This window comes from Gouania willdenowi, chromosome 21 (assembly GCF_900634775.1).
Source record: "Gouania willdenowi chromosome 21, fGouWil2.1, whole genome shotgun sequence".
Taxonomy (NCBI): domain Eukaryota; kingdom Metazoa; phylum Chordata; class Actinopteri; order Blenniiformes; family Gobiesocidae; genus Gouania; species Gouania willdenowi.
In genome coordinates, this window is record NC_041064.1 from 16,408,033 (window position 1) to 16,533,431 (window position 125,399).

General features: G+C 38.3%; 1 protein-coding gene across 1 annotated transcript; it reads right to left on the reverse strand.

Moving 5' to 3' along the window:
- Positions 1–4,040: 4,040 nt before the first annotated feature.
- On the reverse strand, positions 4,041–100,960 carry nalf1b (NALCN channel auxiliary factor 1b). The gene is made up of 3 exons (XM_028436315.1): positions 99,671–100,960; positions 8,793–8,964; positions 4,041–5,833 (listed from the first exon to the last, which is right to left on the reverse strand). The coding sequence occupies exons 1-3, from the start codon at positions 100,394–100,396 to the stop codon at positions 5,532–5,534; spliced, it is 1,200 nt and encodes a 399-aa protein (XP_028292116.1). The 5' UTR covers positions 100,397–100,960; the 3' UTR covers positions 4,041–5,531.
- Between the last annotated feature and the right edge of the window lie 24,439 nt (positions 100,961–125,399).

A 125,399-nucleotide genomic window follows, 5' to 3' on the forward strand; every position in this document is an offset into this window, starting at 1 on the left:
CTATAATATAACAATATACTGGTAGTATAATAGCAATCATAATAATCATAATCGCAATGATACTTCTATATGCCTTTGAGCCTTTTTCATCTCTATACTGATAAATCTTTCTTTTTCACACACACACACACACACAGAGCCACGATAATTCAGTCAGGTTGTGAAGTTGACTACAGGTCTATTGGTTCAACCTCACCACATTCTCTTTGAACAGCGATGATTTCAGACACAAAAAAAAAGAGGGGGGGGATAGAAAAAGCATTATGGAGGAGAAGAAGAAGAAGACGTGGAAGAAGAAAGTAACTGAGAGGAATAAACTCATAATACAAAGGTAGAGACGTACATTAGTAAGCGCATCAGGGAATGTATTTACAATTATAAAAGGATTGGGCTTCTGCATAGATCCACAGGAAACAGAGAGAGGCTGATTGAGTGAAAGCGGGCAATATTTGTGTACACACTAGTTGGAGGTGGTGAAAAAGGAGGCGTACAGTCGATACGGGCAGAAAAACCAAAACTGGAAAATGACAGATTGCAACAACCAACAACTGCTACACATCAGTGTCAGTGATCGAACTCGAACCTCTTGGACCCACAGAATCTCTGCTGATATTGCAGTAAAAGTTGAAGATGTATTCAAAGCATACAAAGATATACAAATGGTCACAGAGTAACTGTTTACTGCATGCTTGCAATGCTAACAAAGTGTAAATCAGAGTGGAGCCAGTGCTAATCCTGATGGCATTTGGAAGAAACACACAGAAATTGTCCATCCTTAGAGGTATTTGGGGTGTAATGGACGACTAATATGCACAACGTTTGCACCCATGCAACCAAAGAGGGAAAATCTATGTAAACAGAGCGTAGTCTCTGCCCAAAATCTGTGTCTGCTTTGTTTAGTGATCATTGGCAATGGTCTCGGCTCAAAATAAACCCTATTTCTCTGTTTTTGTGGACCCCAACTTTAACACCTTGTATATAATTTAATAAACTATCCAAGTCTATAAGCAATGGTTTGCATAAAAAAGTCAGATTGTTAGATGCTGACATGGCAAATTTCTACAACACTGGTATTCTCTTTAAACTTCTGAAAATAATGTGTTGTTTAGACTTGTGATGTACACCACTGGGCTATAATCAGATTTAAAAGTGGCTTGTTTACGTGTTGAAAGGCTTGCTTCCTTAACTTCCAGGTGAAAATGAAATAATCATAATTGATTTGCGATTGCAATAATATGCAATAATAATAATAATGAGCTCTTGTAATTCTTCTTCTCGCAGCAGAACGACCTGACTAAACGTGTGTCAACAAAAGGTTTTTCAGAGTCAAACGCTTTCCTGGATGTCTGAAATTCCTCACGATAGCAGTGTAAGTGTAAAAGAAAAAAGACATTTGGCTAATCAGGGAACTTATTCAGTGGTCGATGGGCATGGGTGTGCTGTGCTTCAAGTGTTTCATGCAAGCCGGTGAGACAGACTGTGAGCCATGGGGGAGTCTAAACAGCAAATAGTCAAAATAAGACAATATAGTGTAAATATCGACATGGTATGAGGAAAAATGAATTTCAAATCCTCATATATAAGGTATACATTAAGATTTTTGACATCAGGTATTGGGTTGGACATCTCATATTAGTAACAAACACTCGAGAGTGAAAAAAGTTCATCCAACAATAATGTTTGCTTATCAGATACCTGAACACATAGCCACGTTCCTCCAAGAGACACAAAGTAAAACCGAAGGATAAGTCAGCCCTTAAGGTCACACAATTTCTTCTCGTTCACACACATGTCAAGAGTTATTTTAAAAACAAGCGTCAGCTGACTTAGACAAGAAGGTTAATGCTAAAAGTGCTCACACACACACACACACACACTGTGATATGCTCCTCCCTCTCCCCTTTGTTTCTGTTCCTGCTCTTTAGTAGCAACCAAACAAACAGGAAATGATCCATGTTTTTGTCCTTTTTGTTTGTTTGTTTGAACAATCTCGATGGATATCGTTTCAATATGCCTGTTTGTGTCACTGATGATGTTTGAACCGTGTCTTTTTTTTTTTTATTTAAAAAAAGCCCTTTTACTTAATGAGACATAAGTTGACCGTTTGGAGGAGAAAACTACAGACGATGGGCGTGCTACAGCGGCTGATTCAGGAATCAAATATTGTGTTAAAGGGTGTAAGGCTAAGAATGAGAAACACACATGGAAAGAAAAAAGAATGAAAAACACATTTGGATTCACTAAAAAGAAAGGAAACTAAATCATCTGTGTTGTGGTGAAATGTCATTTACTGTATATATCGAATCTTAAGACCATTCAATGCAGACGCTGCATTGTATATAACCTGCATACCAGCCTTGGGAGGCAATGTTTCCCTGTGAGATGTTGACATTTGACGCTGTGTATAAAGACAATAAAAGCTACTGAACACAAACAACAAAAAGTCATTCAAGGTAACTTCCAGTCATCTTGTTTTCCTTTGGATTTAAATGAGTTATATACACTCAAAGTGCAGCACAGTTACATTTCAGAGGCAAATAATACATAAACTGTGAGTGGATGCAATAAAAATAATTCCTTTGTTATCCATATTGTCATCATGAGGTTTGGGCAGAAGAGATTAAAGTAACAACAACATGTTTTTTTTTTTTTTTTTTTTTTTGGACAAACAATTTGACTGGATGGTACCTTTGAACTTTAAGCTATGAGTTTGAGCTTATTTCATCCTGTGATGCTGTCTTGATATCAGTTAGCTCCGCCATCTGGGACCAGATTCTGAATGCAGCTCTGATGAAATGCCACATTCAGCTTGTTGATAAAAACAAACCAACACAACAATAGATTGATGGATGGAATTTGGCCTTTTACCTCCTCTGGTTAGGTTATTTATAGTGAACTTTGTGGAGCGAGGGATCTGAACCTAATGTCACTGAAAGCCAAAACATCTTTATGGTTTCTTGTTAAAGAAAGGGGAGTTAATAGTGTCGAGCTGGCTTTGTACGTTATGTAAAAAAACCAAATCCCTGCTTTTAATTGCTGTTTTTATTTAGTGATATCTGTTCACATCTTTCTACTCCAGTGAGCTGTCACCTGAATGCAAGGGTTAGTATTCATCAAAAGCCAAAATAGTGAATACTAATGGATACAAGGAGGAAGTGAAAGCAAAGTCCAAGTTGTCTGCTTTCACAAATGAGCAATTTTAGCCAGATCTCACATGGAACTCTCACATTAATTAATCTATTGCGCTTTATAAATAAAGATGAATTGAATTATTATTTTGTGTGTTTGTACACAATTTGCGCATTCTTTTCGTGCTGCTTTGAACGAATTTTTTTGTGCTACTTCGAACAAAAATATGCTTCAGTTCAGCGATGTTCAATATTAGCTTTTTGCCAATATGACAACATGATTCAACAATACATTATCTATTTACCAGTGCCAATATATAGTCCCATAATAGGGAAATAAAAGGTTCAGGCTACTTTAATATGATGCCACACTGGATGTATTCCACAAATAAACGTCATTCGTTTTTAATATGCTGTCTCGAACAACAGCACATATGTTTTTTTTAATATCGATATCAAATACTAACTTGACAAGAGCCATATTAATGTGTAGCTCTCCCTCTAAGTCCGGTTCTCCACATCGATCTGTGTCTGGTGAATCCTTTCAGAACCAGGGAGGGACATGAACAGAATGGGCGAAGCCTCTGTCCACCGCGATTTGTTTTAGCCAATCACACGGTAACAAATGATGATGTCGTCATCGGCATGCGCCGCAGATACGCTGCTACAACAACAGACTTTCTCTTGGGATAATAATGCTGCGTTATTATGTCGTTGAGTGACTTTTGCCGTTTTTGCAACACGAGTATGTGAGTTAAGGGCATGTAAATCATCCTCCTGCGTCAACATCTTTCTATTTTGATTCGGAGCTATGCTAATAGCGGTAGCCCAGCTAGTTCCTCTCCCCGCAACTGCGCAAGCACCAGTTTTGCTTCGGCACTTCTGCCTTCGTCACACCCTGACATCCCGCCCTAAACCACAACACTGCCTCATGATTGGTTCGAACCGTTTCGGTCTAGGTTCGAAAGGCAAAGGCGGGAACAGCACAAGATGGATTCTGGTGTTTGTGAACACCAGGAGAATCCATCTGGCAGGCAAGGTTATTCAAATACTGATGTCAACCGATATTTAATGGCTGAAATTAGCCGATAGTATCAGTGGGCTGATAATATCGTACATCTCTACTTCAGAAAGAAAAAAAGTCATGCTGGGAATCAATCCTCTTTATTTTCAATAATAATAAAAAATAATAGATTAATTAATTTATGTCAGTTTTATGGATCCCCCGTGAGACTGCTATACTATGTAGTATATTATTATTATTATTATTAATAATAACAAGAAATGCATCTTTACATTCTAATAAAGTGAATTAATGGGGCAGATATGGCTCCCTGTGTCCTTTCGGTACTTTGGTAACATTTGTCTTTTTAAAATCAAAGCCTGAGGTTCACTGATTTAACATTTTTAACATTTAACTTAGATTTCATGCAGATAGGATTGAATATGTATAATCTAAACTAAACTATGGCTTTATTAATCCACTTGATTTGGTCTGATGACATTCAGCTAGGAATTTAAATGTTTATTAAGATACTTAATAAGTAGTGAGGAAATAATAATAATAATAATAATAATAATAATAATAATAATAATAATAATAATAATAATAATAATAAAATTTTGGTCATAAACTTTGGAGAAATTAATTTTACCTGACAATATTAATCTCTCCCCATGACCTTGTGTCAGAAAATGGATGGAATATAAATATCTTGGGTTTTTAGAAAATGCAACTGAAGCTACTAAAGAGATTAAATGTGGCATATAGTGGGTGAACCAGAGCTATTCTCAGCATGGCAGAGCTAAGTGACATCTGAGTGGGTAAAATCATCAGCCACACCGACGTTCTGATACAAGGCAGCAACACATGCACTTCCTCTCTGCCTTAGACGCACACACACACACACACACACACACACACACACACACACGCTCAGTACGTCTGACACATTATCTGTCACATTTCTGTCCTGCATGTGAGACCCTGAAACAAAGACAAAGGATGAACAGTAGAAAAAAGAAAATGATTGTGTAATTCCATTGTCAGCCATTGCAACAGAAACCAAAAACTGGAACACAGTGTAAAAAAAGCAAAGTGAGAGAAACTCAGCCATGAAGAAGCTGACCTTCCCTTTTAACAAAGGCTGTGGCATTGTCCCCTTTTTCCCTTTCTAAGGGACCGGATAGATCCCTCAGTCTGTCTGTTTATTTCATCATTTATTTGTCTTGATTGATTTGTGTGTCTTTCATCTATCCTTGTACCATGTTTCTCATTTTCCAGAGAGTGTCCACAGGCACACAGCTTCAGCCGTTTGAACTGCGGCTGTATTTTTCCACACCGGTTGCCATGGTGAGGGAATCCCCCACGCCAACAACCTCACCACCTCTCGGTTCGCTCCATCATTCCTCATTGGCAGGGCTCTCCTCCAGAGGCGGGATGGTGGTGAGGCCCAGTCCTGTTGCATTGTGGGATGCAGTGAGGCTGGCAACAGTGTGTAGGAGAACAAGGACCAGCAGACAGAGTTTGAGCCGGCTGTTACACAGTCTGCAGGCTGCCGATGAGCTGAGGGATGTACGGTGCTGACATGGCGGATGAGTTCTTTTCAGCGTCCCTCTGGATCGGTTGTCTACTTTAAAGTCCCACCGCACATCGCAGCACTCTGCGTCTGGGTCCACACCTGACGGATAGTCCTCTAGCAACCCTGGATTTGGAGGTGGTGGTGAAGAAAAACAAAAAGAAATGAGTCATATGTAAAAAAAAACACTACATATTTACATTCATGTAGGCATGAGTTGAAGCTGCCAACACCTACTGAAAAACCTGTAGAGAAATCTAGCAAGCAAATTTCACAGTTGTTATTAGAGATGTGCAATATTATCGGCACATCAGAATTATTGACCTATATTTGCTGTAAAATTGGTATCCGTTTTTGCACAGATATTGAATATTGCAAAAAAAGCCACATTTGGTCTTCGGTTTGGTGAGTTAGAAGCAAGGCCGAATAGTAGCGTGTGACGCAATCAAACAACGTGCAGTGATTTTGAGTCGGAAAAGTGTGTGCGTGTTGCTGCAGGAGCAGAGCAGCAGCTCCTCATTTCCGCACACAAACACAGCCGCTTACCGCTCTCCGTCACCGTGTAAAAGTTGCAAGCCGTCCAATTCCACAACCTAGTCCATTGTTAGCGCTGTGAGCCACAAATCCATAAACATTCCTATAATTTCCTCTTTAAAAAACATTTCTAAAAATGTATTCTAGACTATTTATGCACTATTAAAAAAAATATAGTGAAAAACTTAACAACCGCGTTCGATGTTCAGTATTCGGCCAAGCGTTTATATTTTATTCAGCTTCGGCCACAAATTTTCATTTTGGTGCATCCCTACCTGTGACGTGGACATACTTTTTAGAAATGTCTTTTTAACCTCAAATTATGTGGCTAAAGCAATGTCTTGAAAAAGAAAAAGGCCACAGACACTAAATTAAATCCCTAACTGCAATAATAACGAATTCACCTCACTTATTATTATTAATAGTTGTTCCTCCAGCCTACAGCTGCATGTCTGTCTGATAAAACCACCAACCACACATTAAGCTAGTATAGAGGATTGTAATAATAATAATAATAATAATAATAAAAAGTTTGAGAAACACATTGTTTGCATCAATGTTTCCCAAACTTTATTGCCCAATGTACCCCTTTCTTATCGCATTTATTTGTGTCTGCAGGATCACTAAACTCTTTCCTGTGTCTCGTCAAGCATTAAACTTCAATTTAGGCCTTTTTTATTCAATTAATTCTGATGTTTTGCTTGTTTTAGAATTTGAAATTCAGCTTTTGGTGTATTTGAAAGAGTTTTGCCACAAATTATTATTGATGAATGAGACAATAGTCTGTAACTACGTATAAATCAAATCTATGATGTTAAAAAATAAACTGACAAATGTTTCTTTGTAGGCATTCAAGTACCCCTGGGGTACACGTACCCCAGTTGGGGAACCACTGGACTTTACATATTACACACTGTAATTGTTGATTGCACCACCAGAGGGCAGCATCAACATATAGAAATGCTTGTGACCAATAATTGAAAGAACAGTTACAAATACAGTGAGATATTCCTGTGTTTTACTTAATGTGGTAAAAAAAAAAAAAAACCCTCATTGATATTAGCCTCCAGTAAAGGTAGCATTGTTTGAATGTGTTCTTTCTAATAGGTTCACAATATTTTTATATTCAAACATTTATAGTTTGTAGTTACATACATACACAATCACTTATGAAAATGACCAAGATGTGTAAACATGTCAAAATGTCTTTCTACACAATAAAAAAGCATCAGTTAACCTTTAAACAACTATGCGCTGGACAAACACACCACAGACATCTCAGTGGGTGCTTTCTGGTGCTGCTGCCTCCTAGAGCTGTGAGTAATTGGCAGTAATATGTTGTTATGCTGCAGCACCCTGTTGCTCTGTTGATCATACAGAACATCCTGTAACTGTAAAGTCACGAGTGTTTCCTGTGGGTCCATTGATGGAGGGAAAACTGAATGACACTTGGACACATGGAGCTTTCAGCAACAGGTCCGTGCTCTCCTCTTTATGTGGTTTGTTTCTCAAGCTGAGAGGCACATTCATGGGAATAATGAGACGGAGTAAAAATGAGAGTGATGTCATGTGTTTGTAAGTAGGATATAACATTTCCCCTTTGTTGATAACAGCACGATTAGAGAATACTTCAGCGCTGCCAATGAATGAATAAATAAAGCATGAATGTATCCTTTGCTTTTAACTTATTTTCTATTATTTTTGAGGATTTTGCTTTTTGTTCATGGATTCTAAGTACTCACACTACTTTAATTGAGTTGCTTTTATGGGTAAATGTATTCTTTTCAGTATATTTCTAAATCAGTAATTTTACTTGTACTTAAGTAAAGTAATTTGTTACATTTCCACACCCAACCATTACTGAGTAAATTATGATTATTATTTTTTATTTAAAGTGATCAACGGACATTGCAAAATTACAAAAAATGAAATAACCAAAAAAAAAACACTGAATAGAGGTTTTTTTTTTTCTTTCTCAGTTTTAAAGTTCACAACAATCAAATGCATGACATCATAGCCGACCAATCAGCTTTGGTTATGAAGGCACATGAAACTTAATCCATATGTTCTTAGTCGTGTTATCCATGTGGCATGGAGTTCATAAATGTATCTATACTTAAAGCCTGAATTGTTTTTATTTATTTTGAATTTAATTCATTGGAGTTATTTTATTTTTAAATGAATTGTACATTTTGACAGACCTTTTATTGTATACAGATGCCTTTGTGGAAAATAAATTAAATTGCAATTGTGCAAACTTGTGTTTATACATGAGATGTTTACTGTATGCAAGGGAACCGTGACAAGATTTATTACCAACAATAAACATGGGGGTGAAAGTAACTCGTAACTTTTACCTTGAATACTATCTAACTGAGCTACTTTTTACTTGTACTTGAGTATTTCACGTATGACTTACTTACAGTACTTTACTTGAGTAGTACATATCAGTACTTTTTACACCTCTGGTAATTGATTGCTCTTTCCTGAAATTCTGGCGTAACCATATATTACACAGTGCATCGTTTACCTTGAGGTTGTTTACTCGTACCTGTGCATATAAAACTGGGGCTGCCTCCATGGATTAGATCGTCGTTGTCAGGCAGAACGAAGGGGCACCGCTGCTGCACCTCTAGGCAGTACTGACCACAAGGGATCCGCTTGCTGCAGTGCATCTGGGTGGTCTGGAAGTACTGAGAACACAGCCAGGGCTTATAAACCATCTATAGGATGGAAGAAAGAGAGGTGAGGGAATATTGATGAGTAAGGCATGGATGCAGCTCAGAGCGTATACACGCACATACACACTCCAGCATGGATGAGCATCATCGTGACCTCAAGGCTATTGATTTGTCAAACTCTCCACTGTTCCTTTTACTAGCATTACATATGGATATGGCTGCCGCTGCTGAGTGTCACTGTGTAACAAATCTCTCCTTCTTTGGATGAGTCAGTTATTAATGTATACAAAAGCTGGAGAATAGAAAATATTGCAGCCCAGTTTTTCCAAGTTTGCGGTAATGACACAAAATGAACTTTGATTGATTCTTTCTTCTTTGCTCCTACCCTCCCTATCTTCCCCAGCTGCTTGTTTTGTTTGCATTCATTCAAAACTCGAAATTATGGAATTGGTCAGCTGGTCCCTTAATGCTATTGATCACATTTTCTCAATGAGAAGACCAGGCCAAGGTGAGCCTGCGTGTCCAGACGGAATGTTTGCAGCCGGATACACAATGAATTCCTGGGACAAATGGAAGGTTGTGTGCTTGTCTTTACTCTCCATGGAGGACGTGGAGGATATATACCGTACATGAGTGAAATCATGATAGTAGGGATGCTGTTGATTGGCAGCTTTCTCATCTATTGTCAAGTCTGTATTACGTTGGCAGCTGTTTTGGGAAGGCTGCCAGTCATCTCTGAAGGATGGGGCAGAGCATTGAACTCTCAGAATATCATGATGAACAAACTCAAAAGTAAGCCGAGGTTGTCTAAATCTTCACCATGGTTGCATACAGATCTGACGCGCCGCCCCTTCCTCATCTCCCCATTACCATCTGGACTTTTCATCTGCTGAACCAGGCCTATCAAGGCCACAACATCTGACTGTTTCAGAGAGGAGAGCAAAAGGTTTTCTTATGTCTACGCCTTTGCTGCACTCCACCCACCCCCCTCCAGCTCAGGGAAGCTGTCTGTGGAGGAGCGCCCAGTGGCTGCACGCCCACATCCCCCCAGTAGCTGGATATCCTCTCCCCCTCTTCGCCCAGCACCCGGACCCACCACCTACCCACACCTGCCCACGTGCTATATGTTTATGACTGTGTTTTTTTTTGTTTTGCTTAATGCATGTATACTGAGAGGTGTTTTTTCCAAGGTTTTTCTACTTTACTCTCAAAAAGGGAATTCAGTACAAAACCTGCCTTTTTCCCCCTCACCTCTCCATGTGTTGTGACCCCATTTATCATCTAAAATGATATCTCGTTGTTCTGGAACATGTGCAATGACAAATAAAGCTATTCATTCATTTATTCATTTTCCGTGTGTGGCAACACAATTTCCTCATATTTCACGTGGTGCAAAGAACGGTATTTATTCATGTTGCGTAGCACGCAATCTTTTTATGCTTATCCTAACCTTAACCCTAACCCAAATCCCGAATGAAGTGTTGTCATAAAATCCAATTGCATTAAATAGCTTCTATTCAAATAAAGTTGGAAGTCGTAAGTGGCATGTACAAAAAGTAACATTTTTGGGACAGTGTCACATTTACCAGTGGTAGACAATAATGCTACACAGAACATTAAAATCGGCGTACAAACGCAAATTATTTATTATTCTTTCTATTACTATACACTATACAAGCCAATACACTGCAGGGTTCTCACCGGGTGATTTTCACTATGTAGGGGATTGCTTAGGGCGCAAGTGTTGTAGGGGAGTCCGTGGAATTTTTCAAATTTATAACCCTCTGAAACACTATTTCCTGCATTTTAAGGGCCCTTGTTACACATTGTTACAACTTAGGTACTGATATTATTACAACGGTAGCAATTAAAAAAGGAAAAAAAAAAACAGAAAAGGGCCCCCTATGCTCAATTGCACTGGCGAGAACCCTGCACTGTATAACCATGATTATTTTCTGACATAATATTTTTGCGTACATCATTTTAGTGGATTTGTCACATTGATTTTCTCAGCTCTACGAGGGCACATTTGAAGATAAATGATGCATTCAGCACCTAATTTTTCCCTGCTTGCGCGATAAGGTGTGTTTTCCTCATTGTTTGGTGTTATCACCTGCAGTAATTAGCTGTATTTCCTGTGAAGCCCCCTAGAGATTGTGAGGCAAGCCAACACCTGCTGGGAGTCAATCATCAGTGCCAAAAAACAGTCAAACAAACTAAAGATCATATCACTGCCAGTGTGTGGCACCGCACGTTTACACACAAGTGCGAACAGAACATGTGTACGTAGATTATATAAACACACTCTTCCATCAACGTGATCAATGATCCAATACGTACACAAACCAAGCATCTGTTGACTCTAGCACCTAAAATGAATGAAGATTATGATATAAAGAAACTTCTTTGCCCTAAATGTAGCCTCTGATTTGATCTTTATAGACATTATCATATACAAATTCCTTATTTTTGTAGCCAATTTATTTTAGAATATCCGAGAAGTAAACAATTAGTATGTTTTGAAATGTAGGCATTTTTGTATGAAAAATAGATCTGCAGACAGATAGCAGAGAAGCAGCCCATTTCACCTTTATTTATGCTATTTTCAAAATGGAAATCCTCTCCTGCTTGATAATATTAAAAAAAACAATAGTTGGTCAGGTGTCATACTTGGGCTTATTGGGCAAATCCTGACTGTATACGATTTGTAACTGAAGCTAATGCCAACACCTAAACGGAATAGGCATGATCTCAGTGAGAATGGCTTCATCAACTGTACATAAAAACACTAATAAGACTTATTAAACAAAAACAATAATTACATGTTTAAATAACAGCTCAATTTGATTGTAATAGCTGGTTTCAACCCATAGAGGGCACTCACAACACTACTTCATACCTAAATACATTTGTTGTTAGCAGAAAATAAAGTGTTTTTGCATCTTCTGTTGTAAACAAGGCTATTTTTAGTTGATTTATTAACAAAAATATTATTGATAATATCATAAAACAATGTGTGCACATCTTAATATTTATTGAACTATATTTTTTTGAAGCCTGTTTTTTTCATTAAAATACAAAACATTTATAAACCTACATGAAGAATTAGTGATAAAACAACATAAAATACCAAATGACTTGTTGTATATGTATAAATGTGGTTTGTAATTTATACAAGGCTCAACATGTGACTAAAAACATTCAGATAACCTACTGGGCAGTGCTGTGTAGAATTCTGCAAGCTGATAATTAGATAGCAAGATGCTCTTTCTCTTTCTTACACACACACATGTAATCTGCTGTCACTGTATGAATGTCACACTGGCAGAATGCGGTCATGTTATCTCATGTTCTGTCTTGCAAACATTACAAGCATATTAGACATTGTTAATACACTAAGTGCATTTCTTTGTAAATGTAAAGGATTTACACTTTTCAGACTATTCCACACTCAATAATCAAGAGCTCAACTTCTTAAAATTTACTAAAAAAATATAATTACACATGGAGCTCAAACTTTTAGAAACTCCAAGCTGGTAACGGATTTTTCCTGCTTTTCTTCATGTCCGAAGGTTTCCTCTGAGCGCTTCTGTTTCCACCATTGGTTCAAACACCCTTTTGTTTGAATGCAGTCTTTAAATATTGGCAAATGTGTGCATCTGTGGTTCTATGTTTTTTGCTTAAAGGTCATTAGTGACAAAACGGCAGAATTACAGTAGATACCTTACAAAACACCTGTATATAGGAGGATATAATCTTAACCAGGAAGGACTATGTGCTTAGAAAACAGCTTGGCGGTTTCCGGGTAGTATTTGTTTAAATTGGTGCCTGTTGGTAGTTTACCTCTGTGTTTACTGAGGTGAAATGGCTGGAAAAATCCAGTAGACAAAGACGGTAAAACACAAGTCTGTTACCAGGAATTGTCCTGCCAGATAATGTTTTTCTTCACTCGCACCGCTTCCCTTCACTGATTTGCGAGGCTGTTGGTAGGATGCAGAGTGGAGACTCAGTTGTCTCTAGAATTAGATTATTTCATTACGATTAGGCTAATAAGGTTGTAATTGATGTAAGGCCTATACCCTGCTCTGTGGTATTAGCATTAAGTGGCCCCGGATGGCCCTTCCTTGTCAGTGCCTGGTCTTTAATGTTTTATCAGTACTTGTGGCTAAAATGCTGACAAAGCCTAATGGAGCATGTTACAACAAACACTACTACTAATACAGCTAATGTAACTCACTTCTCTACAACATAACTGGTAGGTTGTAATGAGCCACCTTGTCAGTACCAATAATAATATTCACTGCTTCGTTATAGTAGGGCAATTTTCTTCCTAATACTACTTTCTTCTCTGTTTACTTAAATTATTGTTATATGTTATAACAATGCAAAAATGTGTTAGTAAACCACAATATCACTCTGCGTGAAAAAAGGAAAGAGAAAAAATGTCTTTATCATGGGCAGGGCTCCAGCAGCAGTTAAGACACGCCCAGTCTATACTACAAAATCACCAAAGAACATGACATATCGTGTGAGATAGAGATATTCCAATATTAAAATGGCTAAAGCTGTATCGTCGAGGGTATGAGTTGTCAGATGACTTAATACACAAGACTTAACACACATCATTTAGTATTAATATTACTATTGAGTTGAAAAGGTCATAGCCAGAGTAAGTATATGTCGGGAATGTTCAGATTTAACTAAAATAAAAGCATTATTTTCTCCTTTCTTTGTCTTTTTTCCTTTTCATAAATATCATATCGTTATTGCAAGCCCATTATCGTCTATTGTACCATTTTGTGAACTCAGTTTGTCTTCCCACCTCGACCAACAACCTTCTAAAAAACTAGAAACTATACCTCTTCACAATTCTCTCAATCCAACCTACTCGCTTCAGATTGCCGTCAACAGGTGCCAGTTTTATAGGAGGGGGCGGGGCCAACAGTTGTAGTTTGTGACAGAAGAAGCCACCAAAACATCACAAACCACCATTTTCAGCCAATAGCAGAATTGTATTGTAATAGCAGGTTTTCAACTGATAGAGGGCAGCCAGTCACATTTTTTTATAACAAATCATGCCAAAGTGAATTACTTTGACTAAAAAGTGAAGAGTTGGACAAGTATCAATCAACAGCACTACTTCATACCCAAATATATTTGCATTCAGCAGAGAAAAAGTTTTGGGGTTTAGTTACTCTTGAAGAAAATCTTCATGGGCCCAAAATGCAAATGTCTTGAGAAAAAAACGACCAGAAAAAACACAACACGCCTTCGATTGACTGTATGTATGCATGCAAGCTAGGCCTCGCAAGAAACCAATGACAGTATACCGAGTATAATGGTCTAAGCGTGTCAATGTAAATGGTATTTAGATCAATGGTGATACTTGCAGATTTCGACTATTGTCTTCATACATAAATTAACCCATATTTCCTCTATATGCGCAATATAGGTTCCACATCAGACGAAAATGCCATAACTCAACTTTACAAGCACGGATTATCACTCTGCATGCTGTCGACACTGCTGTTTGAAAAGAGCAGTCTATTCACAGAGTGACACTAAGGAGAGAGTCAGATATGTAAGAGGTCAGATGAAGGGTGTTCCTTAGTGTCAGCCAGTTGGTTTAAAATCCCTTTAATTCCTGTAGCAGCATCAACTGTAGCTCGACGCCTCCAGGGACCAACGCTGAGCTGATGGGTTAGATAACAAAGGCCACACCAAATATAATCTGAAACAAATATACACATTCCATCATGGGAACAAACATTAAAGCAGGGTTAACACACCACTACGTCAATAAATGTGATCAAGCATGACACCAAACATTGATCTGGAAGTTGATCTGAGATCACTTTACTATAATTCCTTTACAGTATTTTATCTTTAGTAGATAACATTTAATTGGACTTTGAATGTATGCTGTATTTAATTCCTGGTGTGACTTTTTGGATGTTTGCCGATCTTAGCTAACTCTGTAGTAACTGTAACTGGTGAGAATAAAAACACTGTAGGCAGCATTTAGGAAGACTCAACCTAACTTGTGATCCCAAAGACACAAATCAGATTAAACAAGAAGACATAGTCATCAACATCCCCCGCCAGATTAGTTGTCATTCTAACTCACAACCTTTTCCTAACTGTCCTAAATCTAAGAACTTAGATGTTTACATAAGAAAATATTATCACATCAGAATATAAAATTACTGGCGGGGTGCGCTGGTTCCTCGGCTCCTATAGGTGCTTTCTCGGGTGTGTATGTGGGGGGCAGTGGCTGCCTCTCGGCTTGGTGTCTTGGGGGCGGCTGGGGGGCTGCTCGGCCAGGGGGAGGGGTTGCCTGGGCTTCCTGGCCCCCGCTCTTTCTGCTAATCTGGCTGCGTCCTCGAGTCCGGGGCAGCGCTTGGGTTTACAGTAGCAGTTTCTTGCACATACATCGGTCTACAATACCCTAGCATGCCTTGGACTGTGGGATAAAACTTGTAGTGGGCTTAACTTTAGATACGTTGATCCCAAACACCTGTTTCAGGTATTACCACTCACTCCTTCCCTCTGTCCACAGCCACCACCAGAGCCTCATACCTACAACTTCACATCTCACTCTCACTTTACAGTAATCAACTCCTCCCCACCCTCCCATTTCTCTACCTTGAATCGCTCCTCCCTGCTCTCTTCCCCCTCCACCTCCCCCCACCCCCTCACCCAGGTGTAACACTGCCCTCTCTTTTTATATTCTTCCTTTAATAAAGTGTTTCTTACCCTTCCTTAGGGAGGGCTGGTGATGGTCACAATTATGCAATAAAATTGTAATTTATTTAATTGCAATAACAAAAAATGCATTGCTGTCTAAAAATGATTGCACTTCTTGTGGTGTTGACCTTTGACAGCATGTGCAGACAAGAGAGAAAAAAGAAGAAATTCGGTTTCTAAACGGTTTCTAAAAAAAGCTGTCCCCTTTGAAGATACCTTGAACAGAGTCCAAAAAACAGAAGAAGGGCAATAGTTCCAGAAAAAATAATTGCGCGCTTCTCATTTTCAAACTCCATCAAGGTATTGACACCCTGAAGCCACACACCAAATTTGGTTATTCTATCTTAAATGATTTCAAAGAAAAGCTGTCCCCTTTGAAGATGCCTCGAACACAGTCCAAAAAACGGAAGAAGGGCAATAACTCCGGAAAAAATAAATGCGCGCTTCTCATTTTCAAACTCCATCAAGGTATTGATGCCCTGAAGCCACACACTGAATTTGGTTATCCTATCTTAAATGATTTCAAAGAAAAGCTGTCCCCTTTGAAGATGCCTCGAACACAGTCCAAAAAACGGAAGAAGGGCAATAACTCCGGAAAAAATAAATGCGCGCTTCTCATTTTCAAACTCCATCAAGGTATTGACACCCTGAAGCCACACACCAAATTTGGTTATTGTATCTTAAATGGTTTCTGAGAAAAGCTGTCCCCGTTGAAGATACCTCAGAGTAAAAAAAACAGAAAAAGGGCAATAACCTAAGGTAAAAAATATTGCGCGCTTCTCATTTTTGAACTCCATCAAGGTATTGATACCCTGAAGCTGCACACCAAATTTGGTTATCCTATCTTAAACGGTTTCTGAGAAAACTCGGACGGACGCACGGATGGACGGAGCTCAAACCTAAATCCCCCTTCACACTTTGTGGCGGGGATAATAAACAGACGGTCCTGATGTCAGGAAAGCAGATAAGAGTGCAATGATTAAAAACAAAACACACAAAACTGAGGCAGTCAACTCTGGTGAGTAAACAAAAAAAAAGCTACAGAGGGAAAGACAAACTCGAAACTAGTAGGAAAGCAAACATACAATTATGGTATTACCATCAGTGCTGAATAACAAAACAGCAAAGGGGTTATATAAAAATTGAATGAATGAACGATTGGGTCATGGCAGTGTGTGTAAATTATTAATGGATGAATGATCTTGCATGCAGCAGGTGGGGCTCTGTGCTCTAAAACTCCTCTTCTTTTTACTTCATCACTGCTTTGTGAAACCAAGCAATACTTACTAAGTAAAAGTGCAAAGTCGAGCGACAATGTGTACGGTAATTTCTCTCAGTGATTGATGGCTAGATGGAAAACATGAAGAGAAGACATCCATTACCACATTTTTCTTTTCTTTGCTTCTTGACTGTTAATACATTTATTCACACATATTCACTTATTTTACTACTTTCTCTCACTACCTAATCTAATTTTAGTGTTTAGTTTTAGTGTTTCACCAGGCTCTTTAAAGAGCTACTGTTGCAAAATTGTCAGCATTAAGGTGTCTGTTCTGTTACAAACACAACTGAGACAGGAATGTACACAAAACACTCATCCAAAGCAAAAATAAAACACACAAGGGTCAGTTATGATACAATTATTGGTTATTTTATCCTACAACATACTGTAGCTTGGGGCTGCTAAATTCAAAGCAGTCAATAAAGCCTGTTAATAACAGCAGAAACACTCCTGTATCACTAATAAATACTAATTCCAGTTAGCTTGTTAAACAATAATTTAATCTAATTTGTCAGCTGAAGAAGTGCTTTTAAAAAATACTATTACACAATTTTTCTTCCACAAAATGACCACTTTTCATGAATTCGTATGTATTGCACATGTATACATGTGTGTACATTTTATTTATATATAAGTATCAGGCATGATGAGCATTTAGTGTGGTTACAAGGACGTTTGCCATTGTTATTCATTAGGAAGTAGGAATGTAACAATTCACTCAACTCCCGGTACGATTCGATTCACGATACTGGGTTCACGATACGATTCTCTCACGATTTGTTTTACAAAATGGGAATGTAGACAAATACTGTACTATTTTCCTTTTATTTTTCATTGTCAAAAGAATTCCTTGATAAACTATTCAAAACAATGCAATTTAACTAAAAATAAATCTTGAATGAAATAAATAAAGGAATAATACAAATGAAAATGAAGCCTATTAATTTAAATTCTGGTTCTATAATAAACAATGCAAAACTGCATAATAGTTCTTTTTCTTTTAAAAGTGCAACTGAAAGTGTATTTTGTGCCTTAACAATTGGACTTAAACAAAAAAAAACCGTGATTACACTGATTTACGTCATGTTTGTTTGGACCAGCAGAGGGCGTTGGTAACACTGTGGTCGGTTGGCATGCAGATATCTTGCAGTGAAGAAGAGAAGCTATGCTAGCAGACAGAGCTAATAGAAAAACGTGACTTTTACAGATATTCAAGTAATATTACAGATATTCTTTCGGTGCTAAAGGGGTAATGAATCATTTATTAACATATTTAAGAGTAGAAGGCGGCCAGAAAGAAAGTATTAGCAGACTCCGCCCGCCGCCTACACTTGTGGATAAAAAAAGTACTGCGATTCAATTTTCAGAAAATCGATATCAACCGTGATACCTATGAATCGATTTTTAACTGCCTTACGATTAATCGTTACATCCCTATTAGGAAGTATGAGTTTTTAAGCTGTACTTCTTCCTGCTCATTTTTGAACGTGTATTTGATGTAATATGTTCTTCAATCAATTAATCAAGCAGTCAATCAATCAATCAACATTTTCCTTAAAAATATATATTTCTCATTTGGGGGCTTCCTCAGGACCAACATATATTTCAATCAGACTTACACACAAAGAGCAATGTTGCAATAAGTTTGGACCTTAATGAAACACCAGCTGGTAATGCTTATACAGGTGTTTCTGATTATAGGCAGATTATATGCAATTGCATTGGGCCCCATGAGCCAATAGGGGCCCCCACAGCTGAGTCAACTGCCTCATCTGAGGAGAATAAGAATAACATACCTATCTTCATCCCCAATTAGCTTAGGGTATACGAATAAGATGAACTTCTATCTTAAAGGTGCCATATCATGCTATTTCTCACCCATCTCTATTTGTTCTAAGAACCCCAAAAACATAGTATTTGAGGTTTATTTTCCCAAACTCGCCTGTTTTCCAGAGTTTTAGCCCATTGAAAAGTGACTTTTTGAGCAATTCGACACAAACACGAGGGCGTGTCTGTTTACATGTCAATAACGGCAGAGAAGAGAGCTTCCTGGAGGAGCGGCTTCTCCAGCTCAGTGCCGCGTCAAATTCGTCATCAAAGTGGGAACGCCTCATCAAATTGGAGGGAGGTGTTTGGGCTCATCCTGCAGTAAGAAAAGAGCAAATCACCCTCTAACTAACGATTGAGGGAATCAAGGAAAAAACACTTTGGGCATGTGTATGAAGCCCAAATAGCACTTTTATGATGTTTAAAGCACAGAAAAGCCGATTTAGCATAATGATTCTTTTAAGATTAAGCAAATGTTTTTGAAGCGTAGCAAAAAAGTTACAATTGATGGACTCCAAAGATTCTCGGTGTGCGACGTCAGGCGACACGTATTATGAAAGGTTTGTGGGCAGTTCAATGTTCTAGGAATCTCTCCGTGTAATTTAAACAGCATCCTGAACAGGGCCCCTAAGGCTAGAAACAGTTACGTACTCATACAAACTTTTATGGCACTTCCTCTGATAAATGTTAAGATGTTTTAGTGTAGACCAATGTTTGCAATCACAACCAAAGTGTTCAGTGTGGTGTCTGTATATAATGTGAACAAAAACAAAATAAAAACAAAGTGAAGTCAGCGTTGGTAGAGAAAGAAATGACTCATTCTTTAAACGAGGAAATATTAAGATAGATCAATACAGAAGACAAAAACAATGTTGTTTTGTTTGCCACTGTGAGCATTGATACTGACAAAATGTGCCCCTAAATTAGATTGTTCATTAATCCAGGTTATTTGGATGTAATGATGTAATTCGTTGGCACTGCCATGGTGACACTTACACAACACGGGCCAGCTGTCAACATCCACCGCAGTCCTAAACGCTCCACTGTCTAACACGCTAAGCTTGCACAATGCACGTACAGCGTGCGTATCTACAGCTGAGAGCAAACCAAACTTCCCATTGCTGCACACCGAGCTGTGAAAAAACCAGTGAAATCTTACCAGAAGTCCTCACAAGTACTGACCAAAAACTGCACAGTAATACAGCAAAGCTTATTACTTCTCAGAGCTCTAAAGCTCTCCTGCTGATATTCACATTAGGTTCTCCCCTACCTCATCCCTACTCCTCCCACTGTGTCTCCCTCTGCACTGCACTGCAGCAGCTGGATAAAAAATGGGCCGAGAAAGAGAGAGAGGGGGGGGGGGGTGAAGCAAGGGTACCAGTAGAAATATGACAAGTACACACTCACCTTTAGGCCGACACTGTGCGGAGGGGCTCTCATTCTAACGCCAAGGTTGTTACTTTGCTAGCATTGCACAAATACGTTTGTGCAAAGGAATCGATGAGAAACAACAAAGACGGACAGATGTGCCTGCATCTCCCCTCACCAAAAATAAAGATGCAACTGACTAATCGAGACATTTACAGATACCACATCGACTAAGATACCATGTGGAATGTTTCTGCTTTGAGCCACAGTTTTACAGTTACGTAATGATTAACAAAAGTTGAAGAAAATAAATACAAAAATGATCAATTCTCTCTAAAGAACTCACAATTCATTATTGGTAACATCAATCCCGCACATGTACAAGATAGCATTAATATTCACGTGGAGTGTCTCGAGGTGCACAGACAACCATCAGAATTATCTGGTGTTTAATTATCAGGTGAAGGGCAGATAAAGCTGAGAAGTTTGAGATAATGAGAGTCTTGTCTGGACTGGTCCAGCGTGCAATCTGATAATTCATCAACTCTGATAATAATACATAATCTACTACTACACAATCCAACCCACAGATTCAAAACAGGTAATTTTAGGTTACTGTACTAATTACAAAAACTACTGTTAAAGCTGTTGGAGACCCATATTTTTTTTTTATCAAATAAAGTCATCAAAGCATTTTTACTTCATCCTTACAGTGATTTCTTGTGTTTCTTTGCCAGACAAGGAGGACAGTGATTATTCTTAGTATTTCCCGTGATATCAGCTCATTTCTTGAGACATTTAATTTCAGCAAGATTCTGATATTTCCATTTGAGCCCCAAAATAAACATCAACCATTGTTTTGGCGCAACTTTCAACCCCTGAAACACCAGAAATGTGTTGAGAAGTTTTTGGTCGCAAACACAAGAATGTTGTAAATACAATTGCATACGTCTATGCAATTGTTTCCGACAACATCAATCAGAGTATTTGCAGTGGAGATTAAAACAAACTTTTCAGCGGCAATATCAACCTTTTAAATTGCGCTTTCAAACAAATGATCAATTTGTGGATCTATGAGGCCAACATGATGTCTTTATCTGATAAAATATTATAGTATACAGCAGTTTTAACTTGTAACTATTTGAAGGATTTTCTTGGCTTTTAGAGAAGTATCTTAACAAATGGGCACTAACACGTGAGCCTGATGATATACTTGATGATCAAGACAGTAATTGGTCAAACCTTTCTGCATTTGTATAAATTAATAGTGCAGTTCAAAGGGACGGATGGGTTTAAAGATTTTTTTCACAATAACCGGAGATACACAATCGCACTGTATGCAGCCTTCCGGTTAAATATCAACACAGCAGAAAGGCGGGCAGTTTAAAAATGGATCAGAGAGTCTACACAATTTCCCTCACAGATTTGTCTATCCTACGTAAAGATTCAGCCAAACAACTCTAGCCGTCTTCATTGGAGTCATAGGAATCTGCAACAACCTTCAGGAACACAGGTAATTATCAAATATGTTTTATTTCTTAACAATGACAGTGTTAGCCTTTGCTAAGCTACTTAGCTTCGACTACGCCTGCATAAGTACAGCAGATAAAGGCAATATGTTGATTTTGATATGTTTGTTTATCATTATAGATGCTTACAAGTAACGGCGTTCTACAGAACAAGCTCCTCCGTGGCTGAAGTTCCGTTCGATCCACGGGGCTCTGTCCACGTCCCCTGAATCTCCCCTTTTTAACAGTAAAAGTTGGTCTTTCATTGCGCCGAATAGCCTGAACCCATTTTCGTCTAGCTTCAGCGTTAACAGGAAAGGAGTGGAAGGATAGATAAGACTGCTTTGGGGCATTACAAGAACAGACCGGTACGCGACAAAAACTCTTGCTTATTGCTTGTGCCATCTTTGTTGTTTACTCATACCGCTGCCCTGCCCTGACCGCAACAGGAAATAGGTTTCCACTATGATTGCGTATTTCCAGTACAAAATACGGAAGTGTTGAGAAAGGTCGATTGTTCCATTACTAGTTCCATAGGAGCCGCCGTAGAGGGGCTACAATCTGACACTGTCTGAGGTCAAGAAGACACTGGAAGACATATTTTCACAACATCTTGGCATAGGCTGAGATGTAGCAGCTCAGCTACTCATATTTAAAGCTCAATTATGCTCAATGTTAAATATGGACTTGGCCTTCGGTCTGTACCGTGCATTCATTTGGATCCGTAACTAATAAAGCTTACAGATATACAGTGTTTCTCAAATATGGGTACGCGATGGCACTACAGGGAATACTTGAGAGAGAGAAAGTGGAAAATGTAACAAATACAGTGTCAGTCTTGGTCCCACCCCAGACATGAGAGAACCAGAAATCATAAAAACTATAGAAATAAATCTATTCAGGAGCCACGCACTAAATCAGCGTTTCTCAACCTCGAGGTCGGGACCCCATGCGGGGTCGCCACTCGCCTGGAGTTTAAATGGGGTTGCCTGAAATTTCTGAAAAATGAAAACAGATTTTTGAAATGTTTTAATTATTTTATTATTTTTTTTTAATTAAAACAACACAATATTAAACAACTGTAGTTTTATACATTAGTTTTTGATCATTTTTGAGCACAATTATATATAATATATATACATATATATATATATATAATTTTGTCTTCTTGATATATACCGGTAAATGGGGTCACAATCCAAAAAAAGTTTGGGAACCACTGTACTAAATACTGTTTCATTCCACTTATTTACAAAATGAGATTCTTTAAAATGTGTGTTATTACTTGTTCATTTCATCATTATGCTGTATAGTTGTTTTTAAATGTTGCAGTCTGACAAAGAGGGGACTTAGATTCAGAAATAAGAGAAAGGGGGTACTTGAGCCTAAAAAGTTTTGAACCACTGCAGATATAGACCAAAGGCAGCCGCACCACTCGTAACTATGGCAGCAGTATAGGGAAGAATTCTTATAGGTGAACATGTTAAGCATCGGTTGCGGCAGCTGCTGACCAACTTGAACCATCATCATCACCACTCCGTGCTATTATTGGCCAGTAAATGACAGTTGCAGAAAATGTAGCTCTGCGGAATTAAAGTGAGCCACATTTTCCAATCTCTTCCTCTGTGTCTCTCTCAGGACTTTTCAGACTAAGACTGCAGATAGATTCTGATGTTCTCATTTATGGCTTAATGATTGGGTTAGTATTCAGCTTGTGCTCTGAAATGCTGTCCTTAGACTGAAAGCAACACGTCAGACACACACACACACATATATGGGCTCTTTTACACAGCTACAGCAAGACAAAAGGTTTATTCCACAAAGCTGGACGTGCTACTACATACACATGACAGTGGATCCTCAGTAATGATGACACTATGTTACATTTGTGGTAATTAACAAATGTGAAAAATTCTGAGAATCATTGGTATTGGTTAAGCTCTAATTGTACGTTGCACAACCTCGGCCATTATGACAGGGAGAGCACATGCCTGTTACACAAGGCTGTAATCGCATAGAAAGTGACGGGCGTGAGGAAGACGATAGCAGAAGGCAGAGGGAGAGAAATCCTACATGTAATGACATGTCACATCATCATGGGCGGTTAATGCATGATATTCCGGGTTGAGCGTCCTTTTAGTAAACAGCCGTATGATTTGAATATTTCATTGAGGCCAATTACTTGCTTGTTTACTTATTAATCTGATTGCTGCCGCCAGTAAATGCTCCGGCCCTGTTTCACAGAGAGAATAAAAGTGAGTGCACAGAGAGAAGAGCAGAGCAGCCCCCACACTGCGTTTAGGCATACTGCGGGGTTTACACTGAATTATGATAGTTTCAAGGATACTACAGGACATACACTAGCCCACAAGTTTCACATTAACCCCCTATAGCATATGAAGCTATTTTTCCAACATGTCAGTATAAGATTATTGTGATTTAAATAAAACAATAATCACACATTTGGTTACAGGAGAAAAAAGAACCTGTCCAGAGATGGATTAAGTGCAGATTCAAAACACTAGTCATTCGCACAGAAAGCTAGATGTTTAGTTTCCAAACAGGATGTTCACAAACATGGTAGAGCCAATATTATAAAGCACAAATTATTTAAACCTATGTAAATGTATTTACAATGGTTAATAAAGACAAATTAAAAGCCATGTATACATAACATGTAACCACAATAAGAAAAAAAAGAGGGGGAAAAAGACTGAGAGGACAGAGCTGGGGCCTCATTTATAAACGCTGCGTACGTACAAAAGAAAGCGTACGCCACTTATAAGCAATGTTTGGGACTTATATAAAACAAAGGTGCTGCGGGAGGGAGGACGAGGCCGCAAAGCCCCCGACCTCACTCACCTCAGCCACAGCACCACAGACCAGTAAACGCCCTGGGACTGATTAAAAATATGGTTTTATTTGAAATTAAATATTGTGAATTACGTATATAGTTCCAAAGGTGTTATACTACCAGTCATTTTTATTATTTCAAACAAGGAAATGCAATTTAATACCATGCTTCTGGTGCACATAGTGCATCTGTGTCCCCTCAACCTCCGTTACAACACAGAGGGGTTCCCCAATGATCCTCCAGCTTTTTGTGAGTGAGGCAGAGCTCCGGTGCACCCTGTTGAACAGGCGCTCATCCTATGGAGAGTGATACACATTTTCTTCTCCGCTTCTATGTCTGACCATTTCTATTTCACCTCAGTCGCAGTCTGACGCTCTGAGGCAACGCAACGCGTTCTGCCTTTTTGCCATTTGTAATGACTGCGTATGTCCACCTCAACAATGAATACCTCCACCTCGCATTGAGTGAAATTTGCTCATTTTTCCCCTTGGTCCACCGTGTAATTCGTATTAGTGAATATTCATTAAGGGCGTTCACCTAACCTTTTATAGGCACCGTATGGGCGGAGTAAGGTGTTTCCTCACATGCAACAACTTTCAAGTTGATTGTTATTTATTAACAAAATAGGCGTGGGACGAGCGTGCGCCCTCGTTGATAAGTTTGACAGTTTTTTTTGCGTATGCACTTCCTGGTTTTTAGCGTACATCAGCTAAGCTTAGCTAAGCACAATTTTATAAAAGATGCCCCTGGACATGAAGAGAAATAGACAGGATTAAAAAGAGAAGTACTGACAACAAATGATTCAAATCTATTACAGGCAAACGTAAAAACCCTGATAGAATGCTCTTTTCATGCAGTCTGTGGTTGTTGTTGTAAAAAAGACTGCTAATTTTGTTTTTTTTTGAGGTGTATTGATCCAAGCAGTATCAAAATAAACCGGTGACTGACTATCACTGTGTTGCTAGTGCAAGGCAAGCTATAGAAGCTGGAAAATGTACAACTCGAGAAAGAAAATACAACAATTTTATAAAAATAATTTTACGACATGAATCAGTCCTTCAGAACTTGATACGGGACCAGGGGCGGAGCTATAGGGGGGGGGCTGGGAAGGGCGGCACCCTCCCGGCCCAGGCCCCGGATAGGAGGTAGGACTTAAGGGAGCCGGGCCTTTAGGGGAGCTGGAGAAGGCGGGCCCTCCCATGACTTGTGCCCAGAGGCGCACAGAGTATGGGCAGTCACTTATCATGCAGATTTATAAAGGGGTTATATAGACCCATTTCGTGTGACGTATGCATACTAAATTAGGCTTGGTGCAAAACAACCGGAGGACTGCTGAGGCGATGGTGCATGGGAGCGAACGGAGCGTTATCTCAGTCTGGATCCAGTAAAAAGTGACCATATAAAGCTGTAAATGGACTGATATGCAGACGTGGAACAGTGAGGAGGAGACTTATTGTAGAGATGGAAACGCATCCGTTGAAACAGATCAGAATACGCATAATAACACAGAAACCTTGGTTAACAGGATCCAGCAGCCCACCTCTTTGCCCGTTCATAACAGCTATAAGCATCTAGAGACCTATTGCTTTTAGGTTTTCTTTCGTATATACACTGGGTTTTTCTATCAGATACTGTATGAATAAATATCTAGCTATTGAACATCAGGCCAGAAAAAAAACAAAAAAAAAAGAACATCAGGCCAGGAGCGCACATCGGATGACCATTTGTTTTCAGGAATGCTGCATTGGTTCCGTAATCTGTTGTTGAGAAGGAGAAACCTGCAGCCTGATTACGCTAATTTATAGCCTGGAATGAACACTATTTTCCAGTCGTTTGTAAAGATTTAAGATCTTGAAAAACATTAATTTGCTGAACTCTAATTATTATTTTTTTAATTGCTATTCAACAAAAAGCATGCTGGCCTAAAAAAAAAAAAACCCCACAATAACAAAGCCTCAGATGTTACACTTAATTAGTGTTGAAGTTCACATTGGAAAGTTTCTCTGGGCTTGATTTGCACCTAGAATTTCTATATGACTTCAAGCTGAAGGTGCCCCATATGTTCACATCAAGCTGTGACAGGTTCATCAATCTCACCTGTGCAGCATATCCCACTATAGCGAGCTGTGTCCTAACATGGTTCCGTCCAATTCCCTGGTGGCTGACTCGCTTCTCTCCCACATCATCAATCTATGCCACCGTATTACACCTAAAACGACATGTGTAACGCGCACATGCGTATTGGCTGGAAGTTGAAAAACAGATGTTGGGTTAGGGGGTGACTGAAACACATTAAGTTATGCTCTTTTAAGAGGCTCACATTCATATCCTATATTTACTATATTTATCTGAACGGGAACATGGCTGTAACTCCACAGGGCTGTGATGACAAAATGGACCATCTAATTGCATCATTGGCTGGGAAAGATTTAGCTTTGGGCACCAGCTCACTACTGCTTACGGGAGTTGATATATGAGAGTATGAGAGGAGAGCAGCGGAAAGAGAGGACCTCAGGGGCATCAGCAGCAGCTTCCTATAATAGTAACACTGCAATACAAATGATTGGTGTGTATGGCGCATGTGCAGAAGCATAAGCCAATTTTACATAAAATAAGTGGGGGGGGGGGGGTGTGGGTCAGTTTTTGTGCATGAGTACACGTCCCTAGGTCAGGTGCTGCATTACCCAGAGATAGTCCTCTGTCATCTTCAATGTACGATGAGGAAAACACCAAAACCCTTTGCGCACTTTAACACATGCTTTATAGTTTAAAAAAAACTCTCATTTCGAGGTGGATATGTAGTGAAGAACGGCTTTGATGAAAGTGCAGTCCACAGCATAAATAGATCGGCCCTATCTCACTTCAATAATTGATGGCCCATATCTCACTAAAGTTCATTGGTCTGCTCAGCCAGACATTAGAGCTCAGGGCTCTTTTAAATAAGTCTTGTGAGAAGGTTGGTAAGTGCCAAGATGTAGAATTACAGTTTCAGTCCCTAGACCCAATTCAAGATTGCTTACTTTGCTTAAGAGAACCAATAGAAGATTTAATGACGTTCTCAGTGGTAACATTTTGTAACCAAAAATCTCAGCTTTTTTTTAACTACCCTTAGGATAAACAAAAGGATATTCATTGAGAAATAAGCACCTTCTATTCAAACACAAGAACCTGTGGTGGTTACAGAAATGAAGTTGTTTTGATTTGATTCATCCATTTATCCATCTATTTTCTCCTGCTTATCTGTTGCCAGATCGCGGAAGCAGCATCCTCAGCAGGGAGGCCCAGACTTCCCTTACTGCAGCCACTTTTTCCAGCTCCCCCGGGGGGATCCCGTGGTGTTCCCAGGCCAGCCAAGAAACATAGTCTCTCCAGCGTGTCCTGGGTCTTCCTCAAGGTCTCCTTCCGGAGGGAATCCTAATTAGGTGCCCAAACCACCTCATCTGGCTCTTCTCAATGCAGAGGAGCAGCGGCTCTTTTCTGAGCCCCTCCCAGATGACTGAGCTTCTCTCCCTATCTCTAAGGGAGAGCCCAGCCACCCTACGTAGGAAACTCATTACGACCACTTGTACCCGCGATCTTGTTATTTTGGTCATGACCCAAAGCTCACGACCATAGGTGAGGGTAGGAACGTAGATTGACCGATAAATCGAGAGCCTAATTCGCCTTTTGGCTCAGCTGCCTTTTACCACGATGGATCGCTGCAGACTGCGCATCGCTGCAGACGTGATTTGATACACAATATTTTTATCATCACTCCTCCCATCATCCCACTCTAACTCCCTCTTCCCTGTTCCATTCCCCCTCACCAAGATGTAACATGGCCCTCTCTTTTTATTTCCTCCCTCCACCGGCAGAAAATCCGGGGGGATAGGGGGTTACAACCCCCCCAATATTTTTGTCCAACATGAATTCCAAAACATTTAATTAGAAATTTTCTACATTGATGTGTGATGTATTTTACAACCATTTAATGACAAAATACATAACACATTTATATGCCGTACCCCTTTCCAGCTGCACACTTGGTAGCTTTCATCCCCACATGCAAAGCGTTCGCCCACTCCTCCTCCTTTCATTCTCACTCAATCGCCATACCTGTCAAGTCTCCCGTTTTGGCTGGGAAACTCTCTTTCTCGTCCCGCATTAGTATTTTCCCGTAAATATCCCGTATTTTAATGTAGTAATAATTAAAAGATTAAAAAAAAAATAAAACATTTCTCTGCCTCTCCAAATTGAACGCCGTCACTAGCCTCGCGAGAACTGCCACCTGAAATGGCCTGGGTCGTAGTTCTTGTGAGATTAGTGCCGACAGTGGGACCAAACCCGGAAACAATTAAGAAGAGAGAGAGAGATGGATGTAAGAAGACGTTCCAGTGAAAAAAAACAAAGAACTCGTATAAATGCCTTGGAAAATAGGACAGAGTTCACCTTCCTAAAGAGCAGCATTCTGTAAGATTTGTAACCGAGATTTTAGCGTCTCTCACAGGGAAGGAACAACGTAAGTCACCATGAAAAATCAGCCAATCACAAACGCCACAAAATCACTCCTTCCAAAAAGTGTTAAAGAATGTAAAGTCTGCAACAAATGTGTCAAATAAGTCATGAGTGATTACCAGAGAACCACATGAGTGAGCATGAGAAATTAAAAGAAAATATGTCTTGAAAATAAAACGTAAATGTCTAAAGACAAGCAACATGAAATTAAATATTCAATGTGTTGACTTGTGTATGAACGGTAAGTATAATAAATAAACAAATGTGCTTCATATACACATTTATGTTTTAATTTAGGCTGTATTATAATGTAAGAATTAGAGCTGGGCGACATATCGAGATTCAAGATATATAACAAGTTTTCGATTTTGGCATTTTGGTAATTTTTTTTCTGGGGGAGGACCCCCAGAGCCCCAGAAGGGCAATAATTCTCGACCCCCCAATATCCAAACAAACGTTACATCCTTGCCTCCCTCTAATCAAGTGTTTCTTACGCTTCCTTTGGGGGGACTGGTGAAGGTCACAATTATGCAATAAAATAAATATATTTATTTTATTGCAATAATAAAACATGCATAGCTGTTGTAAAAGGATTGCACTACATGTAGCGTTGACCTTCGACAGCATGTGCAGACAAGGTAAAAAAAAAAGTTAAAATCATAGTGCATGCCTCATATATCAATAAATACAACATTATTAATCCAAAAGGAAAGAAAAACGTTCAAAATTATCGCTCAAAAGTTTGTTTTCATCTCCACTTTACGTGGAGTCTCGTAAACATTAAAGTGTTTTTACTTCATTCTTCCTGTAATTTATTGTGTTTCTTCACCAGACAAGGAAGGAGAGCGATTCGCTTGACAACAAGTAAAAACACTACTATGTCAAAATGTCAACAAATAGTGTTAAAAACAAACTTTCAAGTGTAAAATAATTAAAAAAAAATGATTGTGGGTTGTAGCCATAATATTTTCATTCTAAGGGGCGGATTCACTAATATCTGAAATAAAGAGTTGTAAACCAGTTGCTTCCCTAAATCCTTTGGTGATGCAGTTTCCTCAACTGCTGCGAGGAATTGACTAACATTGCAGCAATGATTAGTGCACATGCAGAAGTGGTGGAGACCGCCCTATTTGATTGAGCGTTTTATAGGTATTATGTTGAACATGGAACGTGAAGGAGAGCTGAGTGCGTGGAAGCGAAAAAATGAATTTGAAGCAACAGAAGTGGAGGTGTTAGTAGAGGAAGCTAACAAAAAAATGGATGAATTACAGCAAAGATGGCTGATGCGCGTGTGTGTGTGTGTGTGAGTAAGCCGCGGAGGAGTGATGTGTGTGCGTGCCTATGGGTAGAGTCCGACACGGCGACCGGGACAGGTAGCAAGCTTACGTTTATAGTACAGCCAGATGATAAAGTGCAGCTCTACAACAACAAATGGGCCTGTTCTTCCTACACGGTACCATCTTTAACAAGCGTGAGGTGTACGGGAGTGAACCCCGGAGTATAAGCAGCCTCCGGCCATGGAGAGTGTGGATCTCCGCTGTATCCCCCCAGCTACGGTGGGGAGACGAAACAGGAAAGGTTTTCAAACGTTTTAAAAATTGTGAATTCGTTCATCCCAAATATATTAACTCAAGGTCTGAAAATGCCATCCCTCTGTCGTCTTTCCTCTCCCCTGCCCCGTCTCCTCACAAATATCACTGCTGCCATCACTGTCTACTGTCACTATCCCAGTGGGAATGACAATGAATATAGTCACTAATTTCAAATCATGAGTCCCTAAACCAAACCAATAAAAGTCATTCAAACAGTAAGGTCAACTGTATAGCACGCATAAAATTTTAAGAGTTTGCTTTTGTGAGGCATTAGTTTTTAAGATCATAACATATTATCAACGCTGAAAGGAGACAGTGAAATTCAAATGACAGCTAAAAGTAGCTTGGTGGCAAAAAACAACTTGATCTGTCTCATTTAATATCATGCTTAAATATTGTTTTTTTTATTGCACAACAAAAGATTATCTGAAAAAGTGGTAAGAAGTATGTGCTGTTCTGTTGTCCTGTCATACTTGCTAATTATTTGCAGCTTGAAGCTCATGACTTGTTTCAGAGCAGACCACACAATGTTTACAGACAATTTACTACTTAGCTCTCATTAAGTTCTATTCTAGATGGCTTGCCTGTTGTGACAGGGACATTAACCCAGTTCACTGTTTCGCTGTGTTGCTGGGCTTAAGCAACAGTATACACTGCACCATAAATCTGTAGCTGTAAAATAAAGCAACAGCTCACATGAGGGATTAACTTAGTATGACTAAATGATATTACTCTAGATCAGGGGGACTTCCGTTAATTGCGTAGACAGTATAAGTCGATCTCTCCAACTCAAGACAAGTTGTCTCTCTGCTCTCTAATCTTTATAAGATGGGATCTGGCTGTTTTCTTGATCGTTGTGTGCGCAGGGCTGGGCGATATGGACCAAAACGCTTATCTCTATATTTATTTTCAAAATGGCGACATACGATATCAATATAATCATTTTAATTCAAATTACATTGAACCAGAAAAACTATTCCTCGAAGGGACAGCACGTGTGAGTGAGTTCTGTAGTGTGGCTTGTTTAGTGGAAGGTCTGGTTTAGACGCGCTCAGCGATCCATCTACTGTAACTGTGCTTTCCATGCTGTTCTGAGACACAGTGAAAGCAGCGACTCCTAAAACCAGTATTTTGATACAAAATAAGTTATAAAAAACATGTATATTGATATAGGCAATATTGTAATTTTCTATATCGCCAAAATAGAAAACTTGACATACTGTATCTTGAGTATCGATATATCCCCCAGTCCTACAGTAAGCACAAACAGAGTAATGCAAAATTTGAGCGATTACAAACCAAAATTCATATCTTGCTGTTTTTCTCCAAATTGTGATAAAAATATTTCTTTCAATATCACACAGGCACTTTGATTAACAAGAAAAACATGTTTTGCCATGTTTGGATTTTTCTCTTATAAAGGACAGCATGAGTAGGTCAATTCTGTAGTGTGACCTGTTTCAGGTAAAGAATGAATTAAGTTCTTAGGGCACATTCGGGAATTTATCTCCAAATAACATTTAGAGTATGTGGCCCTTTTAGGAGAGGAAGGGCAACGTTACCATGTGGGTGAGAGAGAAAGATGTGCGTGTGCAAGGAGTGCAAATATGCTGTGAGTTTGTGATGCACTATTCCCACCCACGTCGTCTCAGTGCTTCCACCACTCGTATAACTGAATACGTTTTACAAGGAGATGTCATTTTGTTGCCTTTGAGTAAGTCAGTTGGGGGGGGGGCATTGGTGCAGAGTTTGTGTGAGAGACAAGTCCTAAACATGCTGTTTCAACAAAAAATAAGCTTTAAAATAAGAATATATCATCATCATATTGTCAGTTTCTATATCACCTAAACTAGGAACTCTAACATACTGTAAATCTTAATAAATCTTAGTTTGAGAGAATAAAATGATGCGGTGGAAGCTGGAGTACATGTCGTATAGAAGCTGTCTCAGTGATAGTTTATGTAGGCGACAGCTCCCTAATGACACAATAACTGTTTTTGACACTGTTTAACTAACAAGCTTAACAACGAACAAGTCCTAATGTGCTTCCACTGTATTCTTTTCAGCGTTCCCACTGCTTCTCAAGGGAAGGGGAAGAGCATCTTTACTAGTTTAGCTTCAGGTTAGAGCAGGAAAAAAACATTGTTGAGCTCTGATCAAAACCTATAGGTCGCCAACCAGCATTTGGAAAAGGCCTACAGCAGGAAAAAGCAAATAATTTGAGAAAAAAGGAATAGTTCATCCTATACAGACTAAGCTTTTTTTTATCAGATAAATACATCAGCTGTGTTTGAAATGGCACACTCCCCACTATACCCTACAAACTCATTGAGTATATACTGTCTACTATATACTATAAGTATGATTAGGATGATGACCGATGGTGACTGTTCCCACTGAAGTATACTACAAAGTTTCCCAAGATGCATTTTGATATAACAAAAACCAGAACCACACTGAGGCTAAATATCTCTGTTGATTCTCCACCTTTGAAAGATCTGAAAGCATTTTAAGTGAGAAATTGACCAGGTAGAATATCAACACGTGGTGATTTGATCCATAAAACTCACGGAAACACATTTCTTGGAGACATTTTCAGAGACCCGCCATTGTGCTGCTGGTAAAACTTCCAGTTAACCTCAAAACAAGAGCCCTATTCACAAAAGTGTAAAAACCAGTGGAAGACAAGAAGAGATGCTTTTGTTTTGAAATGTTTCGCTCACAATGCATCATGGGGCGGTTTGAATATGACTAGTGTGCCCACATAAAAAATATCCAGATGTAGTATACATCCGGGTGTTTGTTGCATACTCAATCTTTTCATACTATCTAATGTGAACGCACTGCATACTCATTTAGTTCAGACTTAGTATGAGTAGTTTCGAAGACGGCCTGAAACATCTGTTTTCTAACAATGCCATGATTGATACATTTCTCATAATATCCCAATATTAAAATTACTTTGGTTCTGCTGTTAATGTTAATGATATGTGTACAATTTCTGCTACATTTCTGTTTATGTTAAACAGTAGTTTGAATTTGAATTGATATGTTGCCGGCATATGACGGTATCTACCAATAAATAAAAATATGTTGTGTTTCAAAGAAATGACATGTAACTCCTTTGTGTTGCTTTCCCTGTGTCCACAATTTGCAAATAAGACACAAAATACAGATATATAATGTTTAAGGTAACTGCATCATAAGCTTGGTACAAACTACTTTTGTTTCCAAATTGGAAGCTCCAGGCAAAGGGACAAGGAAGGAGTAGACGAGGCTTTATCCTGTGCCGGTATGACTAAAAGGTAAATGATAGTGCTCCTTCATTCCTTTCACCTGTCTTATTCTCTTGTACTTAACCACTTCTGTACTTTTTTTTCTTATCTCGACTATTACTGTACCTTCCAAATTTCTGTACCATTTCCATCACCATTTGCCATTGCTTTCAGATTATGGCGTGATTCCTTTGCTTCACTCCTATAATCTGCTACTCTCTCCCTCTCTACAGCTAAAAGTAGCCATAAGTATGATGGAGTCAGTGCAGCAGAGAAGAAACTAAGTGTGGAGATAAGACTCGGAGACCCTTTGACAACGAGGGTCTGTGAAAGCACAATTTAAAGAGCGCATTGTACATTTACATGTTAAAAATGATCAAATGGGTTTACCGCAATTAATTATGCGAAGGAGAAGTACCAGTTCGTTCCGATCCATCATGAATGACGGGTAAATGATTCTGAAAGCTGATTATATGCCATTACTGTGACTGGCTGCAGGGTTTGGATAGTTGGCAGTGATTCGTTTAGCTTAACAAAATGACTGAACACTGTAATTAGAATATAATACACATCCTAGTTGGTAAAAATGCATTGCTGCACTTTTGTCAGATCAATTGTGAGTAGATGTAATGATCAACATGGCTAGCTAGGAATGCTAGGCAAGATTGGTCAAAAACAGACAATATTAATGCATTACTCTGCTGTATATGTGTATTACTGCACAGGGTTTGCTGTTGTATATCCCAGTTCACATCAGACACAGGCTACACGTTAGAAAGGATTTCGTCTGAATGAAAACTATAATCAAGATTGAAAAAACAAAACACACACACACATCAGTGCAAACTGTACTTACACATAGTCTCATCTGCGTCTTTAAATGAGATGAGCTGAAATACCCAAAATTTGCATCTCGATCAAATATTTACGGATCTATTTATGTATTCAGATGACCCTTACCCTATTCCACAAGATCCTCCTACGCACATTGCCAGGAAAACAAAACCAACATCTTTCCTACATACAGTACATGTGCTTGACATCTCCTCTTCCAGCTCCACATACAATACACAACAGGGTCTACATACTCATGAACATAGATGAATGTTTGCACAGCTAGGAAACATATTGCAGTTGCATTTTGAGCAAGAAACACCAGCCTGTCAACATTTTCTGGCTTGGGTGTCCGGTGGATGAATTAGTTAATAAATAATAATTAAGTAGGTACTCCGTGGGGGCGCTACAACTTCAAAATAGACATACACCAAAAACAGGGTTTGTGCTGTTTTGAACAATTAAAATTAAATTAAATTAAAACCATTTAAAAACCCCTAATCAGGGAAGAACAAATACAATAGAGTTTTTCAGATTAAAAAAAAAAAAAATCAAAAAAAAAAAATCAAGTTAGTTAGTTTAACAAGTAATTAAATTTAAAAAAAAAAGGGGTGAATGATACCATCCATAGACTTGTACTGAAGAGTAGTTACTGTGCATGTACAACTTTTAACAAAAGTGAATGGTAAAGATTAGTGCGCCCCAAAGCAAAAACACGTCACCAATCAGACACCGATGAACGAAACAACTTTACTCATTATCATTATTTATATAATATTTATTATTATTATTTAAATACATAAACACATTTGTTTTGAAGTGTTTTTAATTCATTATTACTTAAAAAAAAAGAAAATTGTCTTACTTAAACCAACACGGTGAGTGGTGGGGCGGAGCCCTAGTGCCCTCTATTGACCAGCCGCAACTGATGGGGGTGTGTCGACATGTTCAACACGAGTGCCCCACCTAAGAAAAACCAGTAAACTCCAGTTTTATATCCATCAGAAGCCGCATTTTAAATGTAAAAAATGTTGACGATCGGGTTAATTTAATCGTGGAGGGCAAAATCGTAATCACGATTAAAATTGAATTAACTGTGTGCAGCTTTAATTTGACTGACATTTTTGGACAGTGAAAGAAGCAGGACTACTCAGATGAAACCCTCACAAGCATGTGGAGAACATGTAAACATCTTACAGAAAAGTGTAACTCTAATCCAGTATCCTGGCCTGTTGCTGTGAGGTAGAGCATTATTGGACTATGGCATCACTGAAGCTCATTAATAAAAAAAAAACAACACTTGTAGAAGTGATTTATAAAAAGCAATGTTTCACCTCAGAGGAAAAACAAATACGGTATCACCCTAACTTATCAACTTTTTTTTCTGGGTATAAAGCAATTACTTTAAAGAAATATTGAATGAATCCATGGTGGTACTTAATAAAAAAGGCCCTCAGGGGGGAGTTATTGCTGTTTGAAATATGATGTGTTGTTAAGCTAAACTGGAGACTCGCACCAACAGAATTCCATGATGATACTGTAAAGTATTAAGGTGGTACAGAAAATTAATTAAAAAAAAGGACTTTAAAGTACATTACCTGAGATTATGTGTAATTTATCAAATTTGTCAGTATTAGATAATGTGCAACATATCAAAGTTGTCAGTATTTTCCTTCATTTATTGATTCATATTAATGTGATTTGCCTGTGTCATAGCGTAACAGTAATAACATTACAGTCATCCTCTTTGCAACTGTGATTTTAATTGCAGACAACACTATATACAATACACTTATATAGTACAAATACACACACACACACACACACACACGCACACGTGTATAAATAGCACAGCACACCACTGTGCTATTTCAGGACAACAGATTGAAGTGATCTGCAGTTGCACCCAACATGCCCTATTTTTATCTCATCCTTTACAGCTCAGCTCTCACTGCAGATTAATATTCAACAGACCTGACATATAAGCAATTCATCACCTCAAATAATGTCACAAACCAGGCATAAATACATCATTTTCCTCCTGTGTACTTTGTCTTTTTTTGTTCAATGTGCAATAAATAAAATGAAGACAACACTTAAATTGTCTGCATTATTCAACTGCAGCCTGCATCCATAACCTAATGTCTCCATCATCTAAACAAGCGAGGTCCCTTGACTGTGCTTGGCTAAATGTCATCAGCATGCAAGAGCAGTTGCCACAAACCTCCCATAAGTGCCTTCTGCCTCCAAGCATGGAAAGGAAAAGGTTCCTGTCCTAATATACTTAATAAAGATGAGCACTTCAGTGTTTTACTGGCATGTATCAATTACGACTAAAAGCGCTGAGAGGTCCACTCTCTTGGGCTCTGATCAATGCTTAGTCACTTAATGTAATTCATTGCACCTGTGTGTCATGTGTTTTCAACGAACCCTCCAATTTCACGCAGACAGACTTAAGATGTTTTATTACAATTATAGGTGGAAAAACTGGCAATAGATCAGGGTTAGGAGCTGCAATGATTAAAACAATTGTATAATCATAAATAATAATTGTAGCCACTTGGTTGACCTGTAGTTAACAGGATAAGACTGAGAATTCAAAATCTATCCTTCGCAGTTGTACTAAAAGGCACTGAGAAGTGGCACAGACCGATTCACCTAAAGCTTTTTTTAATCAGATAAATACATCAGCTGTGTTTGAAATGGCACACTCCCTACTATACCCTACAAACTCAGAGAATATAATGTCTACTATATACTATAAGTATAATTAGAATGATGAGCGATGGTGACCGTTCCCACTGAAATACAATCCCAAGTTTCCGAAGATGCATTCGGATCCGACAAGGACAAAAACCAGAAGCTCACTGAGGCTAAATATCTCAATTACTTCACCACCTTTGAAAGATCTGAAAGCATTTTAAGTGAGAAATGGACCAAGTGGAATATCAACATGTGGTCATTTGATCCGTGAAACTCGTGGAAACACATTTCATGCTGACATTTCAGAGATTTTCGAAGACCCACCATTGTGCTGCTGACAGAACTCCAGGATAAATTGCAAAAACGTTAAACAACTAATGGAAGACAAGAAAGTATGCTTTTATTTTGAAAAGGGGTGTAAGGGAGCTGTAGTAACCCCTCCCTCACTGTAAAGGTTAATGCACTCCACCTCACCTGCATATATATATATATATATATAGATATATATTGATATATATATATATATATAGATATATATATATATATAGATATATATATATATATATATATTGATAGATATATATATCTATATATTGATATATATATATATATATATATATATATATTGATGGGTTTTATTTGTGAGAATTGACTTGAGGCCATTGGCATGGAAGTGCAAACCAGGTGCAGACAATCAGCCCAATCAGACAAAACCATGCGTGGACCAGAGGAAGGGTAGTTTTAATAGTAAAAAGCTTAAATTAAAAGGGTACATTATCAATAATACATATTTGAAAAATAACTAATGATAAATAATCAATATCTATTTTTGTTAAATGTTTTTGTTGAATTTGTAAACATTTATTGTGGGTGTTGAAATGGGCTAAATGTGTAACCCACCCACTCATGCACTGATGGGTTAGTCCATTGTCTATTTAACAGGCTAAATGTGAGTTTGACTTGATGTTGCTTGTGAAGGGGACACCTTGTTTATCCTGTGTGGTGTGAAAAAAAAAAAAAAAAAAAAATGTCCAGTGCTATGACATCGACTGGCTTCACAACTTTTCTTTGATTTTCGCTCAGCACCTCGGCTACTCCCTGTAAGAGAGCCGTCTACAGTCAATCTTACAAGGGGGTGTTTGACTTTTAGCTTTAAGCTGGTCCCAGGATGATTTTACGTTCCGCTCGCAATGCATCAATGGGGCGTTTGAGTATGACACATAAAAAAAATGTCCCAATGTAGTAGGGGTGTTGAAAAAAAATCGATTTGGCGATATTACATCACGTGATTCTCAGATCGATTCATTCATATTAATTTTTAAGTCATAAATATGGGTTTGGGTTAAAATTGCAATAATTGCTTTACACTAATGTCGGGATAGTGACCTATGTATCAGGATAGGAATCTTGATGCCAGACAATACACACCCAATGTAGTATACAGCCATTTAATTCTCACATACTCAATCTTTGATACTCTCTAATATGAACGCACTACATACGCGTTTTGACGTCAGACTTGGTATGAGTAGTTTGTTAGAATGCCATTTCAAACACAACCATAGTGTAGTTCTCACTGATCATTTAACTGAAGATCATTTGTTTGAGAAAAAAAAAGATGTTAAAAGCGTCTTTTGGTCTTCCCTGTAAACAGTTGGCTTGTTGACATTATTGGAAATGTTTTGTGCATTGCATTATGGGATATGGAGTCCCTGTGATAGATGTAAAGACAGTTTTTACTTTAGTTTTGCTGTGATTTCTTGTATTTGTAACAGTGATTGACATTATTTTTTTGGGGTGTGCCGATCCAATATTGATACCGGATATCAGTCTGATATCAGCCAGAAAACGATCATCGGATTTTATCGGACTGCATTTAAAATCTCTGATACTGTATATATTATTACATTTATTAAATACTGTAGATATTAAGTTGAAGGTTAAAAATATATGTAACCAATTGGTTAATAATAAATTTGTCAGTTTTTCTCATACCTACTGTTGCTGACTATTATTCTCTGTTTGAGTAACATCACATGATGAAGCCTTTTCTAACATTACACACTACAAAATAAGTAATAAAAGTATGTATGATTTGTGCTGATTTTGCATCGGTATCGGCCAAATATGCAAGGCTCCAATATCGGTATTGTATGGGAAGTGAAAAAGTTGTTGGGATGTATTTTGTACTATTTTTATTGTTCCGCGGTATCCCTGTGATATTTACCTCACTCTGAAAAATATTCAGTTTCACCCAGATTTGGATCTTTCCGTGTAAACCTCAACATAAACATCCGCCATTGTTTTATTGCAACTTTCATTCCGCGAAAACACCAGAAATGTGTTGGGAAGTCACTTTGGCAGTGTTTTACATCATCTATTTTCTTTGAGCTTTGATTTATTGAACAATGAGGACTACACTGTCTTTATCTGATTTTAAAAAAAAAAAAAAAAAAAAAAGGGTTGTCCGTAGCAGCTTTTAATTTCTTGTTTGATGCTTTCACAGTTTCAGTGGCCATTAGAAGACATTACCTGGTCAATAAAAAAACAAACTTGATGGCAGAATTGTAACCAGAGAGTCCCTGGTTTAAACAACCTAAGGATAAGTGTCATCTTAGAAAAGAGCAGTATTTTGCTTTGGTTTATACAAATTGGAGTTGGATCAACTGAAAACTGGACTTGACTTAATTTCAAGTTGAATTAATGTAAAACATTGATTTAAGAACAATTAAATCAATTGTGTAATCTATGTTGTTTACTTAACTTCAAATAACTTAACTCAGTTTGGTGTTACCAATTGCTAGAATTCAATTAAGTTGGTCTAACTAGTTTCTGTTTTTTAGAGTAGCAAATTAATTTAATGAAGAGCTTTTACTCTTTGTTGTGCCATTCAGTGTCCACTAAATGCTGAGTCACTTGAAGCTGTGTGTAGGTGATGTAAACCCAATAATGAAGCATTATATCATATATTGGATAGAGTTTCTTCTAATATGGCTGTTGATTTATAGTTCAATATCTGTTAAGTAGTCAAAAGCGTCTTGGCAATCTGTGTTTCTGGATGAATGACTGTCAGTCAGTCCACTGGCCGCACAAATGAGTTCATTAAATCAACCATTTCTTCAGAAATTGCCTGCATCATAACAGTAATCACCTACTGTATTGTGCACTGTTTGATGCAATAGACCCATTTCAATGGAGACAAACAGACATGTGACTGATGTGCGTGTGCATACTCAGTGCAGAAAAACATGTCGTTTACATATGATGCTTGAAAATTTGAAAAATGGCAATGAATAAACCGCTGTTAAAGATGACATATGAAAAATGTTCACCTTTTAAAAAAAACAGTTCCCTGTGGTCTAAATGACATCTGTGCTGGTGTTTGTTCAAAACATAACATGAATTAGGCAACAGAAGAGGTTTAATACGCTGTAAAAACGAGTTCTGTGACAGCGCTCTGTGTTATGGGGGGGGGGTGTCCCTGGATTTGTTGCATAGACCCCCCTCCCCCCCTTCCCTGCCCTGTCCACTGTGTGTAGACTAAGCCTAGACAGCAGCCTGTCCCACCCGCTCTGCTACAATGACGCAGCTGCAACTTACCGGGGCAAAATTAAAGCGGTTAACTTCTTGAATAAGCCTACATTCTGAGTGAACTCATCCTTTAGTAACTCTGTACGTTGATAATTTACACCGTAAAAGTGGCGTTGTCTATGATAAGTGCTGGGAGAAGTCACCCAGCTTCACACACTCACTTTCTCCTCCTCTTCTGCTTTTCTAACTACAGGAATAGTGCATTTAAGGTGATAATCTTTTGTTTTGTTCAAACGCTGCATCAATTGTGTCACCAACATGTTAGATTAGTGATACAAGGCGATAGAACAGGTAGTGGGGGTGTATTCCATGGGTGGAGTTTCCAGTGGAGGTAGTGTAGTTCACCAATTTGTGATGTCACAAATGGTTAAAATTTGAAACGGAACAATTTTCTCTGTGTTGTAAGACTAACACAGACCACAAACAAATGACTGGATGGTTTTATTTCACATTATGTGTGCTGGTGGACACTCAAGTTACCTCATATGTGATCAAAAAAAACGATCAAGTATGTAGAAAGCTTGTCACCTGAGGATGCGGCCGCTTATTTAAGAAAACTCACTTTAAGTACAGGTGAACGATTGCGGGACCCATGCAGCATTCCCGAAAACAAGCGGTCATCCGATGTGCGCTCCTGGCCCGATGTTCAATGGCCAGATATTTACACATATCTGATAGAAAAACCCAGTGTATATACTGTACGAGAGACAACCTAAAAGCATACAAGTCTCTAGATGCTTATCACTACTTGTTATGAACGGGCAGCAAGGACGGCCGCTGTACACCTGTTACCGAAGTTTTCCCCTGTATTTTCTGCATATTCTGATCAGTTTCAACAGATGAGTTTCAATCTCTACATTAAGTCTCCTCCTCACTGTCCCACATCTACATGTCAGTCCATTTACAGCTTTTTATGGTCACTTTTTACTAAATCCAGACTGAGATAGCGCTCCGTCCACTCCCGTGCACCATCGCCTCAGCAGCGATTATGTTGACGTGTGTGTGAGAGATTCGGAGTTTCGCTGGAATTCGTGTGTGTGGCTCGAAATTTCGGCTTTTACCCGGACCCATTTGGTAGCACGCAATCATAAGTCTCGTCTATTCTTCTTCTCAATTTAAGTCCTGGATTGTTGGTAGTCCTATTTGTGCAATCAGCAATGCAGCACGATGGCATTGTGTTGTTTTTATACAAAAAGAAAAGTGTTTCAATTGATGCTAGTACGATGTAGTTCTCCGGTTGTTTTGCACCGAGCCTGCGCGCGCATGCACCTAATTCAGTATGCATACGTCACATTAAATCGGCCTATGCTTTACTGTGAACCAAAGCAGAATGTGAGAGGATAATAAGTCTGATGCTCTGAAAAGTGAGCGATAGACAGAGACGTTTAGGGATAGGGAGGAAGAAGGGTTTGCTCCTTCAGAATGCACAATAAAGGAAGCAATGAGACAGGAATGTTGATACAGCCTGTGAGCACCGCCTGGAATAACTAAACACACAGCCAAGTAGAGACCCACTAGGACAGTTTGTTTGTGTGTGTGAGATTGTGTGCATGGGCTTGTATGTCCGTTGTAGTAACTTACATGCTGTGTGTACGCTCACTGACACACACACACACACACACACACACAGACATAAACTGTGACATCCCTGGCATTTCTAGTAAATTACAAGGTCAACTTTAAGTTACTATGTCATCAGAGTCAACCTGCACAGCCAATTTTATTGAATACCAGTTGCAACTAATGCACACACACACACACACACACACACACACACACACACCAACACACACACACACGTCATACATGTGAAGTAATAGTGTAATGACTAAGTGAGAGCGACAGATGGTGAGTCATACCTCACTTTGGAATGCCAACACTACATTTCCCATGAGGCTACTCGTATCGCCTGCTGTCAGAAGCAATGTTCTTCCTGTTTTTCTGTGATTGAAGAACACCCTCAAGAGAGGTTCAGATGTCAGGAACATGTGAGCAAGGGACATAAGCAATCATGGGGAAAGATTACTATCAATAATTAGTTGTGTTGATTGCAGTCATTATTTTCACACCAGTATCCTGTCGTACCCTGTTGGGTTGTACCGACCTCACAACCCCGAGTTACTTTCATTTCATTGACAAAAGGGCAAAAGGTTAAAGCCAGGTATGTGTGTTCTTGATAGTAGATAGTTGGGCATATTGTGCAACAATATGTTGCGATATTTAAAAGTCACAAGATCTATAGTCAGAGGTGGACGTAACAGATTACAAGTACTCACGTTACTGTAATTGAGTTGCTTTTATGGGTATTTGTACTTTTTTGAGTTTTTTTTTTAAATCAGTAATTTTCCTTGTACTTAGGTACATTTTAAAAGTAAAGTCATTTGTTACATATTTACACCCAACTGTTAGAGTAAATTATTATTTTTTGTTCCAAAATGATCAATGGACATTGTGAAAAAATTAAACGACCATACAACAATCAAATGCATCACATCATAGCCGACCTTAAACTTAATGCACATTTTCTCATTTTAGAGTCCAGAAATATAGCTGTTCCTAGAGCCTGATAATTTTCTTAATTTTTAATTGAATTAATTGGTGTCATTTTATGACAGCTGACTAATGGAGGTCAGTCCATCAGATGAAAAATCTATATTTCCTATAGGATGTCATCAGTAAATGAAAGGATTGCATCGATGTCTAAATATTCTCTCTCCTGTCAGCGTCACATGAGATCCACACAGAGGCGTGTTCACACAATGATCCTCCTTATTGGACAGCTTGTTTTATAAGAGAACTGATTGGTCAGGAGGTGGGGCTTTAGTACTCACTCAGATCCTAGTCAGAACAAAACCTGGTCCCGACCAGGTTAGTCATTCAGCCTAAGTTTCCACGGTTGATTTAGCCCCTTGAGACGTTAGCCAGCTTCGTAGGACAGCACACACCTATTATATCCTGGAAGTTAGCACGATAAGAGGAAATCCAGCTATGTATTATAGGCCCGAAGAATTGTCCTAAGAAAACAAAGGCTATTTAATTGACATGTACAATAAATAAACACTTAGTAAACAAAGGGTATGAATAAATTTGAACGTGGCAGTTATTCAAAATGGGATAATAAATCTCCCTAAATACTACATACAACCTTATATCGGTTAGGTAAGAGACTCCTGCTAAAAAAATAAAACAAACACAACAAAAAACAATATTGTTTTTACAGTGCTACAAGAAGACAACACCTTTAAACGTTGTGTTCACCCTGGCATTCACTCATGTATGTTAGTATTTGGAAAGGTTGAAAGTGGAATGAGAGTTTTCGAGCCGTTTTGAACAGCTTGGAGCCCTGAGGCTATCTCTACTAGCTCAGACAGAACAGAAGAGAGTATCCACGCCTTCAGAAACCTCCACTGACAGCGGCTGGACAGATTACCCTGAGCACTGAGAAACACGTCAAGTCTACCTCCAAAACAAGTAATTCAGCTGAAGCCGAGGTATACAGCTTTCATCATAAAAATACTGAGTCAAACTTAAAATGCAACATCGTCTCTGCTCTATGTGTATGTACAGTTTAGAACTCGAAGAGCCAAGCATGAACATACAATGATGTACTGTATATACCGTATGTTAGAGATTCAACAGGAACCAGTCGCACATCATCTGGCTGTAATGGAGCGGTTTCCATGACAACCAAAGACCTTCTTCCACCACCTTCATATGCCAGAAAGTAAAACCATGATTTATATGAATGTCATTTTCTGTACTGCATTATTTTGTCTTGCAACACAATAATATTCCTGTCCTCAATTTAAATAGCACCTGTTTTGATAGCCTCACTAAATAGATAGATGCATATATATCCATTCATACTAGTGGAGGTAAGTTACATCTGTAACCACAAAAACCTTGTGATTCAAACTGCAAACCTTTTGCTTCTTAAATGATGCAACACCAAAGCTTCCCTCGCTAAATAACATGGAAGGCAATATAGCTTGACAGATATTTCAGCTACATTTCATGCCTCATGAACCTTTATTACTGTAGATATAGTCATTTTTAAATGGCTTTACCACAAACATTTTTTTTATTGGTGTTATCCCACATGAAATGAATGAATTCATGAAGAAACAGAAGTGGAAAAACAAGAGAAAGAAAATCTAATCAAGTGCAAATATTTCTATTTTGGAAATCTGACCCTTTTAAAGCATAAACTGCCCCAAGGACTTCGGTAAAGCTGGTCTTAAAAAAGTGAAAGTGTCCATAAAAATTACATACATACACCACAATGGGGGAAATATATTAAATTGAGGAATAGATGGAAGGGTGAAAGTGCCGGCAGCATTGGCAAGGTAGAGTATGACCAAAATTAACTGGACTGTCGGTTTTCCACAATCATTGAACTGCAACACAAAATTGTTGTCTTCACACAGTGCATCCTGGTGTCATATGCTAAGAAGTTAGCAACACCCACTTGATGTTAAACTGTCTTTCATTGATCAGCAGCCCAGTTTACTTGTCAGATACATTGCTATATGGTGCACATGGTACTGGTTGCTCTTTTTGTTGTGGATGCATGAAAAGAGAAATACTCTCTCAAAGTACCAACATGCTGTACACTTCACACCTCACCAACAATTCTGTATTATTTTTTAATTACATGGGATTTTTGCACTTTCAGGTGGTTGCTTTCTGTAACCTTTTAATGCTTGACCTAAGGACCCACAGGCGCCAGGAGACGAAATACTGAATAACATGGGTGAAGACAAGAATCCCCAATTTACTGGAAATTCCAATACTTGTTGCTATTAAAACCATAATTCCTTCATTTGTATGGTGGATTAGACTTCACTCTTGCATGGCAGCTCTGTCCCATTGTTATGTGAATAAGTGTGAATGATTAAATATTATAAAGCACTTTGGAACTACTTTGTTGCTACATAAATAGCATCCGTTTACCGTTTGCTTAGAATTGCCTAAAATTGCTTGGCCACTGCATTGTTGTGCAGCTAAAATATTTCCTGTTTCTCAGTTCTTCAATGACCACATTTATTTATCTATTGATCTACTATTTATCACTGATATTTACTTCACTCTGCACTAGTCAGAAGCCACAAAATGTCAATTCAATTCAACTTTATTTATTTAGCGCTAATTACAACACAAAAGCAATCTCAAAGCACTATCAAAATGTAGAATTCGTAATAAAAAGGAAAAAAACCAACAAATCCACATGAACAATCATTAGCAACAGTGGGAAGAAAAAAAAATCCCTTTTAACAGGTAGAAATCTCCAGCAGAACCTGGTTCAAAGGTGGCAGCCATCTGCTTCAACTGGTTGGGGTTAGTGGACAGAAGGAAGAGAACAGAACAGGATAGAGAGATAGAACATCAGAGTGTCCCAGACTAGTTGAGTCATGAACCATAGATCAGGAACTACCAGATCCAGCTTCAAGACACCTGAAACAGAAAAGAGAAAGAAGGGCGAGGAGAAGGCACAGACTGCAGAAAAACATGATACACTATTAGCAGGTCTGCCTGCATGGTTTTGGGCTTTGTTCCTAGTGGTTAGGTTAACCACTAACATCTACCATGGTCTGAAATGCTACCACTACAGACGAGACTACGTCTTGTAGTGGTCGCACGTAATAGTCTGTGATTGCAACACGGCGGACATAACCAGATTCACCATCCCATCATAAATGTGTATATATAGACTTTAGTAAAGGAAGGACAAAATATTTCTATTCTTAAAACATTTTTATTTCAACAGGCTTGAAATGAAGACGTTTAATCATTACTAAAGCACAATGACTAACTTTTATTGCTATTAAACAAAGCAAGGTGTGCGTGGTCAGTGTTACACTGAAATGAACAGATTTTGCATTCTCATTTTTTTACCACTTTGGAATATGAGTTAATCCTACAAACAGGAAACAGAATGGGTAAGAGCCTGTACAAAGAAAAGACATTTGATTTGCAAATAAATCAATATTTGCGCAAATGCCAAATAGCTGTCACCCTCCTTTAGTCTTGAAGTGAAGTTTGAAGAGGATCAGCAAAAGTAAGATTTAATTTGGCCCAGATTTAAAAGCAAACAATGACATAACTGAGATTAAACAACAGATTCACAATAGACTGTTGTGAAGGAAGAGGAAGTCATGGAGACATTTTGAAAACAGTATTAAGATTTAGGTGGGTGTTAAGTCCTCTCAGGGTGTTTGGTAGAGAGGTAGGTCAGTGTGGATGCTTCAAAGCTCCAAGGTGTTGTTAGGTTTGGTTACACATGGTTGTTCTGCTTTAAGTTTTCAAGTTTTGATCAATAAATTCAGTGATATTTTGTCTGCTGAATCAATTGTATGAATACAATCGACAACACAAATTTATTAGAAGGAAAATGAATACGGAAATTTTTTTTACAGTTATTTGTTCACAGAATGTAGAATTATCCCCTTTTTATTTCTTAAAAAGATATTTTTTTAATAGATTTTTAACTTCAAAATAAGGGAAATGTATCGGATGTAAAAAATAATTGCTCTAGATTACCCTCTCGTAACTTGCCAATAGTACATTTCCTTTATGTCATGGGCCAAAATTGTAAAAACATTATTAAATGATTATACTTTTACTTTATTTGATTTCTAACAATCAATATAGATGGTTTTCATGTGACGTCATAACCGATTTGCATAACAATTGACAACCAGAGGGCTTTGTGCTTATGTGGGTTCAGTTCTTACGCTTTGTTTCTTAGCAAAATGCCCACCCTTTGTGCTGATGTTGGATGCGGACATAATTCTATTCGAGACAATGGGGTTAGTTTAGAATACCAGCAATTATAAAAAAACCAAGGAGACAAGATAATTGTCGTAGCGCCCAAGACGTCTATGGCTGTCAAATATAAACAGAGCGGACTTAGACGAAGAAAAAACTAAATTAACACGCGTTTGCAGTGACCATTTTATCAGTGTTAAGTACTATAATGGTCTAGCATTTTCCTCTGACTGTGCAAAAAACATGACATTTGCAAAATACTAAGCCTTTGTTCTGATTATCATTTGCTAGGGAAACCTGCTACATTGTATGATGAATGCTCGCCAGACTGGGCTCCAACTCAAAACCTTGGCCATGACAAAATAAAGAAAATCTCAAAGTCACCTAATGGAAGTTATAGACATGTCGAGAGAAAGAATAAAAGACAAAAACTTGCTGTAGAGGAGTCAAAAACAGAGCAACCTTCGACATCCCACGGCGAGGTGCGATTGGATTGTTATACTTCTGTTTACTTGATTATATTAAAAATGAAAGTTATTCAAATTGTGGCTTTGCTTGTTTTTATTTATTATTATTATTTATGTTTTTGCAATTGTGGGGTGAGAAGGTATCTGTGAAGAGGCAACCATGTAAATGTCTGGTTACGGTAACAAATATGTTTTTGTTTCTTTCTTGTTTTTGCAGCCAGTGATACAGTGTTGGAGACAAGAGAAGAGACAAAGGCTTCACATCAAATTCCTGGTCACCAAACACCCAGCACTGGAAATATTGAACAAAAAATGTATGGGAAAATTGCTTTCTATACATTTTTATTTTTCTGTTTTGCAAGCAATTGAACAAGGAATAAAAAAAAACTGTACACACAATAATTTGTGACGTTACTTGAGCTGTATCTGCATTAGGGGACATGCATATTCAGCAAATGACATTTCAAAGTCATAGTATTTAGTACTGCTTTCTGTTGAATTAATTATGGCATCGAGAGTGGTGAAATATGTCAAAGTGAACACATTAGTAGACAAGCTGTTAGCAGATGCCAATTTGTTTGTTTGTATATCCTCCACTAGCAGTTTTGGTCACGTGGTTTAAAACGATCTATACCATTCCGATTTCATCAAATAAATGTTCTTCATATTTATCCAAAATGACAGAAAAATACTAATAAATTGATTAAATTCCTAGTTGCTGCAGACACACAATGGAGCTGAGGTGAGCGTGTCAACACGTAAAAACAGAATAAAACTAAATATTGATAAACTTTAGTTTTGATGGTAGAACAAACACATCTTTTTGGTGAGCTTCCAAGGCCAAACGATCAAACAGCTACACATTGTATTTACTGTTAACTAAATGGTAACATTTTCCATCAGTGATTTATAGTTCTGTTAGAAGTGAGTTTGTAGGACCATGATTGTCCCTGTTTGTTACCCTGTGATATGGATGGATGGATGATTCCTCAATATATATCTCTCATGGGATCCAACAAGACTCAGCAACTTAACAAGACTTAACTTAATCTACAGCCTTGACAGTGTAATCAGTGCACATGAAGAGAGACAAAGTAGTTTCTGAGACTGTGGATAGTCAGGTGGTAGACTTCAAATATACAAATCTCGACATACTCCGCCTCACCCACTCTACACAAATCCATAACTTCTGTCATGTCCAACACCTTAAGATCATTGCTCATATAACTAGACTTCCAAACTCAGCCTTGCAAAAACAAATTCTGTTCTACTCCAATAATAAACCATATACCCGTGACATATGGAAAAACTATGATGAACTTACAGGCCTTTCTTCTATTCAACTCCACCAGGAAATGCAAGTCAAGGTTCCTGCCTCTGGTGGAGCGAATCCTTGTCACTCAACCCACTGAAGCAGTGGAAGGGGAAAATTGATGATGATGATGATGGTAGAGAAGTTGTCTTCTGATCAGGAGGTGAGGGGTTTGATACCAGTGCTACACCTGTCGAAGTGTCCTTGGGCAAGACACTGAACCCAAAGTTGCTCCCAATGGTGGATTAGCACCTTGCATGGCAGCTCTGTCCCATTGGTGTGTGAATGTGAGTGTGAATGCATGAATGAGCTGATATTGTGAAGCGCTTTGGGACTACCTTTGTGGTTATAAAGCTCTATATAAATCAAGTCCATTCACCATTTATTATTTAACTGTAATATTTGCAGATGCATGTTTCTGTTAAAAATATCAAATAACTTCACTTGTGTCTCCAGTTATACAACAATACACACGCACACGGATGCTCAAGTGCACACAGGTGCTCTAACTGGTAACTGATTGAATTTTCAGCAGCCTAAACCTTGTGAGCAGAGCTCAGAGAGCGAGTGTCTATGGTGTGTGGTTATAGATCTTCTGGGACCATTAAATCAGCCCAGAGTGGATCAGGAAGTCATTGCCATAGTGACGGCGGAAAAAGGAGGGGGATTGATTTGTAGTGACCCCAGCTAATACTGTCAACGCATCATGACCAATCCCACTGCAAGACACTGCAATTTTTTAACGACTTGATGTATCATGTTGAGTTTGATGGTAGGATGCTGCATTCTGGTATGTTGAAAGCTGTTGAATAGGGTTTTGTACACTGTGACCGTTCAAAGCGGAGATGGGTGTTTTTGCTGACTGTTCAACATTATTTCAAGGCTAATTCAATAACATGGATGTCATTGACACTTAGCAGAGCTGTGCTTAAGGTTCCCTCATTACAATGATCCATTGTCACTTTTTAAAATGAGTAGAATAAACCATAACCTATTAATTATCACAGATTGACAATAATGATAATAACCAGAAAGTCTTGTTTCTGTAAACTGGTAGAAACGGGCTGTTTCTCCAACTATGGTTGTTCCATAGCAACGTGACAGAACCTCGGACCACTGCCAACATGTACTAACATCTGTAGAAAAAAGATGGGAGACAGAAGATATTATTGGGTGGGTAAGGTTAGGTATCATTGCACATTGTGATGGTGGTAGATTTCTTTCAGTTTGCAATGGATTGGAATGAAAAACCCTTTGGATTGTTATCAACCAGTCCAAAAGCCAAAGAACCGACTTTGATACTTTTGTGGTTCTCCTAGTTTAAGAGTAATAGTTACTTCTGGACATTTTAGTTCATTATTCATGCTTTATGGAATTATTGTTAAACTTTGGGGTGGCACAAGGCATACCAGAAAGCAACACATTTCATCTCTGTCTCCCACAGCTGACTCCAGTTCTGTAGGACGAGGGGGCTTTCTGTGCCAAGCCAAGGAACATATTCTGTCCTGCATGTCTATGTTCACCTTTGGTGAGTTTACCTCTAAAGCATGCTAACAAACAGCCAGGAGGATAATTCACCTCAACTGTTTTAAGGAAAAGTAACAGTATGTCACTGAATTTCCACATTAACTCATTGGCTGCCAGCCATTTTCAGATCTGCTACCCCCCTCACTGCCAGCCATTTTTAAAGACCCACAGAATATTTTGTACTTTGACCATGTCAAATCTTAAACCAGATTCTAAAAGTATAGACTCGCTACTTTCATCAAAAATCACTAAAGGCCGGTTTCTGATGAAAAGTTTAGAAAAAAGACTTTTTCTGGAAAGATCCTGTCAGTGACTTTGAGGCCAATTTTTTTTTTTTTTTCGCTTTAGTGACACCTCAACATTGGTTTTCTTCTATAAAACAACAAAAACAACACTGAGACTGGGCTTTTGATGGCAAAATTATTATTATTTTGCCATCTGGGTCGGAGTTGTATGGTTTCCTTGCCGTATTTTGGCCTTCCTTCAAGTCCCCCCCCTCCCAGTCTCCACACACGCAACTTAGTCCTCCGACCCGTTTCGCCCGGGTTGTTGATCGTTTTCGACACTCTCAATAATCCACGTAGGTCAACACATGCTCTGCTCGAGTATGAGCTGCTGGGAGCTTCACCGTCTTCTCTCGTAACGTCATTTTATCCCTCGTCCATGATTTCTCCCTCCCCGCTGATGGTGCACATCACAGCTAATCTCTCATCCAAAGGTGCACTGTTGCCATCTACACAGCACCAATTAGTCACTACGTCATAGTGCAAGGCTGATATTCATTGGAGAAAAACGCAATTGACGTATATTTATGTCAATGGCAGTGGGTGAGTTAAATCAAAATAACACAATCACTTGTTTTGCTTTAGCAGTTACGTATTTCTAATGTAGTCTGGCTCTGTGACTGATCACCACCCCTAATAACAACAACTTACCAGTAACATTCACCTTCTAAAAGTAACCAAGTTCAATTTTAGATAATACTGACTTTTTCTGTAAGGCAAGAAAATATGATGTTGTGGGTATAAGAGGTTTCACCTTAATTGTCTGCAAATCCTGCAAACAACTGTTGTTCAAAACTATGCTTTTTTTAAACAATTGATAACATTGAACCACAAGGACAGAAACCAGGACTACACATTTAGATCATTTCCAATAAGTGTTTTTTTGTTTTTGTTTTCGTGGAATACAATACAAACCATGCACACTGCATACTTCAAAACTGATGAAATAATTGTTGCTAATAGAAGGATTACAAGGATTTCACTTGGCACTCAAGTCAGCCCACACCTGAACACATGTGAATTGAGCCTGCAGTGCTCAACGGAGGTGGGAGGATTGCATAGCACTGAATCTATAGGACAGGAGGTGACGTGAAGTTGGAGGTGAGAAATAACTGGTGCAATGCAGGTGAGTGGGGAAGCAGTCGAGCGGAAGGGGGTGGGTGGAGTGTGGGAGTGGGGTGTAACAGTAGCACAAGCCGGGCCTCTGCAGTACTCTGCTGTAGTGGAACATCAATCCAAAGCCCACTTAGGGACCTTCTCTGTGTTTAGACTCAGATGAGTCCCTATATTCACGGAGAAGGACTCAAAAGTGATCCTGCAGCACAGTTTGCAACTTACTGCGCCCTGTGTCAGTTGAATTCAACCTTTGAAAATATGATTATCTTGCATTCAGCTCGGGTTAATACAAAAAAAATGTCAAATCTAATGCCCTATGATAAGGTAGGAAAAGGTGAAAAAGCTCAATACACCTGTCAATACATATTTATGGCTGTTTTTCGATTATCACACAAATTAGATTGTCCTTGACAAGACTTTGGTCTATGCTCACTGCAAAAGTGACCCACTGGCTTCAGCTTTGCTAATCATATTACAAATGACACAGCCTCTTAGCACTGAGGTCATGACACTGAGGAGTTGCATGAGGAAACTTCCACGCCAGCTGTGAACTGCAAATATTGTGAAGCTGGTTGTCTCACCGGTATTCAACTCAGTTCCACAATATGCAAAAACCCTGTTTCACCATCTATCGTATGATGTGCGTGCGTGCCTGTATTCGGGCGTGCATTTGTGTGTGTGTGTGTGTGTGTGTATTCCTGTTCCCTTCCCTCTGTGTTGTTTAGCTTGCCTTCCATTAGTGTTGACAGACCGTGAATGCTCCATGCTGTGGAGACGCAGAGAGCGTGGGAGTTTGAGAACCAGAATTATGCCACACAGTGCAGTAGATGGCTGGCAAATCACAATACATCTAAACAAGTTTTACTTTTATTTCAAAATCCAAGGACTTGAAGATTGGATGATCATTGGTCATTAAAGCTGTCAAAAAGTTGTGAGTTCCGGTTTTTATACAGTGGTACTAGTAAAGCTTTACTTGTGCAGGGTTTAACCATTGGATAATGCATGTGTGTGTGCCTATCATCGTCTGTCCCAGTGTGTCAGTGTCAGTCACTGTCAGTGTTAGCTTTCTAAGGCACTTTCACACCATTCCAGAGGGCTTGCCTTGATTTGTCAAGGAATTGTGAATAATTGTATTTTTATCAAATGCTCTGCCTAAAGATGTCCTTATATTAAACAGTAACTTTCATTCACAATGTGCCAATCTGTTTTCCTGTTCAATTACATTCTAATTTTGGCTGCAGAAGCAGCATAAGCTACCTGCCTTGAGAAATCAATCAATCAATCTCAATCAATCTTTTATTTGTATAGCGCCAAATCATAACCAATGGTATCTCATGGTATCTTCATTTTATGGATACACACATATGCATATATACGTATATACACATACATATGTATCCCACACCCAACATGAATTCATCACGGCGGCAAGGAAAACAAATAATACATAATAAATGACTATTTCACTTAAAACTGGACCAAGGTTACTTCCACAATTGAGTATATTTAAGTTTGAATCAGAGATGGACAGAGTACTCACCTTTTTTTTTTACTTGAATGAAAGTACAGATACTCCTGAGTAGTACTCAAAAACTACTCCAATACAAGTAAAGGTAGCTCAGTCAAAAATACTACTAATTACTGACGTGAAAGTAATGAACAATTGAAAAGTTGTTAAAAATATCAAATATACATTTTCTCATTTTTTGTTTACAAATAAGAAAACACTGATGCACAATTTGTTACATGTTTGAAGCACTTTGGTACACTGTGTGGTGTTTCATGAACTATCATAGCATTTAGGTTTGTGTTCAATAAAACTACATCAAACCAAAAAAAAAACCCACCATTATTCCAAGAATGAACGAAGAACTGTTCAAAAGGCTCAACATTACACAAATCAAGATAAGAAGTCTGAGTTAACTAACGCAGCTGCATTGATCAATACTGTTTCATATGCCAAAAAAACTAATCTAACCAACACCTGTATCATTAAAGCTGCTATCTGGAGTTTCTGAGAAAAGTCTCAATATCCAGCCCCCCAACAGCCTCACTTCCTCCCCCTGCCTCTGCAATCTACCAGAAGCCACGCCTCTACTTTTCTGCACGCGCATCGAGGAACATAACAAGGTCGTATCGCGTCGCATTGATACAGGTCTATGGGTCAGGTAAGAGCCAAAATCATATTTATCTGTTTGCTGTTGTGACGCGCGGCCTTGTTTCCGTGCACAGTTCCGCATTCACTTTGATTGACAGTCTCAAAAACAGGAAATCGAAGCCTATTGGATGGACGCACTCAGCGATCGTTTCCATTTGTATAGGGGTCTATAGGATGAAGGAGGGACTTATATAAAATAATGTATATGAATGACCAATGGCAGTAGACCATAGTAAAAGACTAGTCAAACAATCAAACAACTCATCATGGCTTCAAATCAGGTGGTGAAATATTAAACTACTAATTTGAACAGCTTCTTTTGAGAGGCTAAAGCCAATCCTCTGCCTACAACCCCCAGAATGCTTTGCGGTTCTGGGTCAAGGGTTGTTTCCGTGTTTTTTCAAACAGAGTTCAGTGAAATTCTATCACACGTTTTCGATCGAGATTGTATATGATTACATCTCTATTGCGTAATATATCGTTATCGTTTTATCGCCCAGGCCTAAATGATCGTATACTTTAAATGTGAGTTGTTGGTAAAGTTTAATATCTGATATCTTATAGATTCTTAATGCCATAAATTAAATCAGTAATCCACAGTTAGGGCGACCGTGGATCAGGTGGTAGTGGGTCGTCTTCTGATCGAGAGTTTGGCGGTTCGATCCCAGTACCTGACTATGTGTCGAAGTGTCCTTGGGCAAGACACTGAACCCTAAGTTGCTCCCAGTGGTTGACTAGCGCCTTGCATGGCAGTCCTGTCCCACTGGTGTGTGAATGTGAGAGTGATTGGGTGAATGAGCTGATATGTAAAGCGCTTTGAGACTGCTTCAGTGTGGTGATAAAGCGCTATATAAAATCAAGTCCGATTACCATTTAGTTAAAGCTGACTGGAAAGAAGTGTGTAGGAGTGAAAGCTGCTAAAAACAGCAGCAACAGCACCTTGAGAACATATACTGTACAGCGATAGTTTTTTAAGGGGAGTAAAATTTCAGTTATTTGGTAAAAGCTGCTGATACACATTGAAAACTCTCTCAAGTGGCTCAGACTAGAAAGTCATCTGTGACGCTAAAAGTGCTGAAAACCCATGCAGTTATTTTTAAAGTTGAAAACACTGGGCGTATAAAAGTCTTGCCTGCGATACTGTTCCAACACGGTGACCCGGTTGCATAATGCCCTTAACTTCCCACAGAGGAGATGGTGAAGACTTCTTTTTTTTTTGACAGCTTGTGGCACACAGAAATGCATGAAATGTCACGTCACACAAAGTGGGAAAAACTGGATCAAGGCTGACAATTCTGTATCACACACTGAGCAGCCACAAAAGGTTACATCAAGTTTATTAAAGCTATAAAAACATAAAGTCGAAGGGGTTTCATGAACCTTTCACATCAAATGTAACTTTTTGTGACAGTGAGGACTTCCAAATGATCACGTGAACAAAAGCTACCAGGGAGGATGACTTAGAAAAAAATGATTTCCATTAAATTGAGGCTAAAGTTTTAATGTCTTGTATACACTAAGCCAGAGATTTCCAAACTCTGTGATGGAGGGTCACAGCCCTTCATGTTTCTTCTACGCACCTGTCGGAATAATGAGCCATTGTGCTGTTCTGCAGAAAGCTTAATAATAGTCCATTTATGACCCTGAAGACTTCAGGGAATTGCTTTTCCCTGTGACGGTAAACTAAAGCAAACATGCTGTAACCCATTTGACTGAGCCAGACCCAGATTCATATTTTTAAAACCTAAAAACACACTTTCCAGTTATGTTGACCTAGTGCTGTGATGTTATAAAAATACGTCTCCAACTCATTTTTTGTGGTATTTTTGCATAAAACTATTTATTTACTCACTTATAATTACTGTGAAAGCACAGTGACACTGTCACGTCACAAGCAATTTGTTAAAAAAAAAAAAAAAAAAAAAAGGAAATAGAGTTCACAGCTAGCTTTTAACATCCAGGCTAAAAATAGTGACGAGACTTAATTAAAAGCTGTTCAACGATAAATGTTCAGCACAAAAAAGTGTCTTCTATTAGCAGCAAAACGTCAAAACCTGATGCTCTATTTAAATGTCCCTCATTGTTGGTCTCTCACTCGTATAAAAAACAATGTTACCTTCTCCTGTTTCATAATTGTCGTTTCCCAGCAGCCGGGGGTGACTTCTGACATTTCTGTGGTTTCTCTCTGAGGAAGCTTACGCTTCCCACTGTTTCCTCACTGCTACTCTTGGTTCTTGGATTAACCCTACTGCCTGTGCGGACCATCTTTTGTTTTTTTTACATTAGAAATATGAACATTTCTCTGACTGTACAATAACACACACGACCTAAGCCCTTTAGATCAGATTTCAAACTCAAAGCCTGGCGGCCAAATCCAGCCCTTTAGAGGAACCAATTTGGTCCACATAATAAAGTAAAAATGAATCAATGTGTAAATTACCAAATTATTCAGTTGTAGACAGTGCTTAATTTGTAAATCATGAGGTCCTGGAACACAAGCTGGGTGTTGTTCCGCAAGTAAAAGAGAGACAAAAATGTCACAGAACAACAAAAACAACAAATTAACCTAGATCGGTGTTTCTCAAACTTTTTCAGACCAAGGACCACTTAAGCAATAAAAGGAAAAGCTGGGACCACCTAATTCTGTTGGATAGATAAATGATGGGTAGGTAAGTAGGTAGGTCGTATGGTTGCTAGGTAGGTAGGTAGGTCGGTTGGTTGGTTGGTAGGTAGGTAGGTCGGTTGGTTGGTTGCCTGGTAGGTAGGTAGGTCGATTGGTTGGTAGGTAGGTAGGTAGGTTGGTCGGTTGATTGGTAGGTAGGTGGTTTGGATGGTTGCTTAGTAGGTAGGTAGGTTGGTTGGTTGGTATAGGTAGGTAGGTTTGTAGGTTGGTTGGTAGGTAGGTGGTTTGGATAGTTGCTTGGTAGGTAGTTAGGTAGGATGGTTGGTTGGTTGCTTGGTAGGTTGATAAGTCGGTTGGTTGGTAGGTAGGTAGGTAGGTTGGTCAGTCAATCAGTCGATAGATAGATAGATAGATAGATAGATAGATAGATAGATCTGAATCAAATGCATCAGGATGAAGCAGTTTTCCTTTTGTGTCAGAGTTTCCATTTATTTATTATTTATTGATACCATCTTGAACCATCAATCCATCTTCAGTTGAGTGCGCCTATCATTTTGACAGCTTAGCTTCTAGGCAGTGTTGCAAAATAGCCATAAAATAAAATCATCAAACTTCGGACTGACACAATTTGATTTTAGGTAAAACTTACAGTTAGTTTTGAAGTTGAGTGCGAGCAGTTTGAGAAACACCTTTAATATATAAAGAATTAGTTTTAAAAATATATTTGCTCACCTAACTACTGGACCACTCTTTGAGAAAGGTTGACCTAGATGTTTAATAAAAATATGATGAATCAGCCTTAAGGAAGCATGGACAATCGCCCGTTACGGAGCACATCCGTCTCTCACTCTAAGTGGCAGCTATCAAAATCTACCGTGTTTCAGCACCAAGGACAGCACACAATCACCGCTAATTTAGCCATTCTCATCCACAAAGGTCACAAAACATTCAGAACACAACGACCCACAAATACAAAATATTTGCCGTAGATAATTTATTTGTAATTTATACGTGTATAGTGCAAACTAGGACACAATACTGTTGAAATTGCTCTTTTTTTCCCGCCATAAACCTGTGGCCCACGTGCAATCAAAATACTCTGTATTTGTTTGTTTGACACCCCTGCTTGGTATGAATAGACCACAATATGAAAAATACCTATCTAAACCCAAAAAAATGAAGTATTGTAGTCTTCTACAGTAGAATGCTTGACATATGAGCTCTGCCTGTACTTGAAAAAACTCTGATATATTTTTGGTGAGTGTTGGACTCAAGGCTGGTTCTGTTACTTCTTGTGTTTTTTTTTCGGTGGACAGGTAAAAAAAAAAAAATGTAACCAAGGTCAGGGGGATTGAGAACAGCCAAAGGGTTTTTTTTCTGTTTTGTGTGTATGAGGTGTTCCCTGAAACTCTAGCACATGTTTACCTTCAGTATGTTTTGAACAGAGTGTAAGGTGGTTAGTATGCAGAGTAGACCAAAACCTCTAAGCCACAGTTAACGTTTCTTTAATGAGAAAATATGTTGTGCCCTGTGAGGGATAGAAGGAAAGCCATTGCACAGTTTAGGAGGTTTACTAGGCTAGTTAAAGGCATGTTTAGAACCTATTTGTTAAGTGCTAGATGGGGAGCGGTAACAACTATTATTTTAATAGTCGACAAGTGACCAATAATTAGTCAACTACTTACATCACTCTTCACCTGTAGGTTTCAAAAGACATGGACCTAGCTGTTGCCCCATACAGTATTTGCTGTACAGTAGAGACCATTGGAAATAGGCCAGTACAGTAAGTGATGACTGTGCCAACCGCAATGACACCCAGAAGCCTAGAGCCACAGCACGCTCACTCAGAACATAGCAGTCTCTAATTAACTGATGAAATATTAACCACCTCTTCATTTCCTCCTATTCTGTCTGCCTCCTTCTCCCTACTTTCCCTCTATGTTCCCTGATACCCATCCTCATTACCCCATTATTCACTATGTATAATGGTCATGCATGCATGTTGTAGGGAGGTTATTCTTCACCAAAATGAGGTTGCGATTTAAAAGCAATATGCAATAAACGCAAATAATTTTAACACAGTTTAAAGTATCCCTAACTCTTTTATTCACTGAAGATCCAAGTCACTGTTATTCTGCATGTAGGTCTGCATGTCTTTATACACACACACACACACACACATTCCCGTTTTTATCACACCGTGAGGACCAATGACAGAATGGTGTCTTATGGGAGCCACCCTTTCTGAAGGTCATACAGATCTGATTTTAACTTCTAAAATCATGAAAAATTTAAGGGAACACACAAATCACTTGAAACATCTAACCGGCACTCGGTCCCCACGGGGAAATTCGGTCCCCACGGCGTGAGTGATATTTCAAGAGGTGGACCTCACCAGGGTAGAAAAACCAACACACACACACACACATATAGAACCTTTTATAACTAGAAATTAAAGCATATGCAATATAAAACAAATACGTATTATGAAGTAAACAACTCACACATAAAAACACAGTAAACTAATGCCTCTAGGTCTATATGCTGCTGTGATATTGGCAGCTTGGCTCGGTGCATATCAATAAAGCTCTGGAACAGGCCAGAGGGCTAAGACTTCCTGCTGCTTTCCCAGGTGCCTGATCTATATTAAGGTAGGTTTTCAGAACAGCTGAGCTAGTAGGGGGTGCACAGCCAGAGTAGATAAGGAGGCCTGAACAGTAGTGGGCTACCTCCTGCTATGACTCTCTCTCTCAAAAGGAAGCAGCGATTAGCCACACGGACACAAAAGAGCAAAGTGCTTAACACACGGGGTCCAAAAATTTCCCCTCTAGTGACAAGCTTTACAAAGGCAAAACTAAGACACTCATAATGAAGTCATATGGTATATGAGTATTGTTGGAAAAATTAGTGGTGCTCCAGTGGTAAATAATAGGCTATAGTGCAGGGGTCACCAACACAGTGCCGTGGGGCACCCGGTAGCCTGCATGGACCATGTGGGGTGCCCTCAGAAGCTCTAGTCACCAACAAGCCCCATCTAAAATCTGATTTACTTTCCAGGATTGAAACTCATACTGTATGAGAGATGTAATTAAATACTGGTGATTACGTTTTAGTAAAAAATTTTTAGTATTTATAGTCCTCGCCACAACAGTTACGCATCACAGACGGAGGTGGTGGGGATTAACGGATAGCGGACATGTTACGGAGTAGGTACACATCGAGTGAAAATACGGTGTTACCCGAACCCACCCAGCTCTCCGATTGCAATTTTTTTTATACACATGACTTAGGAAACACCTAATCTGCGTACATCTGCATGAGAACATTATGTAAGAAATATATTTTACACTCAAAACATTGGCTTTAACATGCCATGTGCCAACAACTTAAAACAAAACAACATACAATCTGCCTGTGGCTTTAAAACCAACTTTGACTTTAGTGCAACTTAACTGAGGTATATATGTGTAGAACAACAAATAAATGTAGAAAGTTAGTACTTTCTTTTTAGATTTTATTGAAAAAACACAAGCTGGTCAACATGCCCAGGTTTCAGCACTTCTTTGTGCAGTTACAATGTCTGCTGCAGTAGAAAAGACTTTCCTGGTTAAATAAAGGTAAAAATAAAAATAAAAAAAAGAAATATATATAGTTCTTTTTTTAAATCGATATGGATGCATTTTGAATCGATCAAAGAATCGCGCGACGTAATATCGCGATATATCGCGGAATCAATTTTTTGAACTATGTATTATTTATTGTTTAGTAACGTATATACAGTATATACTGTATATAGCTTTCCATACACCCAAAACAGATTACATGAGCAGTGGGAAATTTTAAAAGACCTCTGAAAATATTCAACGACAGCCCACACCATGTCTTTAAATGGTCAGAAACCCATGTTCTTTCTGTTCAATTCCCAAATACAACCAATGACTGTTTAGTAAATATGAGAAGCAACAGTATAAAGACCAACGTAAGTGCACACCAGAACATCTGGTATCTTGCAGCTAAAATTAATTACCAGTGGTCATGGTTCTTTGGCTGAATCAATCACCTCAAACTGTGCGAGTGCTAAAGCATCAGCCAAGACCAGTTTCCTCTCCTTATCCTCAAATGATTTCTCCTCTTCAGCATTTTCCCTTATCTGTATCCTTAAAACACCTCGACTTTTGCATACAGATGTACTGTAGGTAACACAAATTTACTCCATCTATGTGTAAAGTTGAAGACAAGTGGGCAGGCTAGGATTGGAAACAACACACAGTATTAACCCTCCCCTATCTTTCAAGCTAGCTTTGAGTTTATATTAGGTGACAGGGCTAGGTGCTAAGAATTTGACATTTTTTAAATTGGTTGTGAGACTGCTATGAAGGAAAGTGTATTTTATCTCAACCTCGGAATTCCTATTTAGACTTATTGGATTCAAGTTGGTCAAATTATGATATTTACATTAATATACATTTTTTGAAAGGGCTTTTTTAAAGTTGTTTCTTTAGGGTATGAAGCAGAGTAGGAGGTATCTTCAGTCCCGTTAAAGTATTTAACTAGAAATGACCAAAAAATACATAAATAAATAATTTTGTGAGACATCTTCCCCTATTTAACCCCTTCTTTCTCACTTACATCACATGAACAATTATGTGCACAAAACATTACCATTGCTCTACAGGCAGTTTTCTTCCACTTCTTTGCAGCATAACAACTAAAAACTTCTCAATCTACACATTTTGGTCTTGTTGAGAGAAACCATTGACTCTAAATAAATTAAATTAGAGATTTCAACTCAAGGGCTCAACTGTTTTGTAATGCAAAAGGTTGTGTTCGTTAATCCCTAGTCTAAATATGTTCTAATGCCAGTCTCTCTGTCACTTTTAGGAAGCAAAATCTTCTGCTCAATGCTGGTACTTACAAGTGCTACCAAAATAAAATGTCAGTATTGTCACAGCTCACCCACACACATGGAGAAGTCTTATACTGGAAAGTAAGGGATCTACCTTTCATCACCACAGGAAGTAAACATAAGGCCACAAAAAGGCCACAGAGGACAAAACCTACACAGGTGCACAGATGACTCTTTTCCTAGTGTACCAAGCCTCACACAAAAACAAAATGCACACAAAAAAAGGTATTTGCAGCTACGAACCTCTAACAGCTATGGGGAACCTTTAGATTTGCAGGTGTGACACACACACACACACACACACACAATTGTTGTAGTAAATCAGATTAACATTAAAACAGTCAACATCCACTGCTTTGAAAATCGGATCCTTTCTGCACATTTAGATTTAAAGTTCGTAAGAAGGACACGTTAATGCTTTCTCTGCATTTCTATTACCCAGGTAAACGCTTGTTGCAATGTTTGAAAGTTTGATCTTTTTTATTTACTAAATCTGGTTTGTGTATACTCTGTGGGTAAAATAAGCCATGAGAATATGTGTTAAACAGTCAACAATCACTTTGCACTAAGATCCCTGTCTCAACTTGATTATTGGTTATAAATTACAGTTGGAAATGTATTGCCACATGTTCTGGGAGTGTTCAGGGCTGAAGACATTTTGGGATGATTTACATAAGATAATGGAAGAAATATTTAACACAAAGCTGCCCAATCACTTTTTTCTTGGGAAGAAATGATTGCATCCTGGGAAATCTAATATAATGGTAACAGCAGCAAAGAAAAACATCACGAGAAGATGGACAAACCCTGAGCCCCCCACAGTTAGTGAATGGATGGACACAGTGAATTAAATACATCAAATGGAAAAAAAATACTTAATGTGCAAATGAACAAATTTACAACAAATTGGACAAAATGGGTCTCCCTTATGGACAATATGAAAAATACTGAGAATAGAACTGACGGACAAAAAACATAGGTTGTCTCCGTCATTGGGATAGGGAACAGTGAGCCTGTCTGTAGCATCTGAAGGGCAACACTTAACTTAAAACTATCAGAATGTCTCCGTAGAAAAGTGTATAACTTTGTATATTTGTATGTTCTAATTTTATTGTTATTAGTTTTACTTATTTTGGTTTTATACATGCCTGTCTTGAGAAAAAAAAAAAAAAGGCGTATTGAGATCTTGTTGTATTCAAAATGGATCAATATTGTTGTGATTGTTTTACAACCAAGATGTACAGAAACGAATACAAATGTGAAATGTATGTATGCACTGTGAGAAGAAGAAGAAGAAGAAGAAGAAGAAGAAGAAGAAGAAGAAGAAGAAGAAGAAGAAGAAGAAGAAGAAGAAGAAGAAGAAGAAGAAGAAGAAGAAGAAGAAGAAGAAGAACCTATTTTAACGATATTAAAAATCCAAAATAGCAATGATAATGTTTTAGTATGGAAAAAAAGTGAAGAAGAAAAAAAATCACAGTAAAAATCAAGAGTGAATGAGCTGAATACTCATTCAATTGAAAAATCTCTTGTCTTGTCTACTGAAGGACAGCTGCTGTGCCTGTTGCTGGGTCGTACAGAGTCAAATCACTCTGATGGGTCAAATGGTTACATTTGTCAAAACATTTACAAAAAAAGAAAAGAAACAGCAGCCTTTGTTTTCTAACTGTAACACATCAAGAGAACGATGAAATGTTTGATGAACACAATTCAAATTAATCAAAGCTGCATATAGAATGTAAGAAAAACAGATGTAAGAACATCTGTGGCTTGATAAGTTCTTTTGTAATTCATTAGTCAATACATAGTCTCATTTGAGTAAGAGTTGCTGATGATGTTAATCCAAAGCAACCCACAAGGATAAATAATTCCATCTAACAGGACACATTGACAGCAAATACAGTGAGGGCACCAGCCAGGATAAAGCTCTTTAAAGGGTACCTGTAGTGAAAATGTGATTCATGTATTACCAATAAATCAAATATGTGCACTTTTTTATTAAAAAAAAAACACAATTTTTATACATGAAATTGTTTTTAGAACAATGACGTACTTGCGTTCATTGTCCCGGCCTGTCGCTTTAAATTACTGGTGCATTGTGGGAGGTAGAAAGACACAACAGGTCTGTTTACATTGTGGGAAGTGCAGCCATGTGTAACCTCTACTTTAGTGATAAAAGTGCACCATCCAGGTTGTATGTAAGGAGAGGATTACATACCACATTTCTCACCAACTACCTGCTTCTTGTATCGGGCTCTGCGCCCACTCAGCATGCAGAATTAGCTGTTGTTACCAGCAGAAACGAGGCTGCGTAGTTAGGTGTTGGAAGTGGACAAATATGGCGAGCAACTGTGATGAAAGCTGTGTGAAAGGATATCTGTTCATGGACAGGAGGATGGGCTGAGGATCAGCAGCTGACGGTGCCGTAAACAAAAAGTACAATTTTAAACATTTAGCCACAAGGAAGAGAGAGGGAACAATCTGGTGGGAATGTGGTTAGTGCCATGACACCCGCCCATGTAAGCAGAAACATAGTAGTACTCTGAACAACATGTTTACAAAATGCATTGAGATTTTCTGTGAAGAAATTCTGTCGCGACCACGTCTGATTTCAGACATAACTTTGGCGTCGTGTCCATTAGCTTAGCCCACAGATCTCTCTCAGAGCAGCTCGGCTTGAAGCGGTCCTCGCATATTACTAAACGTTGTCCGAACTGAAACGTTTTAAGTAGGGATGCACCGAATATTTTCGGCCACCGAATATATATATATAAAAAAGCAACATTCGGCCTCCGGTGGAATGAGTTAAAAGCAAGGCCGAATAGTAGCGTATGACACAATCAAACAACGTGCAGTGATTTAGAGTCAGAAAAGTGTGTGCGCATTGCTGCAGAACCAGAGCAGCAGCAGCTCCTCCTTCCAAACACAAACACAGCCAAACTCTCTCCTTTTGAAACTGTCCAATTCCACAATCTAGTCCGTTGTTAGTGCTGTGAGCCACAAATCCGTAAACAGTGCTAACAGCTGATGTGTGTGAACAATGGGTTCGTGGCTCCAGGCAGAGACTCACAACACCATCGGTGGCAGAAAAAGTAGTGCAGTGTGGGCGTCCAGTAGTGCAGTTTGCATTTACATATATGGCAATCAAGTACAATATATATTCTATATTAAACCGCAGTGTTTGTTTTAGCTGTTAGATAGTTGGAGAGAGAGGAGCTCACATTCTAGGAGGCGTGTTAGGTGATGTCATCTGCCAACGTGGGCAAAATTCAACTCGCCCGTTTGGAGCTGACTTTTTACAAAATGTGGAATCACTATGGAGGGAGGAAACAAAACCATTATGAAGTGATTTTTTTCATCATATCTCCCCTTTAATGCACTTCAGTTTTTTTTAGAAATGCATGTTTTTTTTTTGTTTTTTTTTTGAAGGACTAATATAAATGAAAAACTTTGTTGTGCTTTTTTGCTTCAATTCAATAAACATTTACTTTCTTTAAAGAAACATGTCTAAAAATTTATTCTGGGCTATTTCTGCACTATTAAAAAAAATACAACCGCATTCGATATTCAGTATTCAGTATTATTCGGTATTTGGCCAAGCGTATATATTTTATTCGGCTTCGGCTTTGGCCACAAATTTTCATTTCGGTGCATCCCTAGTTTTAAGTGTGTATCCCGTACCGCTATTATGGAGCCAATGTAGGGCGGGGCGATTTTGCCTAAAAAAATATCTGATTTTTTGAAGAAAAATTCGAGTTTCAATTCGATTTTTGATTTTTTTTTTTTTCAATGCACTTAAAAATGACTGCATACATCAAATATATTGTCAAAAGTGCAACTTTATTGCTGTGATTGTCCTCAAGAGTTAAAATGCATAAAACAATCCCAAAATAAAAAGTAAATGAGGCTCTGTCATTCAACAATTTCAAGCTTTAGGATTTAAGAGGACCAACTAACTCGAAAAATAAATACAAAAATAACTAATGTAAATAACCCCACCCCCCATTAGAATCTACCACAGAGATGCAGTGAATCTCGAGGAGTCCAACCGGGCTCTACATCTGCCCTCCACTAGCTTTGCTGTCACTCTTCTACCTGTTTTTAACTTCCTCCCATGATAGCTCCTTCATATTTAATAATGTGTCTGCACCTTTCATGATTATCTCATTTGTTTACATCTTCTGTTTGGCCTGGTCAGTGCAATTGAATACATATGCAATAAATAAGACTAACTTATCCAAAGCAATGTTCCACTGATATCCTCCTTTCTCTGATTGATCACCATTGTTAGTCTTTTCCCTCTCCTCTCGCTGCTCCTGTCCTGTTTGTTTTGCTTCTGTTACAATGTTTCCCATTGCCTCGCTCTCTTCTTTTTCCTTCTGTACTCTTATCACTGCTCCAGTATAGATGATGTCATTAAACCTTTTGACTTTCTCCACTTGATCTGCTTTCTTCCTTATTTCACATTCTCTGTCCATAACTCGGTGCTCCCCTACCTACAGTTGCTACATTTGGGCTGCACACCTGCAATGCATTCCTCCAACTTGTGTTCCTCACTACAATTTAGACAATCTCTGGCTACGGTAACCCACAAGGACCGAACGCAAAAAAAGTCCAAAAGAAAAACTGTGGTGGGGGAAAAAAAAATGTAATTTGCAAAAAAAAAAATTGCTGGTAGCTACAAATTTGATAAATCGATTAAATCGATTTTTTTGCCCAGCCCTAAGCCAGTGTCTGGATAACTCTGACTTAGTGTCATTATTTGGCTTAGAGACACAAAATAAATGTTTTTATTGGGTTTTTCTCTTGTTGCTATGGCAACCAATAGTTTTACATAGGGGTGTCCATATCCAATATTGAGATTGGATATCGATCCAATAGCCTGAAAACAAATCTCGGATATCAGATTCAAATTCCCGATTTTTTTTTTTTTTTGCAATTTTTTGTAATTCTAGACTATTGTTCTCTCTTTGAGTAACATCACTCGATCAAGCCTGTTCTAACATTCCACACTACAAAATAAGTAATTATTATTATTATTTTTTTTAATAAAAGTATGTATGATTCATGCTGATATCGTATCGGATCAATATCGGTATCGGCCGTTATGCAAGGCTGCAATATCGTTATCATATCGGAAATGAAAAAGTTGCATCGGGACATCCCTTGTTTTACACTTCGCCATTGTTTATAAACTGTAAATCAACGGAACACTGTTGCCTATAACAACTTACAGGAATCAACGAACATGCGTCATATCCTGTGCAACATGGAGACACTCTGTAGTTTATGCCTGACGACATAAAATCATTGTAAAATAGGTACTTATTGTGGTTTTTTTAGATAAAAAGATGCACATATTTAGTTTATTGGTAATACATTAAACATATTTTTTGTTATATACATTTTCACTACAGGTACCCTTTAACCAGTCAGAGTGTGATTACTGCATATTTAACCATTCACTATATAAAGTCAGAACTTGTTAGGATTGACTACAGGGCAGAGTAACAGGTAACCAGTCTGTGACAGGGTTTTATAAAAAAAACACACACGCGCGCACACACACACACTCTGGCAATTAACAACAAACTAATGCTTCTGGAAACCACAAACCAGTGTTTGTGAAGAAGACCAATGCACACTCAGGGAAAACATTTTTTTTTTTTTTTTGCCTTTTCCATTTGCTTCTCACTTTCTGCAGAAGGGACACCACTCAGAAAAGTATTGTCCTTTCAGCGCTCTTCCCATGGGAAGCAGAGAAAGCCTTTCCATAGATAACAGCAAAAAGACATTACAGTCTGATCCCAATAGCCTTTAGCAAGGATGATCATTGATGGACATCCAGTGAATATGATGGCTGGACGATAAGATGCTGCAACAATGAGAAAATTAAAACGAGTCTGAGACTATAGGGAATAGGCAATGTTTGTAAAACGGTCTTATCATTCATTAAGACTCTTCAAAACGGCTATAGCTACTAAAGACAGAATACATCAAGTGCACTAGGGTATTTTAATGAGTTTAAAAAAATGTTCTGGAGAAAAACAAGGGAGTTTGTTTTTTTCTTAACAGAACAAGTGCATGGTTGTTTTCTCTTTTTTCATTTCATTTTTTTCATTTTTCTAAGTGAATTTCTAGTGATAAGCCTCAAATATGGGAAGAAGGTAAGTAACTATCAGAAAAAACAAACAAATAATAATTCCCTGGTACAAGTGTACACTGTGCTGAAGTAAACTGGAATAAGCGCAAGCAGAGCCACTTAACTGTTATAAAATAAACTCTTCAACACTCAGTGAACCTGTTCACTCCATCATTTGCCTCAATGCCATCAGCATCTCCCACCATTATGTTCTGTGTTATATCAGTAGAATCAGTTAGATTATCAAAATAAAACCTACAGCTGCTATTTAAACAAGTTCGGATGAACTACAGCCAAGCCCGTGGAACGTCTCCGCGAATAGCACGTACCACTGAAATTCCCGTGAATTCAGTCAAATGTAAAAAAAAAAAGTCTCCGAGTGGCTCTTGACATCTTCTCATAGAATATCCATGTCACATTACAGCCCGATTCAATGAGCATTAACTGAGGAGTAGTCATTTGAGAAATGGGGCCCCCTGGTGCCCCAGTGGCAAATACAGAGTAATGGGCCCCATTCATATATTGGTATGTGTCTACAATTTGGTACCACCAATTGTCACAATATTTGACTCACAAATAAATGAGAAAACAACTTTAATGGAAATTGCCAAAAAAAAAAACTACTACTACTTTGCAATAGCAAAGCCAATACAACAAGGCTGCTGCATAATGCATATCAAACTGCTTGTTTTCCTCAATAAAAAAAAAGAAAAACAGGAATTGCTTTAGCTGCTAAGTTCCTGTGCATGTGTCCAAGCTTCATTCTGAGCTTTGGTGCTAATGTCATCACTTCAAAACACAATATATTCAGTTTATTTTCTTCCTTTCGCTTTCTCTGTCTTTTGCTTTCTGTTGTGGCTGCTGCGGAAAAAAAACAAAAAAAAACTGCAGATTTGCGTCACCAAGGACACAAGAGACAAGACTGATAGATCTCAAACTCTCATTGTTGCTTTTCCTTCTGCTGCATTATTGTCACAAAACCTTGGTCCTAAGAATACAATCTTTAGGCTGAAGCTTTAAACTGAGGTCGCAGCGGCCACATCAGTACTTTTACAGCAACAAACATTACAGCCATCTTATATGACGTGGCTTGTTCATTAATCATACAATGTGAATTCAACTTAAAAAAAAAAAAAAAGAGGAAGTGACATGTGTGTCCATATACGACGGAAGGGTGTGTGTGCTTGTGTTAAAATGCAAGCAAGTGAGAGAGAGAATAGTGTGAAATCAGACAGACAGGCCTGAGCGTAGACTTCCATATTTTACTCTGACCTTCTTCTATCACTCACTATTGCTTCCTAATAAGCTTCTTTCTTTTTTTTTTTCAACAGCTAACGTGTGTGATGTAAAACACTCATAAAAGTGTGTGTTTTCAAGAACATTTACAGATGACTGAAAACATTTAAGCTAAAAAAAAAAACAAAAACATTTTTAACACCAAGAAACAGCAGTTTGAGCGCCATCTTTAACAGCAGTAGTTAGATAAAAGAATTCAAATACAGAGCGACTCATTTATGGTGGTATACTGGCCTTAAAATGTTCCACATCACACATTTCACTCAATTCCAACTATTTTCTGTAACCATAGCAACCTGTATCTTCCCTCCTTTTAACTATTTTTTCTCTTCCAACTCTTCCTAATGATTTATCAAGCTTTAGTCCAGCAGACACACACACACACACCCGGACAAACACACAATAATTATAACTAAAATATTAATGGAATTTTATACATTGCACAATGATCATTTACACTGGATAAGGACCCAATATAAAAACAATGAGTTTGGGTTTACTTGTCTATATTATTTCAGCATATTCAAGGTTTTTCCTTTTATTATTTCATTTGCTCAACGTAGTGGTGACTTGCAAATTTCAGCAACTTAGAAACCAAATACTTATTATCAATTGTTAACACCAAGGAATATCGAAACTATACATGTGAATAATTGCGTGCAACCGCAAAGTAGGGCTGTGCAATTAATCAAAATCTGATTACAATTTTGATTATTACACCCAAAGATTACAAAATTAACATAATCGAGAAAAAACAAATGTAAAAAAAAATAAATAATACAAATAATATTCTTCTTTTTTTTTAATGTATGTTTTATTCGTTACAAAAATCAAATACACAATTTCGGACACCTACAAATAATAAAGCTTGGCACACACATGTTATTCATACTAACTTTGAGTTGTTTAATCCATGCACATGCAAGCTCCTCCCCTCTGCCCCGCCCCTCTCAAAGCCAACGCTAACCTACAGGCCAACACAAGGAAAGTTGTTGCTAATGGTCTTGAAACATGGTAGGAGAAACGCAGCAAAAACGCTTGGTAACCAAGTGGCATGTCAGATTCTCTTTAATGGGAACACTGGGTTTGATGATGAAGACCTAGAGCAAAGACATATCACGTGCAAAGTGTTTTGTTTTGTGCAAAAGTGAACATACTTGATTTTAGTGTTTGAAGGATTGTATTTATGTTTAAAGAATATATTTTATGTTTTTTTTGTACAAAAAATAAATAACTTAATGTTTGACAAATAATCATTTGAATAATCGTGATTTCAATTATGACTAAAATAATCGTGATTATTATTTTTTCAATAATCGAGCAACCCTACATCAAAGCCTGATCATGTATTCCAAAAGTCACATTCCAAAATCCAATAAATAAAACTGCATTTATCCCCGTTCGTAATATCTTGAGATCACATTACCAACTTGAGAACTACGTATAAGGGGGGGAGACAAGAAAAGAGGTGTAGGGAATTGTTTTAACACATGCAAGCAAACACATATAAAACGCACACAGTGTCGTGATGGGTAGACTTTCCTGCTGTGGATGTCGCTGGTGTCTTCACAGTGACTTTGGTGTGGAGATACACTGCTAATGAGAACTTTAATGTCACCCACACACAGAATCCGAGCAGACAGATTAGAGCTGTGAATACATTGAATCCAGAGAGCAACACATACACTCCAGAACATTATCTTACGGCCAGGAGAAAAAAATGACAAGTATTCTAATTATGCGGTGGTAGATAATAACCAGGATGTAAGAGTGGCTTCAAAATGGTAAAAACAAGAAACAGGAGCAAGAGATGAACCAAATAATGTTGGATTTTTTTTTTTTTTTGTTTCATTAAAAAAGAAACATGGATTTAAACTTGGGCTGTTCATAAACTAAATAAAGGTTTAAGAGCATAGACTTAGTGAAACAAGCTGTTGGTTTAAAGCAAGGCTCATTTTAGTTCAGGGGCCAAATACAGAACAGTTTGATCTCAAGTGGGCCACAGATTTTAGGCAGGAAAATGAACAATTTCAACATTAATGTGCCCTAGGTATAAATTAATGTTGAAATTCAAGGCCCAGGGGCCGGATTTCGCCCCCGGGCCTTGAATTACTTTAAACCACACGTTTAACACACGTGGTTTAAAGTAAGTAATAATCAGTGACGTACCATCAGGGTAGGCAAGGTAGGCAGCAGAGAGCTGCCTTTGGACGTAACCACGCTATGCTAAATGCTATACGAAAGTTCACAGTACATTAGTGAATGGATGCCATGTGACCGCTGCTGCTACGTTCTCTAGCTAGTGGGCGGGATAACACTACAGTCAGGATAATAGCGCCAGAGATGATAGAGAAACTTTTTTTTGAGGAAAAACGACAGCTTTTAAAAGACGGGAGGCCAACACCTGAGCTACCAGACCTTCAGCAAAAGTAAGGTCAGAACATTGTTGGTACTTTCTACAGTGAATGGAACAAAAGGAAGGATTGGCTTTGTGGATGCTCCTCACTGGGGCTGTTCTGAGTTGTTGATGTTGCCATTTTCTCTGTGTTTCTGTGTTTCCAACACAAACAACGGATGTGATGCCGTGTCATGAGATATATCTTGTTGAGAGAGTATGGAGGCTATATTAAATAATTGTTTATGTTTCTTTAATGGTGTTTTACGATGGTGATTTTGTTAGATGGCTAAATGCTTGTTCATGTGGATCTTGTTGGGTTTTTTCTTTTTTATTATGAATTTTATATTTTGATAAGCGCATTGAGATGACTTTGTTGGAAATTGCTATATACAAATAAAATTGAATTGAACTGAATTAACACTTGCCAGCAGAGACATATGAAATTGTCATTGGTGCTCTGGATTTGCAAAGTGCCTACCCAACCCTAGTGGTCACGGCACGTCACTGGTAATAAGTACTGTTTTCATTAATGTTACCAATTGTCAGTGACTGGAACTTCAATGTTATGACATGTTACAACTAGCCTGTAATTAAAACATTAAAATAGTAAAGAAGCTACAGGTGAAGTGTTTAAATAAAGAAAGAGCTTGTCATTTTGATGAAGAAAGACAGTCATGGTTAAATGTTTCAATTAACGACACATCATATTCATACAGATCTGTACGTGTACATACATGTACACATCGAGTACATGTAGGTGTACATGTATGTGTACATGTACTGGATGATGTGTAAATATACACTATAATAAGGGTAAGGTAGACTTCTTTCTTTTGCAAAAAGTTTGGCATTTGTAAATAAAATTAAAAAAGCAGATGGACTTTTATTTAAAAAAAAAAAAAAAAAAGCCGAGCTGGTGTTGGCAAGAACATTGACAAAATGTTGGTTGTTGGAGGTGAAATCCAGACTGATTGAGATAGAGGAAAAGATGAACGAGAGAAGCAAATAATACTGTCAGTAATAGTCCTCCTGTCCTCTGTACAGGATATTACCCTCATCCTCCACTCTCAATCAATCCCTATCATTTCCTCTGACAGAGCTGTGTGTGCTACAAGCATCTGGGTGTTGACAGAAACAGTCAACCTCCAGTCAAGAAGGGGAATATGTAAGGTCAACCCCCTGCACCAAACACTCACAGCCACTGTGTGTTGCTTGTTTCTCTACATAAGTAGACCACAAATTATTATTTTACTTTAGCCCACATCATAGCCCACTATTTGATGACAAAAAGCATAAATTGCAAAGCAAAGGAAACTCAAATACATTTGATTATTCAAATTTATGTCATCAGATAATGCCACAATACCATGGCCCCTATTCCAACGATCTTATCAAAGCTTGTGAGCTCAAATTAGCTTTTTGCCCCTGCGCTATTACAGGTGTGTAGGATTGGTGAAAGGATCAGTAAAAAGTAAAAACTGACTTTGGTCCAGGGAGAATGGTGTTCTAAATTGAAGGCAGGGTCCTGTGAAGATCGATGATGCAGTTTTTTGCAACCTGCACAAACAGGTTTTAACTCAAATCTGAGTTTTTACCTGAGAGAGAGCTGGTGAAAATGTGTGCTGCTGTAGTTCCACCCACGGCATGAAGAATCAAAGCAAAGAGGCAGTTCTGGCCTTTCACCTTTCAGCCAACTTTCACAGATTAAAAAGAAAATGGCTAAAATGATTTCGATAAGTTTAAGACACAGGGGAAAAAACACTATTTTAATATAAGAAACATGCTTTCCATAGCCTTCTTTAAAATAAAAATGTAGAGGGATCTCCCAGTCACGTGACCCCTAGCTGCATGTCAGCCATTTTGATGGAATACATCCGTCAGTGACTCAACGTCATGTCATGGCATCGCACTCGAAAAAGAGGTATACAAGATGAAGATAAAGGAATTAGGAATCATAGATCCATATGAAGCATGACGGGCCCTGCTGCTCCCAAGCCGAAGGCTTTCTGGGCCAGCCGGACGAACCGCATTGAGGGGGCTGCGAAGCGGATGGTCTTGGCGTTCTGAACTGCGGGGCCTGAGGGGCAGTTTGTGGGAACAACTTCCGTCGCACGGGTGGAGATGGGGCCAGGGATTTCCGAGGAAGACAGAGACGGAGGGCCTCACATTGTCGCTGCAAGGAGGCCAGCGCAGAGCCAAAGATTTCCTCCGGCACTATGGGCATGTCCATGATGTTGCTTCTTTCTCCATCGGAAAGATTAGCGAGGTCAAGCCACCGCGTCCGTTCCTAGAGCACCGACATGATAGGAATATCTCACGACGAGCTGTAGTATCACAGGTGGTTTAGCGTTTTTTATTCCGTCAAGATGGCTGCTGCAGATGGCGTGATGTCACAGGGCATCCCTGTCGGCACCAAACCTAAACGCACACAAACATGCACAACCTGCACAACCTGCAGACTATGGCCAGGTCCGGTACTGTCCAGGGCTTCCATTGAGCGATCGAACGATTACTATTGCAACAACACATTATTAGAATGGTAAAATGACACAAAGTTCAGCTCAAGCTCCTATAATAGTTGTTAAACAATCCAACGCTAGGTGAATTCTGATTTAAAATGATGATTCCATGTGCAATGTTGTTCTTGTAGGACAGCTAAAAGAGTATGTTTATCTATATATGTTTCCCACATCACAAAACATAGCTCAACTACCCCAATGCATAATGAGGGTATATGATCCAGCTCAATGAATTGGGCGCAGCACAAATACGTGGCCCACCTCTCCTTTAATAAAATGAACAATAAAAAATCTGAATACAGCCCCCGCGACCTGACAACATATAACCGGTAGAAGATGGATGGATGCGATGACTTTGCTTTGGTTGCAGTGATATGTTTTCGCTAAAACTCTTGCATATTTCTTATTTGTGATTTTCTTATTAGTGTATTTCACCGATCAGCCTGAAATAAAACAAGTCTTCCAGAAGTTTTTATTCATTCTCTCTTTTAGATGGTTGCTAAGCTAAAAGTACACAATGCAAGGAGGTGATAACACAACTTGGGAAGATTTGGGTGGACATGAGTTGAATTGAACAGGTACTGACCACTGAAGCACCACACAGCACAAAGATGAGAATTTGCTCTACAGTGATATTAAATACTCCAGCTAGATTAACAGAGAGACCTATTGCACCTGTGACCCAACATGAGCTTTTTTAGTGACAATGCAGGCCAGCTTACCACCCTGCTGACTTACCCTGACAGGGAGACACTTGACCCAGTGTGGTCCGCTAGCTTGCTCTGCATCACAGAGAGCCATCGCTATTGCTGCAAAGCCAGCTATTAAGGCTAAACAGTTGTGAACAGTTAAACCTAGCCAAAGGCCACATTGAATGAAGGAGCCTCGTACTTAACAGTGTGCTCTTTAAAATAAATTTAACCTGTTTGGACATTTATACAAACTCTTATGGCCTTGCAACATGGGAAGCCTCCATGTTGGTGGGAAAGGAGGGACGTTACGGGGTTGCTGTAAATCCTGTTAATGAAGAGGAAATAGAAGACGGCTCTTACCAGCTAAGACCCTACACAGAGGGATTATGAGAACAGAGAGCACGACAGGGAGAGACGAAGGAGGTGGCAAACAGGGCAGCATCTGTCTGAGAGGTTTACCACTTTGTTAGGAAATCAAAAAGGGAAAAAAGGAAATGTAGAGAAAAGATGGACAGCATGGGGAAATGAGTTGACAATGACAAGAAAAAGACTCCAGAGATAGTTGGGCAAGAAAAGGAGAGATGTCTACCCGAAAACAGACTCAAGCCCATGAGGTTAAAGGAGTGCAAACGCACATACATCAGCTGTGTTCAAAGCTTCAAAGCAAAAATGTAAGTAAGCTAGATGCATACCCTTTCAAAACAGCAACTACTAAGACAACAGTGCTGTCAAACTGATGATGCTATTTGGTTTTACAAAACAAACAAGCATAACAAAATGTACGTATATTTCAATGAAACTGAAGCTAGCACTGAAAACCAGCATGTTAATATAGAATCAATAAAACTGAACAGCCTTCATACCACTGGAATCTGGATCAAGACCTGAAATGCCTTGGTATAAATAAAACAAGTTTACTTGTATTGGAATTCATATACATCGAGTTATTGCTAAAAAAACATACAGAGGAAATGAAGCAGAAAAACAGCAAAAGTGTTATTGCCGAGCTTTCAAGGAGTTATTGCTATGTGATACGCTTTCCTGTGAAGGAGAATGTTCATAACATAAAGTGGAATACATAGCATTGACTAAAGATTGCTTGAACAATAGGAAAGTGTAGCTATAATCCCAGCTCTACGCATGTATTAATAATTTAAAAGGGAGCACTGAAGGGCTGTTGGTGTTTCTGTGAAGAGAAAACTGCAACGAAAGAATAGACGGGTCGGCGAGGGACCAGCTGGCTTAGCATCACAGGAAGTTTAGAAGTGAAGCAAAGAGGTAGAAACCTCAAAACAAAGAAGGAGAGATATAAAACGCTTGTAGGTAAGAGAAGTTTATACCACTGATGATGGAAAGGCAAATTGGGGCTGTGGACACAAGGAAAGGGAAACGTATGCAGGTGTGAAAAGCCTGACTAACCTTTCCATTATCTATTCACTTCACGCACAGGCACAAATGCATGCATGTGCACACACACTAATCAGGTAAAAAAAAAACATTACATAGAGGTGGTGATAAGACCTCCTTCATTAGGTCAAGCTTCCCTCCCTACCAATGTCCAATGTCCTATCTGTGTCCGTCAAGCACCTCCTCACTATTCTACCCCTGCCTCCTTTATCCACAATCAAATTACTCTGTCAGACAGTAGAGGAGTGAGGGGAGGTGCTTCTAGCACAGCTTCAGAACACGTTTAGAACCCACCTATAGACACCTGAAACCTCAGCCCCACATACTCACAGGCCTGTGTCACACAACAGCAAAGGCTCCTCTGTGGCGAGTGGGTTGCTAGGAGTCACTGGAGAAATGATGTGAATAATCAGCTACTTTGGCTTTATAATGAGGCCTGTGAGAATGGAAAAAAGTCATCTGCATTAGGTTTAAAGGAATCATTAAGGATGATCATTCGTCCATTCCGCAAAAATTTATTTCAGGAAAAATCTAACAGTTGAGAATTAAAAAAATCCTCCAAGAATACTGAAAACCTGGATAAATTAGATTAGTCATAAAAACCTTATCATCTTAGTTTTAATGCTTGTTTTATAGCCATGCTACTGCAACACCAACACAAATTAGGGAAATCAGATTTTTTTGTGTTTCTAATAGGCGGCGATATGACCTTTTGTAAATATCTCGATATTTTCAAGCTATATCGCTATTCACAATATATCTCAATATTTTGCCCTTGCCTTGAGATGATGCTTTGATGCATACAATCGAACCAGAATGGCAATACTCAATATATATTGATGTTTTCTCTGTGATGTAATTGGGGTTCTATTTCATAATATTTCATGAGATGTCTCACTGTGGGATGCACACTCCATCTGCAGCAGCATTTTTCTCCTCAATCTGCCAATCCTGATTGGCTTGTGAAACGTGTCCGTCCACCAAGGACACTCCCACCTCTTATAGGAGGAGTAGGCGGACGGGCACACGACATTCAAACATCTCTTCTCACTCTTAAGCATATTACGTCTTTCCTATCAGCTTAACTGTCCACAGGCGGATCTTTCTAGCTTCTATCGCTGGATCGCTATAGGTTTTGGACGCACTTGCTTTTTTTTGGACCACACCAGGTCAACAACATCCAGCGCTTACCTTGTCTCCGCTTGGTCGCCCCTCAGTTCGATGCCACACCACAATCTTGAACCTCTGGGCGTTAGCACACCAGCTGACGGCTCGGCTTCCAACGCTGCCCCCGACGTCCCTGATGGTCCGACGCATGTTAGCAGCGGGCACTCACACACAAGTGGACTGCCCAGCTCCACATTCGACACCACACCATGGTCCCGAGCTTCCAAACGCCAGCTCACCAGCTGTCGCCTTGAGCCCAGCACTGCCCTCAACGCCTCCGGTGCTCTGGTGCACGTTGATCCTCCTCGAGGGCGTTTACACACCAGTGGATGGCCTGTCCACACACTTGATGCCACACCACAGTATTCGAGCTCCCGGGCGGTAGCACACCAGCTGGCTGCTCGGACCCAACGCTGTCCTCAACGTCCTTCAACGCTCCGGTGCACGTTGGCCCATGTCCCGGCTAGCACACCTGCTAGCCGCCACATGGTAGCATCGCGCTATCCACCTGTTCTCCCTACCTGCGTCAGCGCAGAAATAGAGTCCAAGGCCCCTCTCGCCAATGGGCTTGGAGGCTCTGAGGCATGTCTTTGCCAATGTGGCAATAAAATCTCCAGCAAAGACACACACCAGGTCTGCTCGAGCTGTCTGGGGCTGGAACATGCCCGGCTGGCTATCATGTCCCCAGCCAATATCCAACATCATTATCGGATCGGGACACCCCTAACTATTATCCAAAGTGTCATATAGAGTGTATAAACAGTTACTACTACTAACACACACACACGCGCTGTAATGATCACCTTCTGAGGACTGTCCCTTTAAGGGCCATGGTAACGTAAGGTCAGAGTTGAGTCAGACCTGCCTTCATCCTGATTTATACTGAGCGTATGGGCGGAGCTTTATGTTACTTTTCTGTTACCGTCCTGTCTGAAATGACATATCAGCAGTGTTTGAGCTTCCCCTGCATCCAATAGACCTCCGGATCTCTACAGTGCGCACAGTGTTTTGCTGATCATGTCATTGACTTTCTTATTATTGGGACCATGTCTTTAGCATTATGGTAAGCCACAGCTTTGGTAATATTGCGCCACTTTTCACCCATTTTTTCATAGGGCACACCATGGGTGAGTGAAGCTTGTAGCAGGGTTTGTTTCGGCGCAACGGTCTGGGTCACATGTGCTGCAGGTAGTCTGAGTCACTCCTCGTACTGCACTTTATGGTGGGTTTGTGGTGCTCGAACCTTTAGTTGAAACTGGTTTTCGACATTCTTTACAAAGCACACTTTGCTGCTGGTCATCTGACACTCTGAAGCCAAACTATTTCCAAATTATTGAACCATTATTCTTTTTTTTACTAACCAACTCTTTGGTGACGGACTCTGTCTGTTTCATCAGTGCAAGGGACAGGGAACAGAGTGGCTGTGTTTCAGAGACAAGGACAGGAGAAGGAGAGGAGAAATAGGTGCAGACTTGCGGTCAACGGAAAAAAATGTATTGCTATTTTATCGCAAAATGAACTATATCGATATAAATAATATTGTCCCGTGTGATATCGTGCTCGATATAAATTAAAATACATATCGCCCAGCATTAGTTTCTAATACACGTTAAACTCAACTTCTATGAATTTAGAGTATGAACTAAATGCAACCCTGAAGTGTCCTGAAGTAATATTAATAATTGACCACGCAGGCACGCATTGTGTTTACAAAAGTAAACATTAAGGCATCTAGTCTTGGAGTGTGTCTGGCACTTAAGTTTCTGTACAGCCAAATTCAGCACCATAAAACCTCACTCTTCTCCGTCCTCCGCCATGCCTACTCCTGGGACGTTTATCGCATACAATATATAATGTAATGTATAATTTAACGGACGGATAGATTAAATGCAACCCGGCCGTTTAAAAAGCAGTCGCATAGCAAAATATCAGATACATATCGGATTTAGAACCACATATATATTTTGATAGAGCTTCAAGATGACTATTGCTGTAATTTGCGCTATATAAATAAAGTTGAATTGAATTGCATTGAATGCACATGTGATACAGGTTGCACATGGGCAAAAAAAATATCATATTTGGGCCCCATTTGCTTGTAGTCGGAGCTTTGCCTGTGAATGTGGCTGACACCTTTTTATACCTGAACCAGCAAAAACCTGTTCAACCATTTCAACTATAAATAGAGTTGGTAACTCATGACCCTGTCGCATGTTCACAAGTTTAGAGACTGAATGTTGCTCAAATACTTCCACAAATACTAGTTAACTCAACCCAAAACAGTATATGCTCTGTTTACTGTAAAGTACCTCACAGGACAGTTATGTAATGGGTAGCACTTAGCTGAGCTTAGCATTGCCTCACAACAGGAAGGCAGGGCTGTTATCAATTCCCAGGTGTGATACCTGTGACTCTTCTGCGTGGAGTTACAGTAGCCTGTTGTCCCTGTGGCTGCATGACTTTCCTCCAAGTATTCTTGCTTTTCTTACATTTCATAAACATGTATTTTAGGTTAAGTAGACTATAGTCTCTAAACTGCCCCCAGGAATGAATGACTGTGATTTGATTATGTTTATGCTGTCCAGGTTGTAGCCAGCATTGCAGTACACTTACCTACACAGAAAAAATAAGCTGAAACATATTTCATAGATCCTTAACTAAAACCTACTGATGGGAAGTTTTAAATGGTTGAAGTCAAAACACAAAAATAAGTGAAAAAGAAGGACACACTGTGAAGCCAGACTTGCACCCCCCGCTTCTGTCCTCTCCACTTATGTAATTTTATGGTAATCCTACAGCTTTCTGCCACGAGACTAACATGAACGTGTCTACAAAAATCTCATCAAACTGTCCTCACATTTTTCAGAGAAATTAGTCTATTGTATTATATTCTTGCCTTTTTCTCATTGTCATATTTTGGCTGACAACTATTAGAAAAATATTAAAGCATACTACTGTTCTGACATGCAATCATTCATGCACGCATATGCCTTTGCTTTATATACACACACATACACGCACTCACTCATTCAACACTAGCCTGATTAAAATGGAACGGATTATGTAGCACCAGGTGCTTAAATCAATTGTTTGTGGAAAAAAACGGAGGAAATACAGGGGATGCAGAAGCTCACCATGCTGCACACATTGCTGGGTATTTCCTCAATTCTAACAACTCTTCAGTTCCCCTCTCATGTGTGTCTATCATCTAATGGCTTTCAGCCTCATTTTCATACCTCCGTTAGGTTTGCATTCACCTGTTTGGGCTGTTTGTAGAGTAAAACATGAGTTTATAGACATGGATCTGTGATGTAAATGGATCTGTCTAACGTTTCTCTTCTGCTCGCTCTCTCTCTCTGAATCAGGACAAGCTGTGAGCGACTGTTGCGGATGGTGCTGATGAGTCAGTAATGTGAGAATGTCACCAGAGTCTGAGAACTGTGATTGGTTTCTGTCTCCCATCTGGGGACTGAAGCGTTGTCAGCACACCACAGTATTTTAGCTCATGGTTCCTATTTTCCTTCGTTTTCTCAGTATTCCTATGCTTTCTTCACAGCTGGTCTGATGAACATCAAGCACTAAATTGTGATTTAATAGATTTATGGAATGTGTTACCATATTGTCCAACTCACAAGCTGCTACAGCTCAGGTTCACAAACGTAATAGGGCAGTTTGTTTGACTATATGTAATCAAAGACCAAATAGGGTCTTCATATTGACCTCAGTCTAACTGTGAATACAGCAACAACAGGCACCAGGTCTGACATTTTTTGGTGGCTAGTTATATACATTTATATATACAGTTATATAGTTTTATTATATAGTAAATCCTGTTATAATGCTTTTTGTCCTTTTTTTGCAATTAACTTTTCATAGTTCATTCACACTTTTCAATTCCTGAGTGGTCACGCATATGTGTTTTCATTTTGGAAAGACACTCTGACATGTGACGACAAGAAGACTGAGCTTGTGAGCTCAAAAACACTATATCTCTGTTCACCAATGTCTATAATCAAAACACGCACAAAATATAGCTTTGTGAACATATATTCTGTCGACGAGCGTTTTTTAAAAAACAGTGACCAGCCAGGCCAGCTGTCATTTTGATGTATTGCAATTTACACTCCTGACCGCTTGGTGGCGAGTGAAGAAAACATTTTTTTATGTTGATACTAAATGCAACCACTAGCGCATCCATGAAGGCTTTATGCCGATCTGATCGGCTATATATCGGATCGGCAGATATTTTGTATTTTATGCAATTAATCGTCTCATTTACACCAAAGAGTTGTTTGCTTTACGTGACAAGGCTTTATTTAACTCAAATTTGTGCACAACAGTGAAAACCTCTGAGTGAACGGCAAAAATGTCTCTCAGTTGGAGCGGAGCGGCTGAGTGCCGAGCTTCTTCAACAGTCTACTGGCACCTCCGATGTGCACCTGTGAATATGGACAATAAGCAACAGCAGGTTTTGCGATGCGACAGTAAATACGTGTTTGCTCCTAATGCTAATGAAGGCTTCACGTAGTTCCAGTGTGGTCTCCCTTCACAGCTTCATCTCCACCTCTCTCTTGTTGAAGCTATCCTCAGCTTTGGGGTTAACTCCCTCGCTTCACAGCAATCATTGAGTATGACATGGGATTCCGGTTTAATTCAACAGCTGCAACGTTTATTTTGCCAATCATTGAAAATGGCATACAGCTTATAATCGATCTGCTCCATTCACATACGCTCCTTCACTCCGCACATTGGTCAAGCGACTAGGGCATTCATTTGCAGTAAAAGGGCCAAGCACCCACACACACACACACATTCTGACAACAAATATGTTCATTTGCATGGAAATTATTGAACTCTTTACAGTCATAAGGCTGCGTTTAGGTCCCGAAAAATGGTAACGTTTGATATTCCATGAATGTGTATCAGGTTAGTACAGAAAGAATTCGGTCAGTACCTCAAAAAAACAACCTGAATTCATATGATTGGTGATCCTTTTTTTTTAAAATCATTGATCGGTGATCTGCCCAAAAATCCTGATCGTGTAAAGCCTAGATCCTACCACGATTGCGGCACTACGTTGTACAAGACAAGGTAGCCACATACAGCCATGATGACTTTTTGCTCCATGTTTCTAGAGTGAACGCAGGGAGAAACTCATTGCCGATTGGACGTCACACATACACAGCATCACTAGAAGTCGCTTAAAAAGTTAAAAGTCAACTTTGTGCGACTTCCAGTGACTCCGATCGCGCGATTGAGTCGTTTGAATTGCGTGAGTCACCACGCTTGAAAGGAGGTCGCTTCACATTGAATAATTTACATTGATTTTGAATGTAATCTAGTCACCAAAGTTGCTTTCGGTAAGAAGACTTCTACGAATGGAGGTCCTTTTTATTTGTGACAGTATTCATAGTTAGGTGTGGTGACTACTTCTGTGGCCCAGAATGTTTTCTTTAAATATAAAATAAGGCGGTGTTAATATAAGATGCATAAGAGGGTCAAATGGTGACATTGGGACTTTAATCCGCTGTGCTGCAGGATTTCCTCCCGCTGAAGCCAGTGCTTATGGATCAGGAAACCCCTCTTTTAGAGTTTGGCTGACTTCTGATCACTTCACTTGGAGAAATGTTCCCAGATTTCAAAACTTTGGCTGAAGTCAAGCTGGTAATTCCAATCTCCAGTGTGAAAGCAGAGTGCGGATTCAGCATTCAGAACAACAAAAAAACAGCCATAAGAAGTTGTCAATAGCCTCTGCAGCAATCCAGACATTTGATTACACACATCAATTCTCTTTTCAGCTTGTTCAAACTGAATATAAAATAAAATTGAATGACAATTAAGTGCTATTGAATACGTCATTTTAGTACTTAAATTAATGTGAGGGGTAAAAATTGATTGAGAAGTTTTTTATGACCCTATCAGTCAAAATGACAGACAACGAAAAAGTCTAGCCCAACCTCTGCACTCACCATACACCAAAGCACACATTGAAAGGTTTTTATGAAGTTCATACATTGACAAATCAAAGTTGTTTTTGCAGAAAAAAACAACCTACTCAAATATAGATAAGAGGCATGTACTACAGTATATTTTCAGTGCTGATTGGTTTGCATAAACTCTCAATAAATACAAAGAGAAAACATCAATGTTTTATCTCAAAACTTTTCCTATTTCTTACTATTCCCCTTGATTACAATAGCTAATGTTGTTGACAGACAGTAGACACAAAGTGCTTCACACAGTAGTAAAAAAAGAATAAATAAATAAAAAAGCATGTAATCAAATCAATAGTATAAAGTATAACAAAACACAACGCTAGGTCAGGTTGGACAATACTGCTTATCGAAAGAAGCTGCTTATTACAAAACATTAATTCATCAAGTATTTTAAACAAAAGAAACTCACCTTCATATTTAATTCCCAGCCAGAAAACTCATGCTTACAATTCCAAGTGTTGAATCATTTCTCATGCAATACATAAAAGTTCACTGAAGCTTAGTGATCTAAGCATTATCGCCAAACGTGACAATTTTAGCAACTCACTATATAAATAGCCTCCACACAGCAGCGCCAATAAAGCTCAGAATAAACACAAGCCATTTCCATGACTCACTCTGTTAAAGAGCAAATCTATCTTCAATTCAAACATTACAGTCCACATCTGACCCACATACCAGAGAAAGCCATATTACCACAAAAAGAGAATGTTTGCCGGGATTGCTTGACAGTTGTTGTCTGCCTCTGATTGTTTTATGATCCGACACTAAAATGCTTACTTCAACTCCATTCATGCTTTAAACTAACAGGTTGGGTCAACAAAAGAAGACCAGGTTGAGTTCAGCATTGAACATCAGTGGTAGTGTTGCATGGGTTGACTAAAGGTACTCTGAACTTAAAGGGGCAGTATTGAAAAAATTACTTTATAATGGTTTTGCTATAGTGATATACATTCCTTAAACTTCATATAAGAATGAAAAAGTTCTGTTTCCTTCCTCCCTTGTTATTCCACATTTTGTAAAAAGTCAGCTCCAAACGGGCGAGTTGGATTTTTGCCCCCTTATGACTCATAAGGGGGAAACTCCTCCTCTTGACAATCCTTGCTCCTCCTACCTTACATAAGAATGTGCGCTCCTCTCACTCCAACTACCGCACAGGTAAAGCAAACATAGCTTAGGTAGGTTGATAATAATAGTTTTTTTTTGTTTTTTTTATGTTGATATCACAGTTAATATCTTTATGTTTAAGTATATAGATAATCCGAAACGCAGCGGGAGCACTCACAATCAGCTGTTATACCGCCTCGTATTGCTTTTGACATGATCTGACGTGTTTGTGACCCAATGCGACACAGCTGAGAAGAGTTGAGAAGGAGAAGGAAGAGACTGTTAATGATTTACTGCTGCTGTGATATACACACCCCGAAGCAGCGTTTGTCGGACTCACAATCACAATAGCCAATGTGTTTTAAGAGAATTCCAGGTGCCACAGTGAGGTGGCAGTCACCCCAGTGGTATCTGTCATTGTGTCCTTGGGCAAGGCACTTCACCCACATTGTCTGGTATGAATGTAGTGTGAGAGTGAGTGTTGGTGGTGGTCGGAGGGGCCGATGGCGCACAATGGCAGCCTCGCTTCCCTCAGTCTGCCCCAGGGCAGCTGTGGCTACAACAGTAGCTTACCACCACTAAGTGTGGAGTGAAAGAATAATGCCTTAATTCTGTAAAGCGACTTTGAGTGTCTATGATGAGGCGCTATATGAAATTTATGCATTATTATTATTATTATTATTATTATTATTATTATTATTGTAATGTGCAGTTTTTGGTTGAAAATAAGAACAAGAATGTGTGTTTAGAAAAAGACAATAGCTATGGTAATAAAGCTGTGGCGTAGAGTCAGCGTCTATAGACAAGCCTAGAGTCATGCTTATGCATGAAGGCCCAAAAACAGCCTATTTTTAAAGGCCTGAAAGTGACTTTTCAGAGGCTAAAACTCCAGAACACCGTCGAGTTTGGGAAAATAAACCTTAAATACTATGTTCTTAAAACAAATGGAGATGGGTGAAAAATAGCATAATACTGGACGTTTAAGTAGTCTGTCCAAAAAAAAATCAAAAATCTGATTTGTGTTAGACAATGAATGCATCAACCAGATTTGGTCCTCTGTGATTTGCCTTCAAAAGCTATTTCAAGTCTTTCTCACCCATTCTTTCTTTGTGCTTTATCACAAAAATGCAACATAACACAGCTCCCACACGCTAACTTATTTAACAAAGCATACCACTGGTAAAAAGAAACAGTCAGCAAAGTGTTTGCAATCAAATCTCTATATCATTATTAAGGGGGATAGATGGGATAGAGTGATTTGCAAGAAATTGTGCAACATGGAGTCTGTATGTGTTTAAAAGACTCTCTAACTTGAAGAACAAGACATGATAAATGGTGAAAGAAAACTGCTTTCAGATCACTGGGTTGTAACATTGAGCCAAACTCATATCAAAGGTAAGGGATGGGCTTGTGGATGTATTGTATGGAGCTGAGGCTCAGGGCAGTGAAGGAGAGCAGTGTGCAGTGGCATTGTGCTGGGTCGATAGGGAGAAGAAGATGAAGAGGAGGCGTTTCCATGGGAGTACAGTACTGCTGTGTTCTTCTCCAACAGATGCATTCCCTTATCTCCTGCCTGGGGAGAAACAAACACTGGCAGCTCATATGAAGGGGAGTTTCCCTGGATCTATTTGAGCTGTGCAGAGAACCAACACAGCCATAATTGAATTTGAAGAAGAGACACAGAGGATCTGGAGTGGACTTTCATTAGAGTCATGTTGTCTGTATTGATTGACAGCAGAACCATTTGCACATTAGGAATAATGATGCAAGCATTCTGTCCTTTAGTGTCCAGAAGGCTCATTTTTCTATGTGCAATGCATATTTTTGATTGAATTAAAGGTCATTTTGATCACATTCAGGCTTTGATTGAGGCTGCTGCCAATGATGGGATAAAATTCCAGTTATACAGGAAGAAAGTCCTAGTACTACATGTTAGGTTAGCAGATAAACGTCAATCTCAAAAGATTTACCGAATTACAATTCTTTGTTTATTATTTATTACACTTTGATACTCCCATATATGACGGACTGTGGAGAACTCTGGGGAATCACTTTTAAAACCATAATAAACTATATTGTTTGTTGCAACAAAAAAAGGCAGTAGGATTGATAAACAAAGCAGGATATTATGACCACACACATCCATTATTTGTTAAATCAAAACTTGTGACATTTAAATATATATATGTTTATTACAAAATAACACAGATAATGTTCAAAGCAAAAATAAATACTCTTCCAGAAGGCGTTCAAAAATACTTCTCACTACAGACCAGCACATACAGCCTAAGAGAACCATTTACATTTATTTTACCAAAAGCAAGATTAGAAGTAAAACAAACATGTCTGTCGGTTAATTTTCGGTTTCGGACAAGAATTTACATTTCGGTGCATCTCAAGTAAACTGAAACTGAATTTGGTCAATTTTGAATTGGAAAAGCTGAAGTTCTAGAGTAGCCAATAGGAGCCCAAATGGATGCCCAAACCAAGGGGATAAAAGTAGGAAGACATTGCCAGGTAGCTGTTTAAGTGTGATAAGTATTGTTTTTTAGAGCCGGATTAAAGAACATATGCTGCTTGGTGGAGCATTGGTTTGCGTCACTGCCTCACAGGGCACTGCTTCCTATCTATTACTCTGCCATGTGTCCTTACACAGCTGTGATAGGCACCAGCATCCTCTTATAATAGGATAATAGGATAAACGAGTACAGAAGACAAAACTACACCTCAATATGCTTTAGGGTTGAACGATTAATTGCATTTGCGATATTATCGTAATATTATAAAATGCGATTTTTGAATTGCAAAAGCTGCAATTTTTATTTTTTTTTTTCTTGTCCTGTCTTGTACTGTCATGTTACGTTCAGAGTGTTTAAGAAGTGCAGTCCACATGTTTACATGATTCATGAAAGGTGAAGTTAGTTAGACATGTTGAAGAGGTAAAGCCACAGATTTGTTTGCTTTATTGTTGTAATCTGTGCTTTAAAATTTGTATTTTATATTTATTTAAAGTTTCAATAAATCTGAAATTGTTTATTATGAAACAGATGGATGTATTGCTTGTGTTCATTGAAAAAAACATGACAAGAGGCCTTTGAAAAAGTAATCGCATTTTAAATTGCAATCGCAATAGTTTCTTGAAATAACGTTTTCTTATGTTACTTTTCTGTGTAGTACACTAAATATGTGCTTGTTGTTTCACTTAATGTTTATTACTTACACAACTATTACCATAATTTATTTGTAATTATCTTACAAAACTTTTTTTTTTTTTTAATTGTTTAGTTTTTGGGATGCACCGAATATTCGGTAACCAAATACATTTGGCCAAATAATGCAAAAAAAGCAAAATTCGGCCTTTGGTGGAGTGAGTTAAAAGCAAGGCCGAATAGTAGCGTGTGACGCAATGACGCAATCAAACAACGTGCAGTGACTTTGAGTCAGAAAAGTGTGTGCGTTGCTACAGAACCAAAGCAGCAGCAGTTCCTCCATTCCACACACATACACCAGACTCTCTCCTTTCCGCTCTCTGTCGTCTGTCACCGCGTACAAGTTGGAAGCCGTGAAATGAAACAACCGAGTCAGTTGTTAGCACTGTGAGCCACGAATCCATAAAATTCCCCATTGTTTCTTCCTCAGTTCACAAGCAATGTCGGGTCCTGCATAGGCTGATACAGCATTAGCACAGAGTGCTAACAGCTGACGTGTGAACAATGGCCGTGGCTCCAAGCAGTGACTGCCAAAACGATCGGCAGCAGAAAAAGTAGTGCAGTGTGGGCGTCCAGTAGTGCAGTTAGCATTTACATATATGGGAGGAGCTCACATTCTAGGAGGCGTGTCACCTGCCAACGTGGGTGAAATTTTTCAACTTTGGCCTTCTGAATGAGGCTAAAGAAATGTATATCACTGTAGCAAAACCATTATAAAGTGATTTTTTTCATCATATCTCCCCTTTAATGCACTTTAGTTGTTTTTTGAATCCATGTTTTGTTTTATTTGAAAGGCTAATATAAATGAAAAACTTTGCTGTACTTTTTTTGAAAAGCAAAGGCTACTGGAATATCTAAAAAATGTTCAATAAACATTTGCTTTCTTTAAAAAACATGTCTAAAAATGTATTCTAGGCTATTTATGCACTATTAAAAAAAATCTTCGATATTTGGTATTTGGCCAAGGGTTTATATTTTATTCGGCTTCGGCCACAAATTTTCATTTCAGTGCATCCCTATTTAGTTTGACTAAAACACCGACATCCATTGGTTTAATTCCATTCCTTCAAATGCTGAACTGCTGAGTCTATTTAGAGATGAAAATGAACATAAAAAATTGAACATCCATACATTTTGGGCTCATAGCCCACTAATGTGGAGTGTTACTACAGTGCATGGGGAATCTGGTAGAGAACCATCTTATTTTCTTCTACACTGGAGTGAGCGTTAGTTTTTGGATTATACAATTTTCAAATTATGAACCTATCAGGTATTACAAACTGCAGTAAGTCAAGTAAAATCTTAATCAGGAAGAATGTATCACCTTTTAAGTTGTGGGTTGGTTTTTTTGGCTTTAAATATGCAGAAATTCAAAGAAGAAACCCTTTTATGTATAGTTTCTTATGAGGATATTACAACCAAATAGCCAGTAGTTAAATAAAACCATGCAATAAAACTCGCCACAAAATCAAATGTTCAGAAACGAATTTGGAATTTTTTTGAGAAGCTATTGCATTTTCTTTCCAAAGGCCTCAGCTGGATAGTGTGTTTGGTGCCAAGGTAAAATTACCACATAAAACTTAACAACTAGATCAAACGACACGTCAATTGTCTTAAAGAAAAAAAAGAGGGTGATATAGGAGGAAAGGTGATTGAATAAGCAGAGCACCAGAGAGGCTGGGCAGAGGAGAATACAGATATATCTGTGTGGACAGGCCTGTAATTGAAGGGAAGGAAAGGACCTTAACCTAGATCAGTATCTATCATTGCAGCAGGAAAACAGACCTCAACACCCACACAGTTCCGGAAGAAAAGGGAAAAGAAAAACCAAATCCTCTGATGAGAAGAAAGTCTATAGGGGTGAGGAAGAGGGGCGGAGGTGATGCAGAGGCAGATACTGGACATATGTGCGCATGGTGTGGGCTCCTGTGAGCTCTGACACAGACAGGCAACATGACAGATGAAGGGAGATGATGTAAATGTAGGAAGACTGTGACTGATATTAAGAATGAGACTCAACATGTTGAGGAAGTTACCCTGGAGACGCAGCCATCAGAGAGACAGAGTATTATCAGAGTGCAAATGAAGTTACATCGGAAGGGACAGCCAAGTCCGGGCCTGCAGGAAATGCTGCTCATGGGCTTTTGCGTGTGACTCTTTGAGGCCAATAGAGAGATTGTATGTGTGTAAACATTGGAAGAAAAAAAAAAGACATTTCATATTCAAAGAGATAGTCAGTGTGTGACTGTGTTGAATAAAAGTAGAACCATGTCTCTACATCACAGCAGGAAGTTGTTGGGTTCAAACCAGAGTCAATGCCTTTCTGCACAGATAGCAAACACTGCCTGCACCTGCATGACTTCTTTTGTGCTTTAATCAAGTGACTATACAATCCATAGGTGTGTGTGCATGTGTGTGTGTGTGTGTGTGTGCGCGCGTGCACACTCAAATGTGTGTATGTGCACTTGTTCAGTGTTGTAGGGATAATTTTATTTGGCCATGCTTTGTATTAAAACTGGAATAGAATTCATCACTCTAGGTATCAACTAGGATGAAAAAGGAAAGAACATGGATAAATGAATGTACAGGATCTTACACAATAATTTATCGTTTCAGTTGTCCTACTGAAACCACAAGCCAAGCTTATGATGTAATGCCGGACAAGGGCAGACAATGGCTTTGTTAAGATCAAGCTAAAAATAAAAAACAAATGTTAAAATATCTAAAAATGAAGAATTTAGTTCAACAAATAGTAAAATCATCTAACACTTTACTTGAAGTTTGATTCATAAGGCTGACATTACACTGTCATTACTATTACATAACATCTGTCAATAGCATGAATAAAGTGTCGTGAAGTCTGTCATTAAAGCTGCACTACGTGACTCTTGAACCATGACAGAGGAGCATGGCTGAATTCAAACCGTAAATCCCGCCCCCCACTCGGATAATCCCTCCCAGTCTCCTCCTCTGGAAGTGCATGAAGTGCTGAACGTGCACATGCATAGGTTGACCAGCTGATCCGTTGCATCCAAGCATCTACTAGTTCGTATTTTGTTGCCGAAAATAAATGTTATCGTCACGGGTACGTGTTAGCACCGTGCACGCGCTTCACTATATATCGCGGCAGCCAATGAGGAGGCTCCTTCGTGGGCTCTGCTCACCCCTCCTTTCTCTAAATGCTGTGATTGGAGCAGGAGGGGGTGACCACCAAGATTTTACTATTTTACCTAAAATAATAAATTATAAGGCACAGACAGCACGCAGATGTACGATTTTTTCAGAAATTATTTTTTTTACGATATACTATATAATGCTAATAAAAACGTTTTTTTAAATTAAAGAAAATAATTCGAGTACCCCAGCTTTAAGTGTAATTCGTGACCCTAACCCTACCTAACCCCACTAGATGCCTCCACTTAACCCAAAAAATGCCAACATAGCTCCAAAGGTGTCATAATTTAATGAAAGGTGTCATACAGCTTCAGTCAAATACAATTCAAGACTTTTTATTGCCATTTGAAATTAAATTTCAGACCAACTTTACAGTAAACACAGTTGCGGGGAGAGAAACGCCACATCAATTACATAGGGTTAGGGTACATTTATTCCAGTGTCTAGTGCAGACATACAACTGGCGGCCCCCAAATTAAACACACAAAAATACACAAATGCTCTCTAACACACACACACACACACACACACACACACACACACACACACACACACACACACACACACACACACACACACACACAAACAGACTAAAATAATCAAAATCACTCCAAAAACAATTAGAATTAGGGATGTAACGATTCACTCGACTCCCAATACGATTCGATTCACGATACTGGGTTCACGATACGATTCTCTCACGATTTTTTCATTTACAAAATGGGAATGTTGACAAATTATTTTTTTGGGAAAAAATCTAGAAAATACTGTATTATTTTCTTTTTATTTCTCATTGTCAAAAGAATTCCTTGATAAACTATTCAAAACAATGCAATTTAACTAAAAATAAATCTTGAATTAAATAAATAAAGGAATAATACAAATGAAAATGAAGCCTATTAATTTAAATTCTGGTTCTATAATAAACAATGCAAAACTGCATAATAGTTCTTTTTCTTTTAAAAGTGCAACTGAAAATGTATTTTGTGCCTTAACGATTGGACTTCATTGTCATTGCACTGATTTACGTCATATTTGTTTGGACCAGCAGAGGGCGCTGGTAACCCAGTGGTCGGTTGGCATGCAGATATCTTGCAGTGAAGAAGAGAAGCTATGCTAGCAGACAGAGCTAATAGAAAAACGTGACTTTTACAGATATTCAAGTAATATTACAGATATTCTTTCGGTGCTAAAGGGGTAATGAATCATTTATTAACATATTTAGGAGTAGAAGGCAGCCAGAAAGAAAGTATTAGCAGACTCCGCCCGCCGCCAACACTTCCGCTCTCTGCTGGTTAAAAAAAATACTGCGATTCAATTGTCAGAAAATCGATAAAAACCGTGATACCTATGAATCGATTTTTAACTGCCTTGCGATTAATCGTTACATCTCTACTCAGAATGACTACAAAAACAGCCAGAAATCTATAAAACAACAACAAAAATACTAAAAATAAAAAATATTAAGAAAAGCAATTAAGAAAAATCTTCGTTGAACAGGCAATTTTTGTCGAATTTAAATTTCCCCATGTTGTTGAAAGTTGACATGCATGACAAGCATCTGCTGCAACCACGTCACTGTTTTGTAGTTGTTCTGCTGTTGTGATTGCCCGATGTTACGGTAAATTATACATTACCAGTTATTTTGAAATGTGAGACTAATTACAATCATAAAATCATACTTGTGTTCAAATGCAAGACTTTCCAAACATTAATTTAAGACATTTTAATAACAACTGAGGCCTTATTTTTAGATTCATGAATTTAATGCCTTTTAAGACTTTTTAAGGATCCAAATCCTGGTCATAAATTAGCAAAAGGTGTCATAATTCAGTGAACAACACTTAATGACAGCCTTCAGGACACCTTATTAATGCTAATGACAGATAATGACAGTGTAATGTCAGCCTTATGCATGAAACTTCCAGTAAAGTCTTACCAATACATCAAACAAACCATATTTTTGCAACAACCCACATAGTAATACATAATTATTTCAACCCATTAAAATCAAAGCACAAGAAGAAGCTTTTTAAATGTCAGATATTAGCGCTAAATGGCTACAATCATATGTAGGGACCCTGATGCACTCAAAGTTCCATCATGTAAGTGTAACTTTATCTTCAAAATTGTCACATTTCCAGTCTGTTTTTTTAGCTCTTTCATCCATAGGGGATTTATATGGACTTCTGAGTGAGTCTTGACATGAATGTAAGACTGGTCACAAATTCTGGGACGATAACTGTCAGCATTTTTGCAAAAAAATAACTCACCTCCTCTCCTATACTTATTTACCTTTTACTTTACTTTTGGCCCATTCCGGAGTAGCTGTGTCTAATGCACTCAATCAAATGTGCATGTTTTTGAAATGAAATGAAAGTACAGGCTGTGCTGTCACCAATTTTATTTACCATTTACATAAAAGCAAATGTGTTTGTTGCTATGGTAATGCTAGGTATTGGTGAATGGAATAATAACAAAACCATGATGGGTATAGGTACAGAATAATGATGTGTGGGGTTATTTTCTATCATATAGCATAAAGGTAGTTTTTCGGGGGATATTTTGTTTGACAACAGTGTTCCAAAAACCAGGTGTGAAAGTAGGTTTAAACTGTATACACCACCCAAGGCAATAATGATTACTAATCAAAAAGAATTAGGCTTGTAAATATCATCGCATTCCTTTTTTTTTGCATTGAAAATTAAGAACTTCATTGAAAAATGTACAATACAAGACAGGGACACTTTAGGAAACTACTAACTAGTAACAAGTTGCATTACAATTCAAGTAAATTCATGTCAAAAATTGTCCTCTCATGTGTTCAAAAGTACAACAACCACACAGTGACTCAGCGGTCCTGGTGTTGGATGAAATACTGGAGGGCTCCAGCAGGGGTCTACTCTCTACTGCCATTAATGAGCAGTACACAAAAGTCCAGACAAACTAACAACAAAGTTACAGAGGCTATTGCTAAATGGTAGCAACATAACCTCTGCTGACCTATTAATGTGGTGGAGGATCCGGGGCTGAGAGAGGTTGGTGTCACGGCTCTGACATGGTTGTGCAGCCGTTTGCTTTGACTGAGTAACTCTACAGAGTGTAACTATGCAGAAGTCCAGACTGTGAATGATAACAAAAATATTGGTACAATGACAATGTTGTAATTATTAATAATAACAATAATAATAATAGTAGTTTAGATAGCTGCTCTTTCCTCCAGTAATGCGGACAGACTGCTGAGCCTCAGCAGCAGAATGTAAAAGTGCATTAGTTTGTGTCTAAATGAAATTAATATTCAAGGTTTGGATCAATACTGCAGTTTATTCACATTGACACTGGAATGTTCTTAACCATTAAGTGATATTATTTGTGCACTTTATTTTATTGAAATAAGTAATATTTTTTGGTAATAACAGACTGACCTTTAACAAAGCAGCTCAAATGTTTAACATGTGCTTTGTTCACACTCCTCATTTTTCAGCGTTTTTTTTTTTTTTTTTTTTTTAAACAGTTGCATTTACACATTTCACCTTAACAAACAAAACTGTTTCAAAATGATCACAATTTCGGTGAATCAACAGCTTAATGTGTTGTTCACAAATTCACAAGTTGTGATTAATCGCTATTAATTAAAGCTAATTATTTTTGACTTTTAATAGATTTACACTACCATAATAAAGTGAAGTAAAAGTGTTTAAAAAAAAGGATTTTGATGATTTTGTCAACCGCAGTCCTCACCATACTCATACTAAGGCCACAAAACTACAGCTCAGAGCTTGCTGACCAAAGCAAAGCATAAAAAGTGGAAAAAACTGTGTGGAGAGAGGAAAAGCATAAAATGACTGTAATGCACACAGTTTGTTAAATTCAGCACAAATATATGAGGGAACCCAGGTCTCTACTGTAGTACTGGCATGCCAAGTGTGAACTCATGCCAACAGTACATACAAAAGGCTTGAAATAAAAAGAAAAATGTGGACACGACGTCAACTGAATTATGAACTAGCTTTGCATAAAGTCAAAAAGCAGCGTACACCAAAACAGCTTCAACTCTGAAATCCTAATCCTTTGATCGTCATTCAGCAAAACATGTAGTTATATTTTGATTGCATCAGGTCCTGTTTGTACACCAAACTGACAATAATACAGATATGTATTTAACTATCACATTCCATGACTATTAGTCACACTGGTGTGTAGGTCGCGTCTACAGAAATGTCCTTTTTTCCACGGAAAAATCCACAGATTGGGCTCTTCGCTGTATAAGTCAATTTGTCTATTTTAAATGACAGAATTATTGACATGTATCCTGTAAAATACAGTAATCAAGCATTAGGCATAAAGATGGAAAATACATTCCTAAAATGTACCGAAACAAGCATAGTTTTTATGAAACTTTTTCACCCGTTCAAGTTCTTTTTTTTTAATCTTTGGCCCTACCTTTAGTTCTTCAGCCATGACATTTTATCCTCTACTCTTCCTCATGATAATTTTTTCACAATGCCGTACAAGCTTTAAATAGTTATATAGCAGACATCTTGCTCACAGCTTTTTTTTTAGCTACCAAAAAAATGTACACAGAAAAGCCACTTAGGCAGGAAATGACTCGTCAGAGAGAGCAAGACCAACCGAATGTATTTTAATGAAGTGTGTTAAGTAAAACATGATAGTGTGACAGTGAGCCACTATGGACAATAACAGCAGCCCCTCTTGTAAGTTGTAAGCATCATTCATTTTATTTCACTCCTGTTCATTTCCAGTGGTGGTTGTCAATGGGGATGACTCATTTAGACAAAAAAAAACAGGCAAGTGTGAAGTGGAGACATAAAGACAATGTTCCAAGGACAAGAAGGCCATTTAACTATTACCTCTGTGTGAATCCCAGCTCTTCATCTAGTTGCTTTGGGGTTGTTTATTTACCATCTAATACTGTTTACCTATGTCTAAAATATGATTTTCTGTTTACATTTTTTTATTTCTGATGCTTTCCCATTCTGACATTTAGATTTCCCTTATTTATAGATCTGCAAACTGCTTGATGTAATATGGGAAGAAAAAAAAACAACAACTTGTTTTTCAATAGAACTATAGGATGATGCACAAATGCCCTCTAACATACACACACACACACACACACACACACACACACACACACACACACACACTCCTATAAGTGAAAAGAGCAGAGATTGGTTGTGTAAACCAGCTGAAAACCAGAAAGCCTGCATACGCTCATATACTGTTACGCAAGGCTGCAATATCGGTATCATATCGGAAATGAAAAAGTTGTATCGGGACTTCCCTAGTTAAAAGGCACTGGTTGGTTTTGGTGTAATAGTTTTGAACTAAATGATTTTAATGACAGCTAATCATACATCATCTTTTGCAGCACTTATGAATAAGTCTTAAATGGATCGTCTGTATCGGCTTGAAGCCAAATTTGGGAAATTCCAAGAGATATTGGTCTTTAGATCAAAAAAACCAATAAATCATTTGGTTTTTTTTCTAAAAAAAAAAATTCTTATGTTTAGTTATGTGTTCAAGCGTTCTCGTGAATACTTTAAAAGGGGGGTAAACAACCCCCCTTAATTTATTTTATTCAATTGTAGAGTACTGTAGATATTATGTTGTAGGTTAAAATGTATGTAACCAATTGGTTAATAATAAAAGGGTCACTTTTTGTCATACCTACTGTTGCTGACTATTGTTCTCTGTTTGTGAAACATCACTTGATCAAGCCTTTTCTAACATTCCACACTCCAAAATAAGTATTTTTTTTATTATTAAAAAATAAATAAATTCAAATCTATAATTCATGCTGATATCGGATCAATATCGGTATCGGCCGATACGCAAGACTGCAATATCAGTATCATATCAGAAATAAAAAAGTTGTATCGGGACATCCCTACTAAACATGCTACTTCATGCATGCTTGGCGGTTTGCTAATTCGTGATATATTTCAGCCTCTACTAAGATACTCCATCTTTACGTTACCTTAGAAAGAGTGAATAACAATACCTGTTATTTCATGCTGCCTAATGTCTATTCATTGTCCACGAGAGGTGCTTCAAATAGTGGTAGCTTAAGAAACAGGCCCGAGGTGCAGCGATTCCACAAAGGTCACACTAACACTGAAACAGATTAGCAATTCAGATTGAGCTAAGGGGGCTAAAAGGCTGCTGGAGCCTTGCTGGAGTCTTATTACATTAGCAGAGAGTAGGAGTGCAAAGGCACAGCACTGTTTGGCTGGAATATTACAAAGGCTACTCTAAGATATTATGAGAAATGCCAGTACCTTCATGCTTCCTCGTGTAGAACATAAATCCATATATATATACAGTACACCTCATAAAGAACAACAATACAATGAAGTGTGACTCATGGCTAACCATAACATCCATGATATGACTGTAAAGAAGGGTCTTTCTTGGTATATTCTGACACTAATTATCCTTTATCATCAACACCAAATGTCAGCACTCACAGCTCAAGTACCATGACCATCTGTCTGTGCGACACAAAGCTGGTATAAATTACTTTATTGAAAGAAAATCATTTCAGGGGAAAATTAGAGGAAATATTTCTTTCAAACCAAAGATTGTTGCCTGACCTTTGTTCCAGTGCTACTCGGGTAAATCTTCTCCTTGTGTCTAAAGATGCTGTCAATGACCACCTACTGGTCGTAGGATTGTTTTCAACCTTGACTTCCCCAGTGTTTTTGCATTCTACAATAAAATGTCACAATGCTGAAGAGTGAAAATAAACCTATAGGGTACTCACAGAAAAACAATCGTGCAGTATATGGCAGGGACAGAAAAAACACACAAGTCAACATAGGAAACATTCAGAACAAGGTGTGCCTGGTTTAGCAGGATATGGCCTTTGTTTAAAAGAGTCAAAGAAATGAGATTGATTAGGATTTGTGAGTCAATAATACTTGACGACATAGGCATACTTCACTGCTCACCAATTAACAGAGTGGACACAGGCATGATTGTTTATGTACAAAGCAATATATGAAGCCTGCAGAAAGCCCTCTGGAAACGTGTTTTTATGACCCTATGTACTGTGAACACACAGGCGTGCACACTAACGGAGGCACAAGCCTTGTATGTCAACACTCTGTGCACTGCACATGAAAGAGACTAATGAAGTATTTTACCTGAAGGATCATGCTCTACAGCTCCAGTGTCAAAGTTAGATCAGTGAGTCAAATATTCTAATATGAACTGCTGTGGACTATAACACGTCATACACAATTTGTCTTTATTGGCAATTTGGGACAAAATGCCTTGCCAAAAACTGATTTTAATTTTTTTTAATCCTGTTTTTAAAAATGATTTTTAATAGGTTGTGTGCATAGCCCATACTGAAATAAAATAACAAAAATGATTTAAATCTTACAGTAAAAAAAAATATCTATAAATGAAATGTATGATGTCACATCACTGTTTTAAATCCTAATATAATGTGGTGTTGTTTTTGTGTTTATCTGCACATATGATTCAAATCAAAATGCCTCATTACTGGTGATTTATTGTGCAAACACAAGCTGCAATGTTTTACCATGCCAGTAACCATTGGTAATGCTACTGTTAACCGGTGTATGCATTATTTGGATACATCACGTTTCCCATCTCAGGACAACATCACCAAAAAATACAATGGTTTACTACATTATTCTTTAAAAATAAATAAATAATGGCAACTTCTTCGATATCAAACTGCAAGTAGTGAATGATCTCCTCTCTGGAACACAAAAACATTCATTACCAAATTAATAATATGGATTCTGTAATGTGTGTATTCACATTTTCTCAACTTTTACAGTTCATTGCCTGTTTTGCACCCTGTCAATGGCCCTAATTTCTTCTATATTTGACAAATTGACACCCCTGCTACAGTAGGCCAAGTAGACCAAGTGCTGCATACAGTTAATTTCATGTGAAATTAAAAAAAAAAACATAATCTGGGGCTGCTGTGCTATGAAAATGATGCAAATCCTGGATTAAGTGCAGAAATCACTGAAGTGCTATTAAGGATATTGAAATGTGCACCACTCACTCACCATCCTTTACTATCCTCATCCCAAAGAGCTATTGGGCAAACCTGAACATATCTAAATGATCACTTTCATAGTAAATATTGATAAAGAAGAACAATAAACATTCAGAACCATGGACAGAGAAACATATGTTATAGATTGATGGAGAAGCCCATGTGTTGACATCTGGTTCCTCTGTGTACATGAAAGCACTGGGAGTGGGTCCCAAAAAAAAAAAAAAATCAAAATACCTGAAGACTGACCGTATATGCCCACCCGTTGTCATGACAACCGTGATCCCACCCCTTAACAGCACCTGTAAGCTATGCATGCATGCGTGAGCGACAGCAGACCTACCTTGCACTCATCCATGCACGTCCGCACCGAGTACGCATCCGTCTCGTATTTCTGAACCATCAGCTCAAACTCCCGGTAGTCCTCCTCGACCTGCCGGTCCAAACGCTGATAAGCCCGGACGCACTCACACCCCTGCCGATCCACCCCCATGGCCATATCCAGGGTGCAATTCAAATCCCCCGGAATGGTAAACCCGTTGAACAAATCCAAAAGTGAGTAGGAATTACAAAAAGAAAGGTACAAATCGCTCAGGTTCACGTACGCAAACTCTCCGTCCGAGAGGCCCAGGCACACGGTCTCCGCGTCCGTGAAAGTAAAGCAGTCCTTGGACAGGCTGTCGGGATGACAGGTGTCCATTCGCCACAAAGGTTTTGTAGGGTTGCCTAGAAAAATAACATCTCGTTGTGTGGATGAGTCAGGAGGTGGTGGTGGTGCTGCTGCTGGGGTACGGGGTCGATGGAGGGGATTCGGGTTCTGGCCCATGATGTCGGTGATCGCCTGCAGAGCCTCTTCCGACCGCTTGTCCCTGGTTCGCGTCAGTTTGGCCTCGGCGCAGAACCACAAGTGATCAGAGAGCAGGACGGTGATGAAGAGCAGAGAGGCCAGCGATAGTCGCCATCTCTGGGCCCGCTCCGACTCGGTAAATGGCTTCTCGTTCTCTCGGGGTGCAAACCAGTATTTTAAGCCTTCGTCATGCTGCCGACGCATCCAAGCACCCCTGGTCATATTTTAGGAAAGTGCTGCCCTGGTCGACTCCACCGCGGGGGCTGCTCTGCCACAATATTCATGGACTTGTTGGGAGGGGGTCTCCCGTTTGGTTCTGCTCTGTGTCGGTGCCGTGCCTCCGCCGGTCCAGGGCGCTCCACTATCGCGCCCCGCAGCAATCGTTGCTATTCCGGTTCAATTAACGCGTCCGCACAAATTACGCATCGCGCTCCCGCTCCTTGGTTCTCCATGGCTGTCCGGGGGGAAACGGCGTCCTCTTTGACCGCATGCCCCCTTCTCCTGTCCGTCCCTCCCCGAGTTGGATCTGTTCAGGGAGCGCAGGGAGACCAGCTGTTGCGAGCGCGTCAGTTGGATGTTCGCTCTGCAAGATTCACTTAAAGCACAGCGATGAGCCCTTTGCAGGCACGCAGGCGGCTTTCCCTGTCCCGTTTCTGGGCGCAAAGCCGAGAATCATTCATCCCGTTGGCCATTGTCATCTTGGACCGTGGTGAAGTTGCCGCCATGTTCGTCTTGAAACACTTTTTCGGAGAGCTGGCTCCGTTTGCGTCATCTCCATCGCTGCGATAGCTCCATCGTTGCGCAGTGGCGGACCAGTTTATTGCTCTATATGTGCAAAACACACACACACACACGCACACACACACACGCACACGCACACACACACACACACACACACACACGCACACACACACACACACTGTGGGAACCATATAACCTCTGTCCTCCATGCCATCTTTTCTTTTTTTTTTTTTGTGTTTTTTAACAAAAGGTTACATGATGAATAAATTATATATTATACAACTTGAGATCTATACAAATTGCCCTTTGTCTTATTATTACTACGTAATAGTTCCAGCAAGATTCATTTCTGTCTTTCTTCGAAAACAAAGTGTTAAGTTGAGGTTTTGTAAAACTGATAAAAAATAAAGATAAACATTTCCTGAAAAACCTTGTCTGAATAAACAAAACCTTTGACTTAACATGTTCCTATTACATTTATTTCAATATGTTGTGGAATTGTAAATACCGGCACTCTTTTCATTACAGTAAACCAAAATAATAAAGAAATGTGTGTGTGTGTGCGTGTGTGTGTGTGTGTGTGTGTGTTGTGTTTGGTCAGGGGGTTAAGTCGACAGTAAAATAACCATCTAACTTGCAGTAACCTTTGTCACTACATGCAACGTAAAATGCCTGTGAAGGAAAGAGCGAGACGGACAAATGGCAGTAGGCTGTAGCTCCCTGGGCGCTTTGAGTAAATTACAGTATTTATCCTCATTCTTAAAGGTGGCCATCTTGGCTCCTAGTGGTACAAAACACACGTGAGAATGGTGACTAAAGTATAATGTGGCGTATGCGATGAAGCAGAGACGTGACCTGATGTGTTTGTGTTTAAGGCACAGGTAGGAGGCAGCTCAGATTAGAAATGGACATAGAGATGGGAAAAAAGTCTTGGTAAAAGATAAATACAATTACTTTTAATATATATATATGTTCATTTCATTTCAATGTATTAATTTTTAATGGCTTGAATTGATCCAAGGCTACTCTTGGAGGACTTTTAGGTTTAAACTTCAGCACCATGGAGAGCTCATTGTGTTGCCTGCTGTGGTTTCCCATGTCGGAGCGTATAAATAACACATATTTAAAGCCCAAAATGAATTAGAAATGGAACTACCAATGACTGAGAGGAATTCCAAGTCTTAAAAATTGTGACCACATAACAAAACCAACACCAGATTGCAATAGTACTCAAGAGGTAAAGTCAGCACAAGACTTAACCACACGGATAGATGATAGTTTAGGTTTGCATAATGTTATTATTTTTATAATCATTATGCTCCATCTGTCAATGTATTGCAGCTTAACGTTCACGTTGATAGAAACAATGTTTGCTGAATGTATGGAGAGGCATTTTATTATTAGAGCAGCCATCACTCACAGTAGCAGGATGGCAGATTTTTTTTTTTTAGATTCAGGTGAGTTGGAGCAGGAAAACTTTAAAATGGTTTAAAAGTTTGAAGCCCTGCATGTCAAAAATGCTTGTAATCTATATGTAATATTTGCTTGTATATAAGACATCTGACTATTTGCACTCTACTTTTAAAGACCAAACCATGCACCTGGACTTAGTTTCAAAAAAGAAAAAGTTGTATTCATAGGAGCTGGTTTTCATCATGAAATCACACAAAAAAGATTCACTTCAAGTATAATTTCAGAGGATGCTGTAAGGCCTCATATGATAATGTATAGTTTTTTTTCGCTGCAAATGTCCATAACAGATCTTGGAGTCCTGCTGTAATGTGTGTACTATCATTTAGCATTTCTCTAGGTGCCAGCAAACAAATTATATGTGACCACAGCAAAGAGTTTAAAGGTGAAAACACTAAAAATGTACTTTTGACTGCAAGCGTTTTAAAGATAGAAATAAAATGAGGCCACGAATGACTCTGAGTAAATGGGCAAAAGGAAGAGGAGTGGATTGGGAGAGAGTCTCTGTAAATGCAGATTGCTGGTTCTTTAATCTGGAGACATCACAGTAACAGTAAGAGCTAGCAGACATGACTCATCCACCAACAAGGCTGTGGGACGTTTGTGTGCGAGCAATGTGCATGCGTGTGATGCACTGGTTAGAACTATTCCTAATCTAAATCAGAACTATTTAAACGATATTTTTATAAAAATGTTATGATCGTGGGCTTTTTAAATTCTGATTATTTCTGTGTATAATCATTTGCAGCATTTAATTCTATTAACGGTATCCGATGCTATTTGTTGTTCATGTATTTGAAGATTCCCGCAGTTCATTCCTTATTCTGTATCCTCACTGCAATGAAGCGCCTGTATATGGAGATTTCTGGTAGATGGAAGTGAATTATAAACTCAACCTGCTAACAATCACAGAAGGGGAATGAAGCAAAGAAATAACAAAGAACAGGAGATCATCTGATCAGGCAAAGGGGTCATTAGCTAAATTGTGTCAAGCTGACAACCTTGAATTATTCAAACAGCATGAACTGTTTGAATAATTCTTTCATTTGATCCTTTTCCCCTCTCTGATTGGTTTTTACAATGGGCTTCATTACAATGAGCTCACATGCTCTCCTCTCCTTTGTCCTCTTCGGAGTATTCACTTTCTATTTAACACCATTTTTTGTCCCTGTTTCCTTTCACTCAGTCAACCATGGAAAGCTGTTCTGCTGTGAGTCCTTTTCATTCACAAACAGCCCATCCCCAGTTTTCTCTCGTTCTGTTCTCTCATCTGACTTACGTCAGAGGAAGGACTAAGACTGACTCTGAATCTCTGATTGGTCAGAGAGGACAACGCCCTCAGCCCCAGTTTAACCTACCCAGAGCGGTTGTTAAAAGGAAAAAATAAAGGGTTATAAAATATTCACTTCAACTGTCTTTTGCCTCATAAATGTGAGTATTATTATTATTTTACTTTTTTTGGCATTTGAAGATAATTTAAAAAAAAAAAAAAGCATTACACATGCTGCATTAGAATAGTGCATACTATAATTGTGATGAAAACCACATTCTGTAATAATTTCCAAGATTAATTGTATTTAGTTTTTTTTAAAAAAAGCTATAAAAACCATGATTATTGAATTGTAAAACTATATTTGACTGTGTGCTAACAGAGAATATACAGAAATACAAGTTTGTCATTGAAAATGTAGAACTTTTTACGATTTTTACTTATTTTTCTGTGTTGTAACAGCCCTTGACATGCAAACTCGTACACCAAATATTCATATTCAACAGACATCAACCTTTATGTGACAAAAACAGGGCATGGAGATCTTCATGATAGTTTCCATGTTAATATTTTTACTGAATAATGTGGAATAACCTACAGGGATACATGTGTTCTCTATATGCTTGATGTGTACCATGAGAAGCAATTATTCATTTATTGATTGAAAACATAAAGCGCACTGAAAATCGTTCTTCAAGCAGGCAGTACTTTATTTATTTATTTATTTATTTATTTATTTATTTATTTATTTATTTATTCATTTATTTATTTTAATAAATCAGTAGGAAAATCTATCCACATGTGATGAGGATTAAGATGGTGATGGAAGTGCAAGAGAAAACATTCAACACCTTAAAAATCAATAACAACATGAAAATCAGCAGTAAAAACATCAAATCAACAGTAACATGACTAAAAATCTCCCTCTCAATCATACGCGGTAGAGAAAAAGAGTGTCTTTAACATGAGAAGAAGAGAAAACTATGGTTTTGCTGGCTCTCCAATATCATGAGTAGACTATATTGTGGAATTTTTTCTTGTCGCAGTAACAGAAAAACAGCGTGCAGGTGTATTAATGAGGGTTTTATTCCAATTAGAAGGGCCCCCTCTCTAATGCATGCTACTTCACTCTAATGGGTTGCTGTAATAGAATGGAAAAATTATGTGTGTGATTTACCCTCTGTGTCCTGTAAAAGTGTCAAATGCACATTTTTCAGAGCACTCCACTGATCATCACACTCGAGAAGGATTGAAACAATGATACAATCATGTGGTCCAAACAAACGCAGCCCCACCTGCCCAACCTCAGGCTTTATTGTTATGATCGATTGGCTCTCCCCATTTCCATCCCAGAAATCCCTGAGTGCCTTATCATGACAGCTCACTCTCCCAAGGACATTGCCCATTCCAGAATCCATGAACCTGGATTCCTGGCCTGTATTCCCATTGTGCAATCTGTATCTGTGCACTCAGCCAGCCTCCAGCTTCAAAGGAAATGTGTCAGTCAGGGAAGACAGCTTTGTGGCTGACTAGCAAACATCCTGAATACAAATAGAAATGACTTGTTTGTAATGATTCTTGTGTGGATTATTAGTATCATGTGACTGCATCTATTTTTATATCCTCTTTGTTGTTCCTCTCGGTAGTTCTCCTTTTGAATCATGATGTAAACACCGCAATTTCTCTGAAGGATATATTAGCATCACACAGCAGGCCATGGTGGCATGGCATGATTATGTAGTTCACACAATTGTCTCCATCTTTTTAGATTATCACACTGATAATACATAATAGGGTAATGGTGGCCTGTGGTCAAAGAAGCAGATTTGTTACTTAAAGGGATCCTCCACTGTTTTTACAAATGTGGCCTAAAACCTTTAAAATGTCCTCATTAGAAAATCTATGCCTATGACAAAACGCATTATTTTGTACCATATTTGTTTTATTAACTTTTAAAACTGGGAATACTTTCCTGTGTGCGCCGCCACGTTGAAATGATGTCATTGATGACGCCAATCGCCCCTTTTAGTTCAGAGATTTATGGGGGGTAGGGATGGGCGATATTGACAAAAAAAAATGTATCCCGATAATTTCTGGCATTTATCATGATAACGATAAAAATCATGATAAATACAAACTATAAATAAAGAAAATAAATTTAAAAAAATCTCAACTACAAACACAAATAAATGCGAATACGTTAACATTAGACACATTTAAAAAGGCTACAATAACTGCTGACTCAAAGAGTTCATGAGCTGATATTTTATGGAATATATTTGTGCATGTGGGTCACTCTATTAGTGTTATTGTATGTAATTCATTTATTTCCTCATTTGAAATAAAATTATTTTCTAAAAAAAAAGCACATGAAAAGCACAAATAACTTCATTAGTGTTTTTACTGCTGCTGAGTCTTGTTTAATTTATCTGATAATGAGATACATAAAGTTATGGTTATTAAATATCTCTCTGATTTCCTATAATTAAACCAGATCAAGCTGATGATTTAATCATTCAATATGATTAAATCATATTGAATGATATTTAGGTGTAATAATCTCAATAGTTACATTAGTCTAATGGGACCAGCTTTGTCTGTGAACACGTGAAATATAATTTAAAAATATTGCGTTTCACAACTTGAGACGGATGAATAGTGACATTATTATTTTTGCTAGCAATTAATTCACACAACGTGTGACATGTTAGCTTTTATACTTCTATACAAGTATTAAATCTGATCATAAACAAATCGATGGCTCTCTGTGCTTTATGACAGTAAGACATGTTCTTTTTACTTGGTTTGTTCCTTATTTGGAGTGGTTAGCATTAGCTCTTAGCCCAGTCTGTGTGTTGGTGGGTTAGCTTAGCATAGTTCGCTTTAGTTGAGTTTCCAGTTCATAATCGTTGCTACGGGTTCATCTCTGTCCCCGTGTTTGTGGAACTTTGGGTGGATCTGACGGACGAACTTGAATGGGTTCCCTTTGTTGGATGGTTGTCTGGTTTTAACCAAGTAGCGGTCCGTGTTGTATCTCAGCACGGCAGCTTCTGGTAGCTGAGACGAGCACCTCACACACAGACGGCGGTGTGTGTGGGGGGGGTGGCGGTACACGTCAGAGCTTCCGTAAACAACGTTCCTCTCCAGAGAATACTAAGTTGACAACAAACAGGGGCAGTTTTGGCCTGTGGAACACGTTTTTTTTTTTGGGGCATTCTTAGTTAAATTGAGGTACGAATGGCCCATGGCCCTCGCTAATTTCCGACATGGGAATTTATCGTTTATTATTATTATTTATGGGATGACAAATCAGTAAAAGTTAAAAAAGTCAATGTAAACTTCTTTTGTTTCCCGAAATTTGACAAACAAAACCCATGGGCCGAAAAAATCTGTAACCGCAGGGGGTGACAGTTCCAACTCTACTGTTTCAAGAGCAGCTCCGGTTGCATGTAACCAGGATCAACCTGCTGCTCAGAGCTCTTGCAGCAGTTTAATGGTTGCCTTTTACTGATTTTTAGAGCAACTCAAGTTGTCACTTTGACTGAAAAAGCTGCTAAATGATCCTGAATGCTTCACCTCCTATAGAACTCAATGGACTGAAGGGGTGATTCACGTCATCAATGACATCATTTCAACATGGCGGCGCACAGGGTAAAGTAGTCTAATTTTAAAAAGTTAATAAAACAAATATGGTGCAAAATAATGCGTTTTGTTAGGTATAAATCTTCTAATAAGGACATTTCAAAGGTTTTAAGCCACATTTGTAAAAACAGTGGAGGATCCCTTTAAGAGTCGCTAGTTCGAATCTGATGTGGGCTTTCCCTGTGGACCCTAGAGCAAGGCTCTCAACTCTAATAATAATAATAATAGTAATTCTATTTATTTAAAAGCGCCTTTCAGACCACCCAAGGACACTTTACAATAAAAAGAGAGTAATAAAAACAGTATAATAAAACAGAATAATAAAAACAGTGCAATACATTAAAACAGTAAATACAGAGAAAAGAAAGGCAATGAAGGTGACATTGGGGATGAGACTTTACAGAGAGTGTGCAGATTGAAAGAGATGGGTTTTCAGTCTGGATTTGAAGAGGGGTAAGGTGTCAATGTTTCTGATGTCCGGGGGGAGGGAGTTCCAGAGTTTTGGAGCAGAGCGACTGAAAGCTCTGCTCCCCATAGTACTGAGGCGGGCAGTGCGTACAGTGAGGTGGATGGAGGATGAAGACCTGAGGGAGAGACAATATGAAGGAGGTCAGACAGGTGCATGGGGGGGGGGCGGTTAATGGCCTTGAAAGTGTATAGGAGGATTTTGAAGGTGATTCTGAATTTGATGGGGAGCTGCTGAAGAACAGGGGAGATGTGGTCAGAGGAGGGGGTTCCGGTGATGATGCGGGCTGCAGAGTTCTGGACCAGTTGGAGTTTATGGAGGGATTTGTGAAAGGCACCGAAAAGGAATGAAATCGATCCTGGAAGTGACGAGGCTGTGAACCAAGATGGCAGCGGAGTGAGAGAGAGGCGGAGACAGTTTATGTTGCATAGGTGGAAGTATGCAGACCGGGTTATGTTATTGATGTGGGGGTGAAATGATAGGGAGCTGTCGAGGATGACACCCAGACTCTTGACCTGAGGGGAGGGGGACACGGTGGAGCTGTCAATGGTGAGGGAGAAAGAGTTAGCTTTGGAGAGGATGGATTTGGTGCCAATGAGGAGGAGTTCAGTTTTATTGGAATTGAGTTTGAGGAAGTTGGAGGTGAACCAGTTTTTAATTTCTGGAAAGGCAGTGAGTAACGGAGGAGGGGGGAGAGCGGTTTACTGGACAGATAGAGCTGGGTGTCATCCACGAAGCAGTGAAAATGAATGCCAAATTTTTCTGAAAATAATGCAGAGTGGATGGAGATAGATGATAAAGAGAAGGGGGCCCAAGACGGAGCCCTGGGCAACACCAGAAGTGACGGGGGAGGGCTGGGAAGTGAATATTTTGAGTTGGATTAACTGAGTGTGGCCTTAAAGGTAGGAGTGAAACCAGTGGAGGGGGCGGGATGAGTGACGCCAATGGAGGAGAGTCTATGAAGGAAATATATATATATTTATCATATTTATCCTTTATTCTCTATCTATACTTTATTTATTTTTTTTTGTGATATTTTCATGTTAACTTTATAGAAAATGTCATGATTCATATACTACTGAAAATAGAGCATATGTAGATGCCCAGTAGGGATTTCTAACTGTTCACAAGAGGATGAAAAAAAAAACTTAGAGATGGATCATTCACATGTTAAAGGCTTGTAAAAAATATATCCCCATTAACAAGATACAGTCGGTTCAAATGTATGGCACTCCCACTTTTTTTGAAAAATCATGATTAAATGCGAAATCTGGATCCTACCTCGATCAGTCATTACAAAGCGATATATGCATTTTTGAATTTTTGCTGGTGATGAGAAATAGATTTGATTTTTGAAACTGATCCAGAATCAGTCCAAAAGGTAATGAAATCTTCCATGGTGTGAATTATCTTTGGTTAGGGTTAGTAAACTTTTAGGAATCCTGCTAAAAGACAAACAAACAAATAAACACGGCGGTGATAATACTACCTGTTTGATGCAGGTAAAATCAATCTCTTTAAACTTAGAGTAAAGAGTGTCTCAGAATGACTACTCCACGGGCCTGGTTCCTCCAGATTGTGATAGCAAGCCTCTCTAACATCAGCTTTTGCCTGTGTGTAAACAACAGAAGGAAGGATTTATAGAAACTCCAATACTGAGACTGGAGCTTCACACTTTAGCCAAACGAGTCTGAGGCCCACACAGCCCAAAGGGTTTATGTCACTATCCATCTCTGCAGTCGTCTGTGACCTGAACCAAACCCTGAATACTTTAAACGTTTATTCTTTTAACTGGATTCCTCTTTCATTAGTATTTCTAAGTGAAGTTTTATCTGCACAGAACACACCGTGATATTTCATTCATCACTACTTGAGTAATGAAACATTGCCCATTGAAAGTTTTTTTTTAGCATGCTTTGACCAATAGAAAAGTGTGCATGGAATGAACTAAATTGTGAGGAAGATGTTTATTTATTGCATATACTTGCCTTATTTTGAAAAAGTACACTCAAAATCAGTCCGTAACTACCTTTCCTATGTACCGCTAACAATATTTCACAGTATATCTGACTTTTTTTTTTCTTTTTTTGGCTTTTATACAGATTTATCTATCTTAAATCTAATCATTTCAAATAAACATTTATGATTATTTTTGTCACATGCACTTGCATAAAGCGGCTCAAAGATACTAGAGAGTAGATAATAACATTTTATTTATTCATTCAAATTCAAATTTATTCAAAATCAAGTAGGCTTTTACAAAAACTGACCCCGAGAGTTCCAGGACAGTCACAAAGAGCAGAATTTATTTTTTTACACAGGGAAAGATAGTTCTAGATATGCCCTTCCTAAAATAAAATAAAAAATAAATGAATAAAAAAAAGACCATGTAGTAGTACTCGTGACACTTTTTGCTTCACAAAGTTTACGCATTTTGTACATGCACTCTAAATTTGATTACTAGTAGATCAAACCTATGGTTGGTTTTACCGATGTAAAAAATAATGTTAAAATGACTTTCCATACTGGCAAACATGGCATCTGAGAGCGATCCATAGAGAGCTCCACTCTCCTCTCATGTGGTAGGAGTTGTGTGTTTTGAAGAAAAAATGTGTGCAGCTGCTGTCCAGACTGTGCCAAGGGTGGAGAAATGGAGAAATGCCAGTTTAGCTTGTTCCAACTTCCCAGCTCCATCATTTCACATTGCCTTTTCTTTCTCCTGTTTGAAGTGCTCACTATGCTGAGCCTCAAAACATCACCATGTATTGACTGCCACTGAGTTGAAGTACCACTCATGGCACTTGTCTCTAAAGTCCTCACTAATTTCTTTTGTTCCGCCATTGTCATGGCGTGGAACTGTAAAGATGGTATGGAATGAAACTTGTCTAAACCTTATTTAATCAGTCGGTAAAGCCTGTCTACATGCCTTTTAGATTTGCAGACAGATGACTGTTGCTGGATGCCAATATATGACATTACAGATGAATGCATAACAACAATGCAGTGATATCAGTGATAATAACTACTATTCCTAAATCCAATTTAAATAAATGTAAGGTGTTTTTTTTCTAAAAGACTGTCATTTTGAAGAAGAAAAAAAAGTTTGGGATCAAAATGGTTTGATATACAGAATTATAATACATTATATCCATTCATCCATCCATTTTCTGACCCGCTTGCTCCTTTTTTAGGCTTGCTTGGCATAGTATTGTTTATATAAAATATAATAATATTGTAATATAGTAATACATATGATATAATATAATATAATATACACACGTTTTTTTTCTATAAATATTCATTTCTGAAAGAAGCTAGTTACATTCATAAACACCCAAGCACACTCCCACTTTTCCCGCTCGGTTCCACTTGTTACAGGGAAATAACGTAAAAAAACAAGAAGTAAATTCTCACAGAAACACTCCCACGTTGGAACTAGGAACTATTTTGTGTAGGCATGCTATACGTTCTAGGTTTCTTCTCCGCTGGTTGATCCTTTATTTGTTAAACGTTCCCAAAATGTAATCCAACGTGCAATCATTTCCCTCTCCCCATGAGGTAAAAATATTTCTCTATCTACAATTTCACATCATTTGGTATCGAAGGTCAGCCAACGGTTCAGTAAGTCCTTTCAAAACTGAAAAAACATTCCTAAAAATTTGATAAATTTGTAAGAACCCTTTAACACATCGGATGACAAGCGTCCCCTCATGCATTACATTTTCAGGGTTGCAAATTAGTTTTGGCATCAACTCAACTTTAGAATAAAAAGGTTCGTGCTTGGCCAACACAAACAGGATTGAAGCGCTATTAAAAAGTAATTCCGATTCCGGTTATCCACTTATCCCTTTTCTATCTCTTGTGTGCAGATAGAAAACAACATGTTAAGCTTAGGCTTTCACTCTGCATCATCTGTTTCTTCACACACACACAAACTGACCTCAGATGACTTTGCAGACACATTCTGCAGACTATCAGTCACGTGCATACGGTGCAAACCTCTCCCTCTCTCCTTGTTGTGGTGGCTTGATTTGCATCTGATCACAGCACACGTCTTTTCTTCCGCCTGCCATCTGAAATTTAAGCCCAATTGAGGCAATCAAAGAAGAAGTGTCATCCATTAGCAACAGATGACATTTTGTTTGTTCCAGCACCAGTGTGGATTCAGTTACCGCAGGAAGATCTGATTTTGTGTTATTCACCCATTTGAAACACAACAAACTGCTCCTTTCATGCAGCATTATTGTCAATGTGGCTCATATTTTTCTTTTCTTCTTCTTCTTCTTCTTTTTTTTGTTAGAGTGAATGTCAACTCTGCTCTGTGGTGTTTTTTTTTTCTTCTCAAAACTCATTTATCACTTTCTCAAAAAGCTGCGCTTTAGAAAACCTGTAAAAGTCAGTTATTGCTGGTAATGCAAGGGAAAAGGTTAAGAACTAGTGAATTCTCATTTTAAAGCCAAATGCTACAGATAAATCAAGTTGCCAGCTCAGTACATTTAAAATGTATTTCTCATAAAGGAAATACTATCTTATAACGCAGTGTTTCTCTAATGGGGGTACGTGTATGCCTAGGGGTACTCGATGGCATTACTACTGGTACTTGAGAGAGAGGGGGGAAAATTTACAAATGAAAGCATTAAAAATATGGGGTTTTATAATGTTTATTTTTAGTTAAAAATCCTACTAAATATTACCAGCAACTCACAAAACATCCACAAATACACACAAAATAAAAGCAAACTACTGAATAATAAAAAGAATAAACAAACAACGAAATACACAAAATGACACCAAAAAGAGACGAAGAGAGAAAAATACTTGCTATTACCAGCAACACATCAAACAACAACAAATGAGAGAAAAATGCAAAATACACAAAAATAACAGAGAAACATACAAAACAACATAAGAAACAACCAAACACATACACAGAGAGAGAGAATAATTTCAGTAATACTAACAATACACAAAATAAGTGAAAAATATACTGAATAATAAAAAGAGCATACAAACAACAGCAAAATACACAAAATGACACACACAAAAAAAAAAACCTACAAAATGATGATAGAAAAGATTTTGATTAGAACATGAACTGAAAATACATGAGTCAGTCTTGGTTCCACGCCATGCAGGAAATGATAATGATAGAAAACCATAGAAATAAATATTAATACTAAATACTGTTTTTTTTTCCACTTATTGACAGAATGAGATTCTTTAAAATGTGTGTTATCACTCATTCATTCCGTCATTATGCTCTAAAGTTATTTTTTCTACAGATTTCTCAGCCAAATGTTCTAGTCGGACTATGGGGTACATGGATTTAAAAGGTAAAGAAAGGGGGTACTTGAGACAAAAAACATTTGAGAACCACTGTTATAATGGATAAATGAAACATCACGAATCCCTAATGCAGGATCCTCTACCCTCACAGGAGCTGTGATGCATCACACCCTATAGATTTTTGCACCATGGATAGCATAATTGTCACACTAAAAATATGTCTGTAGTTAAATCATTCAGCGAGAACATCAGCTTCACCAGATTCTGTGAGCTATACACATATAAGAGGGGGGTAAATTATGGGGTCTAAGGGAGGGTCATGGCCATGGCTGCAATGATACACTGTAATCAAACTAAGGTCCAGTGAGCCCAGGCATGAGAAACATAAATCTGCCAAATGAACTGCTTCATCCTATTGGGTGGTATTAGGAGAAAAAAAGGTCCATGAAATCGGATATACCATGGGGCTCATTTAACCAGATAACCAAGACTGTTATCAGGTGGCATATGTTCACACTGAGATGCCAACCCATGCATTTGCAGTTAATTCCATTCCATTACCAGTGGCTGTGAAAGATATCTCTTCATGCACATTGTTAGTATAAAGCACCTTTTCATTAAACTCTTGCCATGCTGGCCTTTGGATTGAGATTGTACATTTTAATGTTGAAAAGAGAGCAGGACTTCAAAACAAAAGCAAAAAGCCATGCAGATAAAGAAAGAGGGGAAGGCGGTGGCAGTGATGGATTGTTGGGCTTCACATGTTGAAACCTTGTCTTTAAATCACAAGGCTGCAGGGGCAAAGGCTGCTGCACTGACTTACCACAGGGTCACATAACTGAGAGATACAGGAAGCTGGACGCATATATCATTTTAAGGCCCACCTCTCAATTATTCATACTCTCACTTGCTCAACACCAATCATCACTAGCTCTGGTCTTCAGAATCCACTTGAATGAAAAGACTGTAAGGATGTGAAGAATTTTTCAACTTCTATAGAACATGTTTTCCCTCAAAAAATACAGAAAAGATTAAAGTTTAACTTAAAGTTTACCTTCACTTTTTTGTAATAAACTTAGTTGTTCTTGAGGTGTATTGACTGCTTCATATGATATTCATTTAATGCAATATATATTTTTATCTAGATTTGAGTGTTAACTCTTGCATGCTTGAACACGTTTTCACAATTAAACCCAGCCAGCACAGTTGCTAGAGCGTTATATTGAGCCGGAACCCAAGGAGGTTCCTTGGTCCCAGACTAGCCGCAGCTGTATGTCATAAAAGTGGCCGATTTCGGCTCCAGTTCTTTGACAAATAGGATTTATACTACCTTTAGGTCCACAGTAAACATTTGTTGCTTCCTCTCTTTATGCCAAAGCTAAAGCCTTACTTAGACACCACATGTTGGTTTCAGGTTTCTCGTCAGAACATATATGTGTTTGCTTTCCTGCTTTCTCTTAGAGTAGCGTTTGGCTTTGCTGCTCTCAGACCTTACCATGGAGGGTCTAATTCGGACACTCATCTTCACTTTGTATTAATAAAATGTTATGTTTATATCAAGAAGGTGTCCTCAGAGAATTCTTCACATCATCACATCAACATTTAGATTGAAGGGAACCCACCACATTCTCTCTTTGTGTGTCTTCCTGCATGTATGGTGTTGTCCTGCTGTGTCCCCCAGGGTGTTAATGCCATTTTATGTCAATATCTCTACAGTGTAACAAAGTAATATTTACTTTGTATCTTTTAATTTGGATCGCCATTAGATTTGTCGAGAGCCATTGCTACTCTTCCTGGAGTCCACACCTATTACAATTGTCTTATTAGTGGAGGATACAATATTATATTACATATAACACATCACACAACAAAGCAAACAAACAACAATTAAAACAATTTACAAAACAAAACAAAAACAGTCTGACTTAGTTCCGATTAACAATTCCTCCAACACATGGCTTTTAACATCAGATGATTGGTTATTTAGCAATATACATTTGCAGTTATTTATCAATATACATGAACATTTATAGATCACATACAACTAATAAAACTTACCCTAATTAATTGTATTCCATAGCTTTGATTATATAACATTATGCACCTAGAGCTGTTTTGTTACATTTTCTTTCAGTAGTTTTTTTATTTTTTAGTTTTTAATCTAAGTTTGTTATCTTTTTGAATAATTTGTCTTGGAAGAGCATTTCATGTCACCATGGTCCTATACATTAATGATTACAGTACTTTTCATTTTATGTGTTTTTGCCTTAGGTAGAGTGAATCTACCATCAGTAGCATGCCTTGTTTTATATGCCTGTTTATCAGAACTAAAAACTAATTGTTTAAATAAAACGTAAAATAAAATGTAATAAAAACAAGTACTGAGGCAATTAGTCTGTTCCTTACCTGTATCAATGCAAGACAGTTATGCATTGGTTTGTTACTGACTATCAAACACAATCTCGAGGTTTGTAGTTTGTTAGTACTGAGTTTACTCTAGCGGGGCAGAACGGGCTGGCAACCCAATCTGTGTTCTCTGAGAGGAAGACTCCCAACATAGCTACGATGAACTTTATGGAAAAATACCCCCAGGGGTGCCCGAGAGGGGGGGAGGATGAGCATCCCATCCGTATAGATACAATGGCAACAGACCTCAGCTTTGAACAATCGACTACGAGCAAGCAGTGTACATGCGGAAAAATCTGCAAGAATATCCACGGCCTAAAGATCCACCGAGAGAGGATGAAGTGCCCATTGGGAGTAGAAGCAACACAACGCACAGGTTCTCAACCTGGTGAGACGCAGGAGGGGCCAGGCCCGGAGTCACCCCATAGTGCCCGGAACCTCCAAGTGTAAAAAACTATTCCCTTGAGCATCAGGTCTGACAGGAGGTGGATCAAATGGCTTAGCTAGCATGGCTTCAGAATGGAAGAAGTTTGATGATGACGTAGACCAAATTCTGGAGGCAACGGTGAAGGGGGAGGCTGACAGGAAGCTGCAAGGCTTGACAACAATCATTGTCAGTATTGCGGCTGAGCGGTTTGGGGAGGAGGAGAGGAAAAGATTCGGAACAACTTACTCTAAAAATCAAAGAGCGGTGAGGATTCACAACATCAGGAAGGAGATGAAGGTACTGAAGTCCCATTACAAGGAGGCCGTAGACGAGGATCGCTCTGGCCTTGCTCAGCTAATGTGCATCCTACGGGAAAAGATCAGGGTGCTCCGCCGGGCTGAGTGGCATCGGAGGCGGCGCCGCGAGAGGGCCCTCAAGCGCGCAGCCTTCATCTCCAACCCCTTTAAGTTCACCAAGGACCTGTTGGGGCAGAAGCGCAGTGGTAAACTTGCATCCTCGCAGGAAGAAATAGACCAACACCTGAAGCAGATGTACAGCGACCCTGCAAGGGAACAGGAGCTTGGAGAATGTAACATCCTAATAGACCCCCCTGAACCTGAGGTGCAGTATGACACATCTGAGCTGCAGCTAAACTAAAATCAACATTTTGTGAATATGCATATAGAATATGACATTCATTGACGTTATTTTATTGTAGATGTGCAAGCTAAGCACATACAGTATCTGTTCTATATGCAAATGTTAGCTCATTCACATGAAAAAAAGAAATAGTTAACTATTTTAAAGACATCAATTTAATGCACTACATAATATAAGATGTAAATCATAGAGTTTCATGACAAAACAGTATTGGCAGACAGAATCGTTGGGGTATATTGTGTTATCTGTAGTGCTTTGTGAAAATTAATTCAAGATTATTTAGAACAATTTCCCAGCATTAACCTCATGACGTAATTGTGAAACTTTCATCACGCAGAATGAATATTCAGTATTAGTATACTTTATTTAGTCTTTTTAACTTTGTTCTAGGGCTGGGAATAAAATGGATTTAATCGATTAATCGAATTTGTAGATAAAAACAATTTCTATTTTGCAAATTTTAGTTTTTAAAAAATTTAAATAATAATAATTTCCCACCACAGTTTTTTCTGACATTTTTACGAGTTCCGATGTGAGTCAGCCCCCTCTTTGTTTACATTTGTTTACCCTTTGAGTAGGCTATATGTGTGCCACAGACATGTTCAATTTTTTATTCGCACTATGCTGAGATGCTAAAGGTAGAGTTTATCATTTTTTTAATTATAATGTTGTATGTTATAGAATATGTAGTTATCTGATTTCTTAATCAGAAAATGTAGGCTACTGTGAAGGCGCTGTTGCACTTTTGCTTAAACCTGGGTTAAAGCTTGAAATTGTTGAATGACAGAGCATTTATTTTTTTAGGATTTTTCTATGCATTTTAACGCTTAACGTTAATCACAGCCTTAAAGTTGCACTTTTGACAATATATCTGATGTCTGCAGTCATTTTTAAGTGCATTAAAAAAAAAAAAATTCAAAAAATCGAATCGACACTTTTTTTTAGGCAAAATCACCCAGCCCTACTTTGTGCTTAAGAATGTTGCATTAATGCATGACCTGCTGACTCACTTTGATCAGTAAACACTTTTTCCTACACTGTATTTGTACCAAACACTATTTCAAAGGAAACCTGATACTTGAATAAAATATAAAGATATAGGAATGTGGTTTTTTCTTGCAAATTATGACATAATATTAATAATTAATGTTCTTAATGAAGACTGATAAAAGAAATGACTTCCACTTTCAGTCCATGAAACCATTATGAGCTTCCCTATTTCAGTGCTCGTTCATCCATAAGTTATAATGTTAAAGTTGGCAAAAGTTGCTCACTCATTTTAAATGGATTTCCTTTTCAGTACGTGAACTTTCTTACAGACTCAAATTCACACAAAACCCTTTTCTTCTGCACCCAACCCAAACATTTCAGTTTCATAAATAAAGAATGACCTTTGCTTTTCTGACAGCATGAAGAAATAACCTTTTTTACCCAACCAAAACCATTAATCCAAGTGACCACACTGTACTTGTCCTTTGGTATTAGCTTACTGAGAAGTATTGTTACAGAAAGAATAACCTCAAACAATCACTTATTACTGGTCGAATTGACCTTCAAAGCGAGTACGCCTTTTCTAAATGGAGTGAATTTGCTCTTTGAGAGGAGAGCAATTTCTAGCGTAACCTTAGACGCACTCCAAAGTTAAACGCTTAAGTCTGCTATCAGAAACCATCTGATATCAGACACATAATAAATCTGCATCTATTATGTGTCTGAATCAGACATAACACATTCAGAAGTCATTTGATTAATAAAAAATAGTGACATGCAATGCTATAGAAATAGGATTGTGGAGATGCACATCATTTTACAATTATATGACCAATAGGTTGAGACTACAGTAAGAAAGCTGAGTCACATTTTAGTCAGCTTTAGCTGTAGGCTGTAGGGCTACTACTTGTATTTCATCCGAAAGTTGTTCTCGTTCACGACTGATCAGTCAAAAACACTGCCAAACAGACATTTCTGGTGTTACCAAAATATCAACAATGACGGATGTTGATATTTTGGCTTTCCACGGAAACAGTCGAATAAGGATGAAATCACGGGGAACACCATAAACAAAACAAAAAATGGCATCAAGACAATCACACGTCTTCCTTGTTTGGGGAAGAAACACAAGAAATCACAAGCAAATCTTAAAGAAAGGTTTCTGCTTCGGCGCTGCTTTTTTTTTTTTTAATTCTTCTATGGGATTCCCAATCCCACAATGTAATACGTGAAACTTTTCTGAAATTCAAGTCACATGACCATTTACATGCCTATTGCCAAGAATGACCACAGCCCCCTGACACCCCTGCTCGATTGTCTATGTGACATCAAGGCTTGGTTATCCCAGAATTGTTTTTAATTCGAATGAGGGAAAAACAGAAATTATGGTATTTGGATCAACCATCACTGACTTGTGATCACTCAAAAAATTATTTGCATCCCAAAGTCACCAGCCTTGGCGTCATCATAGACAGCGATTTTAAACTTTATAAACAGGTTTTTATCATCTTCATCTTTTATCCAAACTTAAGCTGTTTTCATCTTTTAATCTTTTCAAGCAAGTCGTACATGCTTTTATTTCAAGTCGTCGGGACAACTGCAGCGCACTTTACTCGGGCATCAGCCATAAAGCACTTTCCCGCATGCAGTTAGTTCAGAACGCTGCAGCACGACTTTTAACAGGGAACTTATCACTTCAATCTTTGCGTCTTTGCACTGGCTCCCTGTTCATTTTAGAATTGATTTTAACATTTTGTTGCTTGTTTTTACAGCTTTCAAATTGCAAACCTCATCCAAATTTACACTCCAGTGTGCGTTCTGAGATCTGAGGGCCAGCTCCAGCTTGAGGTTCCTAAGACAAGCCATAAAACCAGGGGGGATAGAGCGTTTTCTGTTGTCGGCCCTAAGCTGTGGAATGCTCTGCCCCTCCACGTCCGAACAGCCCCCACAGTGGAGTGTTTTAAATAGACCCACTTTTATTCTCTGGCTTTTAGCACCGCGTAAGTTGTGTGGTCCCCTGTGTCTTTTTATGTATTTTATTGTTCTTATTCTTTTTATTTTATTTGTATTTATTTATTTATTTATTTTAAAATCAGTTTTATTTCTATTTCTAGTTTTTTTCAAATGTGTTTTTGTTATATTTATTGTTTTATACTCTCTGAGTGGTGGAGCTCATTTGCAATGTTTTGGTTTTATTGTTTTTATGATCTCATGTGCAGCACTTTGGTTGTTTAAATGTGCTACTGTATATAAATAAAGTGGATTAGATTGGATTGGATTTGTGAACAAACGAGCGAGCCACAATTTTGAACTGTGACAATTGTTTTTGAGTAGAAGAAATACCTATGATTTATTGATTTATAAATATGTCTTGATCTGTGATATAAAAATGTAAGTTAGCGTCCCCATAAGCTTCTATAAAATGTTTCTACTTACGTTTTTACAGATAGAAATACCTCTTAAGAAGCAACCAATAAAGAAAAGTAGCTAATCTTTTTACCAGAGGTGGGACTAAACACTGAGTCCATGATACGATGTACGATATTGTTTTCACAAGATCAATACGACACAATATTTAGAAATTATTTAAAAGAAAAAAAGGAAAAAAAAGTTTTCAATTTTTAAACCTGTAAAAGCTTCAAGTTTTAATCTAAATATAAAAAAATAAGATCAACAATAAATAATACATTTTTTTTATTAGAGTATTTCAATTTCTAAGCAAGGTTTTAAGATGACTATTAAGGTGTTTGCATTGCATCTGGGGAAAACTAGATCCCAAACTGCAATCAATGTTTTATTGATCAGTAAGACAAACCTCCCCCTCGCTCACTCAATCATGATCAATCAATCGTCTGTTAGAGAAATTGAGTTTAAGCTAAATCTACCAAGTTTCCAAGTGGCACTGATTCACCATATTAATGTTTGACTAGAGTAAAATTCAATATATTTTTGTGACTAAAAATAAAACAAGAGTTCTACTGTAAAACTGATGATCCAATCACCGTGTCAAAAACAACAAACGAAATGAATCACAATTCATCACTACTCCACACAAACCTAGTTGATTATTAATAAGACTGATAGATATCATCCTAAGTATGAGAGAATGAATATTTGTAAGGTATACAAATGCTATATAGTCTCTATTAAGTCTACCTCATCTCTGGGGGGGGGTCCTAATTGCTGCATTAGATGTACAGCAGTTTTCACCCATTTTATTCCTAGCAGGTGCAGCCTTTCAAGCATTCTCCGTTGTGTGATAGCAATACCAAATCAGACCGCTCTATCTCACATGACAATACATTATAAATTACTATGCTGCAGTCCTGACATGTTTATTAGACCCTGTTTATTATTATCGGCGCAAGAAACCAAGACTAGGAACTTTAGTGTCATCCTATTTAACACCGAAGTTAAATGTTGGGCCTGTTTTTTTTTTTTTTTTGTTGTTGCTAGATTTGCTCTTTGATGTGTTGTGTATATAATAGAGTGTTGCCATTGTGAAGCTGTCCGCTCTGAGTCAGAGCAATGCTTTGTCTCCAAGGTGACAACACATTTACATTGTAGCCATGGACACCACCATCCATCACGGTATGTATGGTGTTCGGTGACTTGCAAATCAAAGAGGAATCACTTGCAATAATGTCAGACAATCATGGCTATGTCTTTCTCAAAATAAAAAATAAAAAATATATATATATATAAATGCAGTGATGTGGCAGCTCTTTCACGTGACAACTCACAGTATCAGTCAGGAACTCACTGATAGAGACATCGATGGGTATAAATAGCTGGTTTTCTGGGTAAAGTCTGAGTGCACGCGCCAATATTTTGGGGAGGGAACCATTGATACGTTGTTGTATGTTCTGTAGTCGTTTCGTGTTCCTGGGAGGCCACGGGGTGCACTGTGCGAGGTGAATAATAAGCATTCAGGATATCATGTGATCTTCCTAAACAGGTCATCACAGTCACTCTCCATCCTATTCCTGTTTTGACTTTGTCTTTTAAGTGTCGGGCCCTCCAGTCATTTAAGGTGACACATCTCAAGTACTTAGGTCGAGAACCAGAATGCAGAAATGCAAAAGCACAAGTGTGCATGCTTATGTAGGGCATATTTTGACTGACTTGTCAAAAGTAATCGAGTCACAGGCAAGAAAGAGTGAACTTGCCAGCTGTCAGTCTCATATAAGCTGAATTCATCACAATGTATCACTGCCCCCTGAAGGTAGGTGTGTGTGTGTGTGTGTGTGTGTGTGTGTGTGTGTGTGTGTGTGTGTGTGTGTGTGTGTGTGTGTGTGTGTGTGTGTGTGTGTGTGTGTGTGTGTGTGTGTGTGTGTTGCATCTGTATGTGTGTGTGTGCACTAAACATACTGCAGATACAGTATATATATTAATATACAATATAAATGTGATGGTCACAATTATGCGATAAAATAAATGCATTTATTTAATTGCAATAACAAAACATGCATTTCTGCCTTAAAAAGATTGCGCTTCTTGTAGTGTTGACCTTTGACAGCTTGTGCAGACAAAGGAAGAAAAAAATATTAATAATAATAAATAAATGTTAACACTTTAGTTGAAGTGTTAAAGATAAGGCTAACATTACGCTGTCATTATTATCACTATTATTTAAAAAGAACTGACATCATTAAAACACTAATCCATAACTCAAAAGCAATGGAACAAACTAGATAAATAAATAAGAAATAAAAGAGTCAGGAACTTTCCTAAAATTTAAGAAACACGTCAAATCTGCAATGTTAAATAAGTGTGAAAATTAGATTTCAACATAAATAATATGAGAAGTTAGATATTTGATTTGAGCAAACATGAAAATTATGGTTTTGTTTTTTTGAAAATGTTTGTTTGTTTTTTGATTTTTTAATTTGATTTTTTGGTTTTGTTTTTTCTTCTCTTTTTTTTTGAGAATATTGTAAATGCAGCAAATGAAATGCTTAGAAATATCTGTAAATCTGTGAATGTTTAGAGGATGGAACATTAATGGACTGATCCAAGGGTATATTTTCTTCTGTTCGCTTTTTATTCAAAATGTGTTGATTTGGAAGACTGTTTATTTTTTATTTTTTTACTTTTGAATGAAATAAATAAATAATATTATTATGACATGACACCTGTCATTAGCATGAATAAGGTGTCATGAAGGCTGTCATTAAGTGTCGTTCCTTAACCGAATCTAATGTTACCCTAACCCCGAGTTGGCCCATGCCTTGCCTTTGATTACCTATTCCAAACTGAGTGGTCTTAGGACTATTCAGGGGGTTTCATCCAGAATAAACCTAACCCCATAGATCCCTCCACCAAACCCAAATATGCCAACATAGCTCCAAAGGTGTCACAATTTCGCAAAAGGTATCATAATTTAGTGTACAACAGTTAATGACAGCCTTCATGACACCTTAATCATGCTAATGACAACATAATGTTGGCCTGAAGATTCAAGTAAAGTGTTACCAAAATGTCTTTCATTGTGTGTTTTTCACTTGTAAAACTGTTTTAAATCCTTATGAGTACCAATTCCTTTCCTGGAATATCAGTTTTGGGTTCAAAACTAAACCCCAAAGTTTTGGCTGATGTGTATCTAGGCTGGAAATGAAAAAAAGAAAATGCCTTGATTATGGGCGGGGCTCCTAGAGCAGGTAAGACACTCCCATTCTATACTATAAAATCACCAAAGAACAATTTATGCTGTGCTAACTAGCTACCCAATACTCACTATACCTTTCAATTTACAATTATCTCAATCTAAACTACTCACCACAGATTGCAGAGTTGACAGGTGCTTGTTTTTATTGGAGGGGCGGCGCCAACAGTGGTGGTTCATGACGTTACAAACCCCCATTCTCAGCCAATTGCTAAATTTATTGTCAGAGCCTGGTTTCAACCTATATAGGGTAGTCACTCTTAAAGTTTTTCAACACCAAATTGAAATATGTTGACTAAAATGTCAAGAGTTTGACAAGAATAAACCAACAACACTACTAAGGTGGTTTTGGGGTTTAGTTACTATTTCAAATGTTCCCATACAGCTAAATGGCAAACAGGAACACACACCCTTTTAAAGGCAGAATAAGTGTTAATGACCCATCCATCCATCCATTTTCTGACCTGGCTGTTTGCTCCTCTTTTTTCAGGGTCGCGGGGTGTTATTGACCTTACCTGTCCAAACTTGTATTGTAAAACCAAATTTGCTAAGGTGCCTGATGGATAGACAGTGTCTGTAACATCACATTGCACTCTCAGCTTAAAATATCTACTCTTCCCCACCCCTTCCATTGTCCTACCCTGATTCCCTCTTCCCTGTTCCTTTCCCCCTTCACCAAGGTGTAACACGGCAATCTGTTTTTATATTCTCCCTTTAATAAAGTCGTTTTTTACCCTTTAGAGAGGGCTGGTGATGGTCACAATTATGCAATAAAAATAAATTAATTTATTTAATTGCAATAAAAATACATGCATAGCTGTCGTGAAAAGATTGCACTAGATATTATGTTGACCTTTCACAGCTTGTGCATACAAGGTAAAAAAATAATAAAATAATAATAATAATAATAATAATAATAATAATAATAATAATAATAATAATAATAATAATAATAATAATAATAATAAACAAAAAAAAGAAAGACAGTGTGCATCATTTGACAAAAATAATTAAAAAAAAAACTAAAAACCCATTCTGTCTTTATTTTTAATTTGAGAGTAGGGAGAGCTTTTCATCTATTTGAATGTTTTTCAGGCCATAAAGCACAGGCAAAGGCATTAAATGTAAACAGTTTTTCCACCCTAATGCTGAGTGTGCATTTCCAGGCTCATCTGATGGAGCCCTAAACTAATGCTGTTCTGTGAGAATCTTTCCCTGGTGGACAGTTACATCACTTAAGGTCCCCACATTTATAATGTGTCCTCTCCCTGCTGTTACTTTCCAAAGTGCTGAATGCTAAATATCTGTGGAGAAATGTACTTTTAAAACAAGAACTTTCTGATGTACTGTTGTTGTTTTTGCTTTTATATGTGGTAATGATGTTTTATTATTGGTCTGCTGTTTATTGATTTTTATTTCTTTTATTTATTTTTTAGAAATGTACTATTATTATTTGCTGGAACAGTAAAATGAAAGTCTACATAATCAGACAAAACACATACTGGCTTTAATGACGCAGATTTGAATCAGACAAGGACAAAGCTGTGTGGTCAGCAGCTGTGATAGTGTGCGTGCACATAATCTGCATACCTCCTCCAAGGTCACACAGGATGTGAGAAAGATGTTCAATAAAGCAGCACCTATTTGAAAATATAAAATGGGAAATCCCAGCAAGCCATAATCAGATATGCAGAAGCTGTCCTTCTACTTTTCATTTCACATGTTTTTTTGTTTTGTCTTGTGCATTTCTTAATAAATTCTTACTTTCTAAATATTTTTGCTTACATGATCATTTTTCTCATAACCACCAATTAACTGAAAGCAACCTTGGGGGATTTCCTGTCCATAACATGTTCATGACCCGAGTGCTCTTTAATTAAAAGACTCATTTTTCAAGGACACTATCGTAAACCTGAGAACCAAAGCATTAAGATTTTTGCTTCTGTAGATGTTTCTGACTTTGAATTCTGACTCCATAAACTATCAACATTCAGTGCTTTTTGAAACAGGATTTTAAACTCAACAAAATTAAGACTCCTTTGAACATTGTAAATAAAAATTATTTTGTGCAAACCCTGCTGGTGCATGATGGTGATTTGTAAAACCTTAAACATTAATTAAATCCTGTTGCCTTTGGTCTATTTAATTATGACTTGACTGAGAACAATAACAATGAATGGCATATTAAACAAGAGCGACATC

Coding starts and splice junctions, on each gene's coding strand:
- nalf1b (XM_028436315.1), bottom strand. CDS start 100,396: ATGACCAGGGGTGCTTGGATGCGTCGGCAGCATGACGAAGGCTTAAAA. Junction 8,965..99,670: donor CGTGCATGGATGAGTGCAAG/GTAGGTCTGCTG, acceptor TCCATCCTATAG/ATGGTTTATAAGCCCTGGCT. Junction 5,834..8,792: donor CCCCAGTTTTATATGCACAG/GTACGAGTAAAC, acceptor CTCCAAATCCAG/GGTTGCTAGAGGACTATCCG.